The sequence below is a fragment of the Bufo gargarizans genome, chromosome 5, assembly GCF_014858855.1.
Source record: "Bufo gargarizans isolate SCDJY-AF-19 chromosome 5, ASM1485885v1, whole genome shotgun sequence".
Taxonomy (NCBI): domain Eukaryota; kingdom Metazoa; phylum Chordata; class Amphibia; order Anura; family Bufonidae; genus Bufo; species Bufo gargarizans.
In genome coordinates, this window is record NC_058084.1 from 400010470 (window position 1) to 400154648 (window position 144179).

Consider the following 144179-nt stretch of genomic DNA (forward strand, 5'->3'; position numbering starts at 1 on the left):
GGATGATGGAAGGGGAAAGTGGAAAAGTGAATGCAGATTGCTGGGAGAATATGGAGAGGAAAGCTTGCTGCTAAAGCCACATGTGATCAAGGGATTTTTTCTACACGGCCCAGAGATTATTTGTTATACTACAGACTCTTGGAATCAGAATCAACAGAACATTACCTTAAAGAGGTTGTCCTATGAATAATGTAAAAAGTGAAAATCAGACATCATATAGTTCATGACAATACCTTTCTAACAAAGCAGAATCAGCCCTGTACCGCACATGGATCTCCCAATTCATTACTCTGCTAGATTTATATCAAGCTCAAAGCTCAGGGGGAGTGTCTTTTCTGCGGCAGCTCAGGGGGCGTGTCCATGCTCTCCCTATCACAGCTCAGGGGGCGTGTCCATGCTCTCCCTATCACAGCTCAGGGGGCAGTTGAAAGATTAAACTGAGCATGTGCGGCCATCTCAGTGAGCAGGTCAAAGAAATTAGAAATTAAGTGGCCCTATACAGATAGATTTTATTGAATAACTCAGTGGCTATACACATTTTTATTACAAGCAATTACAAAAGTATTCAGATCCAGGTGCTGGTTTGAAAACCATAGAATATTTTTCGTGGGACAACCCCTTTAATGTAAGAACGCATATGAAACTTTAAATATCAGTTCTTTACCTTTGCATTTCTGTAAATGTTCATTTTCCCCGATTCACATTAGTGCTGTGGCATCCATTATTAACCCCTTTAAGTGGTTTTGTGGGATAGGTCATTAGCACCCCCGCTGAACAGCTGTATGAATCAGCCTTGGCGCTCACAAGGGCTCAGGTGACCGCAGCAGCCTCCTCGCAGCTTACCAAACACATTGCCATCGAATGTATAGTGGCTGTGCTTGCAGCTCAGCCCCACTTATTTCAATGGGACTGAGCTGCCAGATGAACATGACATCATTGGCCTAGGAAGAGACCTAAGCGTTCACCTCTTCATGCAGCTGATTGGCAGGGGTCTCAGGTGTCGGACCCCCGCTGATCAGATACTGATGACATATCCTAAGGATAGACCATCAATATATAAATCCCAGAAAACCCTTTTAAAGAACACCCACTGTCTTTTGTCGTCTCTCTTTTAGAGGTAGCAGGGTGCTTCTGTGAGCGCTCCTGTACTATGAACAAACTGCAACTAACAGCTCCGGTTCTTAGAGCCGCCTTTTGCTTTACAGCCAGGATTGGCGGTAGCGCAAGGCCCAACCTTTTGATTACCACAGTCTGTGACCTCTGATTGGGTCCTAGTGATCTGATAAGAGGCTGGGTAAACCCCCTGCCTGGCCCTCTAGAAAGGAACCAAGACTGTAAATTTGGTAATCCTACTGTTAGGGTACACTAGTGTTGACGTAACCACAGCCTGTGCCAGACACAGATAACAATGTATTAACATACAGGAGTCTGCTAATGCATTAAAGGTATAAAATAATTTTGTAAAACAGTAATTCCTTAATGGGTTTAAAAAAATGTAATAAACAATTTAGATGATGGGTATCTGTCACCATGGTAGGACTATTATCTGCTGCAATACATGATTAGTGCTGCTGATAAGGAGTCCAGATTTCAACTTTTTATTTACAAACGGCCTCCATTTGCCCCCATTTAGTGCTAAAAGTTGCACTGAAATACATTGTCAGGACCACTGTGCATGCACACAGGAGTCCTCTGTATTAGAACAGCACAGCAGTCCAGACTTGGAATTTCAATGCAACTTCGAGTGCTGACAGCGGAGTAATGGGGGGCAGTAGGAAAATAAAAACTAGCAATCTGGAATTCTTATCTGCATTACTATTCATGAAATATTGCAGATAATAGTCCACGATTATGGTAACAGATTCCATAAAAAAAAATTGAAATATGTACAGTGTAAACAAATTTTTAAAAAGCTGTGTCAAAAATCACTTTCTCTATACTTGCAACGCAAAAAAATGTAAAGTCAATTTACTGTATTTTTTACTTTATGAGACTGAAGGCTGTCCGGAGCAGGGGTTAATTTACCTTTTTTTTGCCCTGTAAGACAAACTTTTTTATTCTTTTTTTCTTATTTTCCTCCTCTAAAACCTAGGTTCGCCTTATAGAGCAAAAAATATGGTATACTGTATGTACTCTGAAACACCACTAATGTTATTTCTCCTGCATATAACTAGGCCTTAAAAAAGCCATAATTGTCTACTTTCATGGATCAGTTTTGAAAGAGATCCTGACTGATCCCCCTGATCTTGCTACTCTTGCATAAGTCACAATTTAGCCCAGCCAATTTCTTGTAGAGTCAGGAACTCTGACTCATTGCAAAAAAATCTGCAATAACTGAGGACATCTTTTTTATGATACTGTATCCCTCCACGATTACCCCTTTATTATATGTGACTGGCAGAAGAGAAGTCTGTCTGGGGCAGGGGGCGCAGGAGACCTTAATTTAAAAGCGATATACCCCAAGTGGAGAGGGCTATAAAGGGAATTGTATTTTTGACAGTCACCAGTCCATAATTACATAACTTCTGAATCTGGGATAGGGACATTTCACTTTCTGAATTAAGTGGAAAACATCTTGACGTAGCCCTGTATTCCAAAAACCCTATGGCCTCTTTTACACGGGCGTCATGTTTTTTGCCCGGATAAGAGGCGGGTGCGTTGCGGGAAAATGTGTGATTTTTCCGCGCGAATGCAAAACATTGTAATGCGTTTTGCACTCGCGTGAGAAAAATCGCCATGTTTGGTACCCAAACCCGAACTTCTTCACAGAAGTTCGGGTCTGGGTTAGGTGCTGGGTAGATTGTATTATTTTCCCTTATAACATGGTTATAAGGGAAAATAATAGCATTCTTAATACAGAATGCATAGTACAATAGCGCTGGAGGGGTTAAAAAAAAAAAAATTTTTTACTCACCTTAATCCACTTGCTCGCGCAGCCCGGCTTCTCTTCTGTCTTCTTTTTTGTTGTGTGGAGGAAAAGGACCTGTGGTGACGTCACTCCGGTCATCACATGGTCCATCACATGATCCATCACCATGGTAAAAGATCATGTGATGGACCATGTGATGACCTGAGTGACGTCACCACAGGTCCTTTTCCTGCACACAGCAAAAAAGAAGACAGAAGAGAAGCCGGGCTGCGCGAGCAAGTGGATTAAGGTGAGTTAAATTTTAATTTTTATTTTTTTAACCCCTCTAGCGCTATTGTACTGTGCATTCTGTATTAAAAATGCTATTATTTTCCCTTATAACTGTGTTATAAGGTAAAATAATAATGATCGGGTCCCCATCCCGATCGTTTCCTAGCAACCGTGCGTGAAAATCGCACCGCATCCGCACTTGCTTGCGGATGCTTGCGATTTTCACGCAGCCCCATTCACTTCTATGGGGCCTGCGTTGCGTGATAAACGCACAATATAGAGCTTGCTGCGATTATTACGCAACGCACAAGTGATGCGTGAAAATCACAGCTCATGTGCAGAGCCCCATAGAAATGAATGGGTCCGGATTCAGTGCGGGTGCAATGCGTTCACCTCACGCATTGCACCCGCGCAGAAAACTCACCCGTGTGAAAGGGGCCTATGGATTGCAGTTAAACATACAGCACTAATTAATGACAGTAATCATGTTATTAAAAAAAGAATTATTCACTTCCATTGCAATTCTGTTTCCCTGTCCTCCCATAATTTTACAAACCGCAGCAATTCCCTATATGCACCTATAATGCTGTTCATCCTGATCTTTCCGATTCATATATAGAAAGAAACAAGGACAGAAGTTCTACTCAGCAGGAAAGGAATGGCACCAGTATCACTTTGCTAAATAATTCAGCTTTATTTGCAGTTTGTGGTTTGGTGAAAGCATATTTGCAAGGGTGGAAAATATTAAAGATTTTATGCATGAACTTTTTTTTTCCTTTTTTTTTATTTTAGGCAGAAGTTCAGGGATTGTGGCAGTGAGTTATTTTGGAGGCGTATTAAAAACTTTCGCTAGTGAAAGCTGGACAAGGTTATCACCTTATTTCCTCAGTGAATTGCCTTAAAGGGAAATTGTTTCTACTACTGCGTCTTTTAAAATATCACATATTCCATATGTCTTTAGATCAGGAAACAAACACAATGGGTGTGATAAGTGAGGAGGGCATACAGCAGACTGGGACTATGCTTCTCACTATACAGGAATCTAAAGCTTCACCAGGGGCATAACTTCTAGACTGGGTCCCATGGGAAAATGTGGGCCCCCCTCCCAGCAACTTCCCCCAAAACCTCCCTTCTGCAGCAAGTCCTGCACTGATCAAGAGGAGGCGTCAAGGCTTTATAGTAGTCATGTTGGATGTAATGACAATATAATATATTTATAGACATTATATAGAGGCTGCTATATGGTCACAAGCCAATGGCTGATGAAAGCATCTCCCCAGCCCCCTCCCCCTTATTAACGGTCTCCCCTCCATCTACATGCAGCAGTTTCCTGATAGTCTACTTCTCTCTGAGGGCTTGGGTCCATGTAGTTTATAATCTTCTGTTCTTCCTGTAGCTGTACTGTAAAGCATGAGGGAGATACAGAACAGCAGACCAAGTTTACATGGAGACAGGACCTCCTATACACAATGCAACTAAGCTGCAGTCAGTGATCATAGCAATACACTTATAGAGCTAAGCTGCACCTAAAGTCATCTGTTCCGGAAAGGAACAGATGGCCCCTAATAGAACAGTACTATGCTTGTCCTTAATGCGGACAATAATAGGACATGTTCTATTATTTTGTGGAACGGAAATATGGACATACGAAAACGGAATGCACACGGAGTAACTTCTGTTTGTTTTGCGGACCCATTGAAATAAATGGCTCCCCATACGGTCCGTAAAAAAAACAGAACAGACACGGAAAGACAATACATTTGTGTGCATGAGCCCTTAAAGATTAATTATTATTAATCATCAATGTATGACCAGCGGCACTGCAGCTCAGTTCCATTCACTTGAGAACAAGACTTCATGTTTCATTGCGCTCATTTAAAAATAGCAGCAGACCAGGAGTCTATATGGAGGAAGCAAAACCAGGTTGGTGAGAATATAGCAACGTTTATAGGGTTAAGGCCTCATGCACACGACCGTTGTGTGCATCCGTGGCCGTTGTGCCGTTTTCCGTTTTTTTTCGCAGACCCATTGACTTTCAATGGGTCAGTGGAAAAATCGGAAAATGCACCGTTTGGCAGCCGCATCCGTGATCCGTGTTTCCTGGCCGTGAAAAAAATATGACCTGTCCTATTTTTTTCACGGCCAACGGTTCACGGACCCATTCAAGTCAATGGGTCCGTGAAAAATCACGGATGCACACAAGATTGTCATCCGTGTCCGTGATCCGTGATCCGTGTCCGTTTTTTCCTATCATTTCAATGGCAAACTTGACTTAGATTTTTTTTTCATTTTTCATGTCCGTGGATCCTCCAAAAAACAAGGAAGACCCACGGACGAAAAAACGGTCACGGATCACGGACCTACGGACCCCGTTTTTGCGGACCGTGAAAATAAACTGTCGTGTGCATGAGGCCTAAAGGGGTTGTGTCACTTCAGCAAGTGTCATTTATCATGTAGAGAAAGATAATAGAAGGCACTTACTAATGTATTGTGATTGTCTATATTGCTTCCTTTGCTGGCTGGATTCATTTTTCCATCACATTATACGCTGCTCGAATCCATGGTTACGACCACCCTGGAATCCAGCAGTGGTGGTCATGCTTGCACATGAAAAAGTGCCGGCCTCTCTGGTGGCCAGGACTGCGGGAGCACACATAGGCTGGTGCTTTTTCCTTTAATGTGCAAGCACAGCCACTGCTACTGGATTGCAGGGTGGTCATCACCATGAGAAAAGCAGTGTATAATAGGATGGAAAATGAATCCAGTCAGCAAAGGAAGCAATATGGACAATAACAATACATTAGTAACAGTGGCGTACACACAATCCATGGGGCCCGGTGCGAAACTGATCTATGGGGCCCCCTCCCCGTCGCCCCCCCCCCCAACCTGCCTCCTAGCCCCCCCCCCCCACTACCTCCCCTACCAGTGGTGTAACTATAGTGTTATGGGCCACAGTGCAAACATTTTTTCAAAGAACCGGCAGATTTTTTTTTACTAAGGGCTCTTTCCGTGCGGCTAATCCGAGGCGTGACTGAGTGCCAAGCCCCATTCTAGACAGCAGAGACACGGAGCAGTGACATGATTGACTGTGATCTTTTTACTACAAAATCACGGTGACAACTTTATGTCTCTGTGATTTTGTAGTAAAGAGATCACAGAGAGGCACGGAGCATAATCAGTCATGTTAATGCTCTGTGTCTCTGCTGTCCGGAACGGGGCTTGGCTCTCATTTACGCAGCGGATTCCTCGCACGGGATCCGCTTGTGTTAAAGAGCCCTAAGCCCAATGCATGGCTACACTCACCTAGTCCTAATAAAATCTGGTCCTACCTCATCCAGGGTGTCGCTGGAGTCGGCGTGATGTCCGCTGGATCCAGAACAAGGTCCCTGTGGTGAGAAAAAAAGAATAATCACATAAGGAAGGGATGGTGACTGCCCCTGTGAAATCACCAGCTGGCCTGTAAGACTGAGCCATGCCAATGTGTAGCAGGGTAATCTAGGACATTTCCCCTCACAGTAGTTATGCCCACCTTTGTTCCCGTCACAGTAATTATGCCCAGATATGTGCCCCCTCATAGTAGTTATGCCAAATATGTGTCCCCTTACAGTAGTAATGCCAGATTATGTGCCCACTCACAGTATTAATGCCAGACTATGTGCCCCTCACCTAGTAACGCCAGATTATATGCCCCTTACAGTAGTAATGCCAGATTATGTGCCCCTCACAGTATTTATGCCCGGTTATGTGCCCCCTCAAAGTAAATTTGCCCAGATATGTGTCCCCTCAGAGTGGTTATGCCAGATTATGTGCCCCTCACATTAGATATGCTCACATATGTGCCCCTCACATTGGTTATGCCAGATTAGGCTCCTTTCACACTAGCGTTCGTCGGTCCGCTCGTGAGCTCCGTTTGAAGGAGCTCACGAGCGGACCCGAACGCCTCCGTCCAGCCCTGATGCAGTCTGAATGGAGCGGATCCGCTCAGACTGCATCAGTCTGGCGGCGTTCAGCCTCCGCTCCGCTCGCCTCCGCACGGACAGGCGGACAGCTGAACGCTGCTTGCAGCGTTCAGCTGTCCGCCTGGCCGTGCGGAGGCGAGCGGATCCGTTCAGACTTACAATGTAAGTCAATGGGAACGGATCCGCTTGAAGATGTCACCATATGGCTCAATCTTCAAGCGGATCCGTCCCCCATTGACTTTACATTGAAAGTCTGAACGGATCCGCTCAGGCTGCTTTCACACTTAGAATTTTTTCTAAGTTATTAATGCAGACGGATCCGTACTGAACGGAGCCTCCGTCTGCATTAATATGATCGGATCCGTTCAGAACGGATCCGATCGAACGCTAGTGTGAAAGTAGCCTTACATGCCCAGTCACAGTAGTTATGCCTTCATATGTGCCCCCTCATAGTTATGCCTTTATATGTGCCCCCTCACAGTAGTTATGCCACATTAGGTGCCCCCTCAAATTAGTTATGGCAGATTAGGTGCCCCTCAGTAGAGATGCCAACTTTTGTGCCCCCTCACTCTAGTTGTTCCCATCAATCCCCCCCCCTCTGCCCCTCTGCCCCTCTGCCCCCTGCCCCTCTGCCCCTCTGCCCCTTTGCCCCCCTGCCCCCAGTCTGCAGCATTAGAAAAAAAAATTCTTACATACTTACCTTCTTCCCTGAGGAGAGTAGGCAGCTTGCCGGGTTTTTAGGTCTCCTCCCACAGTGACAGGCAGCAGCGCAGGGGGAGCTCCTGAGCTCTGAAGATCAGTGAAGCAGGGAGCAGAGAGGTTTCCCTGCTTCACTATAGAAACGGAACTGCCGGCCCTGTGTGTGTGAGTGCGTGCCCCCCCCCCCCCCCTTACTTGACCCTCCGGCCCCCCCACCCCCCATATTATACATGTAATGGTGGCATGGAGCGCTCTGATGGGGCCCGAAATTGCCACTGTACTTCATGCCGGGCCCCACCAGAGCGCTCCATTACATCTGAGTACAGCGGGAGCCCTGCCAGCGGCCTGGGGGGGGTCCACAGGCGGCCGGGCCCCCTGGAGTGCCGGGCCCGGTCGCAACTGCGACCCCTGCGACCCTGGTATGTACGCCACTGATTAGTAAGTTTCTTGTATTAACTTTCTCTACATGACAAATGCTATTTACTGAAGTGACACAACCCCTTTAAATAAGGAGCTACTAGACACTCTTTGAACCACTTTATCTCTGAGGCCTCCTGCACACGAACGTGTGCGCCGCATGGCCGTTCTGCAGCTTGCAAATTGCACGAACACAGTCCGTGGGGCAGCCACAAAAAGATAGGGCATGTTGTGGCGAAACCAACCTCGCCACTGGGTTTTGGAGAGGCCTGTTTACCAGCCTCTTGCCTCAGGATTATGGCCCTTTAAGATACTTTTTCTAACTTTTAAACCCCTGAACCTATTCAAGTGAATTTTGGATAGGTTTGTCCCCAAGTTATACTGGTTAAATTGATATAAGTTATATATATATATATATATATATATATATATATATATGTACAATGTAAACTCACAAAGTTGTAACAATTTATAAGAAGTGTAACTTTTCAGCATAGGAGATAGCTGAGTAGATACAGAAATTGACTCAATTATCTCCTAGACAGAGGGGAGGAATATGCTGGGTGTGTTTCTATTGTCCCATTGTGTGTTTAAATGGTGATTTCTGTCCTGTTGTCTCCACATGTGTATTGGCGATTTCCCTTTGTCCTGAGAGATAATTGGATTGCTCCTCGGGTGTCTCCAGGGCAGAGAGGATGAAACCATGATGCATTGTGGGGATGTGTGGTGTCTGTATCCTGAATAGCTACATATCTGTCCTGTGTCCGATTGGTTGCTGTACTTACATTGTATGTGTTGTAATATATTATTTGGTTGTATTTCAAAACCCTGTGGGCAGTACTATTTTGTGGATTGTGAATAAAAGAGGCTGTACGTGCAGGTACAGTCAGATGCTGCTTTTATACCTTCATGAAGTTTTGACTCATGTTTGGGGAATGCGATAACTACACTCTTGGGGATTGCTATATCACAATACTCCCCTGAGTATAAGCTCTTGTAAGAGCTTGTTCCTGGTCCCTGTCTCTGCATTTAAGAGAGGTTCACCCACTGGAGCCTGGAGCCCTGTCGTAGGTCCAGGGTGGGTAGGAGACGGCGAGACCTCCACCAAGCTTTGGCAGTTGGTGGGGTCTGCAGCGCTGACGGTGTCAAGTGGAGTGCTTGGAGTCCTCTGGAAGCACTAGGAGCATCTATCGACGGAGGTACCCGGTTGGGGTGCTAGGCGTTCCGTTACACATGTTCTATCTTTTTGCAGAACGGAAGTACGGGACGAAACCCCACGGAAGAACTTCGCATCTTCGGGTTCCGTTCCGTGCTTCCATTCCGCACCATTTCGCATCTCTGAATTTGCGGATTGAAGTGAATAGGTCCGCATCCTTGATGCAGAATGCCGACGGAACGGCGCCCGTGTATTGCGGATCCGCAAATGCGGTCCGCAATACGGCAACGGGCAGCACACGTTCGTGTGCAGGAGGCCTGAGGGAAACTAAGGATCAAATGGTTTACAGACGGTGGGGAAATCTGGATGACCCCATACTCTGTGGTTCTGTAGATCCAAGAAATATTTATTGTGTATACATTTACAGTTACATTTACTAAAATTATAGAATCCATTAAATTAATCATCAATTAACAATAATCATTTATTGTGAAAATGTACACAAAATGGCTTTAATCATTTAAAAGCTGCATGCTCTGGCCTGCTAATCCTTTACTCATCAATTATGGCACTTTACAAATAATGACTATGAGTGTTTGTCCTCCTGGATCTGGAGGGTCCGGAGGAAGCCTGCTTCCTGATCTGGAGAGATACGTCTGAATTTTCCAGCGCTTAATGCTCATATCCTGTTTGTTAAGGCACTGGACAGAGACAGGTCTTGGCAGTAACATAAAGAGGGTTTACTGGTGTCACACATGATAAGCTACAGATACACAAAAATACAGATACACAAAAATATAACATACTCATTAGTGCTCCGGCATCTTATGTTATAGGACATCTAATAGTGCACATGTTCAGTAAATACGCTTTAGCTGCTGTCCCCTGTTCAGATAAGGATTGCTGAATATAAAAACTAATGTAAAAATTTGGTGCTATAATTATCTTGGATGTTCACATTTTACTTCCAGTCACTAGAGTGAAAAAATGAGCTTCTGTATTGATATTAATTGCAACTGTGGTCTGCTCCCAGTGTTTCAATGGTATTCAAGCCTGGGGACTATAAAGGCCATTCTATAACCTAAATCTTTGTGGGGTTTTTTAAGTAGTTAAAGGCAGTATTTTACACTTTTAAAGAATCTATGGATAATTATGCAGTTTCTTGTAATCTGGATTCCGTGATTTGTTTGTATTGTGTAGAATTCCTTATTCTCGCTGGTAATACAATATTTCCACTGCCAATGGCTGCCACCACAATACCAAAGTATAAGGGTAAGACCACACGCTCAGGTTTTCTGATCCAGTTTTGAAAGCTAAAACCAGGAGTGAATTACAGAAAGAGAAGTCGTATCTAACCGTGCAACTTTTTTTTTCCTTTTATGATACACACCTGATTTTAGCTTATAAAACTGCATCAGGAAACCAGCCCACGAGGCCGTATTGTATGGGCATGTTAACATTGTGGAGGGAGAATATACATGGTTTTCTTGTGGGTTTTTGCCTGGAATACAAGCCAAAATCCACATGGAAAATCCAGTGTGTGAGCATACCCTAACAGAACCATCCTCATGCTCAGTGTTGCTAAGGAATGCCATCACTTACTGATCTGACCTGGACCATTCCTTGGAATGATACAGCCACAGAAATAGGTATGTGCTGCACTCTTTTCATAGTTTACTTCTGCAGGACATCAGACCTGGGGGTATCTGCAAGGTTTGGTTTGTTAAATAATGGCTGTAATGTTAATGCTATGAACTGCATGTTGTTCCAGCATGAGCCAGGCAAGGGCAGAGTTAACAATACTGGCCCCGTCCTCTCTGGAGTTCAGGGTGTGGGCTAGCTCCAGAAGTTCCCAGTCAGATCAACTGTAGAAAGGGAGGAAGAAGGAGCAGTCCCCATGTGCTCCTCTCCCATATACTCCAGCTCCAAGCCATAGACCCTTAGTCATCTGCATGAGCTCCACATAATGCAAGCAAGCAAGAACTAAAGGAGGAGGATAAGCATGGCTACAGCGACAAGGAGAGACAACATGGTAATCCATCTTAAGGCGATCCAGACCCGGATGCTGCAGCGGGATAACAAGTTAAAACACCCTACACACCCCAGAATAGTGGACACTACAGACACGGTTGTCAGAGCACAGATATTAGCCAGAGGCCCTTATAGCAGATATTTTAACCAGTATAATCTGAGGGCTAATACCATATTCATTTGCTTAGCTCATGCTGGGACATCTGGGCGGACTTTGCATTGTGTACTACAACTCCTATTGTGCACAAAGTAAAGAAAGAGTCTTGTTAAGTTTTATTTGGCCTGGTCTTTGACTCTCTTATCACTAGAGATTAACACCATGGGCACCCCCAAACTACCATCAGGCAGGGAGCCCACAGCTAAAGGGAGTGCCCAGAGGGAACACAGGGTGCCCCTCCTTCACTGCACTGACCCCAGGGGGTGATGACCTCAGAGAGTACACCATAACACATCATCATTGTGGCCACTACCCCTCCCATCCTCTATCCTTGCTCCTCAGGGGTTTACTCCATTAAATGGCGTCACAAACAGGATGGGCTTCTTTGTCTTAATGCAAAGTGTCCCAACTTCTGTGGACCCCATAAGACGCTGTGCTGTTGTCCCCAAGGACTTTTTTGCTGCTACAAATTGTGACAGTGAGCTATGTGCAGCAGACCAGCAAAACAGGGGTTAATCAGCCATCTTGGATCACCCTGCCACAGGCAGTGCAGTGGAAAGAGTGGGAAGCAGAGACAAGGGACTCTGCCTACAGGGGCCAAAGGCCGAACTGGTTGGCCATGAGCTATGGTAATGACCACCTAGGTTTTGCAGTCTGGCCATCGTAGCCCACCAGGCACCCGCTGAGCCACTATGATCCATACCCACTGAGGCGGCGGTCACAGCTTAGGCTTCCGCTCCGCCATCTGGCCTGGCAGACGTCTCATCAGGCCTCCCTTCTCAGCTAGGCTGCGGTCTGGGCGGTGCTCCTGAAGACGAAAACAGGCTGCACAATTGCCTGCTAGAAACAGTCTGCAGTTCCTGATTCCACCACAGGAGGTGACCAAAGGTCCTGAGGATTCCACATTTGAGGTCCAGTTGCTGCAAAAAAGGCCATAAGTTCCGATCTTAAGTTCCTAATGCCTCTACAGAATCTTGTAGCCTGAAAGAGGTCATCAAAGGGTGCGACAAATGGGACTGTTTTGTGCTTTGTCGGCCCTACTCCAATTGCCCTAGCCACTCCATCTCAGAGGGACTCCACCTTTCCTTCACAGGTTAAGCAAAAACCACCTGAGATGTGTTTATGCAATGTTCTACGCCATGTGCCTCAAGGAATGGACTCAGGAAACATGAGCCCTGCAGCCAGAGTTCATTTAGATATATTGATAGGCTTCCACCTTGTCACTACAAAGACTGCCACTCGGGACTTTAAGTTATTCCCCCTGATTTAGCTTAAGCCTTTAAAATGTATTAACATGTCCTTAACCCTTTTCTCTCCACAGCATTGGGAGGGGAGGAACCAGCTGAGATCTGAATCTTTGGACATTAACTGCCATCTACCAGGGAGGTGTCACCGCCAGACATCTGAGAAGCTCTGACAGACGTTCTTCAGAACCTCCTGCTTGAGGTTCTTTTGTTTTGCTTTCGTTTTGTCATCTCGTTTCCCTCTCTCAGCTGTCATCTAGTTGCACTGATTGCATCCCTTTAAATCCCCTCCCATACTGCATCACTTTGCGGTTTATACAACTTCCTGGAGTGTGTGCATGCTGGATGCTACAACTGATGCTTCTACAGATGTCTGTTCATTTATTTGTGTTTTCCTGTTTGCTTGATCCTAGGTGACCCTGACTACCTCCGTATTAAGTCTAGGGAGCCGGTGGTCGTGTCCCCTCACTATTATAGGGTGTTCAGGTGTCATACAGTCGAGGAACGAGGGTATGCAATTATCTACCATAGAGATTTTTACATAGGTTGAGCAGTAAGGGAGAGAGCTAGGGCTGTTACAGGACTTACCCTTTGGTTCCTTAGTTTTGGATCAAGTCAGTCGGATCTTCATTTGTGTCTTCTAGTTTTCTGTACCAAACTTTGTAGATACCTCCAGGCAAGCTGTCCTCAGGTTGTGCTAAGACTCCTCCTGTCACGGAAGGTGTTTTCCGTGACAGGAGGAGTCTTAGCACAACCTGAGGACAGCTTGCCTGGAGGTATCTACAAAGTTTGGTTTGTTATACAAGAGTTGTAATGTTAATGCCATGTACTACACACTTATTTGTTCAGGCATGAGCCAGGCAAGGGCAGAGTTATCAATCCTAGCCCAGCCCTCTCTGGAGCTGTGGGCTGGCTCCTCTCCCTAGCTCCAGACGTTTCCAGTCAGATCACCTGTAGAAAAGGAGCAGTCCCTACATGCTCCTCTCCCATATACTCCAGCTCCAAGCCCTGGAGCCTCAGTCGCCTCTACAAGATGCAAGCAAGAATTTAAGGAGGAGGATTTGTATGGCTACAGTGAGAAAGAGAGACAGCAAGGTAACCCATCTTAAGGAAAACCAGACTCTGATGCTGCAGCAGGAAAACATTTTAAGACACGCTATACACCCCAGAATAGTGGACACTACAGCAATGGTTGCCAGAGTACAGCTATTAGCCAGTGGTCCTTATAGCAGATATTTTAATCTATGTGGTGGTTCAATGCAATATTCATCTGCTTAGCTCATGCTGGGTAGTGATGGACGAACATCGGCCGGGACGTTCGCGAACCGCAAGTTCGCGGTGGGCCCCATTCACTTTAATGTCAGGCGAAACTGAAAAACCTTCAGCACATATTTGCAGCCACCATGTTGTGGCACAAATAGTCCCACAACATGGACAGTGACATACTAGAGAGGGATCAATGACAAAAATTCCAACAAAAAATATGTATCTTAATCAGGGAACATTTTTTTATTTTTTAAATAATTTGTATTTGTCTTAAATGGAAATTCTCTGAAATGTGCCCTGTTGGAGCGTGAAAATGTTAATTTTAGGCCATGGGAGTACAGGCCTTAAAAATTAGGCATTCACCTGACATAAAAAAAATTCTGATTATGTGGCTCGAGGTACATTATGCGGTCAATGGATACAATTTTTACTGTAGGCCACTGGACTACAGGCCCCAAATATTAGGCATTCACCGGACAGATAAGATCAAGTGATTATGTGGCTGGAGGTATATTACACGGTCAATGGATATCAATTTTACTGCAGGTCAGTACAAATACAGGTCAAATACATATGTTTAAAATAACAAAAAAATATAAAATTGGATTAAAAACATGGCCAACGAAATCCCCCCTCTTGAAAAAAACCCTAATGATAATAGTTGAAATTCGATAACACGTGGTCGTCACAGGTGTTAAATTCCTTTGAGGCCCCAACAATTATTTATTCACCGTACAGAAAAGAACAAGTAAGTATGTGGCTGGAGGTAGATTACAGGTCCTTCAAAAAAAATTAGCATATTGTGATAAAGTTCATTATTTTCTGTAATGTACTGATAAACATTAGACTTTCATATATTTTAGATTCATTACACACAACTGAAGTAGTTCAAGCCTTTTATTGTTTTAATATTGATGATTTTGGCATACAGCTCATGAAAACCCCAAATTCCTATCTCAAAAAATTAGCATATCATGAAAAGGTTCTCTAAACGAGCTATAAACCTAATCATCTGAATCAACTAATTAACTCTAAACACCTGCAAAAGATTCCTGAGGCTTTTAAAAACTCCCAGCCTGGTTCATTACTAATTTTTTGAGATAGGAATTTTGGGTTTTCATGAGCTGTATGCCAAAATCATCAATATTAAAACAATAAAAGGCTTGAACTACTTCAGTTGTGTGTAATGAATCTAAAATATATGAAAGTCTAATGTTTATCAGTACATTACAGAAAATAATGAACTTTATCACAATATGCTAATTTTTTTAGAAGGACCTGTACATGGTCATTGGATATCAATTTTACAGCAGGCCAGTGGACTACAGGCCCCAAAAATTATGCATTCACCGTACAGAAAAGAACAAGCAAATATGTGGCTGGAGGTAGATTAAACGGTCATTGGATGTCAATTTTACAGCAGGCCAGTGGACTACAGGCCCCAGAAATTATGCATTCACCGTACAGAAAAGAACAAGTAAATATGTGGCTGGAGGTAGATTACACGGTCATTGGATATCAATTTTACAGCAGGCCAGGGGACTACAGGCCCCAAAAATTATGCATTCACCGGACAGAAAAGAACAAGTAAGTATGTGGCTGGAGGTAGATTAAACGGTCATTGGATGTCAATTTTACAGCAGGCCAGTGGACTACAGGCCCCAGAAATTATGCATTCACCGTACAGAAAATAACAAGTAAGTATGTGGCTGGAGGTAGATTACACAGTCATTGGATATTAATTTTACAGCAGGCCAATGGACTACAGGCCCACAAAATTATGCATTCAGCAGAAAGAAAAGAACAAGTAAGTATGTGGCTGGAGGTAGATTACACAGTCATTGGATATCAATTTTACAGCAGGCCAGTGGACTACAGGCCCCAAAAATTATGCATTTAGTGGACAGAAAAGAACAAGTAAGTATGGGGCTGGAGGTAAATTACACTCTAGAGGTAAATTACACGGTCAGTGGATATCAATTTTACAGCAGGCCAGTGGACTACAGGCCCCAAAAATTATGCATTCACCATACAGAAAAGAACAAGTAAGTATGTGGCTGGAGGTAGACTACACGGTCATTTGATATCAATTTTACTGCAGGCCAGTAAAATACAGGTCAAATACATATGTTTAAAAAAAACTAAAAATATGAAATTGGACAAAAACATGGATAACGAAATCCCCCCTCTTAAAAAAAACTTGTCGTCACAGGTGTTGAATTCCTCCAAGGCCCAAAAAATAGGCATTCAACGGACAGAAAAGGCCTTTTATGCCTCATTATTTACATAGGACAGGGACCTCAAATCCCTCCAAGATCCATTTTTATAAATGTGAGGTAGTCCACACTGTCGTGAGCTAGGCGAGTGCACTTATCGTCACGATCCCCCCTGCTGCGCTGAACGTCCTTTCGGACAGGACACTGGACGAGGGGCAAGCCAAGAGTTCCATAGCAAATTGTGCCACCTCTGGCCACAGGTCAAGCCTGCACACCCAGTAGTCCAGGGGTTCCTCGATTCTCACAGTGTCCACATCGGCCGTTAACCCGATCTAGTCGGACACCTGTCGGTGTAGGCGTTCCCTGAGGCTGGATCTGGAGGGCGGCTGTCGATGAGTTGGCTGCAAGAATGATCTCATATCCGAAGTGACCAACACTTCTTCAAACCGCCCTCTTCTTGCATGCGCTGTTGGATTGGTACCTGCAACTGTTTCTCTGTGGGTTGAAATTCCACTGCCTGCACCCGCATAAGCAGAATGCAGCATTTTCGAAGCAAGGCCTGGAAGTGCTGCATTCTAACAGCCCTCTGTGATGCTGGTAACATGTCCCCCATTTTGTTTTTGTACCGGGGGTCTAAGTACGTTGCCACCCAGCACTGGTCCTTGCCCTTTATGCTTTTTATATGGGGGTCTCTCTTCAAACACTGGAGCATGAAGTACACCATTTGCACTAAACTGGAAGCGGTGGAGTGGCCTCGCTCCTGCTCATTGTCCAGGATAATGTTGTCCTCGTTCTCCTCCCCCCAGCCACAGACAACACCAGCGATCTCAGAAATGTTTAAAGCATGCTCTTCTTGCTCCTCCTCCGCCCCGGCACCATCCTCCTCTGACTCCTCTTCAGACTCCTGTTGACTTGTCTCAGATGGAGGGGATTCACAGTATTACCATCATTCTAAAATATAACTTTTAATATTTATATATAAAACAGTTATTACACCCTTCTAGTATATAGTAAATAATATGAAGAAAAAGAAAATCAGAATCTAGGGGCAGATTTAGTTTGCACGATGTTTGCAATCAGGTTAGTTGATGTTAATAAAAACCTCCTGGGGGCAGTAACCCTAATTCTGGCCCTAGTGTAGCAGCCCTGCCTAAATACGGAATGGCCGCCCCGATAGGCGTGCCTCCTGGTATCCCTGGTTAACCCTAACGTGGGGTAGATGCCTATGTATCAGGGAACGCAATTGAGGACACCTTGGCTAGTCTACACCACAAGAACATAAAAAATATATAATTATATGAATACCCAAAGTAAGTGACAAACAACACCCTAATACCAAGTGTATACAATACAGTCAAATGTCCAATACCGTCCCTACGCGTTTCGCCTGGTTGGTGTCAGGCTCATCAGGGGACATATTTGACAGAAAATATCTATCACCATAGAAGATTATAGGAATTATTAATTATACATATATGAGTTTGTTCTCTTTTTAATAATTAAATTTCTCTTTCAAAGGTAGTCAGAGATAGATTGGAACATATAATGAATTAAAAATGGGCCAATAGCTTAAAGACACTGATCAATCAGTTTGATAGAAAGCTACAATCAATTACTGTTAGCAAGAGATAATGAATAAGTAGATGAAAAAAGGTCTCAGTATTAATAAAAAGAGCCTAGAATCATTCACACATGTCGTGCTCCAGACTATGGCCGAATTGGGGTATACCAAATCATATATCTAGGTATATAACCCAATCTTGTAATAGGACAGTGCCTATACATTTATACCAGACCGAAAATATACAGATAAATCGGACATCAATGGCATGACAGTATTAACTAATAGATCAACTGATAGCAGCTATCGATCCACATCAAAGTATATACAGAGTCATTGTTCAATATGCAGCATTAGATGATATCACATATGCAGCAGATAGTTAGGATCGATAGTACTTGCATGCCCATGGACTGGCTGGATAGGTAGGCCGGTAGGTGATGTCCGCAGGTCAGGGTAATAGTAACAGTGATGGCATCATTATGACCCGGTCGTGTCCGTGGATAGGCGGCAAAGTTTTGACGGTGTTCCTGCCTTTTAAACTGTTACTTCCGGGTACATGTCACGTGGATGACCCACGTGGTGACGGTGTCGGATGACGTCTGGCGCTAGTGCGTAGTACTCTGTAGGAGATTAAACAGGTAGCGTCTGACATCAGACGCACCCACGTGACTACAGCGCCGGTCATGTGATTTCTCTTGCCGAGCCGATCACATGTCTCAGATGGAGTAGCCCCCTGGGAATTCATCCAGCATTGCGACTTCTTCCTGCTCCTGCTCCTCGATGGCTTGATCAATGACACGACACAATGCACGCTCCAAAAAGAATGTGTAAGGTACAATGTCAGTGATGGCACCCTGGCTACGACTGACCAGTTTAGTGATCTCATCAAACGGCCGCAGAAGTCTGCATGTGTCACGCATGAGCAGCCACTGGCGCGGGGAAAAAAACAAACTCCCCAGAACCTGTCCTGCCACAGAGTTCGTACAGGTAGTCATTAACTGCATGTTTCTGCTGGAGCAGCCTATCAAGCATATACAAGGTGGAGTTCCAGCGCATCGGGCAGTCACAAATCAGACGTCTGACAGGCTGTGTCGCTGCTGAACGTCAGCAAGGCTAGCCATGGCCGTGTAAGATCTTCTAAAATGGCCAGAGATTTTCCTGGTCTGCCGCAAGACGTCCTGGACCCCAGGGTATTTGGCAACGAATCGCTGCACAACTAAGTTCAGGACGTGTGGCATGCACAGCACGTGTATCATTTTGCCCTGTTTCAGAGTGCTCAGCAGATTGGCACCGTTATCACACACAACTTTACCAACTGTCAAATTGAGCGGGGTTAGCCACTGATCGGTCTATGACCGCAATACTGAAAGGAGTGCAGGACCGGTGTGGCTCTTGGCTTCCAGGCACAACAGCCGCAGCACAGCATGGCAATGTCTCACCTGGCACGTCGAATAGGTTCTGGGGAGCTTGTGGGGTGCATGCAGCAGAAGAGGCGGTAGCAGTGGAAAAGGAGGAGTCAGCCGAGGAGGAGACGGAGGATGGAGTAGGAGGAGGAGAAGAAGAGGCAGGCCTGCATGCAATCCGTGGCGGTAATACCAAATCCACACGGGTGCCACGGGTTGTATGCTTGATGGCCGTCAGAAGGTTTACCCAGTGGGCTAAAAGTCATGTACCTCCCCTGCCCGTGTTTGCTAGACTACGTGTCTGTAGTCAGATGTATCTTGGCACTGACACTGTGTGCCAGAGATACATTCACTTTCAGCTGAACGTGGCCATATAGCTCGGGGATGCTCTTCTGGGAGAAATATTTCCTTCCAGGGACCTTCCATTGTGGTGTGCCAATGGCCACAAATTTTCTAAAGGCCTCTGAGTCCACCAGTATATATGGTAGTAGTTGGCGGGCTAGCAGTTCCGACAAGCCGGCAGTCAGCCGTTGGGCAAGAGGGTTATCCGGCGTCATCATCTTTTTACGCTCGAACATTTGTGCCACGGAAGCCTGCCTTTTGACAGATGAACATGACAGTGGAAGGTGGAGTGGAGGACAAATGGGAGGAGAGAGGAGAAAGAGAAGAGGCAGGACGTGGAGCACCGGGAGTGTGGCTTTGTGGGTTCTGACGGTGTTGCTCCCACTGGCGGTCGTCCTTAGTTGAGTGTTGGGCTTACCGCGACGTATGCGTTGACAGCACAGGTGTCACGGCTGAGGATGGGGGAAATCCTCAGCCGTGTGTTGTTAGAGGATGTCCGGTCGCTGCTTGGCCAGGACCACAGCATTAGGGAGCAGGTCACCTCCTATTGCGTCCCTAACGCTGACCCTGTCTCCTGTCAGTATGAGCCAACCTTGATGGTAGGAGGGCTCATACGCCGGAACCTAAAGTCCCTAAAAGCCCTGAAGTCGGCCCTGACCTAGGTGACAGAGTAGGACAACCCACTCCTTCAAGACAGGGAGGATCAGGAGTCCCAAAGGCCAAGCTGTAGAGAAAAGGGGAACACAAATGCAAACCAATGTATATGGCAGGTGCTGCACTAGTTCCAGCCACCTGCCACAGCCCTGCTGACTGGATCCGTGTGCAGGAAATCTGAAGTCCACAAATAGAAAACTGAAGTCAGCACAAACTCATCCACACACCAGAACCCAGATACATGACAGCACAGAAATATACAAGAAAGCATAAACCGAACATCACGCAGACAAAGACAAGCTGAACATAAACTTAAACTTATGACCACAGTGGTGGCTCTCACAGGCAGATCAAATACACAGGAGGCTGCTCCAGCTAGCAGGGCTGAAGCAACCTACTGAAGCCTGCAAGAGACTCAGGCTATATAGGCCAAAAAGCCACACCCACCGGTCAACCACACCCAGTGACATCACACACACTGGGAAGGAAGTTAACCCTTCCAGCACACAGAAGGGAAAACACACATAAAGGGGAAGTGCACACAAAACATAATACACCGTGCACACAACACACACACCTGCACAAAAGGGGAGTCAGGTGGGACCGCATGCAACTGCAGCACGCTGCCTAGCCACGCTCAGACTGCTGCTGCACATACACATGAGCCAACGGGTTGCCCGCGGCAACCACAAGTTAGGCCACAACCAGCGGCCCTCACCTGTGGTTTTAACCCACACGAAACCGCAGGCAACCGCATGCGGATAGAGAGTCACGGTCATAGCCATGGCCGTGACAACAGGCTGCAGATGGCAACACTATTGTCAGCGGCTGACACGTTAAAAAAAGCCTACACCGAGGAGCCATGTGCCAGCGTCCTGGGAGTGCTTGATGTGACCGTGCATGGTGGATGGCTCGTTCCAGATACATTAGCAGTCTGCTTTTTGCCTCCTGTGCACTGTAAGTTCTGCCTGCTTCTCCTCCTTCTCCTCCCTATATGCTGCTCCGTCTTTCCCTCTGAACTCCCCTTCTCTTCCTCTCTTGTGGGCACCCACGTGACGTCCATCGACACGTCATCATCGTCACCTTCACCACCACTGACATTAGAGATCTCGGAGTAGGCAGCAACAGCAGAGACAACCCTCCTTGGGCCGATCTGGGTACTGTCGCCAGACTGCTGGGTTGCGACCGTTGATACCCCCTCTTCCTGATCCGATGCCAAAAATGGCTGCGCATCGGTAAGGTCTTGGAATGGACAGGAAAATAATTCCTCTGACTCGAGCGGAGGTGATATGGTGGTGGTGGTGTCTTTGGGGGTGCACACAGCAGAGAGTGAAGAGGGTGCAGATAGAGAAGATGAGGAGGGTGCAGAAGCGGAAGGCTGGGTGAGTCACTCAACCAACTCTGGTGCATCCTTTGACGTAATTGCACACACCTTCTGTAACTTCTCACTTAGGCCCCGGCCTGTTGCACCTGCCCAACCCCTACCACCCTTGTGGAATGGCCTGCCTCTTCCTCTGCCTGTCATTTTCAAAATGATCCTGTGACAAAAGTCTCTATAGAAGAGCAGTATTTGTGGAAGAAGGTATATCGCATCCCTGCCTCAATCAGTTTTTTTGGGGGGGCAACTGCTATATCACACCAGTAGAAATTATTTGTTCCAATAGCATTTGTCACTCTGTGTAGCTGCGGTAATACAGCAAAACCGCAACCAAATGCTGCACTACCCAAATGCACTATATAGAAAGTATATTATTGGTATATAACACCCAATCAGTTTTTTTGGGGGGCAACTGGTATATCACACCAGTAGAGATTATTTGTTCCAATAGCAATTGTCACTCTGTGTAGCTGCGGTAACACAGCAGAACCGCAAACAAATGCTGCACTACCCAAATGCACTATTTAGAAAGTATATTATTGGTATTTTACACCCCTGCCTCAATCAGTTTTTTTGGGGGGCAACTGGAATATCACACCAGTAGAAATTATTTCTTCCAATAGTGTTTGTCACTCTGTGTAGCTGCGGTAACACAGCAAAACCACAAACAAATGCTGCACTTCCCAAATGCACTATATAGAAAGTATATTATTGGTATATAACACCCCAGGTTCAATCAGTTTTTGGGGGGGGGCAACTGGTATATCACACTAGTTGAAATTAATTGTTCCAATAGTGTTTGTCACTCTGTGTAGCTACGGTAACGCAGCAGAACCGCAAACAAATGCTGCACTAGCCAAATGCACTATATAGAAAGCATATTATTGGTATTTCACACCCCTGCCTCAATCAGTTTTTTGGGGAGCAACTGGCATATCACACCAGTAGAAATTATTTGTTCCAATAGCGTTTGTCACTCTGTGTAGCTGTGGTAACGCAGAAAAACCGCAAACAAATGCTGCACTACCCAAATGCAAACAAATGCTGCACTATCCAAATGCACTATATAGAAAGTATATTATTGGTATTTCACACCCCTGCCTCAATCATTTTTTTTGGGGGGGCAACTGGTATATCACACCAGTTGAAATTAATTGTTTCAATAGCGTTTGTCACTCTGTGTAGCTGCAGTAACGCAGTAGAACCGCAAACAAATGCTGCACTACCCAAATGCACTGTATAGAAAGTATATTATTGGTATATAACACCCCTGATTCAATCAGTCTTCTTGGGGGCCAACTAGTATATCACACCAGTTAAAATTAATTGTTCCAATAGCATTTGTCACTATGTGTAGCTGGGGTAACGCAGCAGAACCGCAAACAAATGCTGCACTACCCAAAGCAACTATATAGAAAGTATATTATTGGTATTTCACACCCCTGCCTCAATCATTTTTTTTTTTTGGGGGGGGGCTGCACTACCCAAATGCACTATATAGAAAGTATATTATTGGTATATAACACCCAATCAGTTTTTTTGGGGGGCAACTGGTATATCACACCAGTAGAAATTATTTGTTCCAATAGCGTTTGTCATTCTGTGTAGCTGCAGAAACGCAGCAAAACCGCAAACAAATGCTGCACTACCCAAACGCACTGTATAGAAAGTATATTATTGGTATATAACACCCCTGCTTCAATAATTTTTTGGGGGGGGCAACTGGGCTGCAGTATCGCAGCAGAAACGCACACAACTGCTGCACAATACAAATGCACTATAATATACTTTCTATGTTAAAAACTATATTATAAGTATATTACACCCCTCTGTAAGTCACACCTATCGATAGTACACCTATACCAGTCCTTAAAAGATTTTTTGTGGCCCTATTAGCTAGCGTTTGGTGTCTCTAACAGTCTGCTTCTACTCCACACAGCAGCCTTTCCCTACACTGGCAAAAGACTGAATGTAAAATGGCGGCCAGATCAGGTTTATTTATAAGGTAGGGGGTGTGTCCATGTGCTGAAACGTCTCAATTGGCTGTCCTGTACCACCTGATGGATGTGTCATGGGTAAAAGTTCTTCACAATGTAAAAGAATATGGCGCTGGTGGACATCGCCATATGCTTATCCGTTCGGCGAACCGCGAATGAGCATGGTTCACCACAAAACGACCGCTGGGCGAACCGCAAGGCCAGCTCTAATGCTGGGACATCATGTGGTAAAAACTACTGCTGGATGTACTACAACTCCTATTATGCACACAGTAAAGAGAGACCCTTGTTAAGTTTTATCTGGACTGGAGAAGGAGAGATGTGTGGCTGCCACTGGCCCATGGAGGGTGTAACGGATCTCCTGGCACCCCGACCGGGTAACTCCGTTGAATGATGCTCCTAGCGCTTCCCGAGGACTCCAAGCACTCCACTTGACACCGTAAGCTCTGCAGACCCCACGAACCGCCGAAGCTTGGTTGAGGTCTCACCGTCTCCTACCCACCCTGGACCTACGACAAGGCTCCAGGCTTCAGGCTCCAGTGGGTGAACCTCTCCTAAATCCAGAGAGCAGGAACAGCTCTTACAAGAGCTAATAGTATAGCCAGGGGAGTATAGCAAATCTTCAGCGTATAGCAATCCCCAGTGTCGATCAGTTACCCAAACACCAGCCTCAACATGATAAAGGGTAAAACAGGAACTCTTTATTGAACACACAAGCATTGACTTATACACATTTTCCAACAAGGTTACCACCCTCAGGGTTTTGTAAAAACAACCAATAAACACATACAATACACTTAGACACTCCCACACAAAATCCTCCCCTCTGCCTGTGATACAATTAACTCACACAATGGGTTGATGTATCTATGACAGGCAGGAGAATACACAATGTCTTCTGTCCTGGAGACAACGAGGAGTAAGTCAATTATCTCTCAGGACAAGGGGGAATCGCCAATACACACGTGGGGACAATAGGACAGACATCACCACTCAAATATACAATGTCCCACCCTTTACAGTACACATAGACATTTAACATATTCCAAAATGGCACGAATTAGACCAGGTGTTCAAACGTTAGTAAAAGTCCTTTGTGAACAAAGGAAGCATGGCTGATGAGAGGGCCCATAATCCTGGGGCAAGAGGCTGGCAACCAGGCCTCTCCACCACGAAGTGGCGAGGTTGGTTTCGCCACAGAGGGGGTCGGGAGAAATGTGCCAGTGGAGGGGGGGTGGTTGGCACTTGATACTGGCACATGGGGGGGTTGGCACTTGATACTGGCACATGGGGGGGTTGGCACTTGATACTAGAACATGGGGGGGTTGGCACTTGATACTGGCACATGGGTGGTTTGGCACTTGGTACTGGCACATGGGGGAGAGGAACTTGTTACTGGCACATGGGGGAAAGAGTGGCACTTGATACTGGCACATTATTATGGGGCACTATGGGGGCATCTACTGAGGCTACAAAGAAGGGGTATTTTATATGGGGGGCTCTGTGTGGTACTAGGATTATCAGTTTCTGCAGCATAGTATTGGGGAGCACAGCGGCACAGTATTTGGGGTAGTAGGATGATTTGTCCAGAAGATGCGAGGATGATGGAAAAGTAGTAAACTAAGATTATTTATTTTGTTGTCAAACTGCAGAGATGGAAAATGGCGACAAAATGGTGGTCTGGTCTGAAGGTCTGAAAGAAGAAGACGAGGACAGAGAACATCTACATCAAAGGAGACATCACTGGATGTAAGAGGTATGTGCGCTGTATTTCTGTAGTGATGGGGGGAGGTTAAAGTCAGCAAGTGACCTGTGGGGGGGGGGGGCCTTATTGTTTTTCGCCCCAGGGCCCCATTTTACCTAGAACCGGCCATGCTCAGGTCCATCATGTTCACCCTTTCTCAGATCTATTATACAATATTAACTGTTAGATTAATTATAACCCTCAATGCCGTCTAGATAATAATCTAGCATCTGTCATCACTACCTTTTAGGGTAGGGCATTCCACAGTCTGACTGCTCTAACTGTAAAGAATCCTTTCCTGTATTGATGTCTAAATCGCCTCTCCTCCACACGTAAAGAATGTCCCTTGGCTCTTTGTAAAGTCTTTATAATTAATAAATCATGTACCAGTTCTTTGTACTGACCACATATGTATTTATACATGTAAATATACATGTACATATGTATTTGTACATGTAAATAAGATCACAAAGGCGTCTTTTTTCCCAAGCTGAATAAGCCAGAATTTTTAAATCTCTCATCATATAAGATACCTTCACTGCCAGTTAATAATCTGGTATCCCCCCCGCTCAACCCTTTCCATCTTGCACTTTAGTATTTGAAGTCGAATAAATGAATCTCATATTCAAGATGTGGCCTTACCAGGGATTTATGAAGGGGTAATATTGCATTGAGCTTACAGGTTTTTATCTTTGCTTATTCTACTTGTACCTGGTCCAGCCTGTTCAGCCGTGTTTGATGGCTTATCACAAACTCCAAATAATAGTTTAACCTTATTGCCTACTTCGTGGATATTACCCCATAAAGACTCCACACTGATTGAGCTTTCTCCAATGTCGTCATTTAGTATAATACCACTGGTCTTAAGTTGGATTTTAAAAAAAATAACTAAAAACTCTACTTCTTTTGATCTATTCTGGTCTTTCTAAATACGGTATAAGAGTACATTCCCATGACTATATTTAGGGGTCCGCAAAATTGCGGAACGGATGCCGACCCATTCATTTCAATGGGGCCGCAAAAGATGTGGACAGCACACAGTGTGCTGTTCGTGTCCATACTTCTGTTCTGTGGCCCTGCAAAAAAGATGAAACTTGCTCTATTCTTGTCCACAATTGCGGACAAGGATAGGCATTTCTATTATAGGGCTGGCGGTGAGCATTCCACAAATTGCGGAACGCACACAGCCGGTATCCATGTTTGGCAGATCTAGAATTTGTGGACCGCAAAACACCTACAGTCATGTGAACGTACCCTAACTGTGTACCCTAATGTTTCTGCTGTACGGCAGCAGCATTTGGTTGTCGGGAGAACCTGAAGTGCAGTCCGGCCCTCCCTGACGATGGAGCCCTGGACCAATAAGGATGTGCACGGGGGCTCCCGAATGTCAGGGCATGCGGGCGGCAGCTCCACCTGGCGCACAAACACACCAGTGTAAGTTGCCTCTTCTCTAGCATAAAAGGCTGGCATCTGCAGTAGAAAGGTGCAGGTTAATTTATTTGTCCTCCAGCTCCCCCTACTGGTTATTGTTATTACTGCAGACTTCCCAGGCTCTGATCTCCTGGTTCTGACTCTTTGGAGTGTTTTGGTTTTCTTGTTTGTCTCTGGCGTACTTGTACTGTTTGACCATCTGGCTTTTGACCTTTTTCCATACGACTACTCTTATTGTGTTTACATAGTAACATAGTACATAAGGCCGAAAAAAGACACTTGTCCATCCAGTTCGGCCTGTCATCCTGCAAGTTGATCCAGAGGAAGGCAAAAAAAACTGTGAGGTAGAAGCCAATATTCCTCACTTTAGGGGAATAAAAAATTCCTTCCCGACTCCAATCAGGCAATCAGAATTACTCCCTGGATCAACGACCCCTCTCTAGTAGCTATAGCCTATAATATTATCACGCTCCAGAAATACATCCAGGCCCCTCTTGAATTTCTTTATTGTACTCACCATCACCACCTCCTCAGGCAGAGAGTTCCATAGTCTCACTGCTCTTACCGTAAAGAATCCTCTTCTATGTTTGTGTACAAGCCTTCTTTCCTCCAGACGCAGAGGATGTCCCCTTGTCACAGTCACCGTCCTGGGAATGAATAGATGATGGGAGAGATCTCTGTACTGACCCATGTTATATTTATACATAGTAATTAGATCTCCCCTCAGTCGTCTTTTTTCTAAAGTGAATAACCCTAATTTTGATAATCTTTCAGGGTACTATAGTTGCTCCATTCCAGTTATTACTTTAGTTGCCCTCCTCTGGACCCTCTCAAGCTTTGCTATGTCTGCCTTGTTCACAGGAGCCCAGAACTGTACACAGTACTCCATGTGTGGTCTGACCTAGTGATTTGTAAAGTGGTAGGACTATGTTCTCATCACGGGCATCTATGCCCCTTCTGATGCAACCCATTATCTTATTTGCCTTGGCAGCAGCTGCCTGACACTGTTTTTTGCAGCTTAGTTTGCTGTTTATTAAAATTCCTAGATCCTTTTCCATATCAGTGTTACCCAGTGTTTTACCATTTAGTATGTACGGGTGACTTGCATTATTCCTTCCCATGTGCATAACTTTACATTTGTCAGTGTTAAACCTCATCTGCCACTTATCTGCCCAAGCCTCCAATCTATCCAGATCCCTCTGTAGTAGTATACTGTCCTCTTCAGTGTAAATTACTTTACACAGTTTACTGTCATCTGCGAAAATTGATATTTTACTATGCAAGCCTTCTACAAGATCATTAATAAATATATTGAAGAGAATAGGTGTTTGTGCGTCTGTTTGTCCATTTGTGCATCGTCCATCATATATCGCAGTATAGGGACTGTCATCCAGTTGTGGTTAACTGCCTAGGGTGATTGTGCGAGTAGGTAGGGATAAGTGGGTCTGGGCAGTGTAGGGCTGCACTATCCCTGTTTGCATGTGACGATAGTCACTATCCTGACAATACCCTCCAAATCATGCTTTTTGGTACTCACAGTTATCCTTAGCTCGTACAAGTTACGTCACTAGGTAGCTCTACGTGAGCACGAGCACACGTAAGAATGGAGTCACGCCACCGGCCGGGGCCTGCTCCAACAAACAATTACTGAACCCGAATATATCCTGTAAGAGATATCTGTAACAAGGAATAAAGAGGAAGGCGCAGAACATAGATCAATTACAAGGTACTCTTGATTTTAATATTGATTGAAGTGGTTATCCCATCCTAGCAGAGCTAGCAGGATAGGTACAAGGGAAGTTGTGCGCAGTATCGTGTATATCATTAAATAATCTATATCTGTCATTAAAATTTCCAATTCGGGGGCGTGGCCTGACTATGGCGGAGTGAGCATGCACCACACGGGAGCTCCCGCCACGAGGCTGAGATTCTCCATACCAGCCCGCTCCAAAGTCCTTTGAGGGCACAATAGTGAAGACAAGAAAAGGGTCCCTCGCTGGCAATCACTTAGTGGGGACTTCAGGGGAGCAAACCGGCATTGACCACTTCTTCACAGCCGGAGTGGCCGGAGACACGATCACAGCAGGCCGCAATTCAGGCGCCGCACCTTTCTGCCCGGCCCAGCAGCCTATTGCTGCCCCGACACCAGGAGAGCCGACCGCTGAATCAGCCAGACATACTTCCACACCGGAGCTTGTTACTTCGGAGTCCTCTCTGGCCTGCCTGTCAGCGCCGCTGGATCCTTTACCGCAGCGCTTTCCCACGCGGTCGCTGCCATCTTGGAGTGCCAGCTCGGCCTCACAGCTCCACTCAGGTAACTGCAAGGACGCTTGATTCTCCTAAAATGCGAGGGGGGCCCCCAAATACCCAGTGGGATTGGAAAGAACATATGAAACTGCTCCTGACACGACAAGAAATGGAGAGAAAGTTTGTGGAGAGATTAGAAAACTCCTATAAACAGGAGCTATCAGTGGTGAAAGCCACTGTGCAAGCTATAGAGGAGAGGGTTTGAGGAGGTTGCCTCCATGCATGATCATACTGCTGATAAATTAGATGAATTGATGGCCCAGGGGGAAACTAGTGACCGTCATATCTGCCAGCTAAACCACCTACATGATAATATAGAGTACCGTAACAGGAGAAATAATGTTAGAATAAGCGGTCTCCCTGAATCTACCAAAACAGAGGATCTGATCCCAACACTTCAAGGCCTATTTAGCAAAATACTGGAAAAAACGGTCTCAGAGCGCCTGGAGATATATAGAGCTCATAGAACCCTGGCTCCCATCAACCCGGATCCCTCCAAGTCCAGAGATGTGAAAGGCCCGCAACTTTTCTACCATTGACTTTGATGGGGCTACTTGAACAATTCTGCAAGATCTGTCAAGCTCCACCTTGCCCCAGAGGAGAGTGCTCAAACCTTTGTTAGACCTCCTCAAAGAAAATTATATCCCCTATACGTGGGGTTTCCCATTTCAGCTAGTAGTTCACAAGAATAGTCAACGTATTGAGCTGCAAGACCCAGAGGATTTGACAGCGTTCCTCACAGCGATGGATATCTCTATAATTCAACTACCAGATTGGCATGGTGTGCCTCCACTCCTCCTTCTCGTTGTCTACTACAGAGACCTTTGAGCAACTTCCAGCGACACAGCAGCGCTACCCAACCTACCTGAAACTATTGGAAGATTTTGGGGAAAGCATATGTTTATTAAGGGTTCTCTAGAAGGCATGGACAGTCCTCTACCTACTAAGCAGTGACACTTTGTTTGTATTTAAGAGAGCTCCTATCCTTTATAGTTAAGCTACATGTTTGCTTTATTTTTTCTTTCTCTGTCTTTGGTCCTCTAGCTTGTCCCTGGCACAGCAGCTCCTTTGCTCTGTCATTGGAAGTCCATCTCCTATTTAGGAACTCGTCTCTACCTCGTTAGAGACGTTACACCCCTCTCCACAGAGGGTTTTTTTCTCTTCTCTTTTTTGTTTACTTGTTTTGTGTTTTTTCTCTTTTCTTCTTCTTCTCTCTTTTTCACTTTGTAGGGGCACATAAGTGGTCTATTGAGACTTTCTTTATATCCTCCTCTTCTTTCTTTGTTTCAATCCTTACTTTTCCTGAACCACCCCTTCATACCCTACCTCATCCTTCCATCCGTGACTATGGCTCCACCTGGTGTCAGACTCGCCTCACAAAATGTAAGGGGATTTAATATTCCTGAAAAACACTCTAAGGTTTTATACGGTATGCACAGAGAGAGGGTGCAGATTCTTTTGCTGCAGGAAACACATTTTAAGCAGGGCCATATACCGGGTATATACTCTAAATACTACTCCTATTGGGCTCACAGCACCAATCCTGACTGTAAGTCAAAAGGGGTCTCAATTACTTTGCATGAATCTCTGCCTTATACCATTTTATAGACCCAGGAGGACCCATATGGAGAGTTCCTTTTTTGAAGCTGAGGATCCATGAGAGAACGTACACCATTGGGAACCTATGCTTGCCGAACTTAAGACAAAGTAAAGCACTTACAGGTATTTTGTCCAAATTAGAAGCCTTTGCTGAAGGGGACGTACTGCTAGGTGGCGACTTTAATATGACCTTGGAGCCCTTGTTGGACTCCTCCATGGGAAAAAACAATGGTTCCTAGCTCGGCAATGTCTCGAGCAAAACAAGCATTACACTCTAAACAACTGGTAGATGTTTGGCGAATTTTGCACCCTAAGGACAGAGATTACACCTATTTTTCCCCAGCCCACCAATCTTACACTAGGCTAGACATGTTTCTAATCTCTCATCATGCACTGACCTTCCACCCAAACACACATTTAGGGACTTCTATCTGGTCTGACCACTCCCCAATATTCCTATCTTTGGATTTACCAGGACTGGTGGCTAGGGAATGGACTTGGTGCCTAAATGAGGCTCTCCTTCGTGACAGTGTGTGTTTGGGTGATCTGGAATCCGCCATTAAGGGTTTCATAATGGATCACTCATCGGATTCTATAGCTCTTCCTCTGCAATGGGAGGCACTAAAATGTGTACTGCGAGGGGTATTTATTCAAAATGGAGCTAGACTCAAGAGGGAGCAGGCCGCCAAAGTACAACAGTTATTGTCCCAGGTAACTGCTTTAGAGTATTCACACAAACAGTCACTGGACCCTGGGCTCCTTATGAGTTTACCCTGGCCAGAGATCAACTTCAGAAGGTCCTCACCGAATCTACCTATAGAAATGCTGAAAGGTTTCGCAGTTACCTGTTTGAAAACTCCAACAAACCTGGGAAAGCCCTAGCGAGACTCATACATCCTCGCCAACAAGCAAGTTACATTCCCACTATTGAAGATACGAGGGGCACATCAGTTCACCATCCTTGCCAAATAGCTGAGGCCTTTAAATCATATTACGAATCACTATATAACATTAGGGGCCAATACTTTTGGTCCCTTAACAAGTGGGAGGCACATATGCAAACTGTTGTAATTCCTACACAGTTCACCTGATTTGGATGTAAATACCCTCAAATTAAAGCTGACGGTCTGCAGTTAAAGCACATCTTGTTCGTTTGATTTCAAATCCATTGTGGTGGATTTGTGTCGATGTCCCAATATTTATGGACCTGACTGTAAGACGCGCCTGCCCATAAGACGCATCTAGGTTTTAGAGGAGGAAAATAAGAAAAAATATATTTTTCATCAGACCTCAGCTCAGACTCCCAATCAGACCTCAAATGTTAATCAGACCTCAGGACAGACCCCCAATGTCAATAAGTCCCCCAATCAGACCTCCATGTAAATGACCCCAATCAAACCTCAGATCACACCTCAATAAGTCCCCCAATCAGACATCCATGTGAATGACCCCTATTTAGACCTCAGATCAGACCTCAATAAGTCCCCTAATCAGACCTCAGATCAGACCTCCATGTGAACGACCCCCAATTAGACCTCCATAAGTCCCAGAATCAGACCTCAGATCAAACCTCCATGTGATTGACCCCCCCAATCAGACTTCAATAAATCCCCCAATCAGACCTCAGATCAGACCTCCATGTGAATGACCTCCACGCTCAGATCAGATAATAAAAAAAACAACAACTTTTCTCTCCTGCTCTGGACGCTGCGGCTCGTCACATCCAGCGCTCTTCTTCCTGCCACGTGCTGTGCTGTGATCTGACGCGCACAGTGTGAGGTCACAGCGCATAAACATCCTTACGCTGTGTGCAGTCACCGCTCTCCTGTCCTCCGGTGCAGCTGTACTAGAGCGACAGCCTGAGGGGAGGCTGCCATGATAGGTTTGGGGACAAGGGGACGTCAGGGGTAGTTGCAGGCTTGAGGTGGGCAGGAAAAGGTTAAGTGGGGAGGAGGTGGGGTTAAGGAGAGGGGCAGAGCGGTAAGGTTTTAAGGGAGTGAAGCGGGAACCCGGACGCCATTTTAGGAAGGAAAAGCTCTGGTAGGGAGAGTTAGCTCACCTGCGATGGAAGCCCTCTTAGATAGGCTGAGGGAGGCGGCAGAGTCGCGTGGCCCGGAGTGGTTGGAGGCGCAGGTGTCGGGCCTGCTTGGTGGGGAGGCAGCGGGCACGTCCAGCTCGGCGTCGGAGGGCCGACAGCCGCGGCGGGCACGGCCGCCAGCGCGCCTTAGCCCGAGTGAAACCCCACAGGCTCGGTGCCAGATTGGGAGCCCCCCTGGGGACCCTCCGCGCCGGGGAGGCACGTCTAAAGCTCTAGCGTCAGCCTCTCGGCGTGGGAGGAATCCCACAGTACGGCGGAGCTCAGAGCAGGGCAGGGGTTTCCGCCCCCTGCCTTCCCCAGCATGCAGCGATGGATCGGGACCGGGACCTGCAGGATCCCCCCCCTCAGTGGGGGACGGGAGGCCTGCGCGGCGGAGGAGCGTGAGGCAGTGTGGACACGAGGCTGGGCTGGCAGCTGGTCGGCAGGGGCCCAGGCCTTGGGATACAGAAGACAATGTGGCAGGCACTGGCAGGCAGCAGCGGGAGGAGGAGCCATCTTCACCATCATCGTGCGCACCCAGCACCTTGGAGGCTGGGGTACGGGGATCCGGGTCAGCGGTGGTGTCGGCGCAGGAGGACGTCTCGTTGCTGGGGATGGATCTGCTGGAGTCAGGAGTGACGGCTGCGGGGTTCACAGCGCCCGGGCAGCCAGGTAAGACTTCTGTGGGACCTTCACATGCGGTAGTAAGCGCCCCTGGGGGGGGGAGCAGGGGGGAGCCACGGGGAGTTGGTTGGGGGGCTCAGTCAGTTGCTGGGTAGCTTGGCGGGTTGGGTTGCTGGCCTTGGGGGAGCAGGGTTGTCCCCGTTGCCCGCTTGGGGTGAGGGGGGGCCCTTCGGTGCCGGTGAGGGTTGGGCCGGGGGTTGCTAATACGCAGGTGCGGGGGGGGGGGAAAGTTGGTATCGGTGCAGACCCAAGCAGGGGGCGAAGAGGAGCGGCGGAAAGTTGATGACTCGGCGCAAGGGGAGGTATATGTATGTTTCGAGGGCCCATTAGGGGTGCATTTGAAGCAGGAGGTGAAGGAGCGTATTTGGAATGGGGAGTATATGGAGATTTTTTCCTTGTTGCCCCTGGAGAGATTTCAGTTGGATAGGGCAAGGGGAGAGGACGGAAAAAAAGAGGAGGATGAAAAACGCAGGTATCGGCTGATTCCGCGTACCTTCTCTAACTGGCTGCAGGCGTTTGCCATTCTGGCGAGCGTCATTGGGGAAAAAGCGCCGGAGTGCTGCTCCGCGCTGTTTTGTTATATGGACGCGATCGGGGAGGCGTATCGGGTGTATGGGGGCGTGGGCTTGCTTCGTTATGACGAGCAATTTAGGCAGAGGAAAGTGGTCCGCCCAAACATGCGGTGGGACCACAAAGATATTGGTTTGTGGATGCGGGTGATGGCGCCGGGGCGGCATGGGCAGTCCTTTTGGGGGGAAGCAGGTGGCGGGGCAGGGCAGTCGGGGTTGTCAACGGCTGCGGTGAAGGGTTTGTGCTTCCTTTTTAATGAAGGGAACTGTAAATTCGGGGCGAAGTGCAAGTTCAAGCACGAGTGCACTTCCTGCGGCGGGGCTCATGGGGCGTCCAGATGTTTCCGCGGGGGTAAACCGAGAGGGGGGGAATCTAGTGGAAAAGGGTTTGACGCCGGTACGGGTGGGAAGGATGGAGCCGTTTTTAAATAGGTATCCTGTTCGGCCGGCGGCTCAGTTATTGTTAGATGGTTTTAGGTTTGGTTTTCGTATCCCGTCGGACCCAGGGCCGACACCCTTTACGGGTAGGAATTTGCGCTCGGCAGGGGAGCATGCGGAGGTGGTGTCGGAGAAGCTGGCAAAGAAGGTGTTGTTGGGGCGGTTGGATGGACCGTTTGAGGCTCCGCCGTTCGCTGATTGTAAGGTTTCGCCGTTGGGGGTGGTCCCAAAGAAGGAGCCGAACAAGTTTCGGCTGATCCATCACTTGTCATTCCCAAAGGGGGCGTCGGTCAATGAGGGTATTGATCCTGAATTGTGTTCGGTGGTCTATACCTCGTTTGACGCGGCTGTGGCGTGGGTGCGGCGTTTGGGTTCGGGGACTTTTTTGGCGAAGACAGACATTGAAGCGGCTTTTCGTCTACTCCCGGTGCACCCGGATAGCTTACATCTATTGGGGTGTTTTTGGGATGGGGGGTTTTACGTGGATAGGTGTCTGCCGATGGGCTGTTCCTTGTCATGCGCATATTTTGAGGCCTTCAGTTCTTTCCTGGAGTGGGTGGTGGTGGAAGTTTCGGGTTGCAAGTCAGTCATCCATTACCTGGATGATTTTTTGTGTTTGGGTCCTGCGGATTTGCGGGTATGTCATCTGTTGCTTTCTACGTTACAGTCGGTGTTTGAGTCCTTTGGGGTGCCGCTTGCAGAAGGGAAGACGGTTGGGCCTACGACTGAGTTGAGTTTTTGGGGGATTGTTTTGGACACGGTGGCCATGGAGTGTAGGTTGCCGGAGGATAAGTTGTGGGATTTGCGGGCGGAGGCCGACAGGGTGGGTAGGTCGGTTAAGATTCGTTTGAGGGATTTGCAATCGTTGTTGGGGAAGTTAAATTTTGCATGTCGTATTATGCCCATGGGACGAATATTTAGCAGGAGGTTGGCTGCGGCGACCGCGGGTGTGACGGCAGCGCATCACTTTATTCGTTTGGGGCGCGAGCTGAAAAGGGATTTGGAAGTGTGGGCTAGGTTCTTGTCAGAGTTCAAGGGGAGGGCGTTGGTTTTGGGGGATGCAGTGGATAGTGTGGATTTTGATTTGTTTTCTGACGCGGCAGGGGGAGTTGGTTTTGGGGTCTACTGCAACGGGCAGTGGTGTGCAGACAGCTGGCATGAGTCGTGGGGGGTAAGGGGTTGGGTTCGGAATCTGGCATTGTTGGAGCTCTTTCCTATTGTGCTAGCACTGGAGTTGTGGGGGGATAAGTTTCGTAACAAAAAGGTGAGGTTTCATTGTGACAACATTGGGGTGGTGCAGGCCATTAATAATTTGTCTGCTTCATCCCCGCCAGTTGTTAGGTTGTTGCAGCATATGGTATTGCGTTGTTTAGCGTTGAATGTGTGGGTGGTAGCGGTTCATGTGCCGGGGGTCTCTAACGGTATTGCGGATGCTCTTTCTCGTTCGCAGTGGGAGCGCTTTTGGCAGCTGGTGCCAGGGGCGGAGGTCGCCGGGTTGGAGTGTCCGGGGCTGCTGTGGGAGATCTTGGAGGTACTGTGAATAGGCTATTCAGGGCCTCCCTAACGGACGGTACGTTGGCGGCATACGATGAGGCTTGGGATGGCTGGGTGAGTTGGTGTGGCATGCTGGGAGTGGGAGTGGATGCGGGTGAAGTTCCCTTGGTGTTGTTTTTGGGATGGAAGAAAGATGAAGGGTGGTCAGTGGCTCAGGTAAATAGGTGCATGTCGGGTTTGGCTTTTGGTTTCAAGCTGCGGGGGCTGGTGGATTGTACAAAGGCTTTTTTGGTTCAGCAGGTGTTGAAGGGTTGACGGAGGGGTTGGTGGACGGAGGATAGGTGGCTACCGGTGTCGTTTGAGCTGTTGTTAAATCTTGGGGGGCGGTTAGAGGTTGTCTGTAGTTCTTGGGGGAAGGTAAGCTTGTTCAAGGCGGCATTTTCGCTGGCCTTTTTCGGGGCGTTTAGGTTGGGGGAATTGGTGAGTAGGAGCGTTAGTTGTGCCGGGGGGTTATGGGGTGAGGATGTGGATATCTTTCAGGACAGGGTGGTGGTCCGGCTGCGTAGGTCTAAAACGGATCAGGAGGGGCGAGGGTGCAGTGTTTGCTTGTTTGTAGTGCCGGGTTGCTCGATGTGTCCGGTCGTTTGCCTGCGGGAGTATCGCTTGGGTAGGGGGAAGGTGCGGCCCCCTTTTTGCAGCATGCGGATGGGTCCTTTTTTATCCAGATTCCAGTTCTTGGCGGTTTTGAAGAGGTGCTTGAGGGAATTGGGGGTTGATTCGAGGTGTTACACGGGTCACTCGTTCCGGATTGGGGCGACGACGGAGGCAGCCCGTCGGGGTATGAGTGAGGAGGTTATTAAGAGGATAGGTCAGTGGGAATCGGGTAGGTTCCGATCCTATGTGCGTTTGGGCGGTCTGTAAGGGATGCAGGTTGCAGGCTTCGGCATTAATGCAGTTGTTATGTTTGTCTTGTTTCAGGTGTCCCCCCGGCCTTGGTGTGGATTATCAGGCATTCGTTCGTTTTTTGGGGGGCGTTACGGGCCGATGTGCGGCGAATGGTCATCAGCTGGGCTTTGATAGGGAGGTGGCGGCCATCCGGTGGCTGGGTTACCAAGGTATGTTGTGGGGGGGGGGGGGTTTGAGGGAGGTTCACCGCTTTGTGCAGCTGGACCGGCCTCCGGATGTATTGGTGCTGCATGCTGGAGGGAACGATTTGGGCATGAAGCCGGTGAGAGAATTAATCCGGGATATTAAGTTTGACCTGTTACGGTTGTGGTCGTTGTTTCCCGGGATGGTAGTGGTGTGGTCAGACATCGTTCCTAGACGGCGTTGGCGGGAGGCGCGATCGGTGGAGAGGATAAACAAGGCCCGCATTAAAGTTAACAGGACAGGGGATAACCATTAAATCCGTGGTGGTCATACCACTGGGACCCACACCGATCACGAGAACGGAGGCTCCGTTCCCCCTGGTGCTACCCTGAAATGACTGGAGCGGCCAGTCGCACATGTGTACGGCCGCTCCATTCTTTTCTATGGGAGTTCTGGAGACAAATGCAGGGTATGGGGTCCCTGTTCTCATGATCGGTGGGAGACCCAGCAGTAGGACCCCCAACGATCTGATAGTTATCCCCTATACTGTGGATACATTTTACCTACCAGACTATCCCTTTAAGTTTCATACTGGGCAGCGCGGTGGCTCAGTGTTTAGCACTGGTGCCTTGCAGTGCTGGGGTCCTAGATTCAAATCCGACCATGGGCAACATCTGCATGGAGTTTTTATGTTCTCCCCGTGTTTGTGTGGGTTTCCTCCGGGTTCTCCGGTTTCCTCCCACACTCCAAAGACATACTGATAGGGACCTTAGATTGTGAGCCCCATTGGGGACAGGTTGATGCTAATGTCTGTAAAGCGCTGCAGAATATAGTAGCGATATATAAGTGCATAAAATAATACTGGTTTGCTGCTGCTGGGAACCCTAACCTGCACAGGGTAAATATAACAACCCTGAAACTGCTCCTGAAAAAGTGATCATTTTTGACATCTTTAGTAAAAAGGGAGTGCTCCTCCACTTTCCAGGATGATCGGACAGACTGTCACTGGCACATGAAGTTGTAGTGGAGGAAGTTGTGAATAAAGGGATAATTTTTTGACTGTTATAATTTTACAAAGCAATAAAAAAAAATCTGACTGCCTTTTTTTTTTTACAGGCTTATTTTTTACCACCGGCTCCTATCCATTTAGCCAGAGTAATATATGTCACTGTCACTTTATTAATGCTGGCTTGGTGTTAAAGAGCTTGAAAGGGGTTGGATAAAGTCCAAGGAGACTTCAGAATATCACACACGACTTCTCAGGACATTTGGGGGACTTTTGATTCAGGCTGAATTTATTGAATCTGACAGCTGATTTGATCCAATTGGACCCAAAAGAATTTTGGGGACTTCACTCATCTTTACATGTGATGTCACCTACCAGACTGAAACTTGGCATGTCACAGCAGATTATAGGGGGCATCTGTCAGCAGATTTGTACCTATGACGCTGGCTGACCTGTTACATGTGCGCTCGGCAGCTGAAGGCATCTGTGTTGGTTCCATTCTTATATGTGCCCGCACTGCTGAGAAAAATAGCGAAGCGAGCTTCAGATTCTACATCCGAAGTCGCTTGGCTCAAAACTTCCGATTAATGTTGTATGGAGATCCGTGTTCAGTATTAAAATGTACGCCCTCCGATGAGGCGAAGTTAGTTATTCGCGAAGTCGGGCAAGACTTTGTTGAATAACTTTGGTAACTGATTTTATAACTGGAAAACCACGTTAAAACTCAGAACCGAACTCTGCTTCGGTTCCGACTGGTACTTTGGAACCGAAGCAGAGTTCGGTTCCAAGTATTAAAGTGGTTTTAAAGTTTATAAATCAAGTACTGAAGTTATTCAACGAAGTCTTGCGCGACTTCCAGAATAACTAACTTCGCCTCATCGGAGGCTGTACATTTTAATGCTGTACGGCGACGGATCTCCGTGCAGCATAAATTTGACGTTTTAAGTGAAGCGACTTTGGATGTAGCATCCGACTCTCGCTTCGCTGATCACTAGTTATGAGGATTTCATTTGGAAACATCGGACACCAGGATGGGCAGTAAAATAAGAGGAAAAATACCACTTTTCTTTTTGAACAGAAGGTATGCATTTTCCGTATTGTATGTTATTATATATTTATTAACATTTTATTTTCATTTATCATGTGATAAAAAAATATAAATGTTAGCACCAATAAAATGTAAATCTAATAATAAAAGTCTCCTGAACAGAGCAGAAAAATCCTGTGGCCAGTGAGAGAGCCGAGCACTTACAAGGAACTTCCACTAGGTGGCGAGCATGGGCGTCCTCAGGCCTGGAAGAGGAAGCTGAACTGCCGGATACATAGGTTGTGCCAGGCTATCACTCCGCCCCGCGTTACTACGGCAACCGCAGGACGCTGAGGAGTAGGTCGTGTCTTATGTATTCCTCCGCAGCAACAAGTCCATTTACTATTGTAAGTACAGCCTGATTCTCAGTGTGTGCAGGGTTACACCGGGGGTCCGGGAGGTTCGGGGGGAAACTGCTGTGAAGGTGTAAGGTTAGGACAGAATGTGACATAACGGACTCCAGGGACAATGGCTCTGCTCTATCAAATTAGGAATATTTGTATTCATTGATTTTCTGACTCTGGAAAAGCTGAGTAGCATGGCTTCCATCACCACTTCCAGGGGTTCTGTAACAAAACGTTTCCAGCTTCTGAAGGGCAGTTTTTCACCCCTTATTTAAAATTTTTTACACAGCCTACGTTTATTTTTCCATTTATCCTTATTGGATTCCACGAGCCATAGGCTGTCCTCCTTCTGTTCACCTAGTGGTATAACCCTGGGTTCAGACCTGAGCGTTCCGAAAGGAGCGCTCTGTATGTGCAATTGTACCGGCGTTTACAATCGCGCATACAGAGACAGGCGAACACACATTGTCGCGCGTTCCCGAATATCTATGTACGGGAACGCGCGACAAAACGCCCCAAAAAAGCTCAAGAACTTGTTTGCGCGTCGGGCGTTTTACAGCGCGTTCATACGCGCTGTAAAACGCCCAGGTGAGAACCATTCCCATAGGGAAGCATTGGTTTCTCCTTGTTGAGCGTTTTACAGCGCGTAGGAACGCGCTGTAAAACGCTCAGGTGTGAACTTAGGGTAAGGGCTTGTGATTTGTGGTACACCTTGTATTTTTTAATGGCCCAATTTATTTTAAAATTCTTTGTGGTGTGACACTGGAGAAAAATAGTAATTCCACCAAGGTTTTTGGGGTTTTGTTTTGACTATGTTCGCTGTGTGCCCAAAATGAGATGATGACTTTATTCTGTGGGTCAGTACAATTACGGCGATGCCAAATTTATATAGTTTTTATTATCTTTTTCGAACTTTAAAAAATAAAAACCTTTGGAAAAAAAACTAATTTTATCAGCTAGCCACTTTTTTAAACTGCTGTCTACAGAGCTGTGTGAGGGCTTCTTTTCTGCAGGGTAAACATATGGGGATACTTTTTATTAAAGATTTTTTTGGGTGAGGGGGGGGGCAGAGTGACGAGGTGAACAAAAAAATCTGCCATTTTTATTTCTATTTCCGTTACAGCCTTCACCGCACAGGAAAATATCTTTTAACTCCTTAAAAACCGGGCCTATTTTCATTTTTGCATTTTCATTTTTTCCTCTCCACATTCCAATAGCCATAACTTATTTATTTTTTCCTTTCACATAGCCATATGAGGGCTTAATTTTTGCAGGACAGGATGTATTTTTAATGCCACCATTTAATTTACCATGTCTTGTATTGGAAAACGGGGAAAAAAATCTTTGTGGGGTAAAATTGAAAAAAAAAGGGAAAAAAAAGGTTTTTGGGGTTTTGACATCACGGCGTTCACTGTGCACTAAAAATGACATTATGACCTTATTCTGCGGCTCAATACGATTGCGACGATAGCAAACCTGTGTCGTTTTTATTTTCCTTAATTACTTTTTAAAAATAACTTTTTTATATTTCGCTCTACTGAGCTATAAGAAGGCTTGTTTTTTTGCATAACACACTGAAGTTTTTATTAGTACAGTTTTTGTGGTATGTACGACTTTTTGATCACAGTTTTTTTGGGGGGTGACAAGATGACAAAAAATTTGTGAATCGCGTTTTTTTGAATTTTTTTCCGTTACGGCGTTTACCGCACAGGAAATTTAAAAATATATTTTAATAGTTCAGACATTTTCAGACGTGGCAATACCTAATTTTTTTAAAATTCTTTATATATTCTTATTTGTAAAATTGGGACAGGGAGATGATTTAAACTTTTAATATTTAGATGTTTGTTTTTTTTTACTTTTTTTTTTTTTAAGTAACTATTAGCCCCCCTCCCCCAGGGGGCTTGTTCATGGGATCTTTTTATCCCTTCTCCTATTCACCCTAATAGAGATCTATTAGGGTGAATAGTATTTTTACACTCTACATTCTGAGCTCTGCCTCGTGCATAGCTCAGTATGGAGATTGCTATGACAGGCCTAGATCGTTTCAGCGGCGTCCAGGCTGCCATAGCAACCGATCAGAGCCCCGCGATTTCACTGCAGAGGGAGCCGCATCCAACGCTGATCGTCGCACCTTAGGGGTTAAATGGAAGGGGGCGGGGGAGTGATTGCCGCTCCCTGTCATTGCGGCCGGTTACTGGCTGTATCATACGCATATGGAGCGGGCTCACTGCAGAGGTCCGCTCCGTACAAATGCAGGCGCATAACGCCGTACATGTAAAGCATAGGGTTTAATAGTTTGGATGTTTTTGAACGCAGCGATACCAATGATGCTTATTTAAAATTGGGAAAAGGGGGTGATTAGAATTTTTAATATTTTCGTGTTTTTTTATTTTTATTTTCTTTTTTACACTGTAATTTTTAGTCCTCTTAGGGAATTGAACATGCAGTCTTCTGATCACTTGTCCCATAGACTGCAATAGAATACTATTGCAGTCTATGGTATTCTGACAGCCTGTCTGAGAAGCCGTGTCTTGGGCATGACTTTTCAGTCAGTTAGCCATGATAGGCCTGGGAAGAACAGAAGGCCCCAGGCTGTCATGGTAACCAATCAGGACCACATGGGTCCTGGCCACAAAGACTAACATGGTAACATGATCATGGTCATTAACCCCTCAGAGGCCACTGTTGATAGCGGCGTCCTCTGTGATCACCAAGCTTTGCAACTTTTTGATGCCAGTTTTCTGGCGTACAGGCAATGTTGAATGTCCTTCAGCTTTAAATTAGCAAAAAAGTAATCAAATTTTGAGTCCTACGGACACGAACGCGCATGTGATTATTGTGGAAGATGATGGGATTTTTGTAGATGTCATTTGATCATGGTAGTCATACACTGGCGGCAGCAGTGAGATGTCCACCTCAGGCCACATACACATTGGTACTCTTTATTTAGATTGTTCTTTAGAGAAAATTACAGTTGATCTGTCGGCCCCTAATGGACTCCATTGACTCTGATGGAGTCCGTTGGATTTCCACCGTGTGATCCAGTATTTTAATACACAAAATGGTGCCACATGCCGCACTGTTTTATCCTGTGTGTGAATACGACATTATTGACGTCACTGCTGCAGCCAGTGATTGGCTGCTACAGTCATGTATTGAAATGATCGCTGTGGTGGGGTAACCTAGGAGCAGTGGAGGACTGAAAACTGCCCCTTGTAGCCCCTCAAAAAAGCGTTGTTTGGACTTGTGGAGTTTCAGGGACATGGACTGAATGGTCTTCTGAAAGTTCTTCTATTTAATATTTAATCTCAGAAGCAATCTATATTACTGTTAAAATACTCTTGTTAAAACAGGTTTGTTTTGCTGTGTAGTAATTTCAAGTACTGGAAACAAAGACAGGATGGCTACAGATGAGGTTCTTCCGAGAATTAACCTGTCCCCAGATCCTGCGATGTACTGGCCGAAACCTTCTTCTAAAAAAAACCAGGTATGATACTATAAGAGAACAGAGTAAATGCTGTAGGCGGGATGTGCGCACATTTTAGAGAGGATGTCCATAGTGAATGATCTCTTGAGGGTCTTCACATTTGTTCATTTTGGCTTTGTGGGTTCAGTTGTAACAGTATCAGCTACTCATATGCTACTATTGAATTGTGTGGGGACTGACAGATTTCCATAAGGTTTTGTTTCTTTACTAGGCCCAGCCTTCAGCACACTTAAAGAGGTTATCCCATCTTAGACAAAGGGGGTATATCGCTAGGACATGTCCCTATTGTCTGATAGGTGCGGGTCCCACCTCTGGTACCCGCACCTACAAGTAGAACAGAGCAGGAGAAAGTTGAGGAGGGCTCACCGCGCATGCGCAACCGCCCTCCATTCATTTCTATGGAGCCACCGATAATAGCTGGCTCGGCTATTTTCGTCAGCCCCATAGAAATGAATGGGAGTGGTGGCCGCGCATGCACGGTGCGCTCCCATTCACTTCAGTGGAAGAGGTGGGGAGCTGTGCCTGGTGTTGGACGGTCCCCAGGAAACCCGGGGTTCTCCAGCCACAACTCTCCCCAGCTCCGTTCTCCTAGCGATATGCCCCCATTATCTAAGATGGGATAACTCCTTTAAAGGGGTTGTCCAGGTTCAGAGCTGAACCTGGACATCCCTCCATTTTCACCCCGGCAGCCCCCCTGACATGAGCATCGGAGCAGTTCATGCTCCGATGCTCTCCTTTGCCCTGCGCTAAATCGCGCAGGGCAAAGGCATTTTTCTGAGTTCCGGTGACGTACCGGGGCTCTCTATGGGGCTGACAGGAACCCCGGTGACGTCACCGGCACTGATGGGCGGGATTTGGCGCTGCCCTAGCCAGTAAAACGGCTAGGGCAGAGCTAAAGCCCGCCCCTCAGAGCCGGTGACGTCACCGAACACACTGCTGGGCGGAAGTTACCGCCCGGCAGTGTGTTATTGTAAACACAAGAGCCTGTGCCCTGCGCGATCTAGCGCAGGGCACGGGAGCGCATCGGAGCATGAGATGCTCCGATGCCAGGCTCAGGAGGTCTGCCGGGGTGAAAATAAGGGTATGTCCGGGTTCAGCTCTGAACCCGGACAACCCCTTTAGGCTATTCTGCCCATGAAATGATGCACACACCCAGGGCGAAAGAAAAACGTAATGGTTACGTTTCAGGGTACCTACCCTACATGGTGGTATGCTTACTTTGAAACTAATTTTGGAGGTGACAGACTGTTTTAAAGGGGTTATCCCATGAATAATGTAAATAAATGAAAACTATTCATATAGTACATGACAACCTCTTTACATAGCCCTGTATCTCACATGGATCCTGTGATCTCCCCATTCATTGCTTTAATTGTTCTGCAAGATTTATTTCAAGCATGTCCTTTCTGCTGGATATGGTGGCAGTTGAATTTGTGCTTCCCTCTCAGTGAGCAGGACAGAGAAATTAGAAAAAGAACAAACAGCAGGTGGCGCTATACAGATAGATTTCATTGAATAACTCAGTAGTTGTGATACATTTTTAATTACATGCAATCACAAAAGTATTCAGATCCAGGTGCTGGTTTAAAAACTGTAGAATATTATTTGTGGAACAACCCCTTTTAAGTAGGGGCATGTATAACTCCGGGTCTTTTTTTTGTGCTCGCTTCTCGGGTTGCACGGCTGCTGCTGGCTTCTAGTTATTGCCACAGGGGCATGCAGTCTTGGCCCTGGCAGGCTGCGATGTTCAGAGAGGGCAGCAGATTGAGTCACACAGTGCGGCTCTGGGGCTCTCCTGCTTCCTACTTAGCAGGCTGTGTCTGTCTCTATCCTCAGGAGCGGGAGGTCTGTGGCACTGACAAACAATGGTGCTCAGAGGAGGGCAGGTGGATTGAGTCACACAGTTCCTGCATCCTCCTTGGTGGGCCATGTCTACCACTAGAGTGTGACTGAGCTTATTGGTGGAGTAGCAGTTCCCCCTCACTGCCGCTACACCAATCAGCTTAACACTTGGGCTGGGTTCAGACCTGAGCGTTTTACAGCACGTTCCTACGCGCTGTAAATGCTCAAGAGGCAAGAACCAATGATTCCCTATGGGAATGGTTCTCACCTGAGCGTTTTACAGCGTGTACGATCGCGCTGTAAAACGCCCGACGCCCCAAGAAGTACATGAGCTTCTTTCGGGCGTCTTGTCGCGAGTTCCCGTACATAGACTTTAGCGGGAACGCGCGACAAAGGGGCGTTCGCTTGTCTCTGTATGCGCGATTGCAAACGCCCGTACAATCGCGCATACAGAGCACTCCATCGCGAACGTTCAGGTCTGAACCCAGCGTAAGTGCCATAGTGCAGAGGAGAGGGAGGACAATTCCTCTCCTCTCTCTTCCTCCTCCTCTGCATTATGTGTAGGCCACAGACTGCCTTTGAGCGTCACAGTTTCTGCAGCAGCCTGTTCCCGCCACCGGCTCTTCACTGACCTCAACCTCACTCTCCCATGTCCACGACCAGGTTACCAGGAGGGAAGCACACACACACACACACACTGGGCGGCACACTAGGCACTGGACCTCCAGTGCCTAGTTGAAAATATTGCCCAGGGAATACAATGGGAATTTGTGCCCATATTCAAAAAGCAAGAACAGTTAGAGCTATTTTCATGTTTTGTGGTAGGTCTATTAATATTTCTACTATTTGTGCACTTCATAGGATGTCTCACATTTATTGACAAGTCTCTTCAAAAATATATATACTGGAGAAGTCATTGGTAAAGATACAGGAGCTAACCTGATCCGATCAAAAGGCGGGGACAACCCTTACCATCAAAAATTTGTAGAGGAACTACAGCAGGTAAATGTTAACCTCGGAATAGTATGGCCTTGTTCAGACATGGCATATTTGTTGCTCGGGCTCAGACATGTCCTCATAGTACGATATGTCGGCTAATCTCTCAATTGTAACACCAGTTTGAGGGCTTAGTAAGAACGCAGAGCGCACCTGTCCTTGTTATTAGATTGTTATACTGTTTATCACATCCACACAATTGCTATCTTGTGTAAGATGTCTCTTGTGGTACTTGTGGTCCGCTGTGGGCATCCTCCACTGTATGCATTTTTACTGGGGATCGCCATTAGCAACAGGCCACAAGTGCAGGATCTGCCCCCCTGTATATATGTGCATAGCTGCATATGGGTTTGAGCATTTCCTGCCTGTTGAACACCACGCTATTTGTAGTAAATTTTAGGAAATGCGCCAAATTATTTTCTAGATATTTGCCATGGATTCCACACTTTGTAGATTGCATTTGTGGATGATGGTGGTTTTTCTGCCACTTTAAAATATACTCTAGGATTATGCTCAGTCATTATGGTATTACTGGGTCACAACAAAATGTTTTTGCCATGTTTTTTTTTATATATATGCAATTGGAAGGGGGTAATTCTAGAAAAAAAAACTTCAGTAATGCTCATAAACCATGATTGTGCTTTTTAAATGTAGTTATACTAAACCCTGATGAGAAGACATTATTTTGGGCCTCACTTATCAAAACCATCTAATAGAAAAACATTAGTTGCCCATTATAACCAAAGAGAGAGAGCAGCTTTCATTTCCTAACCTGCTCCTGAAAAAAGAAAACTGCACTTGCAACTTGCCACCCCCCCCCCCAGGCCCGATCGCGTCCCAGGTTTTTAGGAATGCCAAGTGGTGGGGTGCAGCCCCAACAGTTTTCTGTGTGTCGTAAAATTTTCCAATTTTAGGGGACGCTCACCAACTGTTCTGGAGCTCAGTCCACAGTCCACCCCTCAGTGCAAATATAAACCCAAATGAAAAATAGAAAATGGCTGGCTCGCAGTAATTAGCATTTATTTTAACTAATACATTTCTTAAAATCATGAATTTCACATATGTTTATATTATATGCGGTCCCTTTAAATGCGGAGCTCTCACATAAAAAATAAATACAAAAAATACAAAAATAGCAGCTAGGTCCAGATATTAGCTTTTACCGAAATGAGTATAAAAAAACTGAAGGTTGGGTCCTAGAATTCCTGCATTTTTTCTATACCACTGAGAAAGGAACTGTAAAGTTCCAAAACGTGTCTAGTTTGGCAGCTATCGAACTGGTGGTGTGGATAGAGACATATAGTACCAAGGCGAAGAGAAGACTTTGACAAGCTGCTGGCGTCCCGACAGGTTAAGTGCGCAAGCGCTGGGAGACGCGCAAGAAAGATTGGCACATCTAAAGTAACAACTCAGGAGACGAACCACGGAGAGAGCGGGCTTATTGGTAACGACTGTGAGTAAAACAGTGGCTAAGTCAGTTGCGGAATGACTGTATAACTAACAAAGCACTGACTGTCCAACTAACCAATCAGGTCCATATGAGGCAACAATATATCTAGATTGCTGTAGAGATCTGTCTATGAAGGTGGATACATTCAAATAGCCAACACAGTGTGTAATAAGTCTATTCAGTGTGTAATAAATCCATTCAGACCAACGGCACTTGAAACCACACGCCCAGACTATAAACTAGCTGCTATTTTTGTATTTTTATTTTTTATGCGAGAGCGCCGCATTAAAGGGACCCTATATAAAATGAACTTTTTCTTATAGTTTTAAACATACCGTATGTGAAATTCATCATTTTAAGATATGTATTAGTTTAAAAAAAAATCAAATTACCGCAAGCCAGCCAATTTCTATTTTTCATTTGAGTTTTATGTGTGTGTCATGGAGCTCCTACCTGAATCGTCGTTCACCAGGGTTTGGCTTCGAAGCAATAAAGGGGAGAGTAATGGTGGAGGTGCAGATGTAGTTGAGTACAGACTTTTATAAAGTTGAACAGCTTTACTTGAATCAACTTGCATCCGAAGTGCAAGTTGATTCTGGTACCTTTGGAGTGGGGTGCTTTTGGCTGTTGACCCCCTCGCAACACTCGGTTAATCTGTAAGGGTGATTCTCCTCTCCTTCCAACTCTAGACTAGACTAAGACTGACTGAAAACTTCCTGCAGCCCTTTCTGCCCAAAAGGCGGGAGAATAGAATGGTAAGTTCCATTCTATCTAAAGATCTCTCTGCCACATACGCTGCCACCTGCTGGTGAACCAGGCCTATAACATGTAATACAACAAATAACAGTTACATAGCAGAACAATTAATGCACAGTGTAAGAGGACCTAGAATAAATATCCAGATGACATTATGGTTAGCTCATCACAGACAGTAGCAGGGTGTAGGAATGGTAGTACCAATCTGGGGTATTACACGCTATACCCCTTATTCAAATAATAAAAGTACCCTCCAAGTATTGCCAGAGCATTAGGACAATGCGAGTTCTCCTCGGAGACGTGGCATGCACCCAAAATCTGGAACTTAACCACTTCCTGACCGCCCATAGGATATAAACGTCCTATGGGCGGTTGTTTATCTCTAAATGAACATTCTAAAACGTCCATTCAGAGATGGCAGCTGCACGCTAATCGTTCAGCTGCCGAGCGGGAACCTGCTGTCAGTGACAGCGGGGTACCCCAGGGAGAAGGCAGGGACAGTTCCCAGGTGTCCCTGCCTTCTAGGTCGCTGTATACACAGCACTCAGCGAGCGCTGTGTATACAGATCAGGCTACGCGCTTCCTGTCCCGGGCCGGTAGGCATGTGACTGCCAGGGCCGGGAGAGAACAGGAGCTGTCGGGTCTTCCACAGACCTCGATCAGCCCTGCACTGAGGCTGTACAGCGCAGTATTCTGCTGTACAGCCTCTTTGGGGGCTGTATTTCCCCTGTAACTGGGGCTACTATGTCAGAAATCAATAGTAAGAAAAAAAAAAAAAAAAGGGAAGTTAAATGTCCCCCAGAGGACGCAAAGTGTAAAATAAAAAAAATAAAAATAAAGTGTTTTATAAAAAAGGTTTCACATGTAAAAAAAATAAATGCACTAATTAAGTAATAAAAAAATAAATAAAAAAAAGAACATATTTGGTATTGCCGGGTCTGTGACGGCCGGCTCTATAAATTTATCACGTGATCCACCCTGTCTGATAAACACCAGGAAAAATAAAAATGTCACCTTACACCAGAAAAAGTGCAACACCAAGTGATCAAAAAGGCATATATCCCACAAAATGGTACTAATAAAACCGTCAACTCATCCCGCAAAAAATGAGCTCCTACATAAGAAAATCGCTCAAAAAATAAAAAAAACTATAGCTCTCAGAACATGGAGACATTAAAACATCGTTTTGTGTTTTAAAAAATGCTATATTTGTGTTAAAGTGCAAACATTTTTAAAAAGTATACATATTAGGTATCGCCGCATTCGTAACAACCAGCTCTATAAAATTATCACATGACCTAACCCCTCACGTGAACACCATAATAAAAATAAAATAAAAACAGTGCCAAAAAAGCCATTTTTTTGTCACCTAACATCACATAAAGTGCAATATAGTACCAATCAAACCGTCACCTGATCCTGCAAAAAATGAGATCTTAACTAAGACAATCGGTCAAAAAATAAAAAAGCTATGGCTCTCAGACTATGGAGACATTAAAACATAATTTTTTTGGTTTCAAAAATGCTATTATTGTGTAAAACTTTTTTTGGTCACCTTGCCCCATGTATGATCAAAAAATCATATGTACACAAAAATGGTACCAATAAAAACATCAACTCTTCCTGCAAAAAACAAGCCCCTGCACAAGACGATTGGCAGAAAAATTAAAAAAATATGGCTGTCAGAAAATGAAGACACAAAAACATAATTGTTTTTTCAAAAATGCTTTATTATGTAAAACTGAAACAAGCAAACAAAAAAAGTTGACATATTTGATATCATTGCATCTGTAACAACCTGCTCTATAAAAATAATGGTCTACCATGTCAGATGAATGTTGTAAAAATTAAAACAGTGCCAAAACAGCCATTTTTTGGTTACTATGCCTCACAAAAAAAACTTAATATAGAGCAATAAAAAATCATATGTACCCCAAAATAGTACCATTAAAACTGTCACCTTATCCCCTAGTTTCCAAAATGGGGTCAATTTTTGGGAGTTTCTACTGTAAGGGTGCATTAGGGGGGCTTCAAATGTAACATAGCATCTAAAAACCAGTTCAGCAAAATCTGCCTTCCAAAAACCATATGGCGCTACTTTTCTTCTGCGCCCTGCAGTGTGACCGTACATCAGTTTACGACCACATGTGGGGTGTTAATGTAAACTACAGAATCAGGGTAATAAATATTCCGTTTTATTTGGCTGTTAACCTTCGATGTGTTAAAGAATAAAATTGATTAAAATGGAAAATCTGCCCAAAAAGTGACATTTAGAAATTTCATCTCCATTTTCCTTTAATTCTTGTGGAACATCTAAAGGGTTAACAAAGTTTGAGGGGTGTAGTTTCTACAATGGGGTCATTTACGGGGGGGTTTCCACTGTGTAAACCCCACAAAGTGACTTCAAACCTGCACTGGTCCTTAAAAAGTGGGTTTTGGAAATTTTCTTTTTGCTTGTAAAATTTTAAGCCTTCTAACATCCTAAAAAAATAAAATGACATTTACAAAATTCTGCCAACATAAAGTACACATATGGGGAATGTTAAGTAATAAATACTTTATGAGGTATCACTTTCTGTTTTGAAAGCAGAGATTCAAATTTAGAAAACAGTCAATTGTTTCAAATTTTCGTTAACTTTTGGATTTTTTTTATAAAGGTGAAATATATTGACTCAAATTTATCATTAACATGAAGTACAATGTGTCAACAGAAAACAGTCTCTGAATGGCCTGTATAAGTAAAAGCGTTCCAAAGTTATTGCCACATAAAGTGACACATGTCAGATTAGCAAAATTAGGCCTGGTCAGGAAGGGGGCAAATGGCCCGGTCTGGAAGTGGTTAAACTTTACCATTCACTCATGGTCTTCCTAGTATGCAAATATAATCATATTTGATGCCTGATGTGGGAGAACATAACATAACTGATATGTGATTGGCTATGGTGATGTCAAACTGGATGTTGACATTGAGATTGGCCAGTGGAGCATTGCAAGCCTAAAGTAGAAGGAACGAAGGACCAGAATTGGGAAGCAGGTAAGTAATCTTTACTTTACAGGTCTGGCCAAGAGAGTTTTTTTTCCAAACACCATAAAAGCGTAATAAATGGAGATCCAGAAGTGTCTGGCTATGCTGGATACTCCAGTAGTTTGTTCCCCTGCTGAGATGTCAACAAAGCCTAAAACCTATATTAGAAGGAGCAAATATTGCACCGAGTGTCGGTAATGCGCACAAAATTGAACAAGCCTCGCAAGATGTAATAAGTATGAGTGATTAAACGACGAGTGAGGGATCGCTTGTATCTCACCAGTCGTGATCTTTCATCCTGCTAAAAAAAATGATCATTCCTTGGTCGCAGATCCGTTCATATTATATGGAGTTGTTTACTTGCTTACAGATCCCATAGAGGCGTTCCACCATTCCACAAGCCTAAGTCCCTGAAGTGCTACAGTCTATTCACACCACAACGGCAGACTGATCCATATGTCTGAAAATGACTAGAAGGGTATGCTGACACGAGCTGCCTGACATTTCAGAATGGGTAGTCCAAATGCTTCAGGCACATTGAAATGGAAACTCATCTGCTTACATTTGTATAATTTTTTAAACATATGACTGCAATATAAATCTTCTTGTTTGGGAGCAGTGCTACTAGTCCGTTTTTTTATGTTGATTTACAGAAAACATTTAAAATAATTGACACGGAAGAGGGCAGTATACTGCTACAGATGGATCTGGATAGATTGGAGGCTTGGGCAGATGAGGTTTAACACTGCCAAATGTAAGGTTATGAACATGGGAAGGAATTATGCAAGTCACCCGTACATACTAAATGGTAAAACACTCGGTAACACTGACATGGAAAGGACCTAGGAATTTGAGTGAACAGAAAACTGAGCTGTAGAAACCAGTGTCAGGCAGCTGCTGCCAAGATAATGGGTTGCATCAAATGGGGCATAGATGCCCGTGAGCTGGAGAGGGTACAGAGGAGGGCAACTAAAGTAATAACTGGAATGGGGGGACTACAGTACCCAGAAATATTATCAATATTAGGGTTATTCACGTTAAAAAAAGACGACTGAGGGGAGATATAATTACTATGTATAAATATATCAGGGGTCAGTACAGAGATCTCTCCCATCATCTATTTAGCCCCAGGAGGGTGACTGTGACGAGGGGACATCCTCTGCGTCTGGAGGAAAGAAGGTTTGTACACAAACATAGAAGAGGGTTCTTTACGGTAAGAGCAGTGAGACTATGGAATCTCTGCCTGAGGAGGTGGTGATCGTGAGTTCAGTAAATAAGTTAAAGAGGGGCCTGGATGTATTTCTGGAGTGTAATAATATTACAGGCTATAGCTACTATAGCCAGGGAGTTATTCTGATTGGCTGATTGGAGTCGGGAAGGAATTTTTTTCCCCTTAGGTGGGGAAAATTGGCTTCTACCTCACAGTTTTTTTTTTTTTTGTCTTCCTCTGGATCAACTTGCAGGATAACAGGCCGAACTGGATGGACAAATGTCTTTTGTTACTATGTTATTTTTTGTCTGTAGATCCGTACAGAGTATGACAGCAGAATGGCAGAGTGTGACAAGGTTGAACGGCACATCATTCAGGCACGTGCTCGAGCTACTGCTGAAGAGGAGAGAAGGCTGAACTGTCTGAAGAATGAAGCTGGAGACTCATTCCAAATTCTGGGGTTACCGCCGGGTAAGATGACTAAGATGAAAAGACACATGACCCTTCTGTAGATGCTGAGCCCTCGCGGGCAGGGTCCTCTTTCCTTCTGTACAAGTTTGTAACTCGTCTTGTTCATGCTTATTGCATTTGTTTAGTATTATGTATTTATACCCCTTTTCATATGTACAGAGCCATGGAATGAATGGCGCTATAGTAATAGTAGTGCATAGAACAGTAAGGGGGAAACGGCTGCTACGGGACCCAAACTCAGACACGGCCCACCCGGGAGGAGGACTAAAGAATTTTCTTGTCAGGCTTCCTCAAGAGTATTATACAATAACATTGTATATACAGTGACATAACATACAGTATATACCCGTAGGAAACGGACAGAGACGATGCCATTCTTAGAGAGGGTTCTTGACAAGGCACAAGAGTGATTGGATGGGAGGAGGGGGTTGCGAGGAAGTTGCTGTTGAAGGGGGGGGGGGGGGGGGCTTCAAAACTTTGCCCAGTAATTTCTAGTTACTCAACTGCTGTGAAGCTAATTTATGAATACCCAAAATAGAACAGCAGACCAGTGCCGAAAGCCTGTGCCTATATGCAGTCCTGGAGGAAAGGGTGCCAGGTCATCAGGGTCGCACGAGATTATAGTTCAAGTTTATAATTTTTGACGTCTCCATTTACTGCTAACATGTAGTACTATACTGTGTTAAAGGGGTCGTCTCTTCTGAGACAATGGGGGCATTGGAGCGCTCTCCCCATAGAACTGAATGGGAGCACACTGTGCTTGACCGGCCACTGCTCCCATTCACTTCTATGGGCCCGACAGATATAGCCAAGCCAGCGCTCGTCTATTTTTGGGGGCCCCATAGAAATGAATGGAAAATGGCTGCACATGTGCAGTGTGCCCTCCTTCACTTTCGGGGCTCCGTTTAGGAGATAGGTGCGGGTCCCACTCCTATAAAACAAAATGGGCATATCCTTGCTGATCAGAATCTTTACAGAAGGACGCGTTAAGCATATAGGGGAGATTTATCATCTCCTTGAAAAGTGGCATTTAAAAGTTGCAAACTGTGTGTGTTTGTGCTTTTTAAACCGTGCCTTTTTAAACGCCACTTTTCTGGTGCCTATGAAGCCAGAAATCTGTTGCCGCTCTGAACTGTTGTAGATTTCTGTTTAGGTGCATGGACTGCAGGAAGATGCACCAAATTTATGATGAGGCCCATCCTTCGGGGGTACAGGGGGCAGAAAGAGCCAGTCATAGTATTGTACATTTATTAGCTTAGTACTAGCTATAGATTTTGTACCATAGTACCAATAGGTTATTACTTAACAAAAGTTTGGTGGATGATGTGTGTGACTCCTGCCCAAAAATTAACACTGGGGTTATATGCGGTACTACACTAAAATGTCATTCTTTATAGTTGAATCCTATTTTAGATGGTGTGTAGATAATGAACTCCTGAAGAAGCACAAACTCATCTGCCCTGAAGATTACATCACAGATATGCCCGCCATTACCACAGCTCCTAGAGGTACGTGCCTTGTGGAATGTAACTTTCAAACAAATGCTGACTTTGCTCTGTCAAGGCCTAAAACATTAATTTCCTTTCTACAATCATTTTGGTTTTAAGTCCAAAATTCTTGGCTCCTATTAAGCTCAATAATAAATCCATATATAATAACCTGCACACGCTTTAGAGAATGGCTGTACAAGGTGGATTTTTCCCAGCATAATTTCTGCTGCAATTCGCTGCTTTTTTGCAGTAATATCTGCAATCCGCATGTTTAACTTGTTGAATTCTCCATCAGTTTGGTGTGATTATGCATTGCAAAGGGTGAAATCCGCTGTGAAAACCTACATTGTAAGCTGACATGCTGCGGATTAAACCTCCGCACCACAGTTCAGTTTATGCAGTGGATTTTTGGAAGCCCGTGGATGAGGTTTCTTAAAATGTCATTCACTTCGCTGCTAGTGTAAAATGCTGTGGATTTGTCATACACAAATCTGTGCTGACAAATCCACAGTATATACGTCTCACATTGACGTACCCTAAAAAAATGGATCGACATAGAGCTTTGGACCTAATACTAAATGCTGTTGATAGTTGGAGTTACATTTTAAATGATTACTGTACTTTTAACACACTTGCCAATAAATCAATAGTATAGGTGAATATCATTAACTTTGTGTTATATCTGATAAGCGAAAATGCCTCTTTCTCCCACCTTTCCTGCTAGGAGGAGAAAGAGGCATTTTTCTCAGATAAGATATATTCACCTGTCCTGTACTATTGATTTATGTACATTTTGTTGAAATTATAGTGACCATCTAATCTAGTGGTCACCAATTCACTGACAGCCTGCATATGCCAGTCAACTGACCAATTCACCTGGTACCATATAAAGAACTAACCTCACATATGGGTCTATATAGTTAGTAGTGCACATTTTTGTCACCACATGCAGTGTTGCAATTGTAGACGGTGAGCAAGGCAGTTATGGACCTGAGCATGGTTCCCTCTACACCACTGGATCTAAAACAGCACCAAATCAATATTGCTTTATAGAGGTTAATTCCTTCAACCCTGGCGATCTAGGGGATGAAGTGGTTAAGGTCTGTATGCTTATTTGTGTATAGAAAAGAAGGGGTTACTGCAAGGATTCATGGTGATCTAGAGTGAAGAAGAAATTCAAGGCAGTGCCCCAGATTGTATAGGGCAGAGAAGGGTTTAATGTGAAATTCCTTAGTGGTCTAGGACATAGAAGAAGTTAATGCCAGTATCCTTGGTGGTCTAGGGCAGAGAGGGAGTTAATGCCAATATTCTTGCTGCTCTAGAGTGTAGAGAGGGTTAATGTCCCAATCCCTATTGGTTTAGGGTAGAGTAAGGATTATTAGAAGTATAAAGGCAGATTGGGGGTTAATGCCAGTATTCTTTGCAGGTCAGTAGCAGAGGAGCAGCTAATGGCAGAATCTCTAGTGGTGTAAGACCACTGTGGGCAGCACGGTGGCTCAGTGGTTAGCACTGGTGTCTTGCAGCGCTAGGGTCATCCAACCAATGACAACATCTGCATGGAGTTTGTAAGTTCTCCACATGTTTGAGTAGGTTTCCTCCGGGTACTCCTGTTTTCTTCCACACTCATATTGATAGGGAACTTAGATTGTGAGCCCCATTGGGAACAGCTTGATGCTAATGTCTGTAAAGCGCCGCCGAATATAACAGCGCTATGTAAGTGCATAAAATAACAATAAATGGTTAATTTCAAAATCCCTAGTAATCTATGGCACTGGAGAGTTTTTCAGACCTGGGCTCCAGTTGGTTACTCGCCCCTCGAGGCTCCAGTGTTGTCCGGTCTATAATAGGGAGTTAAACACTTCTTCTTCTTTCTACACTCTTTGTGTTCTGATTTCTCTGATGCACAGTACTTTATGAACTTCCTGCCACTCAGCTTAATGAGAATAGTGGCCACATAATATTATATTCTACAGTCAACTAAATAGACCAGGGATCAGTTACTTCACAGTCAATATAACCTATTACACAGATTCATTACAGGGAGTCTGTCAGCAATTTTGACCGTGCGAACTACTAGGTAGATGCTGGAGAGAGCAGTACAAATTAGTTTTATTGTCGGTATATGTATAAATACTTGCTTTTATTCTGCCCAGTTCTGCCCTTGCAAGTGCCCAGGAGGTAGAGCTTCACTGTAAGGTGACCTCTGTGTTAGGCTGTCTCACAGCCCGTCCCCTCTGCTCTAAGTGACAGCTGTAGTGGTCTTCTTCAGAGAGAGCTTCACAGTGAAGCTCCATAACTGGCAGAATCTGGCAGAATAAAAGTTCATATTCACACTAGTCCTGATAAAAGCTCCCCAAAAGATAACTTTGTACCGCTCTCCCTTGCTCCTAACTAGTGTTGTCAACAGTTTAAGGGTCCATTCACAAAACACGGACACCTGCAATGTGCGATCCGCAATTTGCGGACCACACATCACAGACACTATAATAGAAAATGCCTTTTCTGGTCCGCAATTGCGGACAAGAATAGGACATGTTCTATTTTTTTTCAGGAACGGAATTGCAGATCCCGAAAAAATGGATCCTGAAAAAATTGAAAATGAATGGGTCCGCAAATTGCGGTACGAATGCGGACCCAAATTACGGACGTGTGAATGGACCTTAACATTGTCAGAAATGCTGACATATTCTGTTTAAGCATCACTTTGCCAATAATATTCTTTATTTTCTATGTTTTCATATTTCAGGATTATCTGAGCCCTCTTTTTATAAAGAGACGTTCAGTTTCCACCAGCACGTCTCCAGGAGCCCTGTGGATGATGGATACAGTGACCCTTTACCTACAGACACATCTCCCAAGGGTCTTATGGGAAACTCATTATCCAGCCTGACTTTGTCATCCCTGTCTAGCACTGAAAATCTAAGTTACAAAAAGACAAGTAAGGTAAGGGAAACCACAAAACACCAATGAAATAATTTCATCATTTCTGAGAAACTTAGAACCGTAAGAGGTTATTCATAAAAGCACAACTCAGTCACAATGTGTGAATTAACCCTTAGCGTTATAGATTGAAAATGGAATTGTGATTAGAGCAGTGAACCAAATCTACACTTTCTCGCGAGCCATGATGTGCGTCTTGGTGTACAACGCCTATTATTCCAAGCCCGGAAGCTGATTCGTTCCCAGCCTCCCTCGGTAGCTGAATTCCTTAACAGGATGAATGATATACTCTGTCTTGAAACGGGGGTGTATGCAAAAAGGAAGTGCAAAGCCAAATATGCAGCAATATGGGATAAGTGGCTCTCCGCCAGGGCTGGGTCCTCTTCCCCTGGCCTATGTAGACTTACCTTGCGATGGTGGGGGGCAGACCGGGCTGAGTGACTGGATAGCCGTATTTGCGTAGGAGTTAGATATGACAGGAATCGGAACAGGTTGGACTGTAGAATGATTCAGGAGCCCTGACTGAGTATTGATGTGGACAAGACCTACATAGGATGGATATGATTTTGTTGATTATCAGATGATAAGTATGATGAGGTGTGATACATTTGTTACAAATAGCGGACCGTCTCTTCGCTAGGGGGTGGGGGGGATTGGGTGGGGATTTTGGGGGCTTACTTAATGGCTCTGTATATAATTTGTATATCTTGCTACAATATTACTTGTAATGAAGAAGTCCCTATTGTTTGTACAATTTCAAAAAAGGTGTTTAATAAAAAATATCTGATTAAAAATTAGTTTTTTTCTCATTGTGAGATTACCTTTTATTATGTTTATTAGGTTTATATGGCTGTGAGAATATCAATCAGGTATCACTGTGTTGTCAAAGTTGTAGCTAAACTTTGATAGTTCGGGTACCCGGACCCAAACCTGGACTTTTTCACTGAAGTCCGGGTTTGGTGTTCCAGTGATTTTATTATTTTCCGTTATAACATGGCTATATTGGAAAATAATAGCATTCTTAAGACAGAGTGCAAAAGAATATGGCCATTTAGGGGTTAAAAAACAACAACTCTCCTCATCCACTTGATTGCGCTGCAGCAGTCTCTTCTATCTTCATTCAGCAGGACCTGCCAAAGGACCTGCGATGTGCCCGATGACTTTACCGCGCTCACCATGTGGGAGAGCACAGTGACGTCATAGCACGCATCGCACCCCATAACCCCTAAATGGCCATATTATTTTGCATTCTGTCTTAAGAATGCTATTATTTTCTGACATAACCATGTTATAACAGAAAATAATAACGTATAGTTCGGGGTCCCCATCAACTTCAGTGGGGTTCAGGGTCAAGAATTGGTCCCGAACCTAAACTTTGACCTGAATTTCGGCTGAACCCAGTGAATTCGAACTTCTACGGATTCGCTCATCTCTAATTGTGAGATAATAATTTATGGCAGAAATATTTAGCCCATTAACTTGAAGTATGCCAACAAGAATGGGGATGACAAAAGTCATTCAGGTACATCGCTAATCTTGTAAACTTGGGCTAAACAGATGAATGCATGGTCAGGTGAACTATGTGTGCAGAGAATCTCTTTTTTTCTCTTTCAGAAGTCTAGATCATTTAGGAAGAGATTACACAAGATGGAGATGAGCGCAGAAGAAAGAGAGGCTGAACGGACCCGTCTTGCTCAGCTAGAAAAGAGACACAATTTCCTAAAAAATCCCCGCTTTTTACCACCGAATAGCCAGCATGGAGGAAGATCACTCATTCTCCCATTAAAGAAAAGAGAAGTCTTAATATCTGGGAAGAGCAGAGTGATTGAGGAGCAGTAAGACATCTTAATCATTAAAGAATAATGAAATGGTGGTGATTTCTCATGTAGTGTTGACTCATGTATATTCTTCGATGAAGTAAAACCTGAGACTTTATACTGGTGACCTGTCCTTTGAAGAGCATTTCTACCTAAAAGAAATCTCAAGTGAATAAAGCCCTTCAGTTGACCTCTCTTTGGCCTCTTTCACACGGGCGTCATATTTTTGCGCGAGTGCAAAACATTGTATTGCGTTTTGCACTCGCGTGAAAAAAATCACGCATGTTTGGTACCCAAACCCGAACTTCTTCACAGAAGTTCAGGTTTGGGATCAGTGTTCTGTAGATTGTATTATTTTCCCTTATAACATGGTTATAAGGGAAAATAATAGCATTCTGAATACAGAATGCATAGTAAAACAGCGCTGGAGGGGTTAAAAAAATAATAATAATAATTTAACTCACCTTGGTCCACTTGATTGCAAAGCCCGGCATCTCCTTCTGCCTCCTTTGTTGAATAGGACCTGTGGTGAGCATTAAATACAGGTAAAGGACCTTTGATGACGTCACTCTGGTCATCACATGGTACGTCACATGATCTTTTACCATGGTGAATCACCATGGTAAAAGATCATGTGACGTACCATGTGATGACCGGAGTGACGTCATCAAAGGTCCTGTTCCTGTAATTAATGCTCACCCAAGGTCCTATACAACAAAGGAGACAGAAGGAGATGTCGGGCTTCGCGATCAAGTGGACTAAGGTGAGTTAAATTATTTTTTATTTTTTTTAACCCCTCCAGCGCTGTTTTACTATGCATTCTGTATTCAGAATGCTATTATTTTCCCTAATAACCATGTTATAAGGGAAAATAATAATGATCGGGTCTCCATCCCGATCATCTCCTAGCAACCGTGCGTGAAAATCGCACCGCATCCGTACTTGCTTGCTGATGCTATGCGATTTTCACGCACCCCATTCACTTCTATTGGGCCTGCGTCGCGTGAAAATCGCACAATATAGAGCATGCTGCGATTTTCACTTAACGCACAAGTGATGCGTGAAAATCACCGCTCATGTGCACAGCCCCATAGAAATGAATGGGTCCGGATTCAGTGCGGGTGCAATGCGTTCAACTCACGCATCGCATCCGCACGGAATACTCGCCCGTGTGAAAGGGGCCTTTGGGTCCAAAAGTAATGATAGAAAATGGCAGCCGTTACCACTTCGAAATCTGCCTAGGTATGCAGGGGATACATAATTAACTGTATAATTGGGCAGATTTGATTGGAGAACTATAATTATTTTCAACAATTTCACAGAAATAACCCAAGGAATTACAGCTAAAACTGATTCATAAATATAGTGTATTTTATGTACAGTACAAGTATGTATAAATCACGCAGTTTATGTTTAGTTTATTGTTGCTTGTTTTTTTGCACATTTTTCTAAATCCCATTATGTCTAATGTATTGCATTACAACTGTTGCCCCACAAAGATAATCCCTCTTTGTATGCCCTATTAGGACACATGACCATCATAGAGGGGTCTCTTGATTGGACCTGGCACATCAATGTATACCACGATAGGCCGTTCATTGGAGCTATCTGTATAACCCAGCACAACTTTCCCCGCCTAGCATTTGATTGCCAGTCTTCGCCAGTGCTTCAATTTAACCCTAGTAGTACATTGTAGGTTTTGCATAGTCCCAGCCAGCCACCGTAGAATCGGAGGTAACTTCAATCCCAGCCGTTTAATCCATGTTGACCATCTAATTGCTCCATGGCAGCCAGGGGTCTGCCAGATGCCTTCAGACCTGAAATGTATGGTTTTACAATAACCAACACAGTATGCAATATCGAAGTATTGCATATTGTGAAAGTTGGTAAAAAAAATAAAAATGAACTATACATAATTTGTAAAAATTAAAATGAACTAATTATTGATCCTGTATGGGGAGCATTATAAAAAAAAAATCTGCAATTTTGGGGTTTCTGATATTAATGACCTATCCTCAGGATAGATCATTAATATTGAATTGGTGACTGTTCAACACTGCCACCAATCAGCTGTTCCTTGCAGCCTCTAGCACTGGAATTAGCCCTTTGAATAGAACAGGAAGCAGAGTTCTGTTAAAACCATGCTTGTTACTGCAGCTCAGCTCCCATTCACTCCAAGGGGAAATGCATTAATCTAGCACTTTAAATGGAGCTATGCTTCCTGTTCCATTCAAAGTACTAATTCCAGTGCCGGAGGATGCAGGTAACACCTTTTCAATGGGGGTGCGGGTTGTGTGGCCCCCACTGGTCGAATACTGATGACCTATCCTGAGGACCCCTATGGATTCTGCTATATTTTTCGTATCTTCCAGTGATGCAGAGGATCCAGTTCCAGTGTTCCTAGCTAATCCTCCCGTTGTATTCTTTCCTGAGTATGAAGTTGGACAGATATATGAAGTGAGTTATTTAATTGTCTAATGCATGTACTTGTGATGTTCTCTGTGCAATTTATACAAGTAAGAAGATGAATGTATGGGAACTAGATATATACTGGGTCATTTAAAAATCTTTCACTGTTCCCAGTCACCCAATAACAGCTGACATATTAACATTTTTACTGCAAAATGACAGTAGAATACCCCTAATATATCTGGCCAAGATATACCCACACAGTCAGATATAAAAAGTGCAGAATAAATGGATTGTCCAGCTATTTAACAGTTTTTGGTCACCCCCCTGGGCCTCCTTCGGACCTGTGGAGGGAAGCACACTTACTTGCTTCCCACCACTCAGTTACGGATCCTTCGGTCCACTGCTGCATTTGCTGGACTCCGCTCCCTACTTGTCAACTTCCATAGTGGATGGGGGTCATGTGTGCTGCTGTGGACAATGACTGGCGGCTGCGGTGATGTGTTCTCCAATCAACATGCTGACCCAGTGACGTGCCCCCCAAGCAGCAAGCATGACCCATCTCCATTCTGAAAGTTGTCAAGGGGGGCCAAAGCACAGCAAACAGATTGGTGGACCCAATGGACTGGAATGCAGTAATGGGGAACAGGTAAATATGGTTCCCACCGCAGGTCTGGGAGGGTGAGGATGCAGTGACCAAGAAACTTATAAAGCTGGAAAACCTTTTTAAACTAGACATTCTCCAAATGCTCCAAATTTGTAACAGTGGATGATGCTGCATGATAAATGTGGCACACCTTTAAGCTGTGTAGTCTCAGACTATACCACCTACTAGTTGGCTTACTTTGTGCCAGAATTTTGCACTAAAATTGTGTCTAAATTTTTGTGAAAATTGTTACCTTGTATACCATGCCTCTTTCCAGGTAAGCCACAGCAACGTTCTGCTAGGTTAAGTTCCTTATCAAGCATGGTCCATTATTTCTACATGCGACTTATAGAAATATGTGGTAAAAGGGGTTATAGATATCTGTGTAGTCAGTAACCAATTGTCAGATCCAAAACAAACTAAAGGTGGTAAAATCTGCTGTAAGTAATTTAGTCTTCTTCTCTCATGAAGATGACAGTAGAGATGAGAAATATGACGGCATCAAGTCGCCATGTCAGGGTGATCCCTCCATCAACTCCCTATTTCTCTATAGGCCTTGGTAAGTGAGCAGACAGGTTTGACATGATGTACACCTGTATTCAATTACTAAAATGTTTTAAAACTTATTTTATATCCAAAGTTGTAATAATTCAGGTCTCTAATGATTTTAAGGTGAGTATTATTCCAATCTACTGATACCAGCACTACTCCTTGATTGATATAGTCAAGCAAGTTGACTATGCAGGAACCTGACCATGTTAATCAAGGAGAGGGGGGGGGGGGGGGGGGGGGGGGTTCCGGCAGAGGAAGCAGTAGAAGCAAAGGTGCACAGAGTGGCTTGGGCCTGCCCTTAGTGCACTTACCTGCTTATTGCAGATGGATTCAAAGTACTTTTTCTCCAGAATGCAGCAACAGATCACGAAGTGAAGGGTATCATTACATTCAGTAGAGCTAGCCCCACAAGGCATTCTGCCTGTGAACATCAGATTATGGCATATGTATATACTTAATCTACATAAAGTGGTTGTGACTGTGAAGGTCCTCATTTATCTAGGTCATGATATACCAGTAGTAATAAGTCCCAAAAAAACTAGACTTGTATTTTCTCTTGAAGACGCCTCAGTAAAGCCAGGCTGATGACCAGCGAAACATCTGCAGATGAAAATACAACATGTTCAATTCCGCTGACTTATTACCACTGATAAAGCGGTTTCCTCATGTGGACATTTTTGGCATATCTACAAAATATGCCATAAGAGTCTGTGTCCCACCTTTGTGACTGGATCCTATTTTGAGAAGGCGGTTCTGTTTTGCACCTCCATAAATAAAGAGTTGGCCACACATGAGCGGATCTTTCCATTCCCTTCTATCAGAGTTCTGAAAATATCTGAGTAAGCAAGCGCAGCTACTTACAGAAGTGCCATAAAAGTGAATTGAGATAGCCTTGCATGGTCAGGCGCCTTTCCTGTCACAGCAGTGCCATATGCCATAAATGTCTCAATGAGAATAGCTCTTTACTCCACTTTTTACATACATTTTTTTTTACTTATTCTTTACTAATCCTGAGTTAATGCAATTCTGCTGACTTCAGATATACAGTTGCCCAGTAATTAGGTCCATTTTGGTTACATCTATTTTGGGAAACTAGTCTTCACCAAGCATAGAACAGTAATCAGACCTGGTAAAAACTAACTCTGAAGCTCCATCAAGGGATGGGATGATCGCACATCTACACATCTGTTGCTGCATACCTATAAGCATGAAAACAAGGCACTTTGTATAAGTTTTGACGAAAACGCATAGGCTCACTTACTACGTCAAGGTGGCCCTCATTTGAGTGGATCCCTACACTAATTTGGCTTATCACCACATGGAGACCTCACCTTTGCAGGTGGTCTCAGAGACCAGACTGAGACCAAGTAGGTATTAACCCATTATGCAGTCTCATACTACTTCAAAACCACATGATTATTGACTGTTTCATGCAACATTCAGCAGAATTGTGAATGCAGCTCTGAGCTATAGTACAGGCAGTGCACCTTCTGAAATGTAATATAATTTCAAAATTAGTCCAAATGCAAATGGTGTTCAAAGGTGAATATATGATACTGATTTATGATATCAGCCCTGCATTTATCATACCCTGCCTTGTTTTTATAAAAATGCAGTTTATATAGATGTTTGACATCTCTCTATCATTTATTAATTTAGGAAAGTTTCCAGGAGAAGGAGGAATTGTAGCACCTGGCATGAGCTGCCATTATACAGTACGGTTCGTTCCTGATTCTCTGGCAGATTTTGAGGATTTTATACTGGTTGAAACCCAAGGTCCTTATCCCGTCTTAGTTCCTATTGAAGCAAGGAGACCACCACCAATACTGACATGTAATATTTTTTATAACCTAATCAAGTGGCAAATTAAAAAAACATGAATGAAATATTATGAACTGCGTAGAAAATACAGACATTTGTTAAAGTCCCGCATTTACCAAGACTTGTGGCAAAAGCATGAGAGTACCGAAACTTTGTTTCTGTTTGCCCTTCTTCTGTATGTCACTCTCATCACTTTTAAAAAGTAGGCAGAAAAGTGGGCATGGTAGGCATACACCAGATTTTTCAAGAGCCATTTAAAAAAAAAAAAAAGTGCAGTCTTAGGCCTCATGCACACGACCTCCGTTCCGTTTTTTTTTTTACAGATAGGATCGGGACCCATTCATTTAAATAGGTCAGCAAAAAAATGCTGATAGTTCATCCGTTTGTGTTCTGCGTCCGTTGTCCGTGTTTCCCTTCAGCAAAAAAAATAGTGCATGTTCTACTTTTTTCACATTTGCGACAAGGATAGGATTTTATTACAAGGGATCTGTGGAAAAAAACGGATCATCTAAAAAAAAAAAAAGGACGCACAATTTGCGGACAGAAAAAACAACTGTCGTGTGCATGAGGCCTAAGGCCTCTTTCACACAGGCGTCATGTTTTTTGCCCGGATAAGAGCCGGGTGCGTTGCGGGAAAATGCGCAATTTTCCCGCGCGAGTGCAAAACATTGTCATGCGTTTTGCACTCGCGTGAGAAAAATCGCGCATGTTTGGTACCCAAACCCGAACTTCTTCACAGAAGTTCGGGCTTGGGATTGATGTTCTGAAGATTGTATTATTTTCCCTTATAACATGGTTATAAGGGAAAATAATAGCATTCTGACTACAGAATACATAGTATAATAGTGCTGGAAGGGTTAAAAAAATAAAAAAGTTAACTCACCTTATCCTCTTGTTCGCGTAGTTCGTTCCCGGTCTGTTCTTTGCTAGCTGTGGGCTTGGGCTGAATGACCTGTGGTGACGTCAGATCACATGCTCCAATCACATGGTCTATCACCATGGTGATGGAGCATGTGATCTGACGTCATCAAAGGTCCTTTAGCCCAAGCCCACAGCTAGCAAAGAACAGACCGGGAACGAACTACGCGAACAAGAGGATAAGGTGAGTTAACTTTTTTATTTTTTTAACCCTTCCAGCACTATTATACGATGTATTCTGTAGTCAGAATGCTATTATTTTCCCTTATAACCATGTTATAAGGGAAAATAATACAGTGAATAGACTGTCACCTAGCAACCATGCGTGAAAATCGCACCGCATCCGCACTTGCTTGCGGATGCTTGCGATTTTCACGCAACCCCATTCATTCACTTCTATGGGGCCTGCGTTACGTGGATTGTCGCACCGCAACGCACAAAGAGGAGCATGCTGCGATTTTCACGCAACGCATAAGTGATGCGTGAAAATCACCGCTCATGTGAACAGCCCCATAGAAATGAATGGGTCAGGATTCAGTGCGGGTGCAATGCGTTCAACTCGCGCATCGCACCCGCGCGGAATACTCACTCTTGTGAAAGGGGCCTTAGTCCACTAGTGTGTTGGTAAAAAAAAATAAAACTCAAGCAACATCTCTATACAAAAGTGTTATGTATAAAGTGTACAGTGTGTGATGTTTCATGAATTTGGTACAAATTACAGCAATGAAGATTGATTTCCAAAATTCCCCTCAGGATCAGTTCCCCCTTATCTATAAAATAAAGGCTCATCTACAGGGCATTCTGAAAGTCTTCAGAACCTTTCACAGAATGTTAGAAATCTTTGATCATTTATTGAAAAGGAAAAACTGAAATCTTGCATTGACATAAATATTCAGGCCCTTTGCTCAGTACTCAGTTGAAGCACCTTTGGTAATGATTACAGCCTCCATTCTTCTTGGGTATGATGCCGCAAGGTTTGCACACCTGAATTTGGGGACTTTCCGCAGATCGTCTCAAACTCTGTCAGGTTGGATAGGGATTGTCCAGAGATGTTTGACTGGGTTCAGGTCAGGACTCTGTCTGGGCCACTCAAGGATATACACAGGGTTGTCCCTAAGCCACTCTTGTGATGTTTTGGCTGTATGCTTAGGGTCACTGTATTGTGAGAAGGTGAACCTTCAGTCCAGTCTGATGTCCAGAGCACTCTGGATCAGGTTTTCATTAAAGGGGATCTCCAGGAATTAAGAAATTAAAATTACAAAAAATACTTGAATATTACTTTACAGTATTATAAATAGGGATGTTCCATCCGAAGTCGATTCGCATAAAACTTCAGTCCAATACTGTACGGAGCGAGTGCTCCGTACAGTATTAGAATGTATTGGCTCAGATGAGCCAAAGTTATTACTTTGCGAAGTCTCACGTGGACCGAAGTTTTATGCGAATCGACTTCGGATGTCTCGATTCGCTCATCCCTAATTCATCATTAGTTAAAATGGCTCGTTTTATCTAGGGAGCAATCACAAGGGAAATAACATTGCCGCGATCCTATTAGAACACACAAAACCTATCCTAATCATACAGCAGGACTCACCCCACTCTTCTACTTGTCATGGATTATGGCCCTGAATACAGCTGATAAGATCTTCAGCTGAATCTCTGTGGAATGGAGTTCATGGGGAGACATGAAGTCGGAGAGAATGGTGGGAATGTGGCTGATGAGCAGCAGTATGTGTATGCAGTCTCCATTGCCACAGCCCCACATTACCACAGTCTATTCTATCTGTCCTCTCTGTACTTCATGTCTCCTCATGAACTCTGTTCCCACAGAGATGCAGCTAAAGATCAGCTGTATTCAGGATCATAATCCCTGACAAGTAGAGCAGAGAGGAGGATGAGGCAGCTCTTTAGCTCAGCGTTGTGAAGTAAGTGGTCCTCTTGTGTGATTAGACCAGGTTTTGTTTGTGCTAATAGGATGGCGGCCATTTTATTTTTTCTAATGTTTGCTCCATAGGCAAAACAAGCAATTATAACTAATGAAATGTATTTGGGAATATATTTACAATAAAAGAATATTTAAGTATCTTCATTTTCTTAATTCCCAGAGAAGCCCTTTAAAAATATCTCTAAAATTTCCTCCATTCAGCTTTCCTTCAATCCTGTCTTTCTGTCCCAGTCGCAAACAAACACCCCCACAGCATGATGCTGCCACCACCATGCTTCACTGTAGGGATGGTATTGGGCAGGTAATGAGCAGTGCTTGGTTTCCTCCAGACATGATGCTTACATTTGAGGCTAAAAAGTTCAATCTTGGTTTCATCAGAGCAGAGTATTTTGGTTCTCACAGTCTGAGAATCCTTTAGGTGCTTTTTTTTCAAACTCCAGGTGGAATTTCATGTGTCTTTGGCCTCATGCACACGACTGTTGTGTGCATCCGTGTCCGTTGTTCTGTTTTCCGTGATTTTCTGCGGACCCATTGACTTTCAATGGGTCCGTTGAAAACTCGGGGAAAATGCACCGTTTGTCATACGTGTCCGTGATCCGTGTTTCCTGTCCGTCAAAAAAATATGATCTGTCCTATTTTTTTGACGGATAACGGCTCACGGACCCATTCAAGTCAATGGGTCCGTGAAAAAACACGGAAGCACACAAGATTGCCATCCGCGTCCGTGATCCGTGTCCGTAGGCTACTATAGCACAGACTGATCCGCAGATCCGTCTGCATACAGCTTTTTCAGAGCTGCGTTTTCACTTTGTGAAAACTCAGATCCGACAGTATATTCTAACACAGAGGCGTTCCCATAGTGATGGGGACGCTTCAAGTTAGAATATACTAAGAACTGTGTACATGACTGCCCCCTGCTGCCTGGCAGCATCCGATCTCTTACAGGGGGCTGTGATCCGCACAATTAACCCCTCAGGTGCCGCCCTCCCTCCCCAGTTTTGAATTCATTGGAGGCCAGTGTGGCCCTCCCTCCCCTGTATTAAATTTATTGGTGGCCAGTGCGGCCTCCCCTCCCCTGTACTAAATTCATTAGTGGCCAGTGCGGCCCCCCTCCCCTTTATTAAATTCATGGGTGGCCAGTGCGGCCCCCCTGGCCCCCCCTCCCCTTTATTAAATTCATTGGTGGCCAGTGCGGCCCCCCTCCCCTTTATTAAATTCATGGGTGGCCAGTGCGGCCCCCCTGGCCCCCCTCCCCTTTATTTAATTCATTGGTGGCCAGTGCGGCCTCCCCTCTCCTCCCCCATCATTGGTGGCAGCGGAGAGTTCCGATCGGAGTCCCACGGCATCTGAATGCTCTAAAACCTAAAAATGCATGCTTCCGGGTGTGCTCCGGCTCCCCTCAGCGGAGAGGCAGAGGCATTGTGAGGCAGCTTCAATCCTCTGGAATAGACTGAAGCTGCAGCACATTGTATTTCTCATATACTCCAATGCTAATGCATTGGAGTGTATAAGAGAAGCAATCTGACGTCTGCTTGTTATAGTTCCCTATGGGAACTATAAAATAGTGTAAAAAAAAAAAAAAAGTTTTAAAAATAAATAAATAAATTCAAAAAATATAAAATTCTAATCACCCCCTTTAGGCCTCATGCACACGACCGTTGTGTGCATCCGTGGCCGTTGTGCCGTTTTCCGTTTTTTTTTCCATGACTTTCAATGGGTCCGTGGAAAAATCTGAAAATGCACCGTTTTGCAGCCGAGACCGTGATCCGTGTATCCTGTCCGTCAAAAACATAGGACCTGTCCTATTTTTTTGACGGACAACGGTTCACGGACCCATTCAAGTCAATGGGTCCGTGAAAGAACACGGATGCACACAAGATTAGCGTCCGTGTCCGTGATCCGTGGCCGTAGGTTACTTTCATACAGACGGATCCGAAGATCCGTCTGCATAAAAGCTTTTTCAGATCTAAGTTTTCACTTAGTGAAAACTCATATCTGACAGTATATTCTAACACAGAGGCGTTCCCATGGTGATGGGGACACTTCTAGTTAGAATACACTACAAACTGTGTACAAGACTGCCCCCTGCTGCCTGGCAGCACCCGATCTCTTACAGGGGGCCGTGATCAGCACAATTAACCCCTTCAGGTGCGGCACCTGAAGGGGTTAATTGTACTATCATATCCCCCTGTAAGAGATCAGGGCTGCCAGGCAGCAGGGGCCAGACCCCCCCCCCTCCCCAGTTTGAATATCATTGGTGGCCAGTGCGCACCCCCCCCCTTCCCTCCCTCTATTGTAATAATTTGTTGGTGGCACAGTGTGCGCCCCCCCCCCCTTGCTCCCTCTATTGTAATAATTTGCTGGTGGCACAGTGTGCGCCCCCCCCGCCCCCCTTCCTCCCTCTATTGTAATAATTCATTGGTGGCACAGTGTGCGCCCCCCAGCCCCCCCTTCCTCCCTCTATTGTAATAATTAGTTGGTGGCACAGTGTGCGCCCCCCCCGGCCCCACTTCCTCCCTCTATTGTAATAATTTGTTGGTGGCGCTGTGTGCGCCCCCCCCCCTTCCTCCCTCTATTGTAATAATTCGTTGGTGGCACAGTGTGCGCCCCCCATCGGCCCCCCCTCCCTCTATAGCATTAACAACATTGGTGGCCAGTGTGCGGCCTCCCATCTTCCCCCCCCCCCCCCCCCCGATCATTGGTGGCAGCGGAGTTCCGATCGGAGTCCCAGTTTAATCACTGGGGCTCCGATCAGTAACCATGGCAACCAGGACGCTACTGCAGTCCTGGTTGCCATGGTTACTTAGCAATAGTACAATAGTAGAAGATTCATACTTACCTGCTGGCTGCTGCGATGTTCGTGTCCGGCCGGGAGCTCCACCTACTGGTAGGTGACAGGTCTGTGCGGCGCATTGCTAAATTAACTGTCACTTACCAGTAGGAGGAGCTCCTGGCCGGACACAGACATCGCAGCAGCCAGCAGTAAGTATGATGCTTCTACTATTGTACTATTGCTAAGTAACCATGGCAACCAGGGCTGCAGTAGCGTCCTGGTTGCCATGATTACCGATCGGAGCCCCAGCGATTAAACTGGGACTCCGATCGGAACTCCGCTGCCACCAATGATCGGGTGGGGGGGGCGCACACTGTGCCACCAACGAATTATTACAAAAGAGGGAGGAAGGGGGGGGCGGGGGGCCGCACACTGTGCCACCAACCTATTATTACAATAGAGGGAGGGGGGGGCCGCACTGGCCACCAATGATATTCAAACTGGGGAGGGGGTCTGCCCCCTGCTGCCTGGCAGCCCTGTACTCTTACAGGGGGATATGATAGTACAATTAACCCCTTCAGGTGCGGCACCTGAGGGGTTAATTGTGCTGATCACGGCCGCCTGTAGGAGATCAGGTGCTGCCAGGCAGCAGGGGGCAGTCATGTACACAGTTTGTAGTATATTCAAACTAGAAGCGTCCCCATCACCATGGGAACGCCTCTGTGTTAGAATATACTGTCGGAAATGAGTTTTCACGATCTAACTCATATCCGACAGTATATTCTAACATAGAGGCGTTCCCATGGTGATGGGGACGCTTCAAGTTAAAATATACCATCGGATTGGAGAAAACTCAGATCCGATGGTATAAAAGGGACTCCAGACTTTACATTGAAAGTCAATGGGGACGGATCCGTTTGAAATGGCACCATATTGTGTCAACGTCAAACGGATCTGTCCCCATTGACTTGCATTGTAATTCAGGACGGATCCGTTTGGCTCAGCACGGCCAGGCGGACACCAAAACGACTTTTTTTTCATGTCCGTGGATCCTCCAAAAATCAAGGAAGACCCACGGACGAAAAAACGGTCACGGGTCACGGACCTACGGACCCCGTTTTTGCGGACCGTGAAAAAATACTGTCGTGTGCATGAGGCCTTACTCAAAATGTAAATAAAAAATGTAAACAGCAATAAAAATACACATCATAGGTATCGCTGCGTGCAAAAATGTCCGTACTATTAAAATATTAAAATATTTTTTCCAATACGGCAAACGGTGAAACGGTAAAAAAGTCAAAATGGCCAATTTGCTGTTTTTTTGTTAGTTCACCTCCTACTAAAAAATAAAATAAAAAGTAATCGAAAAGTCTTACACACTCGAGAAAAGTATTAATGAAAAGTATAGATCGCCCCACAAAGAATGATACAGCTCTGTACACATAACTACAAAAAAGTTATAGGGTCAGAATATGGAGATGAAAAGATAAAAACATTTTTTTGAAGTTTTTATTTTTCAGTATTATTTTCTGTATTAAAATGTAAGAAAAGCTTTACCAATGTGGTATCGCCATAATCATACTGAGCTGGATAATGAAAGTAACAGATCAGTATAACAGTATACAGAACGCCGTAAAAACAAAACCCATAAAACAGTTGCGGAATGGCATTTTTTTCTTCCAATTTTACCCCATTTGAAATTTTCTTTCAGCTCCCCACTACATTTTATGCAATATTAAAAGGTGGAATTATAAAGGGCAACTTTTCCCACAAAAAACAACCCCTCATACAGCTATGTAATCGGAAGAATAAAAAAGTTGTTATAGCCCCAGAAAGGCAGGGAGTGAAAAACGAAAACACAAAAATGAAAAACCCTCCTAGGCTGAAAGGGTTAATTTATTTATTTCATTACAAGACCACGATATGAAATGTAAAAAAAAAAATGAAAGGGTCTGAAGACTTTCCAAAAGCATTGTATATTAGGGAATAATAGTTATTGTGCTGATCTTCTCCTTTTTTAAACGGTTCTGGCAGATCAATGTACATCGCAGGTATATCATTCAGTGACCATATCCTGCACCTTGTTTCCGCTACTCAGCCAGTGGCTTTCCTTTAAAAAAAAACTGAAATAATGAAAATTACAGTCATATAAATTTCCACAGAACAATGTTAGGAAGGAAGAAATTGTTTGCCACTGAAACAAAATTTTATTATACCCCAGTGGCATTCACTACGTCTCTTTCCGCTCATTTCAATCATTATTCAGCTCAGTTTTTTTTTTTAACTCATTGTGATCAGTGCAAACTTGTATATTATCTTTGAAAATAGCAGTTTCTTTATTTAAATGACTAAATGTTCATGTCTTGTGCAGTGCCCCGGACTCTGGATTGTGGTCCTTGCTTGGTTGGTGGAGTGAAGCTCATTGAATGCCTCTGCAGAAATGAAGGCATGAGTCGCGGAAGATTCTGCATTATGCCCAAAAGTGTTTGGCCTCCAGCAAATTTTAGAGTATGTTTTTTTTTTTCACCAGCTGTTTATACTTGTTTATTAAAACTGGTGATTTTTGTAATGTTTGTGAATCTTGCTTGTGAGGCATTTAGTCATCTTAACCTTCGAAATATATTAAATTAAGGTTACTCAATCTTGTTCTGCTGGGGCCTCACCAGACGTAGTATAGTGATGACAATGCTTTACAACTGGTCACAGGCCATGCCAACAAGAAAAAAAAGCTACCAATCAACCTAAGTTCTTGTACAGTTTGTCTCCTAAACCCAGTAGAACATTAAGGGTACATGCACACGATCAGGATTGCGTGCGGATTTTCCGCGCGGATTTGCGTGCAGAAAATCCGCACCGTAGGTCATGTACATTGTATTCTATGAGAATTTGAAATTCTCAATGCACATGATGCAGATTTTTTCCGCGCGAATTTTGACCTGCGGTGCGGATTTTAAAATCCGCAGCATGTCAATTTATTTTATTTTTCCTGACCGGATTTTCTTCATTCACTTTGTGAAATCCGCATGCGGAAAATCCGCACGCAAATCTGCACCAATTAATGCGGATTGACCGCACAGATTTTCCTGCGAACACCTGCGGATTTCAGTGCGGATTCTCCGCACATGAATCCTGAATGTGTGCATGTACCCTAAGGCCACCTGCACATGTTGCGGATTACGTGCGGCTTTTCCGTGTGGATTCCCGTGCAGAAGAACTGCAGCATATTACATTACCAGCAAAGTGTATGGGATTAAACAAATCTCAATTTTTCAGTGCAAAAATTGACCTGCTTTGCGGATTTCCATTCTGCAGCATGACAATTATGTTTGCAGTTTTAGCTGCGGATTTCATTCTTTTCAATGCAATGGTGAGATCTGCGGCAAAACCGCATCAAATCTGCACCAAAAACACTTAGACATTGCGGATTCTTGCAGTTCTTATGTGCATTCACCCGCACTCGTGTGCAGGTGGCCTAAATCAGCACAAAAACAGTCAGCTTAAGGCTACATGCACACAAACGTTGTTTGTGTCCGCGTCCAGTTCCGGTTTTTTTTAAGGATAGGATGCAAACCCATTCATTTCAATGGGTCCGCGAAAAATGCAGACAGCACACCATTTTGTCCCCTTTCATTGTCAATAGGGACAAATGTAACTGAACAGAACGGCGTGCTCCAAAATGTATTCCGTTCCGTTCTCATACCGGAGAGTATGACTGCTTTCCGTCCTGGGATGCGGAGTAAGAAGGATCCGCCATGACCCACAATGCAAGTCAATGGGGATGGATCAATTTTCTCTGACACAATAGAAAAATGGATTCGTCCCCCATTAACTTGCGATTTTCACGCAACCCCATTCATTTCTATGAGGCCTACATTACATAAAAAAACTCACAAAATAGAGCATGCTGCGATTTTCACGCAACGCACAAGTGATGCGTGAAAATCACCGCTCATGTGAACAGCCCTATAGAAATGAATGGGTCGGTATTCAGTGCGGGTGCAATGGGTTCCCCTCACGCATCGCATCCGCGCTGAATACTCGCCCGTGTGAAAGGGGCCTTAGGCTTTGAATGAAACAACAGCACTAATGTTTCCCTACGGTTGTGTGGTGACAAGAAATGGGGACTCAGGACCTGCGTTTTAGTCATTTTTTCCTAGAAACATTGCAGATTTTATAACAGCTACTAAAAGTCTTTCAGGGCTTTTCGTAAGAAAATGATTCAAGGGATACGCCTGTAATATAATGATAAACAGCAGCAATATTTGTCTTCATTTGGCACAGTTGCCCTTTACTGCCCTAAGTCACACCAGTAGGTCCTCAGATGTTCAGATGTTCTTTTTTTTTTTTTACATATTTTGAATTTGAGGACACTCATTAATCATATGTTAATGTCTGTTTTGTTTTGGGGTTTTTTGTTAGACAGTTGCAAATGCAGGATTTGTGGAGAAGATACCATTTTGCATCCGACCTGCCATGTTTGAATTATATCCTGGTCAAGAAACCATTATCGAGGTCAGTAAATAAATCTACTAACACCTGGGTGCAGACAGCCTAAAATGATCAATGTTTAATATTATTTAGCAGTATTATATCATGTGTACTGCTTTTTTCCAGGTCATCTTCTTCCCTTTATCCCCTGAAACCTACAGCCAGGTTTTTACAATTGTGTGTGATAACTGCCAAGTCAAGGATATCACAGTAACCGGTGGGCTAGTTATGAATACTGTTTTATGTACAACCTTATGGATAACTGTTTCTTATACACTGACCATTCATGTATCTCTTTTTTTGTGTCCAAGCATATGGAGAAGTTTTAGGATTGCAGCTGGTATCCAGCAGTGACGGCAAGAATATAGTTGAACTTGCAGATGCTTCTACTGAACATTTGGTGCAGTTTCAAAGTACAAACTTACATTCTACAGAGCAGAAGAGCTTTGCTGTCAGAAACACAACGTAAGTGCATTTATCCAATTTTACACCATGCCCTTGTGGCGCTGAACATTTTACACTGAGCAGGGGCCTCATTGCAAAGATCAAAATGCATCTTTCCCCCGATTACTGTGTTGGGTTCTACCACCTCAGACAAAAAGTGTTTCTCTCCACACCATTTCCAGGCCCAGTTTCTGATCCATTAATTCATTTCCCCTCGAGAGAATAGTCTTGTGCAGATTCTCTCCATCCTGTAGCAAAGGAGAATAAGATCAACCATTGCTGGGCTCCATAGCAGATGAATAGTCTACTTCTATGTATTTACACCTTTAAAACTGAATAGGTCGCCATGTATATTATCCAAAAGTATATCAACGAGGTCATGCTTTGGTGTGTCTTGGATTAAGTTACCAGAAACTAACTTTTATCTTTGCCAAATTATTTACAGACATGTGGAACTTCCATTCTACTGGCAGATAGTGAAGCCGCATCTACAAGTTTTACCATCAGAAGAGCAGTCAGATATGACCAAAATCCAGTACAATATAGATGAATATACAGCTTTCACCGTTAGTCCATTACAGGGCATTCTGCAGCCTCACAAGGACCATATCTTCATGGTGACTTATACTCCAACTGAGGTACGAGGAACAGCAGCAATGGAAGTGTTGCTAGGGTTGTTTTTTCTTTTTGTTATATTAACAGAACACATGCCTAGGTCTGTTCACACACTTCTAATAGCTGCCAACCAAAGGCTCAGATGAATGGGGAGAAGGGAAACATTCACATCCAGACTCCTCTTTTACCTGAGAGCAACATTAGCAGGCATATTGAAATCCAACAGTCTGATCCATCTCTACCCCTATATCTGCCATTAGAAGTTCCCCCCATACACAACTAGTCCCTCTCAAATTGATGTGTTCATCTGACATTAAAAAGGTATCTATGGCCAATGCTTAGGGGGACATTTGATTTCTACTGGTCCACATCAAAATCTATTTCTTCTCCTAAAGATGCATGTATGCTTTCCCAAAAGTTTTTCATTTGATTTTCCATATCATTTGGACAGAGTCTCATCCTGATTAGCATGTAAGTAGAATGTACTGTATGATGTAATGAATATGTCTGAGACTCTCCGGATCACCGCCTCGATGGGTACCACTTATACAATAATATACACTGAGGGGCAAAAAGGTTACAATGGTTTTAACTTTTGACTTCATATCTCACCATCCACTACAGCTTTGGACGTGAGACTACCATCATTTTATAGACAATCATCTTGGCTATCTCATACATAAATTGGACTTGCAACTATTTAGCATATGATTAAAGGGGTTCTGCAGTTTTTTTTTTACTGATGATCTATCCTCTGGATAGATGATCAGCATCTGATCGGCGGGTGTCCCGACACCCTGGACCCCTGCCGATCAGCTGTTTGAGAAGGCAGCAGCACTGGCAGTAGTGCCACGTCCTTCATGCTGTTTACCGCAGGCCCAGTGACGTCACGACTAGTATCACTGGCCTAGGAGCGGCTAAGCTCCATTCAAGTGAACAGAGCTTAGCCCCACCCAGGCCATTGATACTAGTCGTGACATCACTGCGGTAAACAGCGAGAAGGCTGCGGCGCTACTGCCAGCACCGCTGCCTTCTCAAACAGCTGATTGGCAGGGGTCCCGGGTGTCGGACCCCCGCCGATCAGATGCTGATGATCTATCCAGAGGATAGATCATCATTTAAAAAAAAACTGCAGAACCCCTTTAATTCTTCAGATTATTGTCATGTAACTGCATTGTTACTGTTTTGCTCCTGGTGGTGGAACAATCTTTTTCCTCAGTGAGTTATTAGGTTGATTCAGAGAAGAGAAACAGCATCATCCAGCTCTTCGATAGCGGCATCTGGGACAATAGTTGCAAGTCCAATTTATATATGAGATAGCCAAGATGATTGTCTATAAAATGATGTTAGTCTCACATTCGAAGCTGTAGTGAATGATGATGAGATATGGAGCCTGAAAGTCAAAAGTTCAAAACATTGTTACCTTTCTGCTCTTCGGTGTATGTTAATATAATATAATGTACAGATGTTACATGGTGGCCATGAAGGTCAAAAGCTTAATCTCATCCTGCAGTTATACCCCGGCATTACATGCTTTGTAATTCAGTGATCATAGCATATGATACGTATTTGCGCTTGGAAAGTATATTGCGATTACATTTACGCTGTTGAAAATAGTAAAGAGATGTAAAGGAAAATAAAAATTCAAAATGACATAAAATTTAATTTCAAATGATAGCAATTGCATTTGCTGATCCTATTATCAAAACTGTTAACATATTTGTCATTGCAACTTTGACTATCTAAGCAACTGAGGCCTGAATTTTTACATATGAAGACAATCATTGACTATCAGAATTAGTTGGAATCGTGATGCGCAACATTGAAGCGTGTAATGCAACTCTTCCTTCCTTCCTTCTGACCCCTCTTCTGTGTTCAGTAACCTAGAAGGAAGAGGGAACAGAGCAGGTGAGGTAACACATGATCCAGCTAGAAAATTAACCCTTCTACATAACAGTCACTTAAATTTTAATTTAAACTCAAGACATATACTGATTGTCCATTGTAGGTAGATCCACAAAGAAGGCTATGTAGGTTAGCTATGAGTGGGGACAATATCCCTATTTATGAAACCCTAGACTAAACCCTCTGCCCAGGGACGGCCCCTAATGGTGGGGACTCCCTGTCCTCGAGCCTAAGGCTATCAGCTCCTATATAACCCTTATTGGTATCACTGATAGAAGAAAGCCTCAGAGTGGAAAGCCTACATGGACAGCAAGACAAAACAAACACAAATATTGTGCACAATGTATACAGCCCTATTGATGTAAAAGCATCAAAAGGTACATGGTGCACTAGACTCACTTATTAAAAGACACCCTATTAAATAACCGTTTGTGGTCACCAGCAATTGATACAGTGAACCCCAAACAAATGATACACTGAACCCCAACGCGTTTCCCCCACGGTGTGGGATCATCAGGGGGTGAATGGATATATAGGTTTAACTGGATAATACATCAACATAAATTGTATAGAAAGTAAGTAATAAATGAAATAATAAATCAAGCTAAGAACGGGCGGGGACCCATATTGTAATGAGGCCACCGTATAATGGGTGTTGATCACCGTTCTCAGTGTAATGGTGTCCGTTGTCACACAAATATCAATTAAAAATGGACCGGATGGTATTGGACGATATTATTAGGAGGAGGAGGAGGAGGCACATCGAGTATCGTGCACCGCTTGTGTATGCGGTTGTTTTATGCAAACATACAGGACTTCAAAGTGGATTTCTGTAAAAAGAAAAACAGAAATACACACATATATAATTGCATGTGTCTCACTACCCCTCCCCACCTTATAGGTCCTCTGTCAATTAGTCCCAGGTGTTATCAACTAATATGTAAAGTTTTCATTAACACCTGTAGGGCAGGCATGCGGTGTGGGCGTGCGTTCCACTGTGGAACGCACCCCGCCACCGCAGCTTCCGGTGTAAGGTACCCTACGGGATATGTGAATAGTTTAAGGCGTGCGTTCCAATGTGGAACGCACACACGCTCGCACGCCAGTACACTCACATGTCCGCTTCCGGTCGGCTCTGGTCAGAGTCTGTTCATTCTGGAACGCAAGACATATCCGGACCGGTCTTTGAAGCGCATCCGACTTCCTGTCTACTGATAATCACGTCAGGTACAGGAGAAGAACCAAGTTGTGTTACCTCCTCAGATCGTAATTTTAGAGAAGATGGATACTAATATTTAACATGACAGGATCGGATTGTATTTAGTCCAACAGTTAAATCACTCAAAGTCAAGTCAATATTTAGTTTTTATACATATATAAATACACCTGCTGAATTATGTAACGTGTGTATAATGACTCATGTTATGTACGTGCCTAATATGGTCGTAGACCCACAAACTAATTCCAGATGTATCCACTTCTTATATGTATATACCTTTTATTATCTAGGTTGCCATAATCAACTAGCCATGTATGTTGGCTCATGTCTACTAAATGAGGGACGTATCTGAGGTAGTTCTGCTTTTACATTTGTGAGATTCGGAAGGTGGTGGTCTCAAATATTGACTATCTCTGGAGACACAGAAACAACTTCATATGTGTTTCTCACTTTTTCAGCTGCACGTATGTACTCACACTACTTAATCTGTGCCCCTGTGGCATTTTATATACTGCATTTGGATTGACATCAAAAACACCTGGATATAGTGAGTTACCTATAAGTGCTGTGTGATTAACGCGGTGTTGGGTACACAATTGTCAGGTGATGAGTTAGTGTTGAATATATCATGCAATTATATATGTGTGTATTTCTGTTTTTCTTTTTACAGAAATCCACTTTGAAGTCCTGTATGTTTGCATAAAACAACCGCATACACAAGCGGTGCACGATACTCGATGTGCCTCCTTCTCCTCCTAATAATATCGTCCAATACCATCCGGTCCATTTTTAATTGATATTTGTATGACAACGGACACCATTACACTGAGAACTGTGATCAACACCCATTATACGGTGGCCTCATTACAATATGGGTCCCCGCCCGTTCTTAGCTTGATTTATTATTTCATTTATTACTTACTTTCTATACAATTTATGTTGATGTATTATCCAGTTAAACCTATAGATCCATTCACCCCCTGATGATCCCACACCGTGGGGGAAACGCGTTGGGGTTCAGTGTATCATTTGTTTGGGGTTCACTGTATCAATTGCTGGTGACCACAAACAGTTATTTAATAGGGTGTCTTTTAATAAGTGAGTCTAGTGCACCATGTACCTTTTGATGCTTTTACATCAATAGGGCTGTATACATTGTGCACAATATTTGTGTTTGTTTTGTCTTGCTGTCCATGTAGGCTTTCCACTCTGAGGCTTTCTTCTATCAGTGATACCAATAAGGGTTATATAGGAGCTGATAGCCTTAGGCTCGAGGACAGGGAGTTCCCACCATTAGGGGCCGTCCCTGGGCAGAGGGTTTAGTCTAGGGTTTCATAAATAGGGATATTGTCCCCACCCATAGCTAACCTACATAGCCTTCTTTGTGAATCTACCTACAATGGACAATCAGTATATGTCTTGAGTTTAAATTAAAATTTAAGTGACTGTTATGTAGAAGGGTTAATTTTCTAGCTGGATTTTGTACTTTCTCATTGACCCATGTATTAATACTTTATCCTTAATTGCTGGACGAATGAGGTAACACATGTCTGCCTTGGAGCTGCAGACATAAAACGGTAGGGTATTCGTAAAAAAGAACATTAGCTGCCAAGTGGTTTTTTTTTTAATTTTCGATGCATTGGAGCAGTAGAATAGAATGGTTTCAGGTACGCATGCTTTTCTATTAGTCTCTCTCTGCTTCAAAATGTATATGTATTTTTACCATTATTTGAACAACCTTCTTCTTCAAGCAGATTTACTTTTATGATGCCTTCTTTGTAGCCAAAACAAACTGTTGATCCAAAAAAACATAAAAAATCCCAAACTGCACTCTCTGAACCTGGACATATACTCTTTCCTTGATTTCATTCATTTCTAGCTCACTGAATATCACAGTATTGCACAGATGGTATTACAAGATGTTCCAGACCCTCCAAGGTAAGAATATTGATAATATTGCAATATCACCAAGGAATGGTGTCTAAAAGATATTCCTTACAAGGTTATTAACTATAGATATGTAATGGCAAATTGTAGTAGTCGGTTTTAATTTGGGGGTCTTAATTATCTGATTATTTAACTTTAACCCTGGGTTCACACCTGAGCGTTTCTGAGACGCGCGTTTTACGCGCATATTTGTCGCGCGTTTTTATGCGCGTTTTTTGCAATAGTAAACGCGCGTTTGACGCGCGTTTGTGTGATTGACTGCAGTGTTGTCTAATGAGTCTATGGCCAAAACGCGCGACAAACGCCCCAAAAAAAGCTCAAGAACTTGTTTATGCGTCGGGCGTTTTACAGCGCGTTCAAACGCGCAGTAAAACGCTCAAGTGTGAACCAGGGCCATAGGAAAGCATTGGTTTTCACGTGTTGAGCGTTTTAAAACGCTCAGGTGTGAACTTAGGGTTAACCTACAGTCTTGAGTGCCCAAAGCTCATCGATACCCGTCGGGAGTGACTTTGAGCTGTAAAAATATTTGTGAATACTGTAATTGCTTCTACCAGTTGCTTGTATCTAATATATAATGTATGTGACAATAAAAGTGGTAGCTGCAGTAGTAAATAAATGTACTTCTTTATAAGCAGCACAGAAAAGCATCCATCCAGCTTGACTGAGCTGAATCCTTCCATACAAGATGTCATAGTCATTGACCTGGAATTTAAAGGGACCTCTGAGCCATTTCATGTGCTTTTGGAGCCATATGCAATCATCTTTTCTGGTGAAAGTTTTATCGGCACGGCTATGAGAAAACAGTTTAAGGTCAGTATCTGTAATAGAATGAATTAATGAATGAATCAATGACATCAGAAATGATTGCATCAACAATTCACTAATCCATTTGGAAATCTGTTTAGGCTAGCTTCATACTAGAGGTAAGAGATCCAGTAGGCTCTTACGGCAGGGAACAGCTTGCTGGAGCTCTCTGGATCAGGCATTGCCAGACAGTACCTGTTTCCCTGCCGGCGCCATTAACTACGCAGAGGTTTTTGTTTGGCCAATTGTTTGCATATCCGGATCTTCAGCGGACCCCATTATAGTAAATGTGGCCAGTGGGCATTTAGGTACCGTCAGGCAATGCCGGATTGCAGGCATCCTCCATTGTATGCATTTTTGCTGGGGATTGCTGTTAGCAATGGATCACATGTGCAGGATTTGCTCCCCCAGCTAGAAATGCGCAACAGCATTTGGGGTCCTGAGCATTTCTCTGCCTCTTAAGACCACTTTACTTTGTTAGTTTGTTCGGATCCAGAAAGCTCCACCAGGCTGTTCCATCCCAGAACAGCCTGCCCGATCTCTTACTGCTAGTGGGAAATTAGCCTTACTATTCAGGATATCATTAAAATGTACGGTATATTCATTGTAATGGATAAAGAAGTCGTGTTCTTGGTAAATTATTTTGCCTTTTTTGTCTTACTAAATGCTGTGCAATGTCTTGTAGATGTGGAATAACAGCAAATCCACAATCCAGTTCGAGTGGGAAAACATCTCAACACCTAACATTATTCAGATTGAACCGCACTGTGGAAACATCGGTACGCGTGTATTGTCTGTTTTTTTGGGTCATACTGTATGCGATATTGTGTATTGTCTGTTTTTTTGGGTCATACTGTATGTGATATTGTGTATTGTACGTTTAGGACATTGCCTTTAAGTAAATATGGGACATTTGACAGGATAACAAAATAGATACGGTGAAGTGGGATGAAAGAAACCAAACTTCTCCCACTGACTGCGAAGTAGGGCTTGGCTGTCTTAAACAGGAATGTCTACAACATAAGGGGCTTATTCCTACTTGTAGTATGTTGCAAAGAGCCATTCTTTTTCACACACATAGTCAAAATGTATCTAGAACTGCTGATGTATTTTTATGTAATAAGCTTGTGGCACTCCAGCTGTTTTGAAACTGCAAGCTGTAATCACTTCTGTGGTACTTTGAGAACAGCGAGCAAGTGTGCTTTCTACGAGTTGTAATTTCACAACAGCTGAGTGCACAGATTGCTGACTCCCATTTGGGCTCTTTCACACGAGCGGATGCCGTGCGGGTAATCCGCTGCGTGAAAGACAGCCAAGCCCCGTTCCAGACAGTAGAGACACAGAGAATTCACATGATTGATAACGCTCCGTGCCTCTCTGTGATCTTTTTGCTACAAAATCACAGTGGCAACTTTATCTCACTATGATTTTGTAGTAACAAATGACAGAGAGGCACGGAGTATTATCAATCCTGTTAATGCTCCGTGTCTCTGCTGTCCGGAATGGGGCTTGGCTCTCTTTCACGCAGTGGATTACCCGCACAGGATCTGCTCGTGTGAAAGAGCCCTAAGAGGCTATTTATTTGAAATTTTTATTCAGATGTTTCAGGCTTGCTAGTGTCCTTTTGCCATCAGAGCAAGTCCTGAAAAGCATTGTTGTATAGAGAAGACGTAGAGGAACTTCAAAGTCTCAATTTGTACTTTATCATATTTAGCATTGAGTGGACTTTGATCCAAATTTCAGGGAAAATTCGATTTGCCACAAAGCAGAATTTCCTCATGCTTCGTAGTAACAAATCGATTTTCCCTGAATGGCAGTAAAAAATAAAAAAAAATCATACTTACCCGTTTGAGCGCAGATACTGTGCGCGGTGACTTATGACGTCACCACACTGACCAACTTGATGGCGTCATCATGGGCCGCGCTGGATCTTCAATTAAAAATGGCGGCGGCCGACTCTTCAAGATCAAATGGATGAGGGTAAGTATGATTTTTATTTTTTTTATTTACACTTTAATATTAATATCAGATGCTGTGATCAGCTATGAATGTGGCATCTGAGGGGTACAATGACGGGGGGCAGTGCAATAACCGTTCTCTATAATTGCACCCATTACTTACAACGATATGTGATTGTGATGAAGTAGCCAAATCGAATTTTCCAATACTCATCTCTAATCATAATAAATCCCAAGATAGAGATTATTGGCCAGACATACTAAAGACTCCTCTTTTATGAAGTTTGATCTAATACAAGTACTGTATCTTCTTTTGTGAAAATGTAACTCTGACTGAGATCTTTTAGTTTACAAGCGGAGAAGAGGAAATAGGGTTTTGGTAACTCCAGTATTGACTGTTGGTCATACTCTCAGTTGTTTTGTAAATTTTTGGTCTTAATTTAACCCAAAATTTGGTTGCAAAGATCGCTTACCCTGAAAATATTTCCTTTAACCAGTGATAGAGTTATACTTATTTTTGAGTAGCTGACATAGAAATCTTTGTCTTCTCAGAGCCCAGTAAATTCTGTGAATTTGAATTGATCTTTAATGGATTGAAGACTGGATTCGCCAGTGAGAATGTGAATTGCCACATACTGCATTCCTCCGAGCCTGTGGTTTTGCATGTGGAGGCCACATTTAAGGTTTGTTGTTTTGCATTGTACTGTTCATCTGCCATTATAAACATAGAGAATCTGCTGAAAATGATGCTCCTAATATATTAGTGTCTTAGTGTCCAACAATTTAGGGTGTGTTCACATTTCATCATTGCACCATTGTTGGCACAGGCCATGGGAATGCTCATACCCTGATTGTATTCATAGAGTCCCATTGACCTGACATATTCCAAATCAGTATCCTTTTGCCGTATGTCACTTTGGCAAACTTTTTATTGAAATTCAGAATCAAACTTTTTGTGTGGTTTCTTTCACAGGGACCAATGGTATCTATCATGATTCCATCACTTGACCTGGGGCTTATAAAATTGGGCAATAAAACACTTAGCATATTTACTATTGAAAATATGAGTCCCTTGGCAGCAAAGTGGAAGATTCAGGAGAGCAGAGCTTGTGTAGCCGTCAGAGGAGAGGAGGTAAGAGTTGTTTCCAGGGTTGTAATACAGTGCATCGTATGGTGGCATGTAGCCATGTGGATGCTGTGTGCCAATTTACAGACTCTATGCTTATCCTGTGTGCATTGATGTACGTTGCACCAAATCCTTTAAACGTACGTATTGTTAAAATAGTTTCTTTTTCAAACCTAACACTGTAGAAATGCTAACTCCAGTTTTTCGACAACATTCGCTACCGGAATTGGTTTGCACATTTTTTGCCACTTTTGTAAAAAGTGACATTTGAATAAAACTCATTGACATACCTGACCATACCCACTTTTCAAAACTGAAGTGAATTGTGCAAATAGTTGTAAATTTTTGTGCAGATAAGCCCCCAAAGTTGCAAAATCCCTATTGTGTTACTTTTTGAAGCTAGAATTCTGGAGTGCTGACTGGAAAAATTCGTGGAGTTCACGTAGGGAATGGTCGCACATCCATGCTGCTGCTCCAGTCTGGGACTGCATAGTCTCTCCATTCATTACAGGGACTAAAGTAGCCCAGTCTCATAATCATGGGGTTCCCAGCAGTCAGACCCCCACCAATTAGATACTTATAATCTATCCTATGGATAGGTGATAAGTTATATGGTGGGGCAACACCCTGGATCACTTTTTAAATGGAAATATTCTACCTTGTGGATTTCTGCTTCTTAGGCCTCATGCACACGACCGTTGTGTGCATCCGTGGCCGTTGTGCCGTTTTCCGTTTTTTTTCACGGACCCATTGACTTTCAATGGGTCCGTGGAAAAATCGGAAAATGCACCGTTTGGCAGCCGCATCCGTGAGCCGTGTTTCCTGGCCGTGAAAAAAATATGACCTGTCCTATTTTTTTCACGGCCAACGGTTCACGGGCCCATTCAAGTCAATGGGTCCGTGAAAGAACACGGATGCACACAAGATTGGCATCCGTGTCCGTGATCCGTGGCCGTAGGTTTTAGTTTCATACAGACGGATCCGAAGATCCGTCTGCATAAAAGCTTTTTCAGAGCTGAGTTTTCACTTCGTGAAAACTCAGATCCGACAGTATATTCTAACACAGAGGCGTTCCCATGGTGATGGGACGCTTCTAGTTAGAATACACTACAAACTGTGTACAAGACTGCCCCCTGCTGCCTGGCAGCACCCGATCTCTTACAGGGGGATATGATAGTACAATTAACCCCATCAGGTGCGGCACCTGAAGGGGTTAATTGTACTATCATATCCCCCTGTAAGAGATCAGGGCTGCCAGGCAGCAGGGGGCAGACCCCCCCCCTCCCCAGTTTGAATATCATTGTGCGGCCCCCCCCTCCCCTGTTGTTAACTCGTTGGTGGCCAGTGTGCGCACCCCCCTCCCTCCCTATTGTTTTAATACATTGGGGCCAGTGTGCGCGCGCCCCCCCAACCCCCCCCCCCCCTCCCTCCCTCTATTGTTTTAATACATTGGGGCCAGTGTGCGCACCCCCCCCCCAACCCCCCCTCCCTCCCTCCCTCTATTGTAATAATAGCATTGGGGCCCCCCCCCCCGATCATCGGTGGCAGCGGAGTAGAAGATTTTCATACTTACCTGGCTGCTGGCTGCTGCGATGTCTGCGTCCGGCCGGGAGCTCCTCCTACTGGTAAGTGACAGCAATGCGCCGCACAGACCTGTCACTTACCAGTAGGAGGAGCTCCCGGCCGGACACAGAGATCGCAGCAGCCAGGTAAGTATGAATCTTCTACTCCGCTGGCACCGATGATCGGGGGGGGGGGGCACACTGGCCCCAATGCTATTATTACAATAGAGGGAGGGAGGGGGGGGGGGTTGGGGGGGCGCGCACACTGGCCCCAATGCTATTATTACAATAGAGGGAGGGGGGGGGGGTTGGGGGGGCGCGCACACTGGCCCCAATGCTATTATTACAATAGAGGGAGGGAGGGGGGGGGGGGTTGGGGGGGCGCGCACACTGGCCCCAATGCTATTATTACAATAGAGGGAGGGAGGGAGGGGGGTGCGCACACTGGCCACCAACGAGTTAACAACAGGGGAGGGGGGGCCCACTGGCCACCAATGAGTTAAAAACAGGGGGGGGGGGGGGGTCTGCCCCCTGCTGCCTGGCAGCACCTGCCAGGCAGCAGGGGACAGTCATGTACACAGTTTTTTTGTATATTCTAACCTGAAGCGTCTCCATCACCATGGGAACGCCTCTGTGTTAGAATATACTGTCGGAAATGAGTTTCACGATGTAGCTCATATCCGACAGTATATTCTAACATAGAGGCGTTCCCATGGTGATGGGGACGCTACAAGTTAAAATATACCATCGGATTGGAGAAAACCAGTGTATTACTGTACTGTGCCGGCAGCAGGGGGCGCACGGCGTCATAGCAACCAGTGACGCCGTGCGCTCCAGCTCACAGGAAGGGATCCAGGCCGCGGTTCCACGGCCCGCACACGGCCCTGAACAACGGCCGTGTGCATGGGGCCTTAGGCCTCATGCACACGACAGTTTTTTTTCACGGCCCGCAAAAACGGGGTCCGTGGGTCCGTGACCGTTTTTCCGTCCGTGGGTCTTCCTTGATTTTTGGAGGATCCACGGACATGAAAAAAAAGTCATTTTGGTGTCCGCCTGGCCGTGCGGAGCCAAACGGATCCGTCCTGAATTACAATGCAAGTCAATGGGGACGGATCCGTTTGATGTTGACACAATATGGTGCCATTTCAAACGGATCCGTCCCCATTGACTTTCAATGTAAAGTCTGGAGTTCTGTTATACCATCGGATTGGAGTTTTCTCCAATCCGATGGTATATTTTAACTTGTAGCGTCCCCATCACCATGGGAACGCCTCTATGTTAGAATATACTGTCGGATATGAGCTACATCGTGAAACTCATTTCCGACAGTATATTCTAACACAGAGGCGTTCCCATGGTGATGGAGACGCTTCAGGTTAGAATATACAAAAAAACTGTGTACATGACTGTCCCCTGCTGCCTGGCAGGTGCTGCCAGGCAGCAGGGGGCAGACCCCCCCCCCTGTTTTTAACTCATTGGTGGCCAGTGTGCGCACCCCCCTCCCTCCCTCCCTCTATTGTAATAATAGCATTGGGGCCAGTGTGCGCGCCCCCCCAACCCCCCCCCCCCCTCTATTGTAATAATAGCATTGGGGCCAGTGTGCCCCCCCCCCCGATCATCGGTGGCAGCGGAGTAGAAGATTCATACTTACCTGGCTGCTGGCTGCTGCGATCTCTGTGTCCGGCCGGGAGCTCCTCCTACTGGTAAGTGACAGGTCTGTGCGCATTGCTGGGGGGGGGGGGGGGGTGCGCACACTGGCCCCAATGCTATTATTACAATAGAGGGAGGGGGGGGGGTTGGGGGGGTGCGCACACTGGCCCCAATGTATTAAAACAATAGAGGGAGGGAGGGGGCGCGCGCACACTGGCCCCAATGTATTAAAACAATAGAGGGAGGGAGGGGGGTGCGCACACTGGCCGCCAACGAGTTAACAACAGGGGAGGGGGGGGGCCGCACAATGATATTCAAACTGGGGAGGGGGGGGGGTCTGCCCCCTGCTGCCTGGCAGCCCTGATCTCTTACAGGGGGATATGATAGTGCGGCACCTGAAGGGGTTAATTGTACTATCATATCCCCCTGTAAGAGATCGGGTGCTGCCAGGCAGCAGGGGGCAGTCTTGTACAAAGTTTGCAGTGTATTCTAACTAGAAGCGTCCCCATCACCATGGGAACGCTTCTGTGTTAGAATATACTGTCGGAAATGAGTTTTCACGAAGTGAAAACTTAGATCAGAAAAAGCTTTTATGCAGACGGATCTTCGGATCCGTCTGTATGAAACTAAAACCTACGGCCACGGATCACGGACACGGATGCCAATCTTGTGTGCATCCGTGTTCTTTCACGGACCCATTGACTTGAATGGGCCCGTGAACCGTTGGCCGTGAAAAAAATAGGACAGGTCATATTTTTTTCACGGCCAGGAAACACGGCTCACGGATGCGGCTGCCAAACGGTGCATTTTCCGATTTTTCCACGGACCCATTGAAAGTCAATGGGTCCGTGAAAAAAAACGGAAAACGGCACAACGGCCACGGATGCACACAACGGTCGTGTGCATGAGGCCTTAGTGTTCTTAATATAAATGCTGAGTGCACTTCAAATATATAAAAGCCTTTCCTATGACTCTAGCGTACATATCTAATTTTATTCTCTACTGGATGGAAATTACACATAGTCATAATCTTGCTTATCTGCAGGAGTCAAGCTTTTCCATTTCTCCTGAGAGTGGTGTGTTACCACCTCTAGGTACAGTGGACGTGTCTGTCACATTTAATCCATTGTACTGTCAAAGGATGGAGACCGTGCTAGAGCTGGAAGTAGAAAATGGTGAAGGAAGGTAAATATCAAAAGCACAAATATTTATGTACTGCACCATTCTGCTCATCATTGCACTAAAGTTGCCCATACATGTATGATTAGTCTTAGCCGGAATGTGCCATATTGTATGTCGGATCCTTCACATGAACAGTCTGACCAGTAACATGCTAGGCTAAACTGGCAGATCAGGAAGATACAGTAGTTCAAAAATGTAAAGAGAACCTGTACCGATGTGATGTGCTATGTAGAACTTTTAACGTAGTGAGCGGGCGCAGGCAAGAGTTATGCATAGCACATCACTGCTCCGCTAAAGGCTGACATAGCAAATTGGATGTACTATGTCACGCTGTAGCAGAGCGGTGCAATGTGTGCTCGTGCCAGTACTTCACTGGCTGCGGCCCGCCGTGGAATCCGTGCACCCATACACCGCTGACATGTAAGGCTGAGTTCACACGAGCGTGACAGATTTGGTCCGGATGCGTTCAGGGTGCGTTCAGTTAAACTCGCACCATTTTGCAAGCAAGTTCAGTCAGTTTTGGCTGCAATTGCGTTTAGTTGTTCATTTTTTTCCGCGCGGGTGCAATGCGTTTTGATGCATTTTTCACGCGCGTGATAAAAAACTGAAGGTTTACAAACAACATCTCCTAGCAACCATCAGTGAAAAACGCATTGCATCCGCACTTGCTTGCAGATGCAATGCGTTATTAACGCAGCCCCATTCACTTCTATGGAGCCAGGGCTGCGTGAAAAACGCAGAATATAGAACATGCTGCGATTTTAAAGCATTGCAGAAGTGATGCATGAAAAAAAACGCTCATGTGCACAGCCCCATTGAAATGAATGGGTCAGGATTCAGTGCAGGTGCAATGCGTTCACCTACTGCATTGCACCCGCGCGGAAATCTCGCCCGTGTGAACGCAGCCTAAGTGAGTGTATGGATTCCAAAGATCTGTAGAAACCTAGGTGTCTATTTTGTATGGAAAACATAAAAAATAAAGTATATTACAAAAGTTAATCAAATGCCATTTAGAATAGTTTTTAATAAACTTCAAAAGGCTAGGTACACTTCCAGCCTCATCCATATGGCTGTATTCAGGATCCATGTCAGACACAAATCTATGAGCCCACACTATTCCTCCACCATTGGACTATGTTTATCTTTGTGATTTTTATCAGAAATTTCTAGGGAAGTCGTCTAGCATTTTATAGAACTGGTCCATTTGTTTCAGCTATCTTCCTGTTATGGCCGAGGTCCAGGTGCCTCAGGTTTGCCTTCTTTCCAGCTCCTTGGTGTTCAGAGAGATCTATGTAGGAGTTCCAGCACAGTCAACTATAAAGATGTTTAACCAGGGACGACTCCCAGCAAAGTTTACCTGGCAAGAGGTATAAAAATGTTTTCTTATTAATATGGCGTCCAGTAATATGACCCTGAATATTACCTATGCATCGCCTCCTTTGTAGTGGCAGTATGCAGGTCATTTTGAAGGAGATGCAGTGCTCACATGAGTGTTGCGACCCCTTCAAACAGTTGATCGGCGGGGGTTGCCGGGAGTCAGAACCTCGCTGATCTGATATTAATGACCTATCCTGAAAAAAAGTAACATCTTTTATCCATCCTTCTTGACAGTAATTCAGCTTTAGCTAGAACATTCATAAGTAAATGTAGTTGTATCGTTTGCCTAAATATATTATAAATAGAATTAATAGCTTGGATTTTACAAAATGCCCACAGTACAGGGTGTAGACACATCAAATGTTTTTTATAATGACTTTTCACCTAGGATACGTTAAAGGGCATATGTCAGCAAATTTGTACCTATGAAACTGGTTGACCTGTCACATGTGTGTTGGTCCCATGTTCATCTGCCCCGGTTACTCCTAGAGGCTCACAATACAGACACATGTGAACTTGGGTCAAACACAGATGCCTTCAGCTCCACAGGTCAGCCAGTTTCATGGCTACAGGTTTGCTGACAGATGCCCTTTAAGACGTCTTAATGCATGTATAACGGTTCTGTCATAAATCCAGATAACTATTATGTTCTGAAGTTTACAGCTAGCCATCCTGCTGCCTGGGCAGTCAACGTTACTCCAGTGAGTGGCCTGTTAGGGCCTAATGAAGAGTCGGAAATTTGTGTGACACTGGAAACCTATACATTGGCAAGTAATTATTTTTACCGCCCTAACAACCATCAACCATTCTCTATCTACCTTGTACCAACTGAAATGCAGAAATCCATGTGTTTGCCACCAAAACAACCCCATTCACATGACTGGAACTGATTTTAGGTTGACAGAATCTTCTGCGCCCTTAAACATGACCTATTTGCATTACCTTTAGCTGGTGCACATTAGACAGCCCACATAAACCTGCAGGCTCAGATTGTTTGTAATAATGGGGAGCAGGGAATAGGCCGCTGCCATACTTCTCTAATTTCTTTCTGAGGTTTAGTCATGTTGAACTCTCTCTCTTTCAACGGCAGGCGCCAGAGGCCTGTCAGACTGCCCCAATAACCATTACATCATCAATTGTGGATTCTATGTATATTTACATTTTAAATATCTAAAAAGCATTTTTCATCTTTTCCTAAGAATGAGCCTTGTAAGTGGGTCGCTTTATCACCTTAACATATACACAATGTCTCAAGACTGGTGCTTCATACAGTAGGCTAGTCGTAGGCCTCATGCACACGACCGTTGTTCTGGTCCGCATCCGAGCTGCAGTTTTTGCGCCTCGGGTGCGGACCCACTCACTCCAATGGGGCCGCAAAAGATGCAGACAGCACTCCGTGTGCTGTCCGCATCCCTTGCTCCGTTCCGTAGCCCCGCAAAAAAAAAAAAAAAAACATGTCCTATTCTTGTCCGTTTTGCGGACAAGAATAGGCATTTCTACAATGGGCCGCCTGTTCCGTTCCACAAATTGTGGAAGGCACGCGGGCGGCTTCCGTGTTTTGCGGGAAAAAACGGAACGGTCGTGTGCATGAGGCCTTAAAGGGGTTTTCTGGTACTTTTATATTGATTGCCTATTCTCAGGTTAGGCCACCAATATTTGATTACCTGGGGGTATGATACTCTGCACCCCTGTTGATCAGCTGTTCTGCTTGGGGCCAGACCTACACAGAGCTCCATCCATTGTGTAGTGATCGGAGCTGGTTACTGTAGGGAGGCCTCCAGTCACTTTAATAGCAGGAGTAACCAGCTCTGTCCACTACACAATGAATGGAGTTGTATAGCCAGAGCTACCGCAGAAGAGCTGATCGGTGGGGGCGTCTGACATCCTGATCCCCTGCTAATCAGATATTGATGGCCTATTCTGAGGACAGGCCATCAATATAAATGAAGTGGACAACTCCTTTAAGTCAAAAGTCCATTGGAGTTAAATGGCATTTCCAGGCTCCACATATTGATGACCTATTCTCAGGATAGGGCATCATCATCAAATCAGTGGTGGTCTGACAGCTGATACACCCACCAAGCAGCTGTTCATTCAAGTGAATTAGGGCCGAGCAGCAGTAACCGGACAAAGCACTTAGCGGTGCTTCCAGCTTGATCCAGAATGCTAGCTCTGGCTCCAGAGGCTGTTGGGAACAGCTGATCGGTGGGGATGTCGGTGTAGGACCCCCACCAATCAATTGGTGACCCATCCTGAGCATTAATTATCAATATGTGGAGTCTGGAAACCCCTTTCAAATTGGCTTATCTTTGGCTTGCTCCACAAACTGAAATCTGCCCCTGGTTTGAGCTGGCTTACATCGTCTCTTCACAATCGTCTCTTGTAAATTCTGATAAATCTGTTTTTCCTTCCACTAAGCTCCACAAAAAAAGTTAAAAAGCGGCATTTTAAAATTTCTTGTTATGTGTGCCAAAAATTGCGCCTTTTTTACACTAGAATACTAGTGCACAGGCCATGATGAATTTCCCTCATAGTTCGTTTGATTTTGTGTGTGGCAAATGTCCTAACCCGCTCCGTTTCTGTTTAGGATGAAATACATGATCTGATATTATGCTGTGTGATTGAAGACATTAAGGAACCTTTGGTTCTAAATGTAAAAGCAAAAGCTAAAGGTCTTCATGTCAGCTACTCCTTATCAGCGTCCCCAGAAAAGTAAGGCTGTATACTGAACATTTCCAATGTAAATTACCGTAGTTTGTAGTTCTTTGAATGTCATTCTTATCAGGTTTTCCCACTGATTTCCCTGCAGATTAAATGAATTACTGCCATCAAATGCTCAAGAATTGCTCCTGGACTTTGGATCAGAGGTCACCTTGCAGAGCACAATTAAACGGACATTGACTATAACAAATCATTCTGGAATATCCTCGCCATTTTCACTAGTGGTTACTTATTTCAGTGGTTGCCTTACATCGCCAGCACCAAGAAGCTCCAGGTAAGTCATGTCATTAGTCTGCTTTCACACTCACGTTTTGGCTTTCCGTTTGTGAGATCGGTTCAGGGCTCTCACAAGCGGTCCAAAACGGATCAGTTTGCATTCTAATACATTCTGAATGGAAAAGGATCCGCTCAGAATACATCAGTTCAGTCTCCATTCCGCTCTGGAGACAGACACCAAAACACTGCTTGTCTGATGAAACTGAGCCAAACCGATCCGTCCTGGCACACAATGTAAGTCAATGGGGACTGATCCGTTTTCTATGACACAATAGAAAAACGGATCCGTCATCCATTGACTTTCAATGGTGTTCAGGACGGATCCGTCTTGGCTATTTTGTTAAAGATAATACAAACGGATCTGTTCTGAACGGATGCACACGGTTGTATTATCTGAACAGATCCGTCCATGACGGATCCGCACAAATGTAACCTAGTGTCAAAGTAGCCTATATAGTTTGTGCACCCACCTTGTCACCAGCCTTGGCGCGCACCCAGTGGTTTGCTGCAGCGGTCATGTGTTTGTTGCTGTGGGTAACTAGACCCCGGCATGGGATCTGTCAGGTAAGTACTTACCTGTTGTTTATTTTAGTTGGATCCCAGATTTGATCCTGGGCATACACTTGTTCGATAGACAGTTATTTCTCAAAATCTTCCCATCAACAGTCTTGGCTGACCGTGCATGCATATTTAGTAGGGTAGAAGGGGACAAACTGCTGTAGACACTCCTGGCAGAGCTTTTCTGCTGGCAGAACTAAGGTTTTGGCATGTTAAAATCATACTGATGTGCCTTCCATACGAGTTACACACCACTTTTTTTACATAAATATTTTGTCGCACATGCGTTTTTGAGGTGCGTTTGACACTTGGAAATGGCAGGGGCCAGGACTTTGGCCCCGACAAATTTACTATCTTTTACTCCTGGAACCAGGCGTAATAAAGGAGTGAAAATTACTCCAGTCAGGGGCTGGAGTAGCCTTCACTCCTGGCGTCCGCACTGCTGTAGGTGCCCTTAAAGGGAGTCTGTCACCTACATAACATGTTTTAAACTGATGATATAGCTCTGTGGGAGGCAGATCCATAACACTGATGATGGTACCCATGTTTAGTTTTTCAGAGCCTCCAAAGTACCTAAAATGAAGTTAAAAATATGCAAATTACCTATCGCAAGTGCCCAGGGGCAGAGAGTGTGCTGCAAGTGCCCAGTGCTCCACGCCTTACTTGCTCCTGACTCCTCCCCTCTGTATCGTTCGGCCAGCCCTGTATCCTTGCGGCGTCATTCTCATCTCCATTCATAATCTAGTGCCTGTTCGCTTCACCGCCGGGTCCGGGCATGTACATTGCCCAGTGTGGGCAGAGGCATACTGATATGCCGTGCGCATGCGCCAGTTACGTGCATCGGCGGTAAAGCGCACAGGCTCTGGATTATGAATGGAGACGAAAATGACCCAGCAAGGATACAGGGCTGGCCGGACGATACAGAGGAGAGGAGTCAGGAGCAAGTAAGGCGGGGAGCACTGGGCATTTGCAGCACACTCTCCGCCCCTGGGCACTCGCAGCACATTCTCCGCCCCTGGGCACTTGCGATAGGTAATTTGCATATTTTTAAAACTTCATTTTAGGTACTTTGGAGGCTCTGAAAAACTAAACATGGGTACCATCAGTGTTATGGATCTGCCTCCCACAGAGCTATATCATCAGTTTAAAACATGTTATGTAGATGACACATTCCCTTTAATTTATGACAAGGTGCACGCCTCTTCATATATTAGGTGAATCCTCCGCAGCGCAAGGGGGAAACAAAGTCCAGCGTATAAAGATGGTCTTTCTAAATGACCCCATTAAATTGTCTGCCATCAACCACCCTCATTTATCTAATATGTGTGAGCAGCTGAATCAACTTTCAAAATGTGCTTTTGTCCAAAATCATGTCCTCTTAATGACCATATCTCACCAAAGTATTTGTGTCAGCTTTGAGCAGGACACCACCAGAGAGTTTTCACTAATTGCTCTGATGTACGGTAATTCTGAATATTTTTTTATCATGCAGTTCGACATCTTCTCTGATACAGAGGACTGCACGGTTTGCCAAAGAAGTAACAAAAAGGGCAGATGCTGGTAGGTGATTTTTTATTATGAAAAAAGCTATGAAGTCATCACTATAGTCTTTTTAAAGTGTATTTTTAGACAAACACAGCTCTGGATCCTAACATGTAAAATTATAAAGCATTTTCTATTTTTAGTAAAAGAAACCCATGTTAAATACAGTATAAAAGTGTGTGAACAAGACCTAACACAGCTTAAGTAGAGCCATTCTCCCAACCCCTTTCACATTAAAAAAATCAACATAAAGCTTACGACTGTCATTTACTATACATCATAGGGTGACTGCTTATGTGTTTTTAGATTTCAGAACATCAGTATTATCAGATGGAAAGGGTGCTGCATTTATTCCTCATCCAAGCACTGGTACACTGGGGCCTTTCCAGCAGATATCCATAGATGTGACTGCTTATAATAATATGTGGGGGGAGTATTCTGATCTGCTTGTCTGTACGGTATGTGAGCTTTATGACCTTCTCTAAACTTTTGAATGCACATGTCCAAATGTTTAAAGTTTCAGTACTTTTTGCACAACTTGCTGTTCTCTAACAAGGAGCTTAACGCCAAAATTCACAACAGGTGTTTGATCGATGAATCGCTGAATAAATTCCCTGGTTCAATTAGAATTGGTATTTAAACAGTCCTCTTCATCATGCTGTTCACATTTTGACATCATGAGACCAAGAATACCTAACAATTGATCAACCTCGCCATTGCGAGGCTTCAAGCAGGACGTTCTCAGACAGAAGTGGCCACTGAGCTTAGAGTGTCACGGAGTGTCATCAGCAGTTTGCAACAGAGATACAGAGAGACTGGAAGAGTCAAAGAAAGGCATAGAAGTGGACATCCTTTGGCCACATCCCACACTGATGACTGCTTTATTGTGAACAATGCCCTGCAGAACCAGATGATGAATGCAACACAAACCCAGGCAAATTTTTAGGGAGGTGAGAGGCACCAAAGTGTCTCATCAGACCATTTGAAATTGTTTACATCACCGTGGTCTGCGTGCTAGATGACCTGCAAGGGTACCTGACTACACTACCAGGCACAGGAGTCATCATCTTGCATGGGCCAGGGAGCATCTACACTGGTTGAGGGACCAGTGGGTCTCAGAGCTGTTCACTGATGAAAGTCAATTCACGCTGAGCATAAATAATGGCCGCCAATGATGTTAGAGAAGTCAAGGAGAGAGCTATGCATCAGCCACTGTTGTCACCAGACCATCCTTTGGTGGTGGTGTTACAGTGTGGGCAGGTGTGTCTAGTCAATACAGAACTGCCCTACACTTTCTAAATGGTACAGTGACAAGCCCATACTACTTGAATAACATCATTAATCCGATCATTGTGCCTCTGCATGAACAACACAGACCTAATTTCATATTCATGGACGACAATGTGCCAGCTCATTGAGGTTGCATTATTAGGGAATGGCTGCTGGAGACTAGGGTACCTCAAATGGAGTGGTCTGCACTTTCTCCAGATCTGAATCCCATTGAAAACCTATGTCGCCGTGTAGAGGCTTGTAACTCTGTACCCCAGAACTCAATTACCTGAGGGCCACCCTTCAAGAAGAGTGGGATGCCATGCCTCAGCAGACAATAAGTCAACTTGTGAAGAGCATGAGACATGTTGTCATGCTGTAATTGATGCTCAACGCCACATGACAAGTTTTTGAGACATTGACATTTTTTGTGGGGGTATACCCACCACTGTTGTTGGCATTTGTTTCAATTAATTGTTTGAGATGAGGAAATCACCATTGCCTGCTTCTACTTAAAGGGCTTCTGTCACCCCACTAAAGTGATTATTTTTTTTTGGGCTAGTGAAATTAGTTATATTGTGATATATGACAATATAATTGTGTTACTTACTTTGATCCAGCAGTTTCTGCAAAAAACGAAGTTTTAATATATGTAGATTCGGTCTCTACCAGCAAGTAGGGCGTCTACTTGCTGGTAGCTGCTGCAGAAATCCGCCCCCTCGTCGTGTTGATTGACAGGGCCAGCCGGGATCTCCTCCTCCGGCCGGCCCTGTCAGTATTTCAAAAATCGCGCTCCTGTGTGGATTCGGCGCAGGCGCTCTGAGATGAGGAGGCTCGTCTCCTCAGCACTCCCTCAGTGCGCCTGCGCCGATGACGTCTTCTATTTCGGTGATGTCATCGGCGCAGGCGCACTGAGGGAGTTCTGAGGAGACGAGCCTCCTCATCTCAGAGCGCCTGCGCCGAATCCACACAGGAGCGCGATTTTTGAAATACTGACAGGGCCGGCCGGAGGAGGAGATCCCGGCTGGCCCTGTCAATCAACACGACGAGGGGGCGGATTTCTGCAGCAGCTACCAGCAAGTAGCCGCCCTACTTGCTGGTAGAGACCGAATTTACATATATTAAAACTTCGTTTTTTGCAGAAACTGCTGGATCAAAGTAAGTAACACAATTATATTGTCATATATCGCAATATAACTAATTTGACTAGCCCAAAAAAAAAAAAAATATCACTTTAGTGGGGTGACAGAAGCCCTTTAAATGCCCTACTTTCATGATATAATATCCCTGGAGCGTGAACTTTTTATGTTTTCCATAAATTTCACCCGAAAGCCAAATATCACAAACTTTTTGTGAGAAGTAAATGAATAAAAAGGTGGAAATCACTCACTACCTAAATGTTGGACAGAGGGCGGGCTGATACATAAGCATGTTAATGGAAGCCATTACATATGCTGAAGGGTGCATAGATGTCCAAAAAGTATAAAAATTCAGAAAGAACCAGGAACAAGAACTGACACGGAAATAAGGGGTTTGATTAGCTTTAGGGGCAAGTTGTGAAATAAAATGCTGATTCGTATAGATGGGTGAACCCTTTTAATCCTTATATATGAGTCTGTACAGTATATGTATTCAAGTTTTTTCATACGGTATCTAGTAAACTCTATTGATTTGTCCTATTAGGTTGGAGATCTAAATCCTAAGGAGATTCCCATAAAGATGACTGTGAAAGGATGTCCTCTGTACTTTCAGATTACAGGACCAAGACCTGATCGACAAACCGAAGGACCTGTGATAAGGTAAAAGGTCCTCACTGTGTAAGGATCCATTCACATGTCTGCAAGTGTTTTGTGGTCCCCAAATTGTGGATCCGCAAAACACGTATTCCGGCCATGTGCGTTCTGCAGTTTGTGGACTGCACATGGCTGGCCCTGTGATAGAAATGCCTATTCTTGTCCGTGACGCAGAGAAGAATAGGACTTGCTCTATCTTTTTTGCGGGGCCGCGGAATGGAACTTCGAATGCAGACAGCACACGGTGTGCTGTCCACATTTTTTGCTGCCCCATTAAAATGAATGGGTCCACATCCATTCCACAAAATTGCGAAACAGATGCAGACCCATTCATACGAAAGTGTGATTAGACCCTAATATTATAGAATCAGAAATGTTATGGCGTATGAAAAAGATAATTGTCAGTAGTGACCAGATACAGTTTCTTTCTGTCCAAGTAATCTGCTACCTCCTGCACCCTTAAAACATAATTATCTATGAACTTGATTGTGTGTGAGAGACTGGTGTAAGCTGACAAATTCTGTATTTAGCAGTAAGGAATATGTTGTTACTGTATACTGCTAATTATAGGTTTTAAATGAAAAAAAAAATCTTATTTTAAGGTTTGGAACCCATGTGTCTGGTGGAGACACAGTATCTCGCTGCCTGCGTATTAACAACCCCAGTCCTTGTGGTAAGTATGGGTCTTCTTCCTTCCATATACTGTATTCATTTATGCAATTTGGAACTTTGTCTTTCACTCCAGTGTGGAGACCCAGGACATAAGGAACTTATTTTTAAGCACAACAGTCTTAAAAAGACACATCTTTGGAATATCACATAAAAATCAATACACAAGACAATAATACTTTATAAATCAAATACCCTGGGCATAGAAACTATATACAACTTATTAGGAAACCAAACACCAAGCACAGAATATACTCTATTACTATAAATTTGTACTATAACCTTTTTTTTTTTCATTAGAAGAATTTTCTGTTTGACACTGGAATAGCATAGTTTTACCGTACATAGTATAATCAGCGCATTAGATTTTGAAAAAAAAGTTACCATTAAATAAATAAAAAATTTCTTCCCCATAAATGAGGAAAATTACCCTTTTCTAAATGAGGGTTTTCTGCCTTTCTCTACTTTGCAGGATAACAGGCTGACCAGGGTGGATGGATGGTAAACGTTAAAATGTAGAAGCAGCACTTTGTGGTCTCAAGATATTGCGTTGGTCGATGCAGCAGCCTAGCCGTAGGCCCTTGATCCATCAGGCCTTGGAATACATATGTAGAAAGGAAGATGGCTTCGGCAGCATATGCAGTATCAAAAATTCTTTATTCGTACCTCCAGACACAAATGGCAACGTTTCGACTGTTCACCAGTCTTTATCAAGCCTAATGACACCATTGCTGGTAGGCATATATATATCCCCCCATATTAAAAAACACACCCCACATTGCATCAGCATAGCCAATCAATACATAATGGAAAGCATCTGTGTAGATTGCTACTTACCACAGCTGATATGACCGCCAACTCCGTCATGTGCGCCTCGGCGTGCTGTCACCTCCAATGCGCAGCCGCAACTCACCGGCTTTGCATACCGGAAGTGTCATCCGTCGCCATGACTCCGGCCGGCACTGACGCCTCCAGCCAATGAGCTACTAGAAGCCATCATTGTCGTCATCACCTGCGCGACTATCACGTGATGTCCACGTGACATCTATACGGTGCGCACAACCGTGCGTCAATCTCGTAGGTCACATGGATAGCGCAGCCAATGGAGCCACAGTGCAGACATCGGAGCCATGGTAACGGCGACGCCGTGATCAGCGCAACTTATCATGTAGAGATGTACATAATCCATATACAAGAATGGATAAAAGATGTGCATAATCCATATAAACAAGTGGGTGGATCAATACCATTGGATCACAGACCACAATAGTGATCGCCACATTATCAACAGACAATCAGAATATGCACATGCATACAGCTACGGAGATGGGGACAATGTACAGTGTAGCAACAAGCAATCATGTCAAATCATCATATACAGACTACATTCTCCAGAGTATCAAGAATCACATGTTATGAAGGGCATTGTGACATATAAGTATATAAAAAAATCCCTATAATAGGAATGTGTAACACCTATAAAAACATGATGTCCCTATACTGAAGAGGACAATCCAGCGACCCATATCAATCGATGGATGCGACGTTAAACTCCAAATTTAAACCATAGGGTTGAAGGGATCTAAGGGTGTGGATCCACTTAAGTTCCTTTTTCCTAAGTATACCCTTCCTATCACCACCCCTTCTCAGATACCCAACGCTGTCGATTGCTCGAAATCTTAATTGATTAATGGCATGTTTGCAATCAATAAAATGTTTTGCAACCGGTTTGTCAATAGCTCCTGTTCTTATAGTGCTTTTGTGCTTATTGATTCTTTCCCTCAGTTCCATTGTGGTTTCACCCACATATATTAGGCTACAAGGACACTGTATCATGTAAACCACATCTGTGGATTTACATGTGTAGTGTCCCTTAATTTTAAACCGTTTGCCACTATAAGGATGAGTAAAACCATCACCTCTCATGATGCAACTGCAGTTGCAGCAGGAGAGGCAAGGGAAATTACCATTCTTAAGTGGAGCTAATCTTTTCTGTTTGTCTATATCCTTACCCCCTATATCCGCTTTAACCAATCTATCACGTAAGTTGCGGGTCCGTTTGTATGCCATCATTGGGGGGACAGAGAATTCCTTAACTGATGGCAATCCTTTCTGCAGGATCTGCCAATCCTGACGTAGGATGGTGGCAATATTGCTACTGTCACCCCCAAAGATGGACACAAATGGAATACGGGCTGTCTCTTGTTTCTGCGGTTTCCTTACCAATGTGGCCCCACGTTTCATGGATACAATCCTATGTTTGGTACGGTTAATTAATTTATTGGGATAGCCTCTCTTTGAAAATTTCATACACATCTCATCAATTCTATAATCAAATTGGGTGTCGTCAGATACAATTCGGCGTACCCTGAGTAATTGGCTCCACGGGAGAGAATTCACCATGGTCTGAGGGTGATTGCTATCGTACATTAGCAGGGTATTCCTGTCTGTAGGTTTCTGGAACAGATCAGTACTGATCCTTCCATTGTGCACCTGAATTCGGACATCAAGGAACTGCAGCTCACGGGCAGAATGCATCACGGTGAACTGCAGGTCCCGGACCCCAGAATTCAGGTTCACCGTGATGCATTCTGCCCGTGAGCTGCAGTTCCTTGATGTCCGAATTCAGGTGCACAATGGAAGGATCAGTACTGATCTGTTCCAGAAACCTACAGACAGGAATACCCTGCTAATGTACGATAGCAATCACCCTCAGACCATGGTGAATTCTCTCCCGTGGAGCCAATTACTCAGGGTACGCCGAATTGTATCTGACGACACCCAATTTGATTATAGAATTGATGAGATGTGTATGAAATTTTCAAAGAGAGGCTATCCCAATAAATTAATTAACCGTACCAAACATAGGATTGTATCCATGAAACGTGGGGCCACATTGGTAAGGAAACCGCAGAAACAAGAGACAGCCCGTATTCCATTTGTGTCCATCTTTGGGGGTGACAGTAGCAATATTGCCACCATCCTACGTCAGGATTGGCAGATCCTGCAGAAAGGATTGCCATCAGTTAAGGAATTCTCTGTCCCCCCAATGATGGCATACAAACGGACCCGCAACTTACGTGATAGATTGGTTAAAGCGGATATAGGGGGTAAGGATATAGACAAACAGAAAAGATTAGCTCCACTTAAGAATGGTAATTTCCCTTGCCTCTCCTGCTGCAACTGCAGTTGCATCATGAGAGGTGATGGTTTTACTCATCCTTATAGTGGCAAACGGTTTAAAATTAAGGGACACTACACATGTAAATCCACAGATGTGGTTTACATGATACAGTGTCCTTGTAGCCTAATATATGTGGGTGAAACCACAATGGAACTGAGGGAAAGAATCAATAAGCACAAAAGCACTATAAGAACAGGAGCTATTGACAAACCGGTTGCAAAACATTTTATTGATTGCAAACATGCCATTAATCAATTAAGATTTCGAGCAATCGACAGCGTTGGGTATCTGAGAAGGGGTGGTGATAGGAAGGGTATACTTAGGAAAAAGGAACTTAAGTGGATCCACACCCTTAGATCCCTTCAACCCTATGGTTTAAATTTGGAGTTTAACGTCGCATCCATCGATTGATATGGGTCGCTGGATTGTCCTCTTCAGTATAGGGACATCATGTTTTTATAGGTGTTACACATTCCTATTATAGGGATTTTTTTATATACTTATATGTCACAATGCCCTTCATAACATGTGATTCTTGATACTCTGGAGAATGTAGTCTGTATATGATGATTTGACATGATTGCTTGTTGCTACACTGTACATTGTCCCCATCTCCGTAGCTGTATGCATGTGCATATTCTGATTGTCTGTTGATAATGTGGCGATCACTATTGTGGTCTGTGATCCAATGGTATTGATCCACCCACTTGTTTATATGGATTATGCACATCTTTTATCCATTCTTGTATATGGATTATGTACATCTCTACATGATAAGTTGCGCTGATCACGGCGTCGCCGTTACCATGGCTCCGATGTCTGCACTATGGCTCCATTGGCTGCGCTATCTATGTGACCTACGAGATTGACGCACGGTTGTGCGCACCGTATAGATGTCACGTGGACATCACGTGATAGTCGCGCAGGTGATGACGACAATGATGGCTTCTAGTAGCTCATTGGCTGGAGGCGTCAGTGCCGGCCGGAGTCATGGCGACGGATGACACTTCCGGTATGCAAAGCCGGTGAGTTGCGGCTGCGCATTGGAGGTGACAGCACGCCGAGGCGCACATGACGGAGTTGGCGGTCATATCAGCTGTGGTAAGTAGCAATCTACACAGATGCTTTCCATTATGTATTGATTGGCTATGCTGATGCAATGTGGGGTGTGTTTTTTAATATGGGGGGATATATATATGCCTACCAGCAATGGTGTCATTAGGCTTGATAAAGACTGGTGAACAGTCGAAACGTTGCCATTTGTGTCTGGAGGTACGAATAAAGAATTTTTGATACTGCATATGCTGCCGAAGCCATCTTCCTTTCTACAGGGTGGATGGATGTCTTTATTAGCTTTACAAACTATGTTACTATGACAATCATCACTAGTGATGAGTGAATTTCATATTTTGAAGTTCGTGTGCAGCTTCGTGTTGTGGTATTTACTGAATTGCGTTATGGATTTCGTTACCACGGACTATAACGCAATTCCATGACCTTTAGAGGCATTCCATTATTCATTACGTCATAATAGAAGACTATGACCTGCATAACTGATCCGTCCGTCCTCTCCTGCATAACGTAAACTGGACAGATCCGTTATGCAGGCCATAGACTTCTATTATGACGGAATGAATAACAGAATGCCTCTAAAGGTATTCCGTCATGGAATTGCGTTATGGTCCGTGGTAATGGAATCCATAAAGCAATTCAGTAAATACCACAACACGAACCTGCACACAAACTTCAAAATATGAAATTCGCTCATCCCTAATTATCACACATATTACAAATTCCATAGTAAGTTCACTAAAATAACATATATCTGTGTATATAATCGCATGTCATGGACTAGATTATTTGTGTAAATCAGATATCAGTTCATCACTCATATTTACATATGGATATCACTGCTCATCATCTATTACAAGTTTTTATTTATTAAAGCGGTCTCCCAGAACTACAATATTAATGGCCTATCCCTAGGGTAGGCTATAATATCAGGTTGGTGGGGAAACCAACTCCTCACCTCCACTGATCAGCTGATCATCCTGCGTTATTTACCAGGCACAGCACCATACATTCTGTAGTGGCCATGCCCGGTACTACAGCTAACAGCATCTCAGTCTCATACAAGAAAATGTAACTGCAAGGAAATGTGCAGCACTGTACTTGGCAACCAATGAAGCGAAGCAGTGTGGTCCCATCAGTCACAATCTAAGTTCCCTATCAGTAGGGAACAGAAGAGAACATCCAAACCACATGAAGATGTTGTCCTTGGTTGGACTCGAACTTAGGACCCCAGCGCTGCAAGGCACCAGTGCTAACCACTGAGCCACCGTGCTGCCCTTGATTTGCGTCTGACCAGTTACTGTACTGTTTGTATTCATGTTTGTCATTGCTCCTCTCTAGACATTCGCATAGACTGGGAGACTTACAACAGAGAACAGGACACTTCCAAGCTGCTGGACGTGGTGTTGCTTTTTGGAAATCCGTTTCCTTTGAAAGATATAGATGGAAATGAAGTAGTTGATTCCACTCTAGATTTTCCAGAAATTGATGACTCGCCTATGAACTGGGATAAAATCCCCAGTACACCAGGAACTATATCATCATCATCATCATCATCCTCTTTTAGAAGCATAAGTGTGAGTATTGTGTCAACTGATAAGTTAAAGGGAATCTGTTCCCACGATCTTGGAATAATATCTGCTGTAATACATGAGTAGTACTGCAGATAAGGAGTCCAGATCTCTACTTTTTATTTTCCTATTGCTCCCTTTAGCCCACTGTTCATGCTCAAAGCTGCGCTGAGATACATTGTTGGCAGGGGCGTAGCTATAGGGGGTGCAGAGGTAGCAGTCGCTATCGGGCCCAGTAGCCTAAGGGGGCCCAAAGACCTTTGTGCCGTATAAGAAGACCCCATTTGCACTGGGGCCGAGAATGTTCAAGTTGTACCTCTGGCTGGAGGGAAGGGGTTAGGTCTAGAATTTGGCATGGGGGAGAACATTTGCTGTTTCAATTTTTGCCTCATGCAGCATGAAGGATCCGTGCTCCATGCCCCTTGCCACAAATTACTGAGGGAAGGGGGCCCAAGCTGAACTCTTGCACCAGCACCCATGAGCCTTTGGCTACACCCCTGATTGTTGGGACTGCTAGCATAGCAGACAGGACCCGTGTGTGCATGCACAGCAGTCCTGATGGTGTGTTTCAGAGCAGCTTTGAGCGTTGATAATGGGAGAATGGGTGGCAGTAGAAAAATAAAAACTAGTGATCTGGACTCCCTAATCACGTATTACTCATATATAACGACTGATAATAGTGGCTACTTTCACACTGGCGTTTTGGTTTCCGTTTGTGAGATCCGTTCAGGGATCTCACAAGCGGTCCAAAATGGATTAGGTTTGCCCTTAATGCATTCTGAATGGAAAATGCATCAGTTTGGCTCCGTTCCGCCTCCATTCTGCTTTGGTGTCCGTCTGAAGAAAACTGAGCCAAACAGATCCGTTCTGACACACAATGTAAGTCAATGGGGATTGATCCGTTTTCTATGACACAATCTGGCACAATAGAAAATAGATCCGTCCTCTACTTTCAATGGTGTTCAAGACTGATCCGTCTTGGCTATGTTAAAGATACAGTCCTGATCAAAAGTTCAAGACCATTTGAAAAATGGCAAAAAATCATATTTTACATAGTTGGATCTTAACAGGGTTCCAAGTAGAGCTTCAACATGCAACAAGAAGAAATGAGAGTGAGACAAATCATTTAAAAAAAATTCAATTAATTAAAAATAACGATTAAACTGAAACAGGCCGTTTTTCAGCTGATCCAAATTTTAGGACCACATGCCTTTAAAAGGCCAAATCTGTGCAAAGATGTGGATTCATTGTCATTTTCTGTCAGGTAGTCACACATTGTGATGGCAAAGGCAAAAAAACTCTCCCTTTTTGAACGTGGTCGGGTTGTTGAACTGCATAAGCAGGGTCTCTCACAGCGTTCCATCGCTGCTGAGGTGGGACGCAGTAAGACAGTCATTTGAAATTTCTTAAATGATCCTGAGGGTTATGAAACAAAAAAGTCAAGTGGAAGACCCCAAAAAATTTCACCAGCACTGAGCCGGAGGATCCAATTGGCTGTCTGTCAAGACACTGGACGACCCAAATTAAGGCCCTTAATGGTGCTGACTGCAGCCCCATAACCATCAGACGGCATCTGAGACTGAAGGGCTTCAAAAACAAAAAATGTCTTCAAAGACCTCGTCTCCTTGAACGCCACAGAACTGCTCGTTTGGACTTTGCAAGAGAGCACCAAACATGGGACATTCAAAGGTGGAAGAAAGTTTTATTCTCTGATAAGAAAAAATTGAACCTTGATGGTCCTGATGGTTTCCAACGTTACTGGCATGACAAGCAGATCCCACCTGAGATGTTTTCTACGCACCACAGTGGAGGGGGCGCCATAATGGTCTGGGGTGCTTTTCCCTTCAGTGGAACAATGGAGCTTCAGGAAGTGCAGGGGCGTCAAACAGCTGCTGGCTATGTCCAGATGTTGCAGACAGCATTCCTCATGACTGAGGGCCCTCGTCCGTGTGGTAACGACTGGGTTTTTCAACAGGACAACGCTACAGTACACAATGCCCGCAGGAAAAGGGACTTCTTCCAGGAGAATAACATCACTCTTTTGGCCCATTCTGCGTGTTCTCCTGATCTAAATCCAATTGAGAACCTTTGGGGATGGATGGCAAGGGAAGTTTACAAAAATGGACAACAATTCCAGACAGTAGATGGCCTTCGTGCAGACATCTTCACCACTTGGAGAAATGTTCCCACTCACCTCATGGAAACGCTTGCATCAAGCATGCCGAAACGAATTTTGGAAGTGATAAACAATAACGGCAGAGCTACTCATTACTGAGTTCATGTTTGGAAGTTGGATTTCTGTTTTGGGGGAGTTTATTTTTTTTTTTGGGGGAGGTGTGGTCCTAAACTTTTGATCAGCTGAAAAACAGCCTGTTTCAGTTTATTCGTTGTTTTCATTAAATTGAATGCTCAAATAATGATTTGTCTCACTCCCATTTCTTCTTGTTGCATGTTGAAGCTCTACTTGGAACCTTGTTAAGATCCAGCCATGCTAAATATGATTTTTTTTGCCATTTTTCAAGTGGTCTTAAACTTTTGATCAGGACTGTAATACAAATGGATCCGTTCTTTTTTTTTTTTTTAACAAATCTTTATTTATCACGGCAAGCATGGTAAAAAAGACAAGAACAATATGCGGGCAACAGCCCAACAATCGAGGAGACATATGCAGTACAATGATATGCATAATCATGAATGTACAGGCGCGAATAAAGATAAGTTAGACAGACGGACCTAACAAGAGTAGAATGCGTGTCATGTAAGGAGGGTCAAATACCCCCGAGGCTCAACCACCCCAGACCACAAGACAAAGGTGGTATAGGCTAGGAGTGGTAAATAGAACAAGCATGATATACAATACAATATAGGGTGTATAGCACAAATAGTTAGTTATCAAAGGGGGAAGAGTTCACAGTAACTCCAGTAGAAAGGCCCAAGTTCCCCGACTCTGATTCCAACCAACCAAACCACGGTCCCCACATATCGTTAAACTTGTCGTGCGAGAGGGACTCCCAACTAGTTAGTTCTTCAAACCTGCAGATCTCGTGAACCTTTTGGGTCCATTCCTCAATTGAAGGAGTATTTGTCGAGAGCCAATGAAGGGGGATTAAAAGTTTGGCCGCCGACAACAAGTGTGCTAGTAGAGAGTATTTATGCAAGGGGAAATCCTTTGATGGTACATTGAGAAGAACCAGAGTCGGAGAAAGTGGGGGGGCCGAAGGACATATTTGCTGTAGTATCTTACTAAGCGAGGCCCAGAACTGGGATACCCCCCGACACGACCACCATACATGTGAGACTGTGCCAACTTCTTCGTGACATCTCCAGCAGGCTGGGGAAGTGAGAGGGTCCATCCTATGTAGCACCTCCGGAGTGCGGTACCATCTCGTCAGCAGTTTAAAGGAATTCTCCTGGATTCTGATGCATCTGGAGAACCCATGAGAATTCCTAAGTAGTGAAGAGACAGACTCATCTGATAAAGTGATTCCTAAATCTTGCTCCCACCTCCCAATGAAGGACGGTCTGCTAGGTACGCCCTCCAGCAACAATTTGTTGTAGATTAACGAAATAGCCTTCCTCACCGGTTTGTGTGAGGCTACCATAGTGTCGAACCAAGAGGGAATAAAATTCCTATTAGCTTTAGCGAGGTACTGTTGGCCTATAAATGAAAAATGAGAGTAAGGCCCCATGCACACTGCCGTGTTTCACAGCCGTGTGCGGGCCGTGGAACCGCGGCCTGGATCCCTCCTGAGAGCAGGAGCGCACGGCGTCACTGGTTGCTATGACGCCGTGCGCTCCCTGCTGCCGCCGCAATACAGTCATACACTGGTATGATCTATACCAGTGTATTACTGTACTGTGCCGGCAGCATGGGGCCTAATGCAAAGGGGCCCAATTCAAAGCCAATTGTGACGCCTGGAGGTCCCCCAAGGACGCAATCCGCCCGTCTCTCAAGAAATCCCCCACAGCAAATTCATTAAAGGCAGGCCATATCCCCAAGACATCTGAATAGTTTGGAGATAAGCAGTACGGCAGCAGGCGCATGGGGAGGAGGGGCGAGGGACCAGGGCAAAACCCAAACTTCCTGGCTGTACAAATGGATCCGTTCTGAACGGATGCAGACGGTTGTATTATCTGAACGGATCCGCACCAAACGCGAGTGTGAAAGTAGCCTAAGATCCTGGTGACAGATTCTTTTTAAAGTGTACCTATGATTTTTGCAACTTTTGACATGTCATAGTGTCATATCTAGAGTTTTGATTAGTAGGTGTCTGGATGCTAAGACTCCACCATAAAGCACAATCTTCAGCTAAGTGCTTCTGCATCTTTGCTTTAGCAGTTGGTGGGAGTCTCAGCACCCAAACCCTCTAACATGTCTTTATGTTTTCATATATGAGCTTTTATAGCTATGTCGCTATAAATTTGTAAAAATAATCGTTACTAAGAGATGTAAAGTGAATGAGACTCATTGTAGTAACAGTTGTGACAGTTTCCGTCTACGGTTGTGGCAGGTTCACTCTACAGCTTCTGAGATTGAGCAGTTGCATCGCCTGAATAGGAGCTGTACAGTTATTTATTGTGGCATGCTTCATTTGATGTTGTATTATGGAGGTATTCGTTCCGTTTTAATATTATGCCATATGGATCATGCACACTTTTATTTCTGATGTTGTGAATGAAAATTGAGAAGTATAGAAGTATATACAGTAAGTGCTGTATTCGGGCTCAATGCACCTCCAGTGAAGAGACTCCATGTGTCTCTGTAAAGTCTTCTGCTCAGTATTCACCAATGTATCCATGATGTATCAGACCATTGTGACTGGATTTCTCTGATCCATGAGCCACACAAATGCATGTTATGTCTTTAGAAACTATCCGGGGTGGAACAGACTGAACACACAGATGAAGAATTAAGTGATGACCTTAATGGACTTGGAAGTGAAGAAAATTTAATTTCTGTCATTCTGAGAAACCATGAGGGAGTCGCCTCTGATTACCCATACTGCATCACTCCAAGGCAGACAGTAAGTAAAAAACTAAAGCTGCCCTTATATTTTAGACCTTCTCTTTTCCTGACACCCCAATACACATGCACGCTCCCCAAAAGAACAAATAATCTGACATGTTTAAACCTTTTTTCCCCCTGACATCTGCTGTTGGGGAGAGTCTGGACACCCCCATACTAATCAGATCAGTCAGTCGGTGGGGTTTGGTTGACTTTCATCTAATGTGCGCACTGCGTAGCCAGCTTGAAACAAGGCTTTCAACCAATCTATCTGCTGAGAACATGGAGGTAGACAGTTATGAGTATTGGTAGATAATGAACAGTGTTGCATTTGATTTTAATTTTATTGACTTTCATTTTATCCTTTTTATTTATTTATTTGTAAGTGGAGCTGCTCGTTAATGAGATTTCTGTACCTTAGATTGTTCCTGCCAGGGGATACAGCACTATACACGTGTCCTTCACTCCGCTAATGTCTGAGAACACCAATAAGATAGAGTGCAGTGGATATGCTCTGGGATTTTTGAGTCTGGATGACAAGGTAACCAAATTCCTTCTTCTATCTGAGAACCATGCTCATGGACGTTACCGTTTTTGTTTTTTTAACTCTGTATGTCTTTTTCGTGAAAAGCCTGCAAGACAGATACATGGAAAAGTAAAAAGGCTCCATGGATATGGGGTGGAACCAATCAAAATGGAGCTCCAGGCATTTGTGAAACCTGCTCTGTAAGTAATGTGATTGGACAGCTTTGTTTTTGGGCAAATAGCAACGTTATGCCAGAATGCAACATGTATAGAACAAAAGCTCCAAAGATGCATATCTGATAATGACTAATGGGCCAAACTTTAAAGGGGTACTCCAGTAACAATAAGTTATGCCTTATCTACTAGGGGATAACTATTAGATCATTGGGGTCTTCCTTCTCGGAGCCCCACCACTCACAAGCATGCTTCATGCATCTTTATGGGACTGAGTATAGAGCTTGGCTATTTCTGGTAGTCCCAAAGGGGGGAATTTATCATGAGGAGAATATTTGAAGTTTTGCTTGAGTCTGTGGTGGAGTACTTTGTGCCACATTTATCAAATGTTACAGGTTGTTTGATAAATTTGGCTTGTCCTTAAACCTAGCACTTCTGTCTAGAGAAGCTACTCCAGTTTTCCTACTCCACCCTCCTCCTGGAGTGAGATTGCGACTTTTTTTAAAAGTCCCAATAATTGAAACTCATTAATATAGCTAACCACACCCACTTTTAGTCACAAATTTTTGCGCAATCGCTTAAAATTTGCGCAAGCGAGTGCAAAGAAGTCGCAAAAGCCCTATTTTGCTACTTTTTGACTCCAGAATTCTGGAGTGAAGTTATGATAAATCAGGCCCATAGAGTTTAAATGGAGCAGCAGTGAGCATGCTCGACCAGTGGATACAACGCCCCCCTTCTCGTGTTTGTGTCCCAGCAGTCAGACCCCTATTCAGAATCAGGAGGATTATTACTGCATAGTGCATATTCCAATGTGCTTTACAAGTAAGGATGCTTTTTAGAAGTGGTAGGTGCTTCTAAAGTCTTCCTCTTTCTCCTCAGGCTCGCAGTGGAATATGAAGATGAGGACGAAGAAGGGCTGGTGTTTTATTCCGTAGCAAGTGACCTCATTCCTGATAGGATATCTTCACCAGTCAGTATCTAAATCTCTCCAGTAATTTTTCTTACATATTCTTTGATAACATTAGGAACCAATCCCATATGGGAGGCGATAGAGTAAAACATTTTTTATAGCGCTGCTTGTAAAAAAATGCCATGAACTTCAGTGAAATACAATTTTTATGCACACAAATACACATATATATATATATATATATATATATATATATACTGTATATAAAAAAACTGTGTGCAGAAAAACAAATCATTATTTAAAGACTGGAAATGTGAACTCTTTGGGTATTTATCATTCATACTGTGAACATTTTCCTGTTTAGATTTTGACAGAATTTATGACATCTCGAAAATTAAAGCTGATCAATTGCACAGAGACGCCTCTGTATTTCCGCCTGCTGCTCTACAAACCCTTCATAATATCTGCTACTGATCCAAATAAAAGCATCAAAACTTCCCAGAGTGACCGGGACGATCGGGCAGCGCAGATGGTGCTACACCCACAACAAAATACAATGGTATGATCTGTAATATTACTACTAAGAATAGGACAGTGAGATGGAGCTACAGTATGTCGGTCAGGAGGTTTAGCATAGCATTTTCAGGTTCAGCATTTGGGATGAAACATACAGCAGTAACCATAATATTAAAATCACTGATAGGTGACGTGAATAATATTGATTATCCTGTGACAATGGCACCTTAAAGGAGTGGAATGTAAGCAAGTGAAGTTATTGACATTGATGTATTGTAAGGAAAAATTAGGGACGAGTAAGGAATGTTTCACACGAGCGGATGCCGTGCGTGACATCCGCAGCGTGAATGACAGCCAAGCCCCACTCTGGACAGCAGAGACACAGAGCATTAACATGAATGATAATGCTCAGTGCCTCTGTGTGATCTTTTTACTACAAAACCACAGTGGCCACTTTATCTCACTGTGATTTTGTAGTAAAAAGATGACAGAGAGGCACTGAGCATTATCAATCATGTTAATGCTCCGTGTCTCTACTGTCCGGAACGGGGCTTGGCTGTCTTTCACGCAGCGGATTACCCGCACCGCTTTCACTCATGTGAAAGAGCCCTAAGGGTCCTTACACATGCCGCAAATTTTGTTGCAGAAAAAGTTTGTGACTGAAAGTCAGTTCCATTCACCTGAATGGGGCTTGTAGAAATTAATCCAAGTGCTTCCAGCCAAAACAACTCTATTCAGATGAAAGGAACTGATTATTATAAAAAAAAAATCTGCAACAAAATCTGCAGTGTGTGAAGGCACCCTAAGGATCTGAGTGATTTTGAAGAAAGGCAAATTGTAAAGGCTAAACAAGTGGATCAGAGCATTTCTAAAATGGCAGAATCTGGAGAATCTGTTCCCAGGATACAGTAGTTAGCACCTACCAAAAGTGGTCCAAAGAAGGACAACTGGTGAACCAGCAACAAGTTCATCTGTGCCAAAGACTCATTGATGCGCATAGGAAGTGAAGGTTAGTCCGTATGGTCATATGTCGCAGGAGAGCTTCTGCTGGCTATGGTAGATGTCAGAACACACAGTGTTTCATAGCTTGCTGTGTATGGGGCAGCGTAGCCGTAGACCAGTCAGTGTGTCCAATGCCAAAAGCACCAACAATAGGCAAATGATCATCAGAACTGGTTCATGATGCAATGGAAAAAGGTGCCCTGGCCTGATAAAAAAATAATGTTTTCTTTTACTATATGTGGCTAGCCTCATGTATGGCTTACATGGGGAAGATATGGCAACAGGAAGAAGGCAAGTCGGGAGAGGCAGTAGCTTGAGGAACATGACAATGAGTTCAATGCATTCACTTGTACTCAAAATTCTTACTGCGATTAAGGATCAGGGCTATGTGTTGGGAACATAAGCCCCACTTGTGGAGGCTGGTTTTCGCAACTTACAGGACTCAGGACTCATACAGCCACAAATCCCGGCCCTACTACAAGTCTAATGATACCAACTGATAGCGTCATATAATACTGTCATTTTGGTTCATTAAACCTGAGGTCTTAAATTTTCTACGCAGTGGACCAGACATGTGACATCTTGTCCTCACACACACCTCTGCAGTTATTCACTGGCCTCATTAGTGGCGTATCCCGAGGCTTACATTTTTTGTCTGGCGAGTTAAGGCTGGGTTTACACACAGTATAGGAATATGCATGTGAAATGGCCTAAAATTCCACAACAAAATCTGATTGTACCTGTTAGACTTGCAGACTTCACCGTTTTAGGCAAGAGGCCTGGTGTTTATTACCGCACCCTCAAGTCCATACAGCTGTTGTTCCTAAAGATTTTAGATTCAGAGTGAACTTACAAAAGAAGTTTTAGCAATTATTATGTTCCCTTAACGAAGCTGGAAGAGTATAGAAAAATAATACATTCTTCCTATACCCTGATGCCACAAGCAAATATACATCCAGTCTTCAGCAGACAGATCTTACCAATATTAGGAATTCTTTCATTGCATAGGTCGAGGTGTCATTCTGCACAACCCTGGAACTGCTGACTTACCAGAACCTGCCGAATGAGCAGATGCTGCCAGGAGTAACAGTCCTTCAGTCGGAGAACGGCGAGAGGAAGCTGCATTTTACCCAACAACTACTCATTGAGTACAGCAATAACAGCTCTCAGGTTACTTTTCCATTGACTCTTTTCATATCACATCAAATCTAGCATGTCATTCAACTAAACCAGTGTTTTCCTGACAATTTTATATCTTCAGCAAATCCCCTTGTGTGCGTACCTCACCGTGCCGGTATTACAGCTCTCCTGTTACACTGTGGATTTCGGCACGTGCTTTGTGGGACAAACAAGGACACAGGAAGTTTTCCTGATGAACAGAAGTGGATCAAGAAGTTACTGGACTGCTTTACTGGGTAACTATTCTACAGGAAGGAGGACTATTAATATAGAGTTCCACTAAGAGGATTATGCTTTGCAACAATTTATAAAAATAAATAAATATAAGTGATGCATTAAATCTGTCCCCAACTTAAAACTGCAGGTCCGTACAAGGTAGTAGGCAATAAAGAGCACTTTTTTCTTATCTCCAGACAAAATGGAAAGACACAGTGGACAAAATATCTTTTCCATCTCCCCCACCAGTGGGATGCTTGATGCGCATGTCAGTCACACTTCATCTAGTAAGGAGATGTTACTGGTGACCTTCACAGCAAGGTAAGGAGAATCATAGTTATGCTGGTTTATTACAAACCGGATTCCAAAAAAGTTGGGACACTAAACAAATCGTGAATAAAAACTGAATGCAATGATGTGGAGATGGCAAATGTCAATATTTTATTTGTAATAGAACGTAGATGACAGATCAACCGTTTAATCCGAGTAAATGTATCATTTTAAAGGAAAAATACGTTGATTCAAATTTTCACGGTGTCAACAAATCCCAAAAAAGTTGGGACAAGTAGCAATAAGAGGCTGGAAAAAGTAAATTTGAGCATAACAAAGAGCTGGAAGACCAATGAACACTAATTAGGTCAATTGGCAACATGATTGGGTATAAAAAGAGCTTCTCAGAGTGGCAGTGTCTCTCAGAAGCCAAGATGGGTAGAGGATCACCAATTCCCACAATGTTGCGCAGAAAGATAGTGGAGCAATATCAGAAAGGTGTTACCCAGCGAAAAATTGCAAGGACTTTGCATCTATCATCATCAACTGTGCATAATATCATCCGAAGATTCAGAGAATCTGGAACAATCTCTGTGTGTAAGGGTCAAGGCCGTAAAACCATACTGGATGCCCGTGATCTCCGGGCCCTTAAGCAACACTGCACCACAAACAGGAATGCTACGGTAAAGGAAATCACAGAATGGGCTCAGGAATACTTCCAGAAACCATTGTCAGTGAACACAATCCACCGTGCCATCCGCCGTTGCCAGCTGAAACTCTACAGTGCAAAGAAGAAGCCATTTCTAAGCAAGATCCACAAGCTCAGGCGTTTTCACTGGGCCAGGGAAGACTGTTCTGTGGTCAGACGAGTCACGATTCGAAGTTCTTTTTGGAAATCTGGGACGCCATGTCACCCGGACCAAAGAGGACAAAGACAACCCAAGTTGTTATCAACGCTCAGTTCAGAAGCCTGCATCTCTGATGGTATGGGGTTGCATGAGTGCGTGTGGCATGGGCAGCTTGCATGTCTGGAAAGGCACCATCAATGCAGAAAAATATATTCAGGTTCTAGAACAACATATTCTCCCATCCAGACGTCATCTCTTTCAGGGAAGACCCTGCATTTTTCAACAAGAAAATGCCAGACCACATTCTGCATCAATCACAACATCATGGCTGCGTAGGAGAAGGATCCGGGTACTGAAATGGCCAGTCTGCAGTCCAGATCTTTCACCTATAGAGAACATTTGGCGCATCATAAAGAGGAAGGTGCAACAAAGAAGGCCCAAGACGATTGAACAGTTAGAGGCCTGTATTAGACAAGAATGGGAGAGCATTTCTAAACTTGAGAAACTGGTCTCCTCGGTCCCCAGACGTCTGTTGAGTGTTGTAAGAAGAAGGGGAGATGCCACACAGTGGTGAAAATGGCCTTGTCCCAACTTTTTTGAGATTTGTTGACACCATGAAATTCTGATTCAACATATTTTTCCCTTAAAATGGTACATTTTCTCAGTTTAAGCTTTTGTTCTGTGATTTATGTTCTATTCTGAATAAAATATTAGAAGTTGGCACCTTCACATCATTGCATTCAAGTTTCCTGGAGGACCCCCAATCTGACCTTAGATCAGACCCCCATCTTTATATATCTCTTTTTGCTATATTTTAAACCAAACAGGACAAACAAAGACTATGAGACAATATTCACGGTGCATGGCATGCTGGGAGAGAAGCCACTGAAATTACACGTTAAAGGAAGAGGATCCTATGATGAGAAATATGAAGCTTCTCTCAATGAATAGGGGAAGAGCTTTTGTGCATTTAAGTTCAGTATTTTTAAAATGAAATGTCAAATATAATTTGTATCGCAGACTGTGTAGTAAAGAATATTTGCACTGTACATTTGACCGGAGTCGTGCAATGATTTTCATCAAGAAAGAACAACATTACACCCAGTATACTTTTGGGCAAAATTGGATACCAGTGAGCCTGCTCTTCACAGGGTATCAACATGGTTATGAAAAGAACATATTCTATTAGATCGCTTGCATATGAATTACTCTGAGAAAATAGATATTTTATATTTTTACTTATTGCTATGAGATCAGACATTACAAGCGATTAAAGAGAAAAGGTTGTTCATCCCTTTTTGAGATACATTACTGGTTTTAGGCTGGGGCTACAGGTGACATATAGGTTACAACTACACTGCAACATGTGTCGTACCAGTGTCGCGTGACACTTAATAATGGTAGTCACACTGATAGGACAGTCGCACAAAAATCCATCTTGTTGCAGTTTCAGCATGTTGTAGTGCGACACCATAGACTAGCATTATAAAATATGTCACGCGACAAATCTCGTCATGTAGCCCTAGCCTTAAACAGCAGGTCTCCCCAAAATTCTGCCCCCTTTTCCTGTAATTGTAAGAAATGTATGTGACATAACATTTTGCTCTCCCACCCCTCCTGGGTTAAGGTTATTAGCGCTTTAAAAACTTTCCTTGACCAGTAAGCCTAGGTTAAACAAAAGGGTTCTAAATAAACATAAATCCCTTGGAGGATTTTGCCTCCCAGTTTTTCACCTTTATCAAAAAGCAGCAATTCTTTCTAGGATACTAGACTGGGCGCACAAGGGTTCACAGAAGTTGTGGGTCTCCCTGGAACAATCTCTGTCTTCCTGGATCACCTTGGGAGACAGACCACCCAGATTGTATTGGCCATATCGTGTGAGACATGTCCTAGCAGTCTGGGATGATTGGATCTCAAGATCACTGATCTCGTATAGACCTGGCCCTAGGACTCCATTATATTGCAACCCAGCTTTTAGGCCGGGATTACCTCCCTCATCATTTCGGATTAAAACTGTGTACAACGGTTTTCTGAGAATATGGCACGTCTTAACATCAGGGAAGCTGCCTTCATTTGAAGCATTGTGTACAAGCTCTACTTTTTGTATGATCTCCTGGTTCGGATACGCTCAGCTGCGTTCCTTTTTCGGAGCCACGTTCTCTAACACCGTGACTGGCCCTCTGACGGGGTTTGACAGGATGTACTTACAGTCAGGGGATGGAAGGGGTACTTTGTCGGCATTATATAAGGTTCTCCTAAACTTGTGCAACGCAGACAGGGCCCCATTCTTTGGTAGGTGGGAATCCAATTTACAGGTCCAATTCATGGAAATGGATGTTGTCAAAATGTGTACGTTCTTCCATGGAATATCGTTGGCGGCACAAGCTAAAGAATTACAAAATTCACTCTAGATGGTACCATTGTCCAACTACATTACACCATATGTTTCCTTCAGTGTCAGATTTGTGTTGGCGATGCGAGAAAGATATGGGTTCCCTATTACATATTTGGTGGAGTTGCCCTGCAATATGCTCCTTTGGGGATCAAGTGTTACAAATGTATGCTAAATACTCTGGTAAGGCAATTCCAAATACTCCTCAAGTAACCCTACTCTCATTTATACCGGGCTCCTTGGCTCAAGTTAACCACATCTGGGCCATTTCCCCCTTCCTGACCAGGCCATTTTTTGCAAATCTGACGTGTCACTTTATGTGGTAATAACTTTAAAACGTTTTTAGTTATCCAGGCCATTCTGAGATTGTTTTCTCGTCACATATTGTACTTCATGACAGTGGTAAAATTGAGTCAAACAATTTATTTTTTAATTTGAAAATTTCAATTTCTCTACTTTTATAATAGATAGTAATACCTCCTAAAATAGTTATTACTTTACATTCCCCATATGTCTACTTCATGTTTGGATCATTTTGTCAATGTCATTTTCTTTTTTTGGGGACGTTAGAAGACTTAGAAGTTTAGAAGCAAATCTTGAAATTTTCCGAAAATTTCAAGAACCCAATTTTTAAGCCTTTCATGACCAAGGGTCAATGATGCCCCAGTGTCCAGGTCAAAATTTACAAATTTGACATGCGTCACTTTATGTGGTAATAGCTTTGGAACATTTTTACTTATCCAAGCCATTCTGAGATTGTTTTCTCATGACACATTGTACTTCATGTCAGTCATAAATTTGAGTCAATATATTTCACCTTTATTTATGAAAAAATCCCAAATTTACCAAACATTTAGAAAAATGCACAATTTTCAAAATTTCTATTTCTCTGCTTTTAAAACAGAAAGTGATACCTCATATTCCCCATATGTCTACTTTATGTTGGCATCATTTTGTAAATGTCATTTTATTTTTTTAGGACGTTAGAAGGCTTAGAAGTTTAGAAGCAATTCTTAAAATTTTTAAGAAAATTTCCAAAACCCACTTTTTAAGTACCAGTTCAGGTATGAAGTCACTTTGCGGGGCTTACCTAGTGGAAACACCCCCATAAATGACCCCATTGTAGAAACTACACCCCTCAGGTTACTCAAAACTGATTTTAAAAACTTTGTTAACCCTTTAGGTGTTCCACAAGAATTAAAGGAAAATGGAGATTACATTTCTAAATTTCACTTTTTTGGCAGATTTTCCATTTTAATACATTTCTTTCTTTAACACATTGAGGGTTAACAGCCAAACAAAACTCAATATTTATTACCCTGATTCTGCAGTTTACAGAAACACCCTTCATGTGGTAGTAAACTGATATAAGGGCACACGGCATGGCGCCGAAGAAAAGGAGCACCACATGGTTTTTGGAAGGCAGATTTTGCTGAACTGGTTTTTAGATGCCATGTCCCATTTAAAGCCCCCATGATGCACCCTTACAGTAGAAACTCCCAAAAAGTGACCCCATTTTGGAAACTACGGGATAAGGTGCCAGTTTTATTGGTACTATTTTTGGGTACATATGATTTTTAATTGCTCTATATTATGTTTTTTGTGAGGCAAAATATGCCTTCCAAAAACCATGTGGTGCTCCTTTTCTTCTGCGCCATACCGTGCGCCCTTACATCAGTTTACGACCACATAAGGGGATTTTCTATAAACCGCAGAATCAGGGTAATAAATATTGAGTTTTGTTTGGCTGTTAACTTTCAATTTGTTAAAGAAAAAAATGTATTAAAATGGAAAATCTGCCCAAAAAGTGAAGTTTAGAAATTTTGTCTCCATTTTCCTTTAATTCTTGTGAAATACCTAAAGGGTTAACAAAGTTTCTAAAAATCTGTTTTGAGTAACTTGAGGGATGTAGTTTCTACAATGGGGTCATTTATGGGGGGTTTCCACTAGGTAACTAAGTAACTTCATGGGCTGTTTTGGCACAGTTTTTTTATTAATTTTTTTACAAGATTTGACAGGTTAGATCAGGCATCCTCAAACTGCGGCCCTCCAGCTGTTGTAAAACTACAACTCCCACAATGCCCTGCTGTAGGCTGCTAGATCACGTGCTATTTTTATGGAGCAGGTTGTTACGGACGCAATGATATCAAATATGTCTACTTTCTTTGTTTGTTTCAGTTTTACATAATAAAGCATTTTTGAAAAAGAAATTATGTTTTTGTGTCTTCATTTTCTGAACGCCATATTATTTTTGTGCAGGGGCTCGTTTTTTGCAGAAAGAGTTGAGGTTTTTATCGGTACCATTTTTGGGTACATAGGATTTTTTTTATAATTGATTATTACACTTTTTGGGGCAAGGTGACAAAAAAATTGGTTGTTTTGAAAAGTTATTTATTTATTTTTACAACGTTTATCTGAGGGGTTAGGTTTTGTGACAGTTTTATAGAGCAGATCGTTATGGACGTGGCAATACCCAATATGTATACTTTTTCTTATTTATTAAAGTTTTACACAATAATAGCATTTTTGAAAAAAAAAATGTTTTAGCGCTTCCATAGTCTGAGACCCATAGCTTTTTTATTTTTTGACCAATTGTCTTAGGTAGAGTCTCATTTTTTGCGTGATGAGGTGACTGGTACTATTTTGGGGGGCATACGCCTTTTTGATCGCTTGGTGTTGCACTTTCTCGCCCATATTCATTGGGGGGCACAGGAACCGTGGTATAGCTATGTCCTCTAGAAGGCGTTGACACTAGTAAAAGCTGTTAGCTCCTCCCCTGGCAGCTATACCCCCTCCAGCCTGGAGAGAGAGCTTCAGTTTTTTTCTAGTGTCAATAGGACGCAAGCTCTGCAGGGATCTCCTGAAGATTTTTTATTTGAGTTTATTTTTTTCCCCTTCTTTTTCAGATGGGAAAACAGCGGACGCCTCGCCTCCCTGTTCTCCCGGGGTCGAGTTGCGCCAGTGCCGGTCACCCGCACTGCTGCCTCTCCCACAGAAGACAAGGTGGACCAGGGCAGCCTCGCTCCCCTGCATCCCGCCAGCCAAGGGGTCACCCATCCAAGCCCCCTTTTCCAGCATCCTGCCACTGCTGTGTCAGTAGCTGAAGGGGTGATCCTGCTGGACCAGAGGAGGGGTGAAGATGGCGACAGGGAAGTGAAGAGAGGTGAGTACACGGGACTAGGTAAGTATGTCCCTTCTGGGTCGCTCCCTCCCTCCCTGGTGACTGTAATACAGAGGTTAACAAGGCACAGGGCTTCAATAGCCCAGCACCCTGCAGCCATTCCCTTCTTCCCCCTCTGGCAGTTTTTACTCATTGCCTAGCAGGACTGACCATAGGGTGTTAATATAGGTGGAACCACCTGGCAGGCATTTTTCTATGGCGTGGGTCCCAGCGGAGGGGCACATACACGGCCGGACAGCCTCCGCCAGTGCTGTGCTCTCAATGCAGTGGATGGACCTATGGACCTTATCGCCATGACCAGAGTACCGGAGCGGGCCACTCCGGAAGGGGTTAAACAGCATCAGGAACAACACGGCCGTGCACCGCATGGTGTTCCGGCAGCCATGTTTTTTGGCCCGGCCCGTGGGGTGAAGCCTCCGTCCATTGCCGGCCGGGCTCCTATCGCAGTGCTTGGTCCCTCTGCAATCCGGCCGATGCACTAATCGGCTGTGCGTAGGCGCCTTGGATTGCCGCCTTGCGGCTTGCTGAAGGGCCGCACTTTGTCCAGGGAGGGGGGGGGGGGGAGGGGGATGCGTGCTCCTGCACGAAAACTTCACGCTCTTCTTCCCCCTCCCCCAGAAACCTGCTAGCTCCGCCCCCGGTCATGAAGATGACCTTAACCCTTCCTGGCCGGCATATCTGGGGGGAGAGAGAGTTCTAAGGGGGCGTGGCACTCCCAGTGCAATGTTCCTCATGTGGAGTAATTAACCACTTCCTCCCTCTTGTTATTGAGGCAGTCATCTTAGTTTAAAAAAAAATGAGATGTGCGTCCATACGGCCCCCTCCACACCCCTCATTACCGCAAGACCACCCTGTCTGTGTAGTACCACACTGGGCCCGTGTCCTATCTCGGATAAGGAGCACCTCTCATAGTTCCCAATCCGCCCTCCGAGCCGTTTGGTTGATAATTCTCCTCCTCTGCAAATCCCGTGGAGGTCAGCTGATGTTCCCAATCCACCCTCCTGGTCGTTTGGTTGATAATTCCACCTGCGCATTTAGTGCTGGACCTCTGAAGGATTCCAATCCATCCTCTGTGGCCGTTGATGACTCTCACCTCCGCCTTACAGTGGAGAGCCTCTGGAATTCCCAATCCACCCTTCTGGGTCGTTTGGTTGATAATTCTCCACCTGCGAAATTTAGTAGAGGACCTCTGACATTCCCAATCCACCATCCGAGTTCGTTTGATTGATAATTCTGCGCCTGCGCAATTCAATAGCTCACCTCTGACATTCCCGGTCCACCCTCGGGGTCGTTTGGTTGATAATTCTTCGCCTGCGCAATTCGATAGAAGACCCCTGACATTCTCAATCTACCCTCCGGGGTCGTTTGGTTGATAATTCTCCACCAGCGCATTAAATAAGGGACCTCTGACTTCCCAATCCACCCCCCTGGGTCGTTTGGTTGATAATTTCTCACCTGCGTAATCCAGTAGGGGTCCGCTGGGACTCCCAGTCCACCTTCTGGGGTCATTCGGTTGATAATTCTTCGCCGGCGCCATTCAATTAAGGACCTCTGACATTCCCAATCCACCCTTCCGGGTCGTTTGGGGGATAATTCTCCACCTATGCAGTCCACCTCTCGAGTCGCTTGATTGATACTGCACCTCCTGCGCATTCCGGAAGACGGACCTCTACAATCTCCCATCCCACCCCCTGGGTAGTTTGGTTGATAAGTCCCCACATGCGCAGTCCACAGCTGCCAGGGGCGAGATTCTTCGGATGCTGCAATTCTGCAGCACCACGGCTCTAGGTGCCTTCGCTTATTTCCAAGGGAGGCGTGGCAAAAGTCGGTACTCGCAGGTGCCCGGCGCTCTTACCTTGGTGCTATATGGGTGCAACCAGTGGACACGGTGGCTATTCCTTCCTTTGGTGCTGGTTTCGCGCATGATTATAACATCCTCTGTCTTCTCAGTGGGTTCCTAGCATCACTTTATGTCCTAGAGACCCCCCTTCTCCATGGGCCTCCGTTGTTCCAGTCGGTCACGGTTTTGTCCACATCAATACGTAGTGCGTACACCATTGCACATATATGGGAAGTACATTCCAGCGAGTCGAGTGTTTTCGCTGGGAAAGTGGTTATGCTGTCACTCAGGTTTAGCTCCTACAACTTGTTCTACTCCACAGGTGCAGCTTTTCTAATGCTCGAGTTCGTGGTCGTTCCAGTGGGACATCCCCCTCAGGTAGGGGTCCTATCCTGGCGCTAGCTTGGCAGTTGCGCCTATTCTGCGCCCTTCCAGGTAGAGTTTAAGGTTAGCTCTACTTAACTGGGGCAGTATGGTACGTGGCTTCTACAGATAGCGCAAAACTGAGAGGGAGGCCTGAGACTAACTGGGCAAGCGCTGGCTACTACTGTGGGAGAGGTGTTGCTCACAGCTCTGCACAGCTCTTTCGTCAGGCGGTGGACTCTTAACACTGAATTTGGTGGCCTCTGCGGGTGACCCCCTCCTCTGCGGTGGTATGGGGCTAGCAATACAGTGTGACTCCCCTTGCCTGGCTTCCTCCTTAGGCGGAGTTGTTTTTTTTTTTTTTTTTGCAGAGCCCCTTAATCCTTGGCTACTTCTGTATAGCGCCGGTCTCAGACGGGAATGGGCTTAAACTTAGCCTATTCTTCTCCTGTCTTTTCCTCCTCTGGCTCAAGGTTCATAGCCATTCCGCATGTCTTGGTAGTTCGTACGTTGCTACCTTCCCGCATCTGCATTTGCACAGGGTATTAGTTTGGTGGCCTTCCATTCCAGGCACGATCCGGTCCGACTGGTGGGCTGTGGCACCCTCCACATTCCTTCTCCTACAGGGACTCTTCCATTAGTCTGGGTGTGCTAACGGTATCTACACGAAAGCTTCCCACCTTTCTCTCCAGAGCCAGAGTTCCGGAAGCATGCGGCATGAACGCCCTGATTCTCCTTGGTGGGAGTTCTCCCCCCCTTAGGTGTTTCTTCTCCTCCTTCCCAGGGTTCTAAGGAGGATCCAGATGGAGGACATTCCGAGTCGTTCCGAGTTGACCCCGTCGCGCATGGTATGCTGACCTCGTTCTCCTTCCTGGAGACGTCCCTTGGTCACTGCCACTCAGAGACAACCTTCTTTTGATGACGGCGTGGCTATTAAAACCTCCATTCTGACGTGGAGAGGCTTTTCAGCGGATGTCTTCCGCACTATGATTCAGGCCAGAAAGTCTGCATCGCCCAGGATCTATTGTGGGACCTGGAGGTCCTTCCTGGGCTTCTGTGAAAGCCGGGACATCCCCTCCTTTCCTATTTTTTCGCTCCCCACGGTCTTATCCTTCTACATTCGGGTTGGACCTTGGTTTAGCCTTAGTTCCTTGGTAGGTCAGGTGTTGGCGCTTCTGTCCTGGGGCAGTTGCCAGGGTACTCTGGTTTCCCGGGTGCCCGTAGGGAGGGGGGCATACGGTTCCTCTGTACCGTCCTTACAGCCTTGGGTCTGTATGTAGTTCTCTCAGCCTTCCAGTCTTCTCCACTTGAGCCCTTGCGGGAGGTCTTACTCTGACTCCTGTCCTAGAAGGTAGTTTTTCTTGTGGCTATCACATCCATCAGGTGGGTGTCTAAGTTGGGTGTGCTCTCTTGCAAGATCCTCTTCCTGGTTCTTCTCAATGATACAGCAGTTCTCCGGCCCATTCCTTCTTCTCCCGAAGGTGGTCTCTGACTTCCATATCAATTGATTTCTCATGTAACTGAGGCTGACATAGTAGCCCCAGTTACAGGGGGAATACACCCCCCAGAGAGGCTGTACAGCGGTATACTGCGCTGTATAGCCTCAGTGCAGGGCTGATCAAGGTCTGTGAAAGACCCGACAGCTCCTGCACTCTACCGGCCAGAACAGGTAGCGCATAGTGCTTCCTGATCTGTATACACAGTGCTCGCTGAGCGCTGTGTATACAGCGATCTAGAAGGCAGGGACACCTGAGAACTGTCACTGCCTTCTCTCTGGGTTGCCTTGCTGTCACTGACATCGGGCAACCCGCTCTGCAGTAGGGTTGTTGCGGGTATCGAAATTTCGATACCCAATCGATACGATACCGGGATTTCCATTTTTTCGATACTGGGCTGCGCTTCTGCGCAGCCTAGTATCTCTGAACATGAGCGCGCTGCTATCGGCGCGCTCATGTTCTCTCAGCAGCACAGGGAGAAGGAAGCTGTCCTCCCTCCCCCTGTGCTGCCACCAATGAGGAGAGAGGGGCGGAGGAGGGGCAGGCGCACTGCGCCACCAATGAGGATAGAGGGGCGGAGGAGGGGCGGGCGCTCTGCGCTACCAAATAGGACTATTCCCATTTCCCACAGAGCGGCGCCCAGCGATGCCCCAGCACTCACCATTAGTCCTGGGCGCCGCTCCGTTCGCCCGCAGTGCCCCATTACTGTCTCCTCTCCTGCTCCACATTACTATCGGAGCGATGGGAGGAGACATCAGCTTCACTAGTGGGCGTTCCTTCTCCCTGCGCTGCGATTGGACAGCGCTACAGCCAGGAAGAAGGAACGCCCACTAGTGAAGCTGATGTCTCCTCCCATCGCTCCGATAGTAATCAGCAGCATGTGGAGCAGGAGAGGAGACAGTAATGGGGCACTGCGGGCGAACGGAGCGGCGCCCAGGACTAATGGTGAGTGCTGGGGCATCGCTGGGCGCCGCTCTGTGTGGCCTGATAGTGAAAGTCAGTCTAACACAATACAGGAGGCGGGTGCCGGCAGCAGAATCGCATTGCCGGCACCCTGCCCCTGACAGGGAGCTGCGATCAGAGGCAGTTAACCCCTCAGGTGCGGCACCTAAGGGGTTAACTGCTGATCTGCCAGTACCCGCCTCCTGTATAAAGGGGTAATTTATCATTGGTGGTTCAGTGTGGGGGCCCCCCCCCCCCTCAACCCCCCATCCCATTAAAATCATTGGTGGCACAGTGCACCGGCCCCTCTCAACCCCCCAGTATTAAAATCATTGGTGGCAGTGGCCACAGGGACCTCTCCCCTCCCCCTCATTGGTGGTGCAGTGGCAGCTTCTGATCGGAGTCCCAGCTGTGTAAGCCTGGGGCTCCGATCAGTTACCATGGCAGCCAGGACGCTACAGAAGCCCTGGTTGCCATGGTAACATCCCTGATGCTGTGTGCACAAGGCACAGAGCAGCAGGGACAGTGTGAAGTCCTATTCACCCTGATAGAGCTGAATAGGACAAGGGATGAAAGATCCCAGGTTCTCGCCCCTAAGGCTACTTTCACACTTGCGTTCAGAACGGATCCGTCTGAGACGGATCCGCTCATATAATGCAGACGGTGGATCCCTTCAGAACGGATCCGTCTGCATTATATTGTAAAAAAAATTCTAACTGGCTCATGCACACAACTGTATGCCCTCCATGAGCGGGCCATATGTCCCAAAGCGGCATACATCATGTGCACGGGAGCGGTATAACTGTCATGTGCATGAGCCCTAAGGCTAAGGGCCTGTGTGCCGTCTGTGTGGCCTGCGCTGACAGATGCAGACCCATTCAGCTTGCATGGGTCTGATCTGCACTGAGAAAAAAAAAAAAAAAAACACACCACTCCGTAGTGCTTCCCTGGCATTCCACTCCAGATTGCAGACCCATTCAAGTAAATGGCATCCATGATACAATGCGCACATGGCTGGTGCCCATTATATTGCAGACCTACTGTTTGCAGGATGCAATACGGGCACGGCCAGCTTTACATACCTCTTCAGATTTTCTCCCCTCCTTCCTCTCTTCTGTCAGTAGTAAGAATTGAGCTCTTCCTAAAGGTTCTTAGCAGTGCTCTCCCTCTAGTTGTAAACATTCTGCTCCCGACTTACTAGAACACCCACTTACTAGTAGTCAATACTGTCTACCCGCGTTGATAAAAGTCACATGAAACCCACTTAGTCACAAAAATCATAGCAGGCCCATGGAAGCGACCACTAGACCTAAAAGAGGATCACCCTCACCCACCTCCAGAGCGGACAGTCACAGCAGGTCTGCCTCAGGCTATTTCTATTCAAAGTATTTGCAGTCTCCCTCGTGTACTCACCTACAAGCTCTTGTGGCAAGAAACTTCCTATAACCAATCTACTGTACCCTACTAACACACTGCCCTCTCTTCACGGCGGGTGTGGTTGGTCAGTGATGGGATCTAGCGCCATCCATTCAGAACCAGCCAGTCCTAAATAGTCCCCATAGTGACCTGGTTAGGCTACTTTCACACTAGCGTTCAATCGGATCCGTTCTGAACGGATCCGATCATAATAATGCAGACGGAGGCTCCGTTCAGAACGGATCCGTCTGCATTATTTTAGCATATAACAGCTAAGTGTGAAAATAGCCTTGTACGGATCCGTCCAGACTTTTACATTGAAAGTCAATGGGGGACGGATCCGTTTGAAGATTGAGCCATATTGTGTCATCTTCAAACGGATCCGTCCCCATTGACTTCCACTGTAAACATTGTAAGTCTGGACGGATCCGCATGCCTCCGCACGGCCAGGCGGACACCCGAACGCTGCAAGGAGCGTTCAGGTGTCCGCCTGCTGAGCGGAGCGGAGGCTGAACGCTGCCAGACTGATGCATTCTGAGCAGATCCGCGTCCACTCAGAATGCATTAGGGCTGGACGGATGCGTTCGGGGCCGCTTGTGAGCCCCTTCAAACGGAGCTCACAAGCGGACACCCGAACGCTAGTGTGAAAGTAGCCTAAGGGGGGAAATAGTTATTAAATAAAAAGTGTAAAAAAAAAAGTAAAAAAAAAACACACCAAAATATGAAGTATAAATGACCCCCTTTTCCCAATTTCACATATATAAAATATATAAATAATAAACATATTACATATCGCCACGTCAGAAAAGTCCAAACTATTAAAATATAAAAAAAATAATCTAGGTGGTGAACGCCGGAACAGAAAAAAAATTAATAAAAACTGCGCGATTCGCCATTTTTAAACATGCGGAATGCACGTGGCTTTTTTTTTTTTTTCGCGTGGTATCGAATGGTATCGAGTATCGCAATACTTTTTCATGGTATCGAAACCGAATAAAAAATTTGGTATCGCAACAACTCTACTACTCTGCAGCTGCACGATTAGCCTGCAGCTGCGATCTCTGAATGGACGTTCCAGAACGTCCATTCAGAGTTAAACATCCACCCATAGGACGTTTATATCCTATGGGCGGATGTAAGGTGGTTAAGCAAGGGGCTCGAAGGCATTTTCTGTCTGTAACGAGAATGATAATTCCCAGGCATTGGAAGACCAGATTTCCACCCACCCTCTGTGAGTGGGCTAGGGAACTTCGGTATATTTTACGTATGGAAGAACTGATAGCGCATCAACAGGAGAGGTCAGAGATATTTATGAACAGATGCTACCCCCTGCTCACTTTGCTGGATTCTCCTTAGTGTCGGAACATGCTGTGACCCTTTTTAGCTTGTACAGACTAGGTGAGTGATCATGACCCTTCTCCACACATGACTTCCCTATCTCCCTCCCCCTTTTTTATTTATTTTAATTTTATGGGTTTATATATGACACATTAACGTCTCGAAATAACGGGAAATTAGAAGATACATTTTATTGCAGTTAGCACTGTTTATTATCTACAAAATGACTGACTCAATATGTAATTACAAATTGTTGTGTGCTGGTGAGCAGAACGAGCAGTCCTGATTTACATCATTATTTGTTGCAATATCTGTATGGGTCCTGCGTGACCCCATGGAATGCTTGTTCAACTATTTGATGGCTCCCATATGTTATGTTTCATAAATACTTAATAAAAAACAGAGTAAACATTAAAAAAAAAAAAAAAAAAAAAAAAAAAAAAAAAAAACTTTCCTTGGCTTTGGCAGAGGTCTGTACTAAGATCACTAGACGCTAACCTGTTTAGGATATACAGTACAGACCAAAAGTTTGGACACACCTTCTCATTCAAAGAGTTTTCTTTATTTTCATGACTATGAAAATTGTAGATTCACACTGAAGGCATCAAAACTATGAATTAACACATGTGGAATTATATACATAAGAAAAAAGTGTGAAACAACTGAAAATATGTCATATTCTAGGTTCGTCAAAGTAGCCACCTTTTGCTTTGATTACTGCTTTGCACACTCTTGGCATTCTCTTGATGAGCTTCAAGAGGTAGTCACTTGAAATGGTCTTCCAACAGTCTTGAAGGAGTTCCCAGAGATGCTTAGCACTTGTTGGCCCTTTTGCCTTCACTCTGCGGTCCAGCTCACCCCAAACCATCTCGATTGGGTTCAGGTCCAGTGACTGTGGAGGCTAGGTCATCTGGCGCAGCACCCCATCACTCTCCTTCATGGTCAAATAGCCCTAACACAGCCTGGAGGTGTGTTTGGGGTCTTTGTCCTGTTGCAAAATGTTTCAAGAGTTTGCTTCTCACCGAGCAAGCACTCTTTGGGGTAGATTAGGGGGAGGGTGACAGAGAGGAGGCTGAGGAAAGTGAGGTAGCTAGCTGCGTAACAGTTAGAAAGTGGGGTAGAGGGAAGAGTGCCAGGGAGGCTAGCCCTGATCTGACACACCCCAACAAGTTTGCACGTTTGGCGGATGAGGGGGATGTCAGTCCAGGGACGGCACTGCTGCAGCCGGACACTTCCTCTGCCAGCCAGGGGAATGTCAGCTCCGGTAAGCAGGGAACCAGGAGAGCAGGGCAGGCCAGACAGGTGCTGGTAGTGGGAGACTCCATTATTAGGGGAACAGATAGGACAATCTGTCACAAAGACCGTGATCGCCGAACAGTGTGCCGTCTTCCTGGCGCTAGAATTCGACACATCGCGGATCAGGATGACAGATTACTGGGAGGGGCTGGTGAAGATCCAGCTGTCATGGTCCATATCGAAACAAATGACAAAGTTAGAGGTAGGTGGAGAATCCTTAAAAATGATTTCAGGGATTTAGGTCAAAAGCTTAGGGCAAGGACCTTAAAGGTAGTATTTTCCGAAATACTGACTGTACCGCGGGCCACACAAGAAAGGCAGCGGGAGATTAGGGAGACTAACAAGTGGCTCAAGAACTGGTGTAGGAAGGAGGGGTTTGGGTTCCTGGAGAACTGGGCCAACCTCTTTCGGCTACAGGCTCTATCGTAGGGACGGGCTGCACCTCAATGGGGAAGGGGCAACTGAGTTGGGGAGAAAGATGGCTAGAAGGTTGGAGGAGTGTTTAAACTAGGGACTGGGGGGATGGAAATTACATTATAGGAGGGGAAGACAGTGCAGATAGAGACTGGGGGCAAGAATGGAAGGAGGGACTAGAACAGTTCAGAAGGAAAGGTATAGGGTAAAAAATATACATAAACCTCTCAAATGTATGTATACTAATTCCAGAAGCCTGACTAATAAAACTGGGGAACTGGAATTATTGATGTGTGAGGAGAACTATGACATAGTGGAAATAACGGAAACATGGCTGGATGATAGCTATGACTGGGCAGTTAATGTACAACTACCCAGATATAGACTGGGAAACTGAAACTTGGATATCTCATAAAGGAAACAGGTTCTTGGCAATAACCAAAAGACAATGACCTCTCCCAACTGGTTCACGACCCAACTAGAGGGACGGCCTTACTGGACTTAGTATTAACCAATAGGCCTGATAGAACAGACGTACAGGTTGGGGGACACCTGGGAAATCGTGACCATAAAGTAATAACCTTCCAATTATCATTCAAAAGAGCGTTTCTACAGGGAGGAACAAAAATACCAAACTTCAAAAAAGCAAAATATAGCCAACTAAGAGAGGCCATAGGCCTAACTAACGGGGACAATGTCCTCAAAAATAAAAATACAGCCACAAAATGGGATATCTTTAAAAGCATCCTAAAATCTCATTGTGAGAGGTACATACCATATGGGAATAAAAGGTTAAGGAACAAAAAGAAACCAATGTGGATAAATAGAACTGTAAAGAAAGCAATAAATGACAAAAAGAAAGCCTATAAAATCACTAAAACAGGAGGCTAGCACGGAAGCACTGAAAAACTATAAGGAAAAAAACATGTAAAAAACTAATAAAGTGGCCAAACTAGAGACAGAGAGATTAATTGCCAAAGGGTAAAACCAACCCTAAAATTATATAAAATGTTAAAAAGTATAAATCTGAAGGTATAGGCCTTTAACCGCCTCCGGACCGCCTAACGCAGATCTGCGGTCCGGAGGCGGCAGCTCTGCGCAGAGTGACGCATATACGCGTCATCTCGCGAGAGATGTGTTTTCCTGTGAATGCACGCACACAGGCGCGCGCGTTCACAGGATCGGAAGGTAAGAGACAGGACCTCCAGCCTGCCAGCGGCGATCGTTCGCTGGCAGGCTGGAGATGCGATTTTTTTAACAGCGTCTAATATACCTGCTACCTGGTCCTCTGGTGGTCCCTTTTGCTTGGATCGACCACCAGAGGACACAGGTAAAGTACCACAAAACACTACTACACTACACTACACCCCCCCGTCACTTATTAACCCCTTATGAACCCCTGATCACCCCATATAGACTCCCTGATCACCCCCCTGTCATTGATCACCCCCCTGTAAGGCTCAATTCAGACGTCCGTATGATTTTTACGGATCCTCAAAACACATACGGACGTCTGAATGGAGCCTTACAGGGGGGTGATCAATGACAGGGGGGTGATCAATAACAGGGGGGTGATCAGGGAGTCTATATAGGTGATCACCCCCCTGTCATTGATCACCCCCCTGTAAGGCTCCATTCAGACATTTTTTTGCCCAAGTTAGCGGAATTTTTTTTTATTTTTCTTACAAAGTCTCATATTCCACTAACTTGTGTCAAAAAATAAAATCTCACATGAACTCACCATACCCCTCACGGAATTCAAATGTGTAAAATTTTTTAGACATTTATATTCCAGACTTCTTCTCACGCTTTAGGGCCCCTAAAATGCCAGGGCAGTATAAATACCCCACATGTGACCCCATTTCAGAAAGAAGACACCCCAAGGTATTCCGTGAGGGGCATATTGAGTCTATGAAAGATTGAAATTTTTGTCCCAAGTTAACGGAAAGGGAGACTGTGAGAAAATACAAAAAAATATAAAAAATCAATTTCCGCTAACTTGTGCCAAAAAAAAAAATAATTTCTATGAACTCGCCATGCCCCTCATTGAATACCTTGGGGTGTCTTCTTTCCAAAATGGGGTCACATGTGGGGTATTTATACTGCCCTGGCATTTTAGGGGCCCGAAAGCGTGAGAAGAAGTCTGGGATCCAAATGTCTAAAAATGCCCTCCTAAAAGGAATTTGGGCCGCTTTGCGCATCTAGGCTGCAAAAAAGTGTCACACATGTGGTATCGCCGTACTCAGGAGAAGTTGGGGAATGTGTTTTGGGGTGTCATTTTACATGTACCCATGCTGGGTGAGATAAATATCTTGGTCAAATGCCAACTTTGTATAAAAAAAAAAAAATGGGAAAAGTTGTCTTTTGCCAAGATATTTCTCTCACCCAGCATGGGTATATGTAAAATGACACCCCAAAACACATTCCCCAACTTCTCCTGAGTACGGCGATACCACATGTGACACTTTTTTGCCGCCTAGGTGGGCAAAGGGGCACACATTTCACTGGTCATTTTTATTTTACAGATTTTGATTGCAAACTACTTCTCACGCATATGGGCCCCTAAAATGCCAGGGCAGTATAACTACTCCACAAGTGACCCCATTTTGGAAAGAAGACACCTCAGGGTATTCCGTGAGGGGCATGGCGAGTTCCTAGAATTTTTTATTTTTTGTCACAAGTTAGTGGAATATGAGACTTTGTAAGAAAAAAATAAAATAAAAAATAAATAATCATTTTCCGCTAACTTGTGACAAAAAATAAAAAGTTCTATGAACTCACTATGCCCATCAGTGAATACCTTAGGGTGTCTACTTTCCGAAATGGGGTCATTTGTGGGGTGTTTGTACTGTCTGGGCATTGTAGAACCTCGGGAAACATGACAGGTGCTCAGAAAGTCAGAGCTGTTTCAAAAAGCGGAAATTCACATTTTTGTACCATAGTTTGTAAACGCTATAACTTTTACCCAAACATTTTTTTTTTATCAAAGACATGTAGAACAATAAATTTAGCTAAAAATTTATATATGGATGTCGTTTTGTTTGCAAAATTTTACAACTGAAAGTGAAAAATGTCATTTTTTGGCAAAAAAATCGTTAAATTTCGATTAATAACAAAAAAAAGTAAAAATGTCAGCAGCAATGAAATACCACCACATGAAAGCTCTATTAGTGAGAAGAAAAGGAGGTAAAATTCATTTGGGTTGTAAGTTGCATGACCGAGCAATAAACGGTGAAAGTAGTGTAGTGCAGAAGTGTAAAAAGTGGCCTGGTCATTAAGGGTGTTTCAGCTATGGGGGTTGAAGTGGTTAAAGAGTAATGAGGGGGGAGTCGCAGAGAGCGACAAGGAGAAAGCAAAGCTGTTAAATATGTATTCACTGAGGAAAATAAACTGTCAGATGAAATGCTGAATGTAAAAATAAATTTCCCATTAAAAGTGTCCTGTCTGTAACTCTTATCCCAGAACATTGTCCATTGCAAGTTGAGCATCAGGTCAAATATCTGGGGATAATGGTTACAGCAAATCCTAACAGTTATATTAAACTGAATGTAGAGCCGCTCTTAATCGCAATGCTGGATAAAATTAAGTAATAATAAAAATCATCTGATAAAAAAAAAAATTGTGTCCCGTCTGACCCAGGAAGAAGTACATCAGCGACTTAAAAAGATGAAAATTGCCATCCGGTCCTGGCAATTTGTCTTACACCCTCGTATCCTAAGGGAATTAAGTAATGTCATAGCCAGAGCCTTCTTTCTGATATTTGCAGACTCTATACTGACAGGGAATGCCCACAGGATTGGCGCTTAGCAATATTGCCAATATTACAAAAAGGGTCCAAAAACAGAGCCCGAAAACTATAGGCCGGTAAGTTTAACATCTGTGGTGGGTAAACTGTTTGAAGGTTTTCGAAGAGATGCTATCCTAGAGCATCTCAACGGAAATAAGCAAATAACACCATATCAGCGTGGCTTCATGAGGGATCGGTCATGCCAAACTAATTTAATCAGTTTCTATGAGGAGGTAAGTTCTAGACTTGACAAGCGAATCAATGGATGTCGTATATCTGGACTTCTCCAAAGCGTTTGACACTGTACCACATAAAAAGGTTAGTATATAAAATGAGAATGCTCGGACTGGGAGAAAACGTCTGTATGTGGGTAAGTAACTGGCTGAGTGATAGAAAACAGAGGGTGGTTATTAACGGTACACACTCAGATTGGGTCACTGTCACTAGTGGGGTACCTCAGGGGTCAGTATTGGGCCCTATTCTCTTCAATATATTTATTAATGATCTTGTAGAAGGCTTGCATAATAAAATATCAATATTCGCAGATGACACTAAACTGTGTAAAGTAATTAACACTGAAGAGGACTGAGTCTTGGGCAAATAAGTGGCAGATGAGGTATAACACTGACAAATGTAAAGTTATGCACATGGGAAGGAATAATGCAAGTCACCTGTACATACTAAATGGTAAAACACTCGGTAACACTGACATGGAAAAGGATCTAGGAATCTTAATAAACAGCAAACTAAGCTGCAGAAACCAGCGTCCAGCAGCTGCTGCCAAGGCCAATAAGATAATGTAATGGGTTGCATCAAAAGGGGCATAGATGCCCGTGATAAGAACATAGTCCTACCACTTTACAAATCGCTAGTCAGACCACACATGGAGTACTGTGTACAGTTCTGGGCTCCTGTGAACAAGGCAGACATAGCAGAGCTGGAGAGGGTCCAGAGGAGGGCAACTAAAGTAATAACTGGAATGGGCCAACTACAGTACCCTGAAAGATTATCAAAATTAGGGTTTTTCACTTTAGAAAAAAGACAACTGAGGGGAGATCTAATTACTATGCATAAATATATCAGGGGTCAGTACAGAAATCTATCCCATCATCTATTTATCCCCAGGACTGTGACGAGGGGACATCCTCTGCATCTAGAGGAAAGAAGGTTTGTACACAAACATAGAAGAGGATTCTTTACAGTAAGAGCAGTGAGACTATGGAACTCTCTGCCTGAGGAGGTGGTGATAGTGAGTACAATAAAGGAATTCAAGAGGGGCCTGGATGTATTTCTGGAGTGTAATAATATTACAGGCTGTAGCTTCTAGAGAGGAGTCGTTGATCCAGGGAGTTATTCCGATTGGAGTTATTCCCCCTGCAGGAACTTGCAGGATTACAAACCGAACTGGATGGACAAATGTCTTTTTTCGGCCTTATGTACTATGTTACTATGTACAGTGGATATAAAAAGTCTATATACCCCTGTTAAAATGTCAGGTTTCTGTGATGTAAAAAAAAAATTAGACAAAGATAAATCATTTCGGAACTTTTTCCACCTTAAATGTGACCTATAAACTGTACAACTCAATTGAAAAACAAAACTGAAATCGTTTTAGGTAGAGGGAAGAAAAAAATATAAAAAGAAAATAATATGGTTGCATAAGTGTGCACACCCTTGAACTAATACTTTGTTGAAGCACCTTTTGATTTTATTACAGCACTCTTTGGGTATGAGTCTATCAGCATGGCACATTTTGACTTGACAAGATTTGCCCACTCTTTGCAAAAAACACTCCAAATATGTCAGATTGCGAGGGCATCTCCTGTGCACAGCCCTCTTCAGATCACACCACAGATTTTCTATTGGATTCAGGTCTGGGCTCTGGCTGGGCCATTCCAAAACATTCTTCTTCTTGGATGTATGCTTTGGGTCGTTGTCATGCTGAAAGATGAAGTTCCTCTTCACGTTCAGCTTTCTAGCAGAAGCCTGAAGGTTTTGTGCCTATATTGACTGGTATTTGGAGCTGTTCATAATTCCCTCCAGCTTAACTAAGGCCCCAGTTCCAGCTGAATAAAAACAGCCCCAAAGCATGATCGTGCCAACACCATGCATTACTGTGGGTATGGCGTTCTTTTGGTGATGTGCCGTGTTGTTTTTGCGCCAAACATATCTTTTGGAATTATGGCCAAAAAGTTTAACCTTGGTTTCATCAGACCAGAACACCTTTTCCCACATGCTTTTGGGAGACTTCAGATGTGTTTTTGCAAAATGTAGCCTGGCTTGGATGTTTTTCTTCGTAAGAAAAGGCTTTCGTCTTGCCACTCTACCCCATAGCCCAGACATATGAAGAATATGGGAAATTGTTGTCACATGTACCACACAGCCAGTACTTTCCAGATTTTCCTGCAGGTCCTTAAATGTTGCTGTAGGCCTCTTGGTAGCCTTGCAGACCAGTTTTATTCTAGTCTTTTTATAATTTTGGAGGGACGTCCAGTTCTTGATAATGTCACTGTTGTGCCATATTTTCTCCACTTGATGACTATCTTCACTGTGTTCCATGGTATATCCAATGCCTTGGAAATTCTTTTGTACCCTTCTCCTGACTGATACCCTTTAACAATGAGATCTCTCTGATGCTTTGGAAGCTCTCTGTGGACCATGGCTTATGCTGTGGGACACAACTAAGAAAATTTCAGGAAAGACCAACTAGGGCAGCTGAACTTTATTTGGGGTTAAACAGAGGCACTTTAAATGATGGCAGGTGTATGCAGACTCCTATTTAACATGATTTTGAATGTGATTGCTTAATTCTGAACACAGCTACATCCCCAGTTATAAGAGGTGGAGGCATCGGTCTGTACTATAAACTCCCTTTTGAAGTCTGGGGTCACCAAAACCAGGGACTCGCACAGGGCCGACTTCAAAGCAGAGAAAGCCTCTTCCGCCCGATCATCCCAGCAAACAATCATTGACTTGTGTCCCTTAAAGAGTCCTTGTCAAGGGCGCAGCTAGAGTAGCAAAGTGGGGAACAAACCTCATGTAATAGCCCACCATTCCCAGGAATTACTATTTGCCTAGTGGGGACAGGTCAGGGTCAATTCTGTATCGCCTCTATTTTGTTCACTTGGGGGTTTGGGAACTCCACGCCCAATGACATACCCCAGATACTTAGTCTCTTGTAACCCTATCGCACATTTTTTTTTGTGTTAGCGGTTAGGCCAGCTGACTTTCCCAGTCGGTATACTGTGGATGACACTATCGTCCAGGTAAGCCGAAGTGTACCAATGATGTGGATGAAGCACAATGTCCATTAGTCGCTGAAAAGTGGCAGGGCGCAATGCAGCCCAAAGGGCAAGACCTTTTATTGATACAGACCCTCAGGAGTGATGAAGTCAGTTTTCTCTTTGGCAGCCTTCATTAAGGGCACCTGCCAGTACCCTTTCATGAGGTCCAAAACAGAAAAATACCAGGCTTGTCCTAACCCCTCGACGAGCTCATCCACCTGGGACATGGGATACGCATAGAATTTGGAAACCTCGTTAAGTTTTCAAAATTAGTTACAAAACCGCAACGTCCCGTCCGGCTTGGTTATCAATACTATAGGACTGGCCCACTCACTTTTTGACTCCTCAATGACATCTAGCTGTAACTCCTCTGATATGGCTTGCCGCCGAGGCTTGGGCACCCGGTATGGTTTTAATCTGACTTTTGCCCGAGGCTCAGTGACAATGTCATGCTGGATTATGGAAGCACATCCAGGGAGGTAAGAGAACACATCCGTGTTCCAACTAACAAACTCCCTGGTCTCCTGAGTCTGTTTACAGGAGAGGCTGTCAGCAATTTTTACTGTGGCAGTCGCCTCTCTTGCAACAGACCGAGGGGCCAGTACCTCTTCTAGAAAACCATATGCTCCCTAACAAGAGGCAACACTGTCTCTATCCAATCTTGCATCTGGGTAACGTACTCAATAACACTTTTGTGGAGTGGGTTGATGTTCCCACGCCTCTTTGTGCATGTCCAAGAGACCGCAAGGGTGTCTGCCATATAGCAGTTCGAAGGGCAAGAACCCAGTAGAGGCCTGGGTTACCTCTTGCACTGCGAACGTGAGGTAGGGCAGAAGGAGGTCCCAGTCCTTCCCATCTTTAGACACTACGTTTTTCAATTTTTTTTTATGTTTGGTTTAACCGTCCTACAAGACCATTCGTTTGCGGATGGAAAACGGACGTCCATAGTTTTATGTGCAGCAACTTACAGAGTTCCCTCATGACCTTGGACATAAAAGGGGTCCCTTGGTCGGTCAGAGCCTCTTTAGGTAGTCCTACTAGGGAAACATCTCCATTGACTCCTTAGCTATGAGTTTGGCCGAGGTATGTCACAGTGGCACAGCCTCCAGGTACAGAGTGGTGTAGTCTAGAATGACTAAGATGTGTTGATGCCCTATGGCAGACTTCAGTACTGGGCCTATGAGGTCCATAGCTATTCAGTTAAACTGTACTTCCATAATCAGGAGAGGTACTAGGGGACTACGGAAATGTGTCTTGGGCTAGTTATCTGGCAGGTTGGGCAATACTTACAAAACTCTTCCACTTCTTTCAATATGCTGGGCAAGTAAAACCACTGTAGAACACAATCCTGAGTTTTCTGCAGCCCCAGGTAACCACTGAATACGTGTTGGTGGGCTAGATCTAACACAAGCTTGTGATAAGCCTTGGGGACCACCAACTGTTCAATAGGCTCACCCCGTAGTTGGTTTTACCTGATACAACATATCCCGATGAACCACAAAACGGGGAACCACTGACTCTGCCCCAGGTTGTTGTGGTTCACCATATACTAGTAACACATTTTCCCCAGGCGCAGGATAGGGTTGGGTCCAGACGTTGGCGGTACAAAAATTATCCCCGGAGACATTGAGGTCTCTCAATTCAGGACCCGGCAGCAAGTCCTCCACCATCAAACTTCGAAGCATTGTCTCCCCCTCTTCCACCGAAGTGGCGGTCACCCCTACCGCTGGCCCTTCGGTCTCAAGTTCCCAGGGTTCTGGTCTCCCCTTGAGCCGGGCCACTATGCTAGGGTTACCCCTGTCTCATCGGTATCAGTCACCCTCATAGCAGGCCACAGTGCCAGGAAGCCTGGGAAGTCTCTCCCAATTACAAGTTCATAATGTAGATTTGTGGCAACAGCCACGTCGTGGGTCCATCTACCAGCCACCGTGGTTAGAGACACCAGCACGGTGGGGAGTCTTAAGTCTCTGTGGATGCACATCATCGCGACTTTCCGGCCAGTACACTCAGTGGATCGCACCTGGGTAGCCCTTACTAGGGTCACCAGACTTACTGCGTCCAGCACAGCCTCCGCCGGAGTGTCTTCCACTTCCACCTGGCACAAGTGATCTAGAGACTCTGGGAGGTACCTGTTGCACACAGCCTCCTGGCATATAGCAACTGACGATAGCCATAGTTAGTGTCCATGGGCTCAACCCGATGGGGACAGTCAGCCCTTAAATGGCCAGGCTCCTGCCACCACCAGCAGACTATCGTAGCCAGGCCCGCCCCGAGTACATCCCGGGCAGGTTTTATCGGCTCAAATCTGCGGGCCTCGGGTGGAGATTTCTGGGGTTTGCCGATCCCACTCCTGACAGAACCCTCCTGTCGATTCCCGATAGCTTCATAGCATTCCACCTGGTCCACCATCTCAAGGGCATTGCCAGGAGACACCTGACCGATCCAGTGCTGAAGAGGGTATGGCAAAGCCCTCCAGAACATAAGAGCTAACAGTCTATCCAGCATGGCAGGGGAACTCAGCACATCAGGCCACACTATTGCAAGAGGTGGAGTAAGTCATAATACTGGGTCCTTGCAGGCTCAGCTTGCTTAAACCCCCGCTGATGTACCCGCTGGGCCAGAACCAAAAACACATTCACCCCCAGTCTTGCCAAAATCTCACCCTTTACTTTTTGGTAGTCAGACGATTAATCGTCCGGCAAGTCAAAATACACCCACTGAGAATCTGATGCCAGGAATGGAGTGATGACCTCAGCCCACTAGTCACGGGGTAGATTTTCCCTGATGGCCACTTTCTCATACATCGCCAGGTAGGTTTCGATGTCGTCTGCGGGGGTCATCTTAGGAATCGCGGCACGTACTGCTTTCCGGGCATAGTGGACACCAGGGGTTGCTCCTGCCTTCTGCAAAGCCATCATGTGTTGTAGCCGCAACTGGTTAGTCTCCTGCTGGTGCCCACGCGTTGATGCACATTTGTCTCTCGCTGCTGCAGATTATCCTTCATGAGGGCCTTCACAACAGCCTCCATTTTGTCATGGGGCACTGGTTGTCATACAGCTGGTTTAATGTACGACATACAACCGTGCCTGAAAAATGCAGAAACCCAAAATATCGGCGCTCACACCAGCCTCACTGCGCTTGCCCACATCCTCCACCAATTGTGGGGACTCTCGCTGGTAGACCGGATTAGTGGATGCAGTATAGAGGCAACCAGAAGTTCTTTGGATCAAACAGTTCAGTGTTTTATTCACACTTTAGGTAAGTGACAGAACAAGCAGTCATATTCAAACAAAAAGTCACCTTGCGGTGTTGGTGGTAATTCACACCATGCAGCAATTTTGCTGATAGCAGCACCAACCTGTTTTCACGTCAAACAGGTAACAAGCCTTCATTCATCCAGACACAAGGCTCCCAGATCCCCACACAGAGATATGGCTTCTGAGCCCAGCTGCCTATTTAAGGACAGCCAGGTGCTACCAATACCCGAACCTGCATTTAAAATCCCTTTGGGTATTTGACCTCACTTGGCTGTAAATAAGCCCAGCAGACGTAAGTGGTGTTCCAACTACATTTGGACACTAGGGGGAGACAAGACATCACTGAAGATTTTAGAAACTTGCAAACCTCAGATCTGCCAGTCATTGTCAGAAAAAAAAAAAAGCCATTGACTTTAGATCTTGTTATAATGGGATGGGTGGAGGTCTGACTGCTGGGCTCTCAGGGCTGATGTGATCACTCGACAAATGAATATGAGAAACAGGCTCGATAGCATGATATTTATTTGCAGAATAAGCAACCATTAAAATGTATTTTAAATCCTTATACAATTAATATAAAAGAATAACTTGACAGTAGGTGGTGACATTTAGTGATTTAAATGTAGTTAGAATAATTAAACATTAGAACCAGTTAAAAAAAAAAAAAAAAAACATCAGCAGCAACATTTACATCCCCCACTGTTCAAATTCTTTACCAGCAAATTTTTTGTTATAAAAATAGATTTATGGCTACAATATCAAATCTATATTTCCTATACAGACTATATAGCCCTTCTTTGTATAATTATGATTATGAGAGGGGGTGTGGCTTACCGAGCAGGGCAGACTGCTTCTCCTGCATCTCTTCACCCAACATTCATCCACAGCCATCTAGGCAACCCTACGCTACCAGCAGGCTTAATCTACCTCCAGCTGAACTCCCCTTACCAGTAGCGATGGGAGTCATGGGACCCCGCTCTGATCTGTTTGGGCCCTCCAGAACTCTACTTTGGATCGGGGCCTGGTCTGGCGTACAAGTCCCCAGCTTCGATTTCGGGCCTCAATGCCGAGGGAAAAGCCTCTACCATGGCAGCCCAACTTACTCTCCAAACCACGACCAGAGTGGCAAACTTTGGAAGAACCTGGTGCGGCAGGCCCTGCGCAGATCGCTCCGGCGCCAACCGCCTCCAGGCAAGTGCTCCCCCACCATTTAATACCTACTTGCAACCGGCACCTGCCACCTGTGCCCGCTGATGGCCCACACACTACGGCAGGACAGACACCAGACCCTTACATTGGGCCTTGCCTATCAACACCTCACCCAGAGCCCTCTGCTGCGGACAAGAAGCTCGCTACACCGCCATCTTTCTTGGAACGGGTTCTCACCACATTCCTGGCACTTGTCCCCACCTCCCATGAGCCCCAGCCTGAAAAGCGCCCCCTCTCAAACATAGGGGTCTTATCTAGAACAATTCTCTAGCCCTTATACCTGGGCAACAACCATCTGCAGCAATCTCTGTAGATCCAACCCCCATCTGGCAAGGAGCAGTGCTCTAATTTTTTCCGGTTCGGCCCGAGCGAATCCTTTATAAATAACTGCACGTCAGCAATAACTTTTCAGCATCCCTGGCGCAATTTTTCCAAGCCAAGAGGCAATATGCCGGCTAAATTGGGTGTACATCGCACAAATACGTGCCGCTTACCACTGCACATACTGTAAATAGCCTATCTGACCCTTCTTCTGGACTCTCGTTGCCTGGGTTCCTGTAATGGTCAAAGTAGCCAAAACCAGAGAGTCTGCACTCCCATCAAAAAAAAAAAAAAAAAAAAAAGCCAGGAGGTGGAGAAATTCGGGAAGGGGGGGGAGCCCCTTCCCCAGCAACTTCCAAAGATAAGGCATCACCTCCTCCTGGGAATGATCATCTAGATAATCTCACCCCAGAAGAGCCTAACAGAGAGGGACCTCAAGAGGCAGACCAGATCCCAGCAATCTCCCAATCCGCAATGCAGCGAATAATTGAAAGAGCCCTTAAACCACTTAAGAACGAATCTTTCGGCTATTGAACATTATGTCTGTAATATTGGCCTATTACAACTGGAAGTGAACCAGGCATCTATAGTCATTCAGGGAAGCTACAACAGCTGCTTTTCACTCATGTCACTCCCACCTCAATGCCCTGCTCTCTCACTTGGAAGATCAATAAAACAGGAATAGAATGAACAAGCTACAGATCCGCGGTGTCCCCGAAACACTCTGCCTCCTCTCTAATGGACATGGTTTACGACATTGAGCTCTTTACTTCCGACGAGGAGGGCCCCCCCCCCCCCAATTAGTTCTTTTTTTAAATTTAATTATCTTTATTAATTAATATATCAAAACATTACAAATAGAAGGATACAATTTCTCCCCAACCCCAATTCCCTAAGAAACCTCTCCCCCCCCCCAATTAGTTCTTGAACAAGCCCATAGAGCACTTTGCCAGGAGAGAGACAGGGTTTGCTGACAGAGGTTCTTTATCAGATAGTTCACCTGGCTAGGATGGTCGACTGGCACAGGGGTACTTCCCTTAAATTGTATGTTCTCATAGAGGAAGTAGTCTCGGGCTTCACACTCACCCAAGGACTCCAGCTCCTTCAAACTGGCAGACTGCCCTCTTCATTAAATAGTATGACTGGCTACCCATACACTATAGAATCCAATTGAACCTGCTCGTCCTCACCCACAAAGCCCTCCATAGTGCTGCACCACCCTACATATCTTCCCTAATCTCTGTCTACCACCCTATCCATGCTCTCCATTCAGCCAATGACTTAAGACTGACTTCCACAAAAATCCGAACCTCTCTCCCGGCTCCAAGATTTCTCCTGAGCTGCACCGGTTCTCTGGAATGCCCTACCCCAAGAAATCAGGCTTAATCACAACATGCACAGTTTTAAGCGTTCCCTAAAAACATCTTTTCAGGGTGGCCTATCACCTCCCTTTCTAACTCCCCATAGCCCATTTATCAGTCCCTGAAGCTGAGCCTCCACTGCACCCAGAAGCACTTCGTACATTGGCTGCTGACCGGCTCATGTGGCTTTATATCTGCTCCCCTAGTCTCCCAAGAACAAGCACTTCTACCTTTTGTGTCACCCTTATCCCCTCAGATTGTAAGCTCTTATGAGCAGGGCCCTCGTTCCTCTTGTGTAATAGACTTGTCTGTTGCCATGTTATTTATGACTGTTTGTACATGACCCCCTGAATTGTAGGGTGCTGCGGAATCTGCTGGCACTATACAAATAAGGATTATTATCATCACCAGGGCGACTACAGGTGTGTGATTCTCTCCGCAAAGTTACACCTATATGGTCAGCCCCATCGCCCAACACTGGTGTGGGAGACCTCATTGGATTTAAACACTCCCTATACCTCCATCAACCTTCCTCTACAAAAGGGCGTAAACACAAAGAAAATTGGAGATATACTAATTGATGGCACTCTTCTAGAGTCTCTCGCACCAGATTGCCCTTGGTTTTTAGGACATTCCTGAGACTGGGCCCTCTGCCACGAGAAGT

General features: G+C 44.6%; 1 protein-coding gene across 3 annotated transcripts; it reads left to right on the top strand.

Annotated features, from left to right (window-relative positions):
- Positions 1 to 39365: 39365 nt before the first annotated feature.
- On the top strand, positions 39366 to 116667 carry DLEC1 (DLEC1 cilia and flagella associated protein). 3 transcript variants are annotated; one of them, XM_044294229.1, is made up of 39 exons: positions 39366 to 39494; positions 42866 to 42981; positions 45685 to 45825; positions 52575 to 52731; positions 54129 to 54239; positions 56968 to 57164; positions 58776 to 58996; positions 61351 to 61435; positions 62505 to 62592; positions 64245 to 64418; positions 72414 to 72550; positions 74462 to 74554; positions 74657 to 74747; positions 74842 to 74995; positions 75420 to 75612; positions 80593 to 80651; positions 81293 to 81470; positions 82150 to 82243; positions 83975 to 84105; positions 84396 to 84554; positions 88806 to 88945; positions 90156 to 90309; positions 90976 to 91086; positions 92907 to 93031; positions 93129 to 93314; positions 95367 to 95434; positions 95723 to 95874; positions 98369 to 98484; positions 99081 to 99151; positions 104744 to 104979; positions 109842 to 109997; positions 110400 to 110519; positions 110610 to 110704; positions 111557 to 111647; positions 111952 to 112146; positions 114114 to 114275; positions 114367 to 114520; positions 114698 to 114821; positions 116446 to 116667. In XM_044294229.1, exons 2-39 carry the CDS (start codon positions 42895 to 42897, stop codon positions 116567 to 116569), a joined length of 5130 nt encoding a protein of 1709 aa, XP_044150164.1. In that variant the 5' UTR covers positions 39366 to 39494; positions 42866 to 42894; the 3' UTR covers positions 116570 to 116667. The 3 variants fall into 3 exon arrangements, with proteins under 3 accessions (XP_044150164.1, XP_044150166.1, XP_044150165.1); XM_044294231.1 differs by having other exon boundaries at positions 81296 to 81470; XM_044294230.1 differs by having other exon boundaries at positions 39438 to 39494; positions 42848 to 42981.
- The last annotated feature ends 27512 nt before the right edge of the window (positions 116668 to 144179 follow it).

Bases quoted from the DNA above. Each gene is read 5' to 3' on its own strand.
- DLEC1 (XM_044294229.1), top strand. From the start codon at position 42,895: ATGGCTACAGATGAGGTTCTTCCGAGAATTAACCTGTCCCCAGATCCT. The intron at 52,732-54,128 runs GTAAGATGACTA...CATTCTTTATAG, and splicing joins AATTCTGGGGTTACCGCCGG to TTGAATCCTATTTTAGATGG. The intron at 74,996-75,419 runs GTAAGTGCATTT...AATTATTTACAG, and splicing joins TTTGCTGTCAGAAACACAAC to ACATGTGGAACTTCCATTCT.